General features: G+C 35.3%; 2 protein-coding genes and 1 pseudogene across 3 annotated transcripts; 2 read left to right on the top strand and 1 right to left on the bottom strand.

The window, feature by feature from the left end:
- Positions 1-9,483: 9,483 nt before the first annotated feature.
- On the top strand, positions 9,484-29,515 carry LOC132562806 (sulfate transporter-like). Of its 2 annotated transcripts, none has more exons than XM_060227581.1 (16): positions 9,484-9,834; positions 11,961-12,071; positions 15,997-16,253; positions 16,867-17,031; positions 17,659-17,814; positions 18,795-18,877; positions 19,271-19,418; positions 19,705-19,818; positions 21,180-21,257; positions 21,714-21,809; positions 22,374-22,480; positions 23,045-23,111; positions 24,914-25,084; positions 27,255-27,404; positions 28,059-28,113; positions 28,471-29,515. In XM_060227581.1, exons 1-16 carry the CDS (start codon positions 9,567-9,569, stop codon positions 28,587-28,589), a joined length of 2,145 nt encoding a protein of 714 aa, XP_060083564.1. In that variant the 5' UTR covers positions 9,484-9,566; the 3' UTR covers positions 28,590-29,515. The 2 variants fall into 2 exon arrangements, with proteins under 2 accessions (XP_060083564.1, XP_060083572.1); XM_060227589.1 differs by lacking the exon at positions 9,484-9,834 and adding an exon at positions 10,545-10,613.
- A 6,010-nt stretch (positions 29,516-35,525) lies between these two features.
- On the bottom strand, positions 35,526-42,700 carry LOC132562492 (uncharacterized; annotated as a pseudogene).
- An 86-nt stretch (positions 42,701-42,786) lies between these two features.
- LOC132562484 (protocadherin gamma-A4-like) lies at positions 42,787-95,452 on the top strand. The gene is made up of 6 exons (XM_060227232.1): positions 42,787-42,792; positions 83,324-83,400; positions 83,489-86,102; positions 91,717-91,893; positions 94,215-94,350; positions 94,766-95,452. The coding sequence occupies exons 1-6, from the start codon at positions 42,787-42,789 to the stop codon at positions 95,170-95,172; spliced, it is 3,417 nt and encodes a 1,138-aa protein (XP_060083215.1). The 3' UTR covers positions 95,173-95,452.
- Positions 95,453-130,187: the final 34,735 nt, after the last annotated feature.

Here is a 130,187-nt window from a genome sequence, read left to right as displayed (position 1 = left end):
AGCCATTGGTTGATTTGATGCAATGCCAGGCATAGATGAATCAAGCATGTGTGAGACTCGGAATTGTGTCGATTTACAACAAAGTTGTCTGCAAATATCTGCATTTTTTTTACGATATGGCTTTATGGATCAGATTTATTGAGGTTACAAGCGCGATATTTATATAACAATGTATATTTAAGTCTGAATGTATCGCATTTCCACGATAAGTGACAAGTGTTTCTTTTGCGAAACAAACACCCCCGTACTAAAGACTTCGTATACAATAGTACCTTGTTTAACCTTCGTCAATAACAAAGACTCTTGTTTACAAGTCTTGTTTACGTGGTTTGTTTACGTTTAATTGAAAACAGAAGCAACTGTTTACTATTCGTCGGTTTAATTTCGGGTTTACCTCTTTTTTCACGTCATTTTATTTAACTAAACCTTATAACGGTTAACAGCTATCGTGAATAGTATAATATCCGCTGCGTCGGTAACTTGTTTTATCTAATGCAGCATAAAATACTTGCACTTGAACATAATCATAATTCAAACTAAAATTCGATGAAACTAGGGTAAATATATAAAAAAAAGAAGCGTCAACAACTAGAATAAGACCAATGTTCCGGAAGAGTAAGCAATTTCGATAACCATGTAAGTAATGTCACGTTCATAATGGTGAACAGAAAACGACAGAACTACACGGCATACGAGCTACCATCAAACACGTCCAATTTCATTTTGCAAAAGAAAATAGAAATATGATGACTTTAGAATCTTCCGCATCAGTGCAAGGACCCCATGTGTGTTTTAGTATCGTACATACCTAAAAACAAAATATCAGCGTCCACTTCTGGATTTTTTTTTTCGCTATTATTTTGTTATATTGCCACGGATCTTACTATACTAAAGTATACCCGCAAAAGTGAAATCTTGTAACATGCCGGGGTTATTTTCAGGTATAGTGTTGTTTTTAAAGTATAAAGATTTATCGATCAACTGATTTTAACACACAAAATTCGCTGGGGTATAGTTTTTGTTTACAAGTACGGTTTCGGTTTTCAGTTTGTTTAGTTTTAGTTTAAATCAGTTTATTGCCAAAAAAGAAAAATAGTTAAGATATAAATTATTAATATATACATTAAAATATAAAGGTTGAATTCACAGTGCCATGTGAAATATATTACAATAATTTCAAACAACTCGTCTAATCAAGCATTAGCACTTTCGTTTCTGAATCAATACATTACTATGACGTCATAACAAGAGTGATCACGTGACGTCATAATTGTATTCTATACAACTTTCAAACAATACTGTTTAGATTAGGTTTGTGACGTCATAATTGTATTCTATACAACTTTCAAACAACACTGTTTAGATTAGGTTTAAAAGATTTAATAAAATCTTTTCTTTTCTTTCCGTTCGATTCTCTGAATAAAGTTTGTAAAACGGGAAGATTTTAAATGCTTTCTTTCCACAAATGTCTGAATGTTCACTCGATGTTATTTTTTATGTATTCTTGGGATTGAACGATCAGTTTGAGAACTCGTACGTGCGCCCGTAAGTGTTGTGCCAGTTCCTCCGATGTAATATCCATAGCCACCGAGGAATAACATAAAGTATATCAGATTTTTGGATGAGCGTGACATATTCGCATTCATGGTGAAATGTGTTCCTCTACAGTATCTTTGTCTCTCAAATCCACTGTTATATTTACGAGTTCGGCACCGTTGATCTTCACATTTTTTACACTGCACGGTTCTTAATTATAAAATGTCAAGTATCGTATAATGATAATAATGAATTACATTCGTTAGTGTGAGAAAGGCTGGGGCTGGAATGAAAGAACGGTGGAGAAAGAGGAAGATAGAATAGTCTAGAAGGAGTGAATGAAGAAAATATAGAGTGAAATACAGAAGGGATAACAACAGATGCAGAATAATATAAACAAATTTGTCACAGTTACACTGTATAAGAAAAGAACAAGTATCCTTTGTAATATAGTAGGATAGTTTGTAATCAATAGATATATGACGTTGGAAAAGTTGAATAAGGCCGACAAATATATGATAATAACAGTTTAACGACAGTAAATTCACAGTTGAAACATGTATTCCAACAAATATAAACTAAAGAAAATTTAATATTAATTTACTCACGAATATAAATGAGTAGAATGTTAGTGTTAAGTGTTGACACGAGTAAAACAGTTGTACATCCGTAAGACTACGAGTGCATGGATGTTACACCGACTGGTAAATTAGATGAAAGCGAGTAGGTACAAGAATGTTGTCTTGATCTGCAATATTCGAGCCTTAAATGTGTACACAAGAAGAATGGTGCTCAAAAAAGCAAACAGAGAGGGATTTAGAACAAAATAAAGACGTGAACGGACGTAAACACGCACGCATAGCCGCTGTTTCGACGTGTACAAGCCTGAAAATCAGGATTTTAAAGCCTTGAAAGCAGAACCATGGATGGTTACTTATAACGAGTACACAATCGTGAAGAGACGTGTACACGAAGGAATATAAGTCACAAATAACGCCATACAGATCTCTATCAGATTGTGGACAGAACAGAAGCACAAGCGCTGGCTTGGTCTTATCCAGTTTTCACAAATCAGCATATTCTGTATATCTAAAGATCGGCATGCAACTGTTTATAAATCCAACAATGAAATAAAAATAAAATTTGAAATACCGAAGTGAAAAAAAATCAAATCGCACACCTATTTTGAAATAATTATCGTAAGACGCATTGCGTAAAAATAGTCGGCAAAATTTCTCGTTTTATTTTTCCACATCATTTTTACCGGAACTCCCTTCAGCTATGGCGATAACACTTCACCACGAAAAACTACTTCGTTAGCAAGAAGCACGTGGATTTTACCCAACAGCTATTATAACTATCATTCTCCTCCAGAATTAAGATTTTATAAAGAGACTATTTTACATACAATATTTGACATTGAATCGTGCACTATAGATGATAATTAATTATCTACATGATCTACAATGAATCAACAAAATAATTACATACGTGTATATTACTATCAATATTCTACACACACCCACACACACACACACACACACACACACACACACACACACACACACACACACACACACACACACGCACACACACACACACACACACACACACACACACACACGCACACGCACACACACACAATATTTTGAAATTGATTACGGTTATCAATTACAAGGCTTAGATTCATTAAAAGATTTTGATACATAATGTAGTTTTGAAACTGTTTTAATATCTAGCATGTGCAATTTGATAGTTTATTTGACAGATTATAATCACTATTTCGAAATTTGATAAAAAGCAGACACAAGGAAAAGAAGAGAAAATACCAATGAAAAAATAATGGTCAAACAATGGTTGGCGCCAAGATATCTCTGTTATGTTTTTATTGAAACACCGTTCATGTCCCTTCTATAATAAGCACAGGGGACTGTCACATTTATCACGTCCCTTCTATAATAAACACAGGGGACTGTAACATTTACCACGTCCCTTCTATAATAAACACAGGGGACTGTCACATTTACCATGTCCCTTCTATAATAAACACAGGGGACTGTCACATTTACCACGTCCCTTCTATAATAAACACAGGGGACTGTCACATTTACCACGCCACTTCTATAATAAACACAGGGGACTGTCACATTTACCATGTCCCTTCTATAATAAACACAGGGGACTGTCACACTTACCACGCCCCTTCTATAATAAACACAGGGGACTGTCACATTTACCACGTCCCTTCTATGATAAACACAGGGGACTGTCACATTTACCACGCCCCTTCTTTAACAAATAACTGACACAGGGGACTGTAACATGATCCATGTCCCTTCTGTGACAAATTACTGACACAGGGGGTCTGTAACATGCTCTATGTCCCCTCTGTAACAAATAACTGACACAGGGGACTGTAACATGGTCCATGTCCCTTCTGTAACAAATAACTGACACAGGGGTCTGTAACATGCTCTGTGCCCCTTCTGTAACAAATAACTGACACAGGGGTCTGTAACATGCTCTGTGCCCCTTCTGTAACAAATAACTGACACAGGGGACTGTAACATGGTCCATGTCCCCTCTGTAACAAATAACTGACACAGGGGACTGTAACATGGTCCATGTCCCCTCTGTAACAAATAACTGACACAGGGGACTGTAACATGGTCCATGTCCCCTCTGTAACAAATTACTGACACAGGGGTCTGTAACATGGTCCATGTCCCCTCTGTAACAAATAACTGACACAGGGGTCTGTAACATGCTCTGTGCCCCTTCTGTGACAAATAACTGACACAGGGGTCTGTAAAATGGTCCATGTCCCCTCTGTAACAAATTACTGACACAGGGGGTCTGTAACATGCTCTGTGCCCCTTCTGTAACAAATTACTGACACAGGGGACTGTAACATGCTCTGTGCCCCTTCTGTAACAAATTACTGACACAGGGGGTCTGTAACATGCTCTGTGCCCCTTCTGTAACAAATAACTGACACAGGGGACTGTAACATGGTCCATGTCCCCTCTGTAACAAATAACTGACACAGGGGGTCTGTAACATGCTCTGTGCCCCTTCTGTAACAAATTACTGACACAGGGGACTGTAACATGCTCTGTGCCCCTTCTGTAACAAATTACTGACACAGGGGGTCTGTAACATGCTCTGTGCCCCTTCTGTAACAAATAACTGACACAGGGGACTGTAACATGGTCCATGTCCCCTCTGTAACAAATTACTGACACAGAGGGTCTGTAACATGCTCTATGTCCCCTCTGTTACAAATAACTGACACAGGGGACTGTAACATGATCCATGTCCCCTCTGTTACAAATAACTGACACAGGGGTCTGTAACATGGTCCATGTCCCTTCTATAACAAATTACTGACACAGGGGTCTGTAACATGCTCTGTGCCCGTTCTGTAACAAATTACTGACACAGGGGACTGTAACATGCTCTATGTCCCTTCTGAAACAAATAAGCGACACAGGGGACCGTAACATGGTCCATGTCCCTTCTATAACAAATAACTGACACAGGGGTCTGTAACATGGTCCATGTCCCTTCTATAACAAATTGCTGACACAGGGGTCTGTAACATGCTCTGTGCCCCTTCTGTAACAAATTACTGACACAGGGGGTCTGTAACATGCTCTGTGCCCCTTCTGTAACAAATTACTGACACAGGGGGTCTGTAACATGCTCTGTGCCCCTTCTGTAACAAATTACTGACACAGGGGTCTGTAACATGCTCTGTGCCCCTTCTATAACAAATAACTGACACAGGGGTCTGTAACATGGTCCATGTCCCTTCTATAACAAATTACTGACACAGGGGTCTGTAACATGCTCTGTGCCCCTTCTGTAACAAATTACTGACACAGGGGACTGTAACATGGTCCATGTCCCCTCTGTAACAAATTACTGACACAGAGGGTCTGTAACATGCTCTATGTCCCCTCTGTTACAAATAACTGACACAGGGGGTCTGTAACATGCTCTGTGCCCCTTCTGTAACAAATTACTGACACAGGGGTCTGTAACATGGTCCATGTCCCTTCTGTAACAAACAGTAGTAAATATGTCAACTGGTTTTGGTTGGATGGGACGAAATTACACTGTGATGATGATTTTTTATTTGGAACAGTTTATGTCCTGCCCGAGAATTCCCAATACTGTGTTGGTGATCCTCTTTTAGAAATTGAGACCGAATACTTAAGATTATCAGCAAATTACAAAAATGTGTGTTTGTTAGGAGATTTTAATGCAAGAACTGCAAGCTTTGTAGATTTTATTGACTATAATGAAATAAACGGTAGAGATCAAATTGAAATTGAAATTCTAGATGAAAGTATTACCAGTCTGAATGAACTGGAAAATTTTAGTATTGTTAAAAACAGGAAGAGCCAGGATTTAATGAAAAATAATTTTGGGAACCGACTTTTAGACTTTTGTAAATACAATGACCTGTTTATTTGTAACGGAAGAGTTGGATGTGATAAAGATATAGGTAAGTACACATGTAAAAATACCAATGTTGTAGATTATGCAATATGTTCCTCTAGGCTCCTTAAGCGCACACGTGATTTTGATGTTTTAGATTTTAGCGCTCTTTTGTCCGACGCGCACTGCCCTCTCTCTCTTACTATGGGTGGAATAGCACTTTCCATTGACAACAGTAATATTCATGATAATACAGACTATACTGAACGGATTAGGAATTGGGAGAGTGAGAAATTACAGAATTTTATTGACAACATAAATGATGACACAATACAATATATTACTAATATAATTGACCAGTGTAATGACATCAATGACCTAGATATTGATACACTAATAGCAGACTGTAGCGATGTGTTGGTAAGTGCTGCTAAGTCAACTTTTGGTACGTATAGATGTAAGCATACCGATAAATGTAATACACTTCAGTCAAATTCTAAACCCTGGTTCAATGGTGAGTGAAAAAATATACAAACGTACAATGGATAAAAGTATTTACAAGTTTAGAAAAAGATCTTAAATGTAAGTTGAAAGAAATGAAAAGTAATAATGCACGGGACTACTGGAAACTACTCAAATCTTCAAATGGTCCATGTAAAAATAAGACAGGTAACATTATACCCGATATGCTGTTTGATTATTTCAAAACCCTGAATGTTGAAGGGATTTCGCATGTAATAACGGCTTGAGGCAAGGGGAAAACTTATCTCCCTTTTTATTTAGTTTATATCTGAATGACCTGGAGGAATTTATGGTTAGTAACAATGTCATTGGTTTACAGTGCCTTAATAATCAGCTTGGAGATGATTTCCATATGTATATTAGATTATTTATTTTATTATATGCTGATGATACAAAACTATTTTCTGACACGCCAGAAGACCTTCAAATGCAGCTAAATATTTTTAATGAATACTGTAAAAACTGGAAATTGAGAGTCAATAGTGGGAAAACAAAATGTATGCTATTCGGTAAAGGTACTTGTTCCTTTAATGAAGCTAAAAATTACAACGTTAAAAAAGCAACTATTGCAATGTATGATGTTTTTAAAAAGGGAAGCTTGTATAACCTCTCTATTCAATGTATTTATGATTTGTATGATAAAATTGTTAAACCTATATCATTGTATGGATGTGAGATTTGGGGTTTTACAAATCTACAAGTTATTGAGAGAGCTCACTTAAAACTGTGTAAATTGCTACTTGGGATCAAACGTAGTGCACCATCGTTTATAGTATATGGTGAACTTGGAGCTTATCCATTGAATATTTCAGTTAAAACGAGAATGTTGACTTATTGGTCTCAATTGATTAATTCAAAAGAAAACAAACTTAATGTTGTAATGTATAAACTTTTATGTCATAATCAATATAATGATAATAATAATATTTCCTATGCAAGTTATATCCAACAAGTATTAAATGACTGTGGTATTAGCTATGTTTGGAATGTCCAATATATTCAAGATCTAGATACCTCATGGTTAAAATCCTATGTAAAACAAACACTTCGCAATCAGTTCACGCAGCAATGGGAAAATGATGTATTTACTTCTTCAAAATCTAGTTGTTACAGAATTTTTAAAGAAAATTTTGGTTTTGAAGGATATTTGGATATTTTTACAGATAAAGAAAGAAACACTTTTTGTAAATTCAGAACAACAAATCACAGGCTCATTATCGAAACCGGAAGTTGGAATAATACTGAACGTCACGAAAGAATTTGTACTTTTTGTATTAGTCAACAAATAGGGGACGAATTCCACTATTTGCTAGAATGCTAGTTGTCGAGCATAGAAAAATTATATGTAAACAAATATTATTATACAAGACCGAATGTATTAAAATTCAGAGATCTTATTAACTCTAAATATGATAAAAATCTGAAAAAAAACTTTGTAAATTTATTAGAATCATCTTTATTGATATCTGTCCTCCATAATACAGTACAAATCATGAACTGAGCTGTTTCAGTTCTAATTTTGGACGTTTTATGATTAATATGTATATATTTGAATGGTATCACTTGTACTGTGCAATGATATGTTATGGTATACATGTACAATATATATACGATATATTAATCATTAAGTAATAACATGTATACAAACTTATTATATCATACCTTATGTTGCATGTACATGGTATACAATGTATGTATTCATACTTTCTATCTGGCTGAACAACTTTATTTAACTTTGTTGCTTTGTAAATATGTTTGCTCTGTACTGTATAGTTAAAGAGAAATAAATAAATTGAAATCTCGTACTGCTCTCCTATTGTTATTCGAGGGTGAGCTTTCTGTCACTGGCCTTTTCTACGTTTTGTGTGCGATGACGTGACCCATTTGCTATGAACACGTTTCGGCTAGGAAGCCATTTTTGTTTAGTTTTTTTTCAGGCGCATTAGCGCATACTCACAGGTCAAAGTGTGCATAGGTGGTTTGCTCATTTGCATTTTATTGTGCTGCACAGACGATTAGGATTTCCCATATAATTAATTTTAAAAAACGATGGAAAACACGTGCTTGTATCAATATGTCGGCGAGGATAGTTCATAAGGATTATAGATCTACATTATTACGGATGAATTTGTAATTTGAAAAAAAATAAACAAACTTTACTAAATAGCCCCTTTGATATCATGATTTATTATGTCCAGGAACTGCAGCACTAACATCACACATCATTGGTCGTAGAAATTACAAGAGTGCCTATGTTCTGACGACGGCTAGCCTTAATCTATCACAGAACTAAAAAGTGACACTTTGGGAATAATGAAATCCTCATACAAGTGATAGAATTTCCTTCAATTGTTCCCTAAATTAGACTTAACTAAATGCCATTACCACAAAGAGCTAATGATAGTGGGCTATCGTAATCCCATTGTCAGGTAGCACTCTTTGTTGAAATGTGGGTAATTTTGCCTCGTTGCGAAAATACCTGTGCATTACAGGTAAATGTTTTGTTCCAGTCTTGAGGTGTCACTGACTATGTTATCATAGCTTACGGTCAGTGAAAAAACTTCCATACCTCGAAAAGAACGATTTATAAAACTTCGATTCATAAGGGGTAAGTTAGTAGTAATATTTAGGAATAAAATTTGGGACCGGGCAAAAACTTCGATACATCAAGAAATTCGAATCATCGAAGTTCGATTCATAGAAGTTTGACTCTGTATACCTAAAGGGGAGGGGACGGGTTTAGAATATACTAAAGGTTAGAGACACTACGATACTTTATATAACATATTTCAAGTGTTCCATTAAATTACTGTCAATCGAATTTCAAAAATCTTCCTCCCGCCTGAAATCTCGCGACACACATACATGTAAGCTATCCACAGCAAATACAGGCGTGCAGAGACATCTATGTGGCTGGCCTGACTTAAAACTGGGCCACTGGACTAGAATTAGTTACTGCAGCTGCTGGAACCCCTGACTACAACTGTAAGTGTCTGACCCTTGGAGCTATTCAAACAAAATATCTGGGTTTAGTAGCATCGGCGTTCAACAGTGTTTAGAAAATGGATGTGACGGACATGAAACCTCGGAGAACGGTTTTGAGGGTGGCCGCATTCGATACAAAGTTCAAGAGGCCACCCGAACAACCGAAACCACTATCACAACGAATTGCAACCCGGTGCAAGGATTATTTTTCAAAACGGAAGTTGATAAAAACAGTGTATGCTAATTTCCCCTTCATAGGAGTAATTAAGAAGTACAAACTTAAAGAAAACCTGGCAAATGACGTCATATCTGGACTTACCGTTGGTATAATGCAAATTCCCCAGGGTACGTATAAATAATATTTCCCTTCCCTTCCCCTCCCCTCTCCCCATCCGTTTAACAAACTAATGCCTTATCGCCTTTAAATGTGGCTTGGCTTTCGTTTTAAGCACTTTTTTCTGCTTTTGATAATGTGAAGGACGACGGTCTATGTAAAAGTTCATGTGTGAAAACAATGAGTGCTTCCATCAACACTTGACCCTCTAGCGCGTAAAACAGGGTCATGGAGTTTTTAACAGATGCAGTATATGGCTTTTGGTTCAGTGAGTGAAATCAAGGCCCTGATTTATATCTATTTATAGTGTACACACATATACACATTGGTAATCGAAACTTGTCTTTTCCTTCGTCATTTGGTGTTTTACTTGATTGTTCAGGGTAACAAACTTCTCACTTAATCATCAAATCCTTTCGGAAATACATAACCTCACCCAATTTCTGTTTTATTAGAATTTACACATGTGTCATATCAGTTCTAGGACATTGTGAAAAAAGCACGTTGTGATCCAGCTGCGGTAGGTCGTCAATTTTAAACAGTTTTGTGAAACATGAACCCGGACACTCTCAAAAAAAGTCACATGTAAGTTTTAGGCTTTAGATAAATGATATGCGTTTTAATATGCATTTCTTTTATGTAAGTGTAAGTGAAAAATAATGTTTCGATTTTTTTTTTAGATTTCAAGATAACGACGTGTTCCTATTAAGAGCGAGACTCACGATTTATCTGTTGTCCTGAAAGTAATAAAAATACCAGGTTTTCTCTGTACAAAGTAAGGTATTACATGGTTAGTACATTGTGTGTTATTTGATATCTCAACTATTATTATTATTATTGCAATCTTAACAGCCCGTCAACACGTAAAAGGTCATTAGGGCAATCAGCTGGTGAAAGACACAGCGATCTAAAGAGAGATAACATAATACAAAAGGAAGAAGACAAGTTCCGAAAATCTTAACTGTTTATTTTATCACAATATAAAACAACAGTCTTTCAGATATCTCAAAATAGAGGCTTTATCATGTGTTACAAAAAGCTTAGCTGTATATTTATGGACATAACAATATTGTGTGTTATATCTAAGTCCCGAATAATGTGAATGATAAACATCAACAAACTTGGACTTGTTTCCTTCTGAAATAAACTTTTTACAACAGACACGTTCATTTAAATATCGGTATTTGCTATATAATTTTAAGAAATTAATATATTTGACTTCGGACGATAAAAAGCTATTTTAGATACATAAAATTTTGTTCTATATCTCACAAACGCTTATCGGTTAACCTAGCTGATGCGTAATTTTAATTTGAGCTCTTTTACGTCTACGATAAATTTCTTATCCGTATATTGCTGAAATATCATGACTGCAAAATATGGCTTGTGATTTATCACTAACGAGAAAAACAGTATTTCTTATCTTCTTAAAAAATGTAGTTAGATAGGGAAGTCCACTTTGGCACTTTAGTACATGCAATAAGATGATAAAGCTTTAATAACCATGTTAGACTCGCCATATTTTATGCGATAGATGTGTTCCTTATGTGAATTTAACACTGTGTCCGTGCCATCAAAAGCCTTTTCGCATTACATTGCGTTACAATATTGTGCCGATTTCTTCATCTTCGTATTTAAATTCAATTGAACAATGACAGAATATGCACATGCACTCCATTTTGTTATTGGTTCAACTTCCAATCTATAGTTTTAGGTTTGTTTTTTCTATCGGAACAATTTGTATTGTGTGATATTACTCCTTTGTGTGTCGTCTGTGCTATCCTGTGTACACGGCCGTCATGACCTGTAAGTTTTAAGTAGTCGTGACATTCATTGTACAGTAATTGTAGTTTTGTCGTTAGAACTACACGTAGGTACATTCCCTTTGTAGACTAAAACACGTAGCTTTTGTTCGAAATATTTACCTGACTTTAAAAATATATCTAAGATTTTGCTTGGATCTTAGTCATCGCAATGCTTATTGCGAGCGATGTGGCTCATCTTTGTATACTGCATGAATGCATTAAAATAGATGTATGTTTAGTTAAGTCTGCAGCATGTCCTCCGCCCTCCACTTATATATATATATATATATATATATGTGTGTATATATATTGTGTTTTACCTATCGTTTAAGGGATGGCGTACGCTTTGTTGGGATCACTGCCCCCAATCGTTGGGTTGTATACGTCATTTTTCGGTCCACTGATTTACTTTTTCCTTGGAACGTCACGTCATGCTTCAATGGGTAAGTATCTTAAATGTCACATAATTAGATATGTTCGTAAACGTTCGTGAAACAGCTTTATATTATGGTGTTACTGAATCTGAATGAACGGTAATCTTACTATGTCTCTTTGGAGACATCACAATGCATGCGGAGTCATTATTAAATGTGAAATAAGTTGATGGAGATAGTTTCTACCAATCAGCGGGTCAGACGTTCTCAGTCCTTTCTGCAATTACGAAAAAAAATGTTGAAAATTATACGACAAAGTTAAACTCACGGAGCACAAAAATGCTCCGGGATACATGTATAAAATACAATCGTTTCTTGTATATCAAAATACAGTAGTATTGATAGTGTCATGTGTGGAAACCCCTACGTGCCATCTTCATTTTTTTCCCGGATCGAAAGATCGGGGGAATATTGTTTATGTGCTGTCTGTTTTTCTGTTGTCAACTATAATCTTGCCCATAACTACTGCACCGAAAGATGCAGGACTTTCATAATTGGCACGTGTGTTTCTTGTGACGATACATTTCCGGTGGTACCGAAATGTTTGGCCATGTCACATTGACCGTTACATTTGACCTACATTTGAAAATAAAAAAAAATCATTACCACAATGAAGACAAAAGTGTTTCACACAAAGTGCGCATGTAATTAGCACATGATTTACACAGTACAGTTTAAATGTCCCACTTAAGAAATAAACAACTCTTTGTAAAGGATTAATTAATCGGGTAAAATTCATGATGAAAGGTAAAAACGTAACGTATCAATGCTTTTTTTCACAGTTTTCAGTCAAATGTACGCAGTTATTACGTTTCAGTTCTAATTATGGACCCCCAAAACATGTGTGATGTAAGTCATAGGCAATGTAATTGGTGCTGCGAAAATGACGTAGTTTGTCGTAACAGCAGGCAAAAGTAGTTGGCGTAGTTTGTCGTAACTACAGGCAAAGGTGGTTGGCTTAGTTTGTCGTAACTACAGGCAAAGGTGGTTGGCGTAGTTTGTCGTAACTACAGGCAAAGGTAGCTGGCGTAGTTTGTCGTAACAACAGGCAAAGGCAGTTGGCGTAGTTTGTCGTAACAACAGGCAAAGGTAGTTGACGTAGTTTACCGTAACAACAGGCAAAGGTAGTTGACGTAGTTTGTCGTAACAAAAGGCAAAAGTAGTTGGCGTAGTTTGTCGTAACTACAGGCAAAGGTGGTTGGCGTAGGTTGGTGTTACAACAGACAAATGTAGTTGGCGTAGTTTTGCCTATATTCTAGACATGGAATTTTTAACGCTAAATTCCCACTCAATGCCCTACTACTAAACCACAAACTATATAAACGTAGTGATTCACATACTATTTTTGATATACATGCTATACATAAAAAATACGGGAAAATGTACTTACATTTGTTTTTGGTTTGATATTTCAAGTATATGAAAACATGTAACACATAGATATTACGTAATACGTCATATATTACCAGCAGAAAAAATATTGAAATGGAATATCTGTTAATGTTTTCAAATAGTTCTAATAATTGTATATACATGTACATTTAAGGCCTCAGTCGACCGTACACGTTTCACGGGTGAGTGAATAGAGAGACACAACTAGAAATGAAGGGACAGACAGAAGAACATATTGGCCCCATTAATGCCTCCAAGTAGAATACAGATGAAAATTGTCCTGCATGTAGTGTCCAATAGCTATAGTTTAGAGTAACAGGGGAAGTAACTCTTGCTTCCGATCTAGTTCAATAGTAAGTTCTTCGTTGTGATCTGACCATTTAAAGTTACAGTAGAGCTGTCTTGTTATGATTATCATTATTGTCTTTATTTCCTCCAAATATGAAGAGCATACAATATGAAAAACGTGCAATTGAAATGGAAAATAATGTAAATTATACAAATTACAATTATGCATAGAATACGTTAATTCTACACTAAGTTTGATTGAACATAATACATGTACTCCGTGAAGAGTGATCTTATCAACTATAATGTTATGAAATAATTACACACTAAGCATGTATGTCAAAACAATACATGTTTTAAGTTTATATACATAAAGCCTTTTAATGTGCAACGCTATACATAACCATATACTTCCAGCATCCTTTTTATAGAACATGCTGACTTCAGTCTAAATTGTTCTAAATGGTGTTTGTCTAGCTGATAGGCCAGAGGGGCTCCTAGTAAAATGTGAAGTAATGTATTCTCTGGCAATGATAGTAAGTATGAAATACATTCAATACTCGAAAAAGACGCCATTGCGCACCATAAGTCATCACGGTCAATTTCTGTTTTTGAACCATGTAAAATCGCATGATTCACAATGTCTATATAGAAATATCCACAATAATGACACAAAAATTGTATATTTGAATTCTAATGGTTTGATTACATAACGGATATTGTCGAGAGAATTACAAACAGTGTGGTTTTAAACAATGATACAGACATTTTGTGTAACAAGTTTGTTTCACAAACAGTGTGGTTTTAAATCATAGTGGCACTGTCCAAAACAAGAACACGTGTACCTTATCATAGTGGCATTGTCCAAAACAAGTACACATGTACCTAATCATAGCAGCTCTAGACATTTTGTGTAACAAGGCGTTTGTTTCATAGTCTTTTGCAGATTTATAAACCAGTTTCTTCCAATGTGTTTTGTTTGGGAACATGTACCTAATCATAGTGGCACTGTCCAAAACAAGTACACGTGTACCTAATCATAGTGGCACTGTCCAAAACAAGTACACATGTACCTTATCATAGTGGCATTGTCCAAAACAAGTACACATGTACCTAATCATAGTGGCACTGTCCAAAACAAGTACACATGTACCTAATCATAGCAGCTCTGTCCAAAACAAGTACATATGTACCTAATCATAGCGGCACTGTCCAAAACAAGTACACATGTACACATGTCGTCTTTCTTTACATTCATTTCAGACGACAAACAAGCTGAGTGTGGATTTGAAGAGTAATTTTTACATTTCTTTCCTATCTTTACAGTTTTTCATTTGATTTTGATAAAAAGAAAACAAATATACAGTTTATAGTAGAAAATGTTTGTCCAGTTGCGTTGTTTTTGATAAAAAGATACTTTTTAAAAAATAGGTAATGTTTTAATAGGTGGTTGCGTATACACGAAAGACTTTATACATATCATCTTGGTTGAAGGATATAAGAGGTAAAAAACTTCGAAAGTTACAATTGCTGCAATTTTTTGTAAGGTTTGAATTCACTTGCTAAAACAGAAACATTGTACAATGAAATAGACATTAGTGAATATATGAATAGTCCATCTCTCTCTTCCGTACTTCCGCCATTTTTTTCGTCAAAATTTTGGAAAACCAACGAAAATTTGAACCTCAGAAAAATAACATTTACAGTATATATGTACCTTTATCTTACACTGTCAACACGTAATTACTGCGACAGACGTATATATGTCAGGGTTCCAGTTACAATACATGTACACATTTTCCAGTGGTTATTTCAGATTATGCACTATGCGTGGCTACCACAGAGAAGAATGAAATCCCTCCTTTCATCCGTGTCATATATATCTTCTGTATTGGGCTCTCCGCAGAATATCGCTTTTCTCTCACGAGTAATACATAACTTTCCCGAGGGGTTGATATCTCTTCCCCCAATTATTTCTCCTTACCGTCCCCTATTAGTCACCACAAGGGACTGTATATCTCTTTTCCCTGACGAGTGATACATAATTTTCCCAAGGGATTGACATCTCCCCGAAGGTTCTAGATTTGAATAACTTGTCGTAATTGTACCCGAGTTTGATATATATATCTGCTGTACTCTTTTCATTTTTATTTTCATGTTCAAAGAATCTATTTTCTGTTATTTTAAACATTACAATATGCTGTATTGAGATATCGATTATTTCATCAATAAGATTTCTGTAATACCATCACAGGTACTATTGCCATAGTGAGTTTAATGATAGCCTCTGTCCTGGACGCTAGACTCGGGAACGGAACACCTACGCTACACCCAGGTACAACTTCGTCAGCCATTTATAACTACAGCGTTACGACCACGTCCAGCTTTTTTAACGTCACAAACAGCACGAACACTGCACCAATCACCAGTGTGACGTCGGCATTCTCGGAAACAGACGTACAGAAGATAAGATTAACGGCGGCCCTGTCGTTTGTCTCCGGATTTGTAATGGTAGATATTAAATTAGATTGTTACCAAAATGCTCTAGGAGGCGAGCTTGTGTTCTCTTTCAGTTTAAAGTTCCATCTATAAAAAGTAACAATAAATAGGGAGGGGGACACCGGATGTCTTAGTAAATCATGATATGTTTATTTCGGTTGTAATATTGACAATTTAAGAGTGTCTTAAATAATAATGATGACAATCAACTTTCGGAAACTGATTCGAAACTTAAACAAAATAATGTAATATCGCGTGCACCTGTGCAGTGGAATGAAAATGACGTCATGGTCACGTGATGTCAATGTTTAATTTGATTCATTATGAACATGTAGTAAGCTGCACTATTAAGTAACTATCGATTCAATGTGAAATTAGGTATAACAAATTCTTATATCTATTAACTATTTGTACATCAACAATATGGAACAAGAGTTGTAGGAATGCGTCTCTCAGGAAATAGTTTACGTATGGAAGTTCGACCTGGTCAATACGCATTTTGACAAGAATGATAAAAATGTGGATGATCTATGCCATAACGGAAAAGCCTTAGCGTACGATTGTGTTTAAACCGTGCTAACAGATCATCTGAATGTTGTATTACTGAAATACTTTCGACTTGTAGATTTTTCTTGGAAAGATCAATATGGGACTGGTGGCTACCTACATGTCTGAGCCGATGGTATGTGGCTTCACGTCCGCAGTTGCCATTCACGTGACCACAAGCCAAGCCAAGCACATCCTGGGTATCAAAGTAGGGCGCCATAACGGAGTTTTCAAGGTCATAAAGGTAAGTTTGAAACAATTCAAAAAATTAAATAAAAAATTAGTGATGGCTTGTCGGATTTTGTAGATAAGATTACGCGAGATTGTTCAATATCCCAAATGTACATTTTCATCTAGGGCGGGATTAAGGTTTTATTTGTCGAAGCAATTTCCATTTTGAAACGGACTTGCCTTATAAAGATGGTGATTACACCAATGGACATTATGCGGGAGGTACGCCGTTTGCTATCCAGAGATATCGGGGTCTTAGATAAGGATAAATAAGTATCAAAGTCAGAAAGGTTAAAATGTTATGACAATGTTAAGACCACACATTTCAATACAAATTAAAGTAACAGAGTATATGCATTTAGGGCTTTTTGGGGAAATATACTACTGAAACGTCCGTCATAATTTTGTGATAATACGGTTAAAAGGATCGGTTCATATGCATCTGTTTTATAGCAGAGCTTATAAATGGTGTTAAGATGAAAAAACTGATGGAGGGAATGATAAAGATGAATTTGGAAATGTACTTTTCTTTTTCAAGTTTTTATATCATTAATGTCAAATCAAAACCGTGTTTTTCATCTCCTACGTTGTAACAAAATTTTTCCTATGGTTTGAAGTCAGAATGTTTCTCTTTTTTCAGACATGGATTGATATCGCCAAAAACATTACCACAATCAACTGGGCTCCCGTCGTTACCTCCATTATCTGTATCCTGGCCATCTACGCTGTCAAAATTCATGTTAACCTTCGTTTTAAGGCCAAACTGAAGATCCCTATACCCATTGAAATCATTGTCGTAAGTAATGACGTCATACTGGCTTCTGTTACTCATTCAAGTACACATGTACTTAATCATAGCGGCACTATCAAAAACAAGTACACATGTACCTAATCATAGCGGCTCTGTCCAAAACAAGTACACATGTACCTAATCATAGTGGCACTGTCCAAAACAAGTACACATGTACCTAATCATAGCGGCACTGTCAAAAACAAGTACACATGTACCTAATCATAGCGGCATCGTCTTTCTTTACATTCATTTCAGACTTCTAATGACATCACAATGATAGGTCGAAAATATTACAAAAGACAAAATGTACACTTAGAATTAAATATAGAGACAAATCGGCAGGTGCACAAGCACTTCCCAGGTGCACAAGCACTTCCCAGGCTAGATAACTCTTTTATCTCGTTTGTCTATCAATGAGACTATTATAGATCTATTGCAACAGCTTCCATTAATACGTATTAGAAACTAATCTGTTATTGTACAAAGTTGTAACACCATATACCATCAACAGGGGCGTAGCTAGCCCGGCAGAAATGTGTAAGCCCAGGCGAGGGGTCTGGGGCCGCCTAGGCCCCCAGTGGGGCGAGGGCAGGGCCCTGGTGGGGCTTTATCTTGTTTGAAAAACTTGTCGATCGACGTCTGTAATCCAGAAACCTTCTTCATTTTGAAAATTTGCACTTTAACAACATTATATTCGGAAACGTTGAAATGATAGTAAGAAGTAGAATAGTATGACGTGTATTAAGTTCCGGAAAGCAATGCATTAGGCTTAGTTATTTAACAATTTTCTATTTATAAATTACTATCTATTTTTTTTATTTATCAAAAATATTAGATATTTTTTTTCAGCCTTAGTTTTGCAATTTTGTCCGACATACTCTATGCACGGAATTTTTATGTGTAAGCCTGGGCTTTTTCTTTCTATGGAAGCTACGCCCTTGCATCAATGAAAAATCCGTTTTGCCCCTTTTTATTTTTCTAAGGTGTCAATCGCCACGGCGATATCCCACGTTGCGAAATTTAAGACAAACTATGAAGTCAACGTTTTAGAAGACATTCCATCAGGGTAGGTATATATTTATTCAGTTGTTGGTATATAATTTTGATAAATTTGGTTAGCAACAATGCAGATTCAGAGAATAACTACAGAATTTTGAAAGCGTGTTGTCAAGATCACTGTTAACCATATTGAGAAACAATTAAACAATTGTTTGCAATCTCACTTGTCACAAAATCTGTTCTTATTTGAGAAACGTGAGTCTGTAATTATAATCAATTTATAATTACTTTCTTTACAAGAGCAAGCTTTACATTACAGACCTGATGAAGCAGAAAATGCATACCATTTGGAACACTCGCTCTTATTCTCTTTTGTCTTTTCCAAAAGCGTGTGCGTTTTTGTGATTTAAAAAAAAAAAAAAAAGAATACTTTTCATATTTACCATTTATATTTGAATAGAGTACCCGCCCCTGCTATACCGGATGTGACGTTGGTCGGGGAGAGTTTTAAGGATGCTGTCATTATTGGAATTGTCGCTTTTATACAATCAGTGTCTATGGCGAAAATACTGGCACGAAAAAACAACTACCATATCAACCCAAACCAGGTAAGCGAATGTTGACAGCATATATCGTAAACAAGTTTCGCACGTGGCACAAAGCGCGTGGACAAAAAAGTAGTTTTGGTTAAATTTCAATTTACTTAACCAATCAAAAACACCGGAAGGTTGTATACGACTACTGGAATATATGTATTTATTTGTCAAATAGTAGTTTATAAAATGGACTGAGATTGTAATAACACATCGTTTTATGGCAGAATTCAGTTTTATTTTTGTTTTGTTTTGGGATTTCTTTTTCCTCGTTCTAAACTAATCAACACCGTAACAACAGGAAATGGTGGCTTATGGAGCAGGAAGTGTGTTGAACGCCGTGTTTTCTGGTTACATCCCTGCTGCCTCTGTGGCGAGGAGCATGGTCCAGGAGGGGGCCGGAGGACACACTCAAGTAAGACATAGTCCAGGAGGGGACCGGGGGACACACTCAAGTAAGACATAGTCCAGGAGGGGACCGGGGGACACATTCAAGTAAGAAATAGTCCAGGAGGGGGCCGGGGGACACACTCAAGTAAGATATAGTCCAGGAGGGGGCCGGGGGACACACTCAAGTAAGACATAGTCCAGGAGGGGACCGGGGGACACACTCAGGTAAGACATAGTCCAGGAGGGGACCGGGGGACACACTCAAGTAAGACATAGTCCAGGAGGGGACCGGGGGACACACTCAAGTAGGACATAGTCCAGGAGGGGACCGGGGGACACACGTAAGTAAGATATAGTCCAGGAGGGGACCGGGGGACACATTCAAGTAAGAAATAGTCCAGGAGGGGACCGGAGGACACACTCAAGTAATATATAGTCAAGGAGAGGGCCAGGGGACACACTCAAGTAAGACATAGTCCAGGAGGGGACCGTGGGACACACGTAAGTAAGATATAGTCCAGGAGAGGGCCATGGGACACACTCAAGTAAGACATAGTCCAGGAGGGGGTCAGGGAACACACTCAAGTAAGACAATGTCCAGGAGGGGGCCGGGGGACACACTCAAGTAAGATATAGTCCAGGAGGGGGCCGGGGGACACACGTAAGTAAGACATAGTCAAGGAGAGGGCCAGGGGACACACTCAAGTAAGACAATGTCCAGGAGGGGGCCGGGGGACACACGTAAGTAAGACATAGTCAAGGAGAGGGCCAGGGGACACACTCAAGTAAGATATAGTCCAGGAGGGGGCCGGGGGACACACGTAAGTAAGACATAGTCAAGGAGAGGGCCAGGGGACACACTCAAGTAAGACAATGTCCAGGAGGGGGCCGGGGGACACACGTAAGTAAGACATAGTCAAGGAGAGGGCCAGGGGACACACGTTATACGATTACTAAAAAAGTGGTCATTAAAAACTGTTGTTGATTAGAAGATTATGTTTTTTCAATACGTTTCCAGTAAACAATAGAAAGTGATGCTAAAAGATAGATATACTGATTACACACGGAGTCAAGGTAAGATGTGAAATCCGTCTGATTAAGGAATACGTTCTTACTATTTAAAAAAAAACTGCAAATATGACATATGTATATAATGTTATCAAATTTACCTACAGACATCTTGATATGAATGAAAATATTAATATCCGGCATTTCTGTATTTTAGTAATCAATTATATATTTTTCATTAAAACAAATGTACATATGTATAATAACATTATTATGAAAAGGATATCAATACCATGCATTTGTTTAGATAGTTTACTAATATTACTTACACTTTATTTCCTATATAAGTATAATATATTTATTGTTTTCGCTTCTAAGGTGGCCTCCCTGTTCGGTTGCTTGGTCGTTCTCGTGGTCATTGTGGCTATAGGACCACTGTTCTACTCGCTTCCGAAGGTAACGAATTTCCACAGTTTCAGCAAAGTCAAGGATATCCGTGTAAACTTTATTTGTATTATATTAACCTTTGTCGTTACGCTATTCTGTCTTTCTGTAAAATCGTTGTCACTGTTGGTCCGAAAATACAGCATGTATTTTGATGAAACATGGAACATTTGATATTTTGTTTTATTTCGCAGTTACTTCCCTTTACCTAAGATAATGAATCTCTACAAAAACACGACAGCTGTCAACTTCATACTATTTCTCAAGGTAGATAATTGGCTGACAGACACATCATCTATTTTACAATATCCTTCAAATATACAAATGCAATCACATGATATCGAACTTTATAAATCGTTTTTGTTATAACAGTCAAGTAAACATGGCGCATCCAGATTATTTTGATAAACAATATTTGAGATACCGAATAACGATTTATCAAGAACTTAAATCATTAATGTGTTGTAGTGCGTGCTATCTTGTGTTATTCTTGTCAATTTGCGGAGCATGTTTCTGCAGTTCTTGGAGCTTAAACCTCTGTGGAAGAAGTCTAAATATGATTTCGTAAGTATTTCTTTACTACAAAATCATAATTTTTTGAGTGGGTTGAGAGTGGGGTTGGTGAGGGGGTTGTCACCTATGAGTTCACGAATTCACATGTCTACGAATTGTCAGAATTAGCTTAAGTTGATTCATTGATCTATATTCATTCACAAAATTAAATGTCCACGAAAAAGTTATTTATTTGTTTGTAAAACCACGAAAATTTAGTCCCACGAAAATTCATAATTTGACAGTATACTATTATCATAAGTTATTTTTTTATTCTTAACTTAACATGCCATAGGGTTACTGATATTTTTTTAAATTGCAGGGAAAGTACTAACATCAAAATACGGACAAAGAGTAATAATAAAGTTATATGACAAACTCTATAACTAGTATAGAATTGATGAAATACCATTCATTTTTAAAGGCTAAAAAGTTTATCATCGTTGCTCTTTTTTACTTAATTTTAACAATTTCAGTACATGTATAAATTCCATTGACTATTACTGACTGTTTTTCACACATATTTGTCAACTCTTGTTCTACACATTAACTTGTGATGTATGTTTACTGCTACAGCTGATTTGGATCGTGACCTTCCTGGCCACAGTGATTCTTGACGCTGATATAGGTATCGGTATCGGAATCGTCTTCTCCATCCTCACAGTAGCCATCCGTACACAGAGGTAGCTATGAAAAAAAACCTTTAAGACATCAGTTGTTTTACATTGATTCCTTCAAACAACAATTCTTGCTCGGAAACTTTAAGCAATGCATCAGATTTTGAAATCCTACAGAAATAAGACCGAACTTAATAATTCATGGCAGAAAAAACAATCAAGATCATTGATCACCAATATGTTGTGAAGCTCGAGATTCCCATATTTAATTGGTTTGTATTCCTTTGATGTACCATCAACATCTTTGGTTATTTAAAGACTGCGTTCACATGTATCCCAGGTGAGTGTGTATTTGGTAGACTATGTAAGCATCCTTCTGAAAGCAGCAGGTATTGAAGCTTGAGATGCCGGTATTTTGTGCCCTATCTTTTTCCTTTAAAAAACGATTTAATTTGCCTAAACAATGATTTTCAGAATTTTAGAAGCGATTTAGAAAATTTGCTTTTTTTCATGAATAATTGATAGTCCAAAATACTACAAATTTCTAAATAAAGAAATTAATAAAATAATAATTGATTGACAAAAATCAGTAATTAATATTTAATCACACTGTACCAATGTTTTTGACAGGCCAGACTATTACCGAGAAGGAATCATTGATGGACTGTACATCAAATCTACACAGAGCTACAACCAAGTAGGTTCACCAACAGGCAGTTGTAGTCAATTAACATTGTTAATGGGTCTTAATGTATTTACATCGTTAATGGATCGTAATGTATTTACATAGTAAATGGATCGTAATGTATTTACATTGTAAATGGATCGTAATGTATTTACATTGTAAATGGATTTTTATGTATTTACATTGTAAATGGATCGTAATGTATTTACATTGTAAATGGATTGTAATGTATTTACATTGTAAATGGATCGTAATGTATTTACATTGTAAATGGATTGTAATGTATTTACATAGTAAATGGATTTACATTGTAATGTATTTACATTGTAAATGGATTGTAATGTATTTACATAGTAAATGGATTTTTATGTATTTACATGTAAATGGATTGTAATGTATTTACATTGTATTTACATTGTAAATGGATTTTTATGTATTTACATCGTAAATGGATTGTAATGTATTTACATTGCAAATGGATTGTAATGTATTTACATTGTAAATGGATAGTAATGTATTTACATAGTAAATGGATCGTAATGTATTTACATTGTAAATGGATTGTAATGTATTGATCGTAATGTATTTACATTGTAAATGGATTTTTATGTATTTACATTGTAAATGGATCATTGTAATGTATTGTAATGTATTTACATTGTAAATGGATTGTAATGTATTTACATTGTAAATGGATTGTAATGTATTTACATTGTAAATGGATTTTTATGTATTTACATTGTAAATGGATTGTAATGTATTTACATTGTAAATGGATGGATTGTAATGTATTTACATTGTAAATGGATGGATCGTAATGTATTTACATTGTAAATGGATCGTAATGTATTTACATTGTAAATGGATTGTAATGTATATTGTAAATGGATTTTTATGTATTTACATCGTAAATGGATCGTAATGTATTTACATAGTAAATGGATCGTAATGTATTTACATTGTAAATGGATTGTAATGTATTTACATTGTAAATGGATAGTAATGTATTTACATAGTAAATGGATTTTTATGTATTTACATTGTAAATGGATTGTAATGTATTTACATTGTAAATGGATCGTAATGTATTTACATTGTAAATGGATCGTAATGTATTTACATTGTAAATGGATCGTAATGTATTTACATTGTAAATGGATTTTTATGTATTTACATTGTAAATGGATTGTAATGTATATTGTAAATGGATTTTTATGTATTTACATTGTAAATGGATTTTAATGTATTTACATTGTAAATGGATTTTAATGTATTTACATTGTAAATGGATTGTAATGTATTTACATTGTAAATGGATTTTTATGTATTTACATTGTAAATGGATTGTAATGTATTTACATTGTAAATGGATTGTAATGTATTTACATTGTAAATGGATCGTAATGTATTTACATTGTAAATGGATTTTTATGTATTTACATTGTAAATGGATTGTAATGTATTTACATTGTAAATGGATTTTTATGTATTTACATTTAGATTGTGATATTATTGAGAAAGAGATAAAAACGATTGCGTTTCATGGCATTAATTCGAGAACAGTTGCACCATGGAGGAATATATTATCTATTGCAATTGAATTGGAATTGATCTGATCAACTTATGATAATTTATTCATGGGATGGATAAATCAAAATGTACTCTCGATCACGTGAATCTCGTTGACGGTTAAGTTGAAGTTATTCTGTGTTTTATAGAAAGTTTTCGGTATTTCACATATACATGATACGAAGATAATTCTATATTAATATATTTCAGAACTTTTACCGTATAAAGTCTTTTGTTGTGAACAGGTACAAGAAGAACCGTTTATGAAAATAGTCCGATTCCAAGCCCCACTTTATTTCGCCAATTCCGAGATGTTCGTAAAAGCAGTACGAGTTGCGTCTAATATCGACCCGGAAGAGATGAAGAGAGCACGAAAACATCACGAAAAGACAAAAAAGGATACCGGTATCAGTGACGTAGGTCCCAAATATTTCATCTCTGCTTTACCTGTGATTTAATATGACCCTGTGGTTTTAGGAAGGTTTGGACTAAAAAAACTTAAACCTAAATGTAGATGAAGATAAGAGTGGAACCAAACAAAGAATAAAACCGCAGCATACAACTTATTCGTCCTTCTAGGACTCATCAGTAATTTTTGAGGCGTGGGAAACGACTGAGATAAAACCTAAGTTATCGGAAGAAAAGTCAAAATCTAGATTGGAAGATGCACTAGCAATTTAATTAAAATAAATGTCGTAATTTTCATGTCTTCCATAATTCAAGAAGAAAGGGATATATGTTTATTCTGTGCCACTATTCGAATGAATTGAAACGTGGCATGCAGATTGACACAGTTCCTATTACATGGACCCTTCTTCGAGGTTTTCATTTTAAGACCGCTCTGATTATCACTCTGGTTTTCTTCTGGCTGTTGTAAGGCGGAGAAGCGATTCAGAGTGAATTTAATGACGCTGATCTGTCAACCAAACCTGACATATCCCGAAACGACCCTGGCTGATAGGTGGACGTAAAGCAACAAGGAACTATACTTTATTCCAATATTTGGATGTCCCTTGTGAACAGCTAATGTTTTTCAAATTATCGAATCTGCAAAGTTTTTTGGCCAGCTTTTTACTTTTCCGGTTTTCTCATTTATCTGCTTTCTTTTACTTTGGAGCTGGACGTGCATGATGTCCGTTCGTTTACCTGCTGGTTCCGTTGTGTGGTATAAAGCTGGACGTGCATGATGTCCGTTCGTTTACCTGCTGGTTCCGTTGTGTGGTATAAAGCTGGACGTGCATGATGTCCGTTCGTTTACCTGCTGGTTCCGTTGTGTGGTATAAAGCTGGACGTGCATGATGTCCGTTCGTTTACCTGCTGGTTCCGTTGTGTGGTATAAAGCTGGACGTGCATGATGTCCGTTCGTTTACCTGCTGGTTCCGTTGTGTGGTATAAAGCTGGACGTGCATGATGTCCATTCGTTTACCTGCTGGTTCCGTTGTTGTTTACCTTGTTCTCATTTGAGAAACGTGACATCACACACTTGAATTGAACACGATTTACATCGCGGGTGTCGTCGATGAAGCAGAAGACGCTTTCTCATCATGGCTTAATTCTCATTTTCCCTTTTTCAGGAGTCTCCGTGTAAAGCTTTCTCTTGTTCCTATCATGCTGCAGTGTAATTGAATTTGAGTTAGAATTATGTTCATATATTGGTATTTTCTTGTTGTATTTTTGAAATCTGATTTGAAAATTAGTGAATAGACACTGAAGTATGCTACAAATGTAGTATTACCCGATAACTTACATTACAAGCTGGTGGAAATCAGCTTTAAGGCAAAGTTGTTTGTAAATGATGTATCTTTATCGCGTTATTGTCTTATTTTCCGATCTAATGTACTTAGATACGTCAAAGGTGTAATGTACATCGGAGTGGTTTTCATTGGCTGTCAGAAGTCAATTGCGATGTCGTGATATCGACAATATTGTTCCGTTATGACTTCAAAATGCACAACATAATGGTTGCCTCGGTTTGATTCTGCCCTCTAACTTTTGACTTTAAAATCTGTTAAAATCTGACGTTCTGAGTTAAGTGGCAAAAAAAATTATATTTGTTTTTATTTCGCAAAATTGAAAACGTCTTAGACTTGTTTGAGAAGATCTCATGAAATGAAAGCTCATTGAACATCCTTTACATCCTCTGTTCACATTCTGAACTTTGACATTGAATCACCATTCAGGTTCTTATAAAAATGCATTTTGTTGTTTTGATATGTCGGTATTGACTACGTGAGGTTTCTTAACAGCAAAATGTTTCATCAAAGTCTTTTGATCGAGACATTTTCGCATCCATTCTAATACTAATTAAAACTAGGCGGGTTTTGTCGATGAAGAAAAAATGTTTACCCTTCCGGAACCCCTCCTTTTATTCCCCTCGTTTATTTTCAGTGGTGTTTATGTAAATCTTTTTATGTAAATGTATATGCAGGGACGTATATATCACATTAATATACACGTCCCTGGTATATGTAAGTGCTCTAAAATTTTCGACTCCATGTTTGTAATACGACTTTGTTAATATAGTAACGCATTTTTGTCTTGTTTCTGCTGCCTGTGTGATTTTCGTTATTTCCTTCGTTTCAACAGTCAGTAGAAAATGGAATCCCGGATTCAGAAACTGGTGACGCCATAATACTTTGCCAAACAGAAAACAACCGGAAGTCCCGAGAGACTATACTACTGGACATGGAAGGCGTTCCCTTCTTGGATATAGTCGGCGTAAAGACACTTAGAAGGGTCAGTTAAATGTTTTAAATGTTTTACATCATAAACATGGTCAGCAGAATGTTTAACTGACAAACATCTATCGGAACACCACGGCTGATTCCTACGAGGTAATCGTCCTTTGATGAAAGGAAGTGTAATCGAGGCGAGGTGTTCCGAATGGACAAGCATGGTCAGTTGAGCGTTTTCCCTGATTGACATGGTCAGAAAAATGCTTTGTTTGAGTGGAATGAATGTCAGTAGATGTTTTACCTGACATGACCGCTATACGATTAACACTGACTTATATATCCCGAGCGGTTTTTTTTATGTTTGGAGACCATATACGACTTAAATTGATTATGAAGAGACAGAAACAGAACAGACAATAACTAATATTACAGTGAATGATATAAATGACGTAATACAAATCGAAGTTATATCGCGAGGTCACTATTCTCCTTACATCAAGTCCACAGACTTTAAAATTTATGGTTGGTCACAAATTTGCTGCTGATTCTCACAATAAGAGATTTGGATGAATTTGAAAATTAATTATTCCTCCATTTTCCCGTCGTTTACTCTTTCTCTAAAGTACTATTCAAATGTGTTTATGATATCACCAGCGACCCTCCACGCCCGGTAAGCGAACCACAGTCAACGATTCTTTTCTCGTTTTGTCTACAGGTATTTAATGAATACAACGATGTGGATGTGGATGTGATGTTGGCCGGATGCAATGGTATGTATCAATGGTGATTGTGTCTAATACACACATCTGCGTTTTGTACGTCGGAATCCCCAGAGGAAGTCATGCTAGTATTTTGATACTTTTATATCTGAATGTCGAGTACATTTTGAATTGTATATAAAGGTTACGAAAGTTGTGTGTCAACTGCAATACTAATCTGATTTTTTTTGTGTTTTTTTTTTTAATTTGTTTTCTTTGTTTACTTGTTTGCTTACTTAGGGTTGTCAGTAGCATTATTGGGATGTATGTGAATTTACACCGACGGGAAGAATTTCTACACAAGACAGAATGCTTGTTATGGCCGAGATATTTTGTAGCTTATGTTCAGCTTTGTTTTTATACTTATAGATGGTGTGCTGGACATATTACGGTCGACTGATTTTATGTCCGAAAAGGAAGATTGTATTTACGTGGATGTTGAGTGTGCACTGGAAAGTCGACATGCGAAACCGGTCGAGGACCAATGAACCATAGCATCACGTGAACGTTGGCACAAAGAATAACCAAACGTGCAACGTGAATGATACAATGTTATTATTGAAAAGTAAAACGTGACTAATAACCGGTGCACGTGATCAAAAAATTCATACCATGTGATCAAGAAATTGTCACAAGTAAGCAATGAAGGATAGCACGTGACAATTGACCATTATCCTCTGACCAATAAGTTTGAATATGTTTTAACGGAAGAGAAATAATGTCTGCTGATCGGTAATATCGGTTAAATTCAGTGGCGCCTTCTGTTTGTATCATAATTATGTCCTACGTTGATGTTACCGCTTCGTGTATACAAAACCATGTAAATGTCGTGACAAACAAGCTGAGAGTGGATTTGAAGAATGCAGTGATAATATTGCTGTTTTATTGTTTATAAATATATATTAAAATTACTGCAGTACTTCATCATGATTCCTCTAGTTATATTACCTGAAAATGTACATACTCTACTTTATTGTATGAGATTTGTAAGGATATACTTCGAAATGTCATATTCTATCTTGAAGAAAACCCAACATCGAATACAAATATTCTGATGCTCACCTGCCTGTGATCGTTTCTACCATATCAGATCAAAATCAGACAAGTGGTCTGCTAGGAAGCTTGATTGAAATAAGTGCACACTGCTTTGGGTGTCGTGACCAGGCCCTCTGGTATCATATTTGGTTTGTTTATCGTTGCTTTACTTCCTATTAAACTCAGGATCATGTGATGACTTTCCAGATTAAGGCAATTATGTCGTAAAAAGATGTTAAGAGTGACCTACTTCCTCCGTTTTTAACAAGTGTTTGTAACATTTAACAGAAGGAAATAATGAAATTATAATATTCACTCAAACATTATCAGGTGGGTGGTTAATATACAGTATATATGGAACTCTTAGGTTAAAATAAAAGTATCGATTTATCTTCTTTTTCTTGTAAAGCATTTCATTTTATTTTTATCTTTTATTGTACGCTTAATTAAACTCGCTATTAAGAAAACAAGTGTTATATATAGTTGTAAATATTGTTACAGACTATAATCGTTTGCGAAGATAAATACCTACTGACTGTATTCTTTCGTCCAGGTAAATACCTACTGACTATATTCTTTTGTCCAGGTAAACACGTACTGACTATACTCTTTTGTCTCGGTAAATACCTACTGACTATATTCTTTTGTCCAGGTAAATACCTACTGACTATACTCTTTTGTCTCGGTAAATACGTACTGACTATATTCTTTTATCCAGGTAAATACCTACTGACTATACTCTTTTGTCCAGGTAAATACCTACTGACTATACTCTTTTGTCCAGGTAAATACGTACAGACTATACTCTTTTGTTCAGGTAAATACGTACTGACCATATTCTTTTGTCCAGGTAAATACCTACTGACTATACTCTTTTGTCCAGGTAAAAACCTACTGACTATATTCTTTTGTCCAGGTAAATACCTACTGACTATATTCTTTTGTCTCGGTAAATACGTACTGACTATACTCTTTTGTCCAGGTAAATATGTACTGACTATATTCTTTTGTCCGGGTAAAAACCTACTGACTATATTCTTTTGTTCAGGTAAATATGTACTGACTATATTCTTTTGTCTAGGTAAATACGTACTGACTATACTCTTTTGTCCAGGTAAATACGTACTGACTATACACTTTTGTCCAGGTAAATACGTACAGACTATACTCTTTTGTCCAGGTAAATACGTACAGACTATATTCTTTTGACCAGGTAAATAACTACAAACTATACTTTTATTATTATTATTCAATATTTTTCACACCCCGTCCACCATCCCGGCTCGGAGCCGAAAACATGGAATTAGGAGGTGGCCTCCAGGCTTAAATCCGCCCTTGCAAGTCAGGATCACCACCAACGTAAACCAAATGTGCAGGATTTTGGCTTTTTCACCTAGGCGACCTGTTATCCGATCGGACGCGAAAAAGTATGTGGTCACCTGCCCTACCACGTGGGATTTTTGTTTTCCCACATTACTCCACTTTCGTCGTCACAGCAAGACCTTTCATGCGAAACAATTTGGTACGTTTGTTTCCAATAGAATAAATTTTATATAGTATGCCTAAATGATTTTTTGCAGGATTTAAGTTAAAATTTCAAGTATGTAAAATTCGAACGCGTTTTTGGGTTTTAAAATTTTTATGACATTTGAAACGTTAATTCTTATTGAAGTTCAACTTCTAGTAGGATTCGTTTCCCTTAGACTGTTATAAGACTATGACACAAAAACGGACGTACCAACAAAATCATCCTCGATACTTCAGGGATGACAATAATTTTTCCTCTCCGCACCCCTGGAACTTGTAATGGCAAAATTGAAGGTTTCATGTGCGACACCTTGTGAACAAAACGAAAAGATAAGTTTGATCCTTTGATGTACATCATACGAATCGCATAACTTTATATTGTACTGGCTCTGAAGTTGGGTATGGCTCCTTTGTGATCTTCGGAACGTATCAGCCTGTGATTGGTCAGTTTTTTTCTCTCCTGGAACCAATCAAATTAAATCGCCTGTGCCTTCAATTTTGCATGTTTATCCTTTGTGGCCTTGGAAGGTGATCAAAGCCATATATTTGTACTGACTTTGTTACGTCATCCTAGCATGCTGTTGGCTGTTTTATCAAAATATCTGGAAACCGTCTGAACAACCATGTGTCCTAGCAGCTTCCTGCCCAAGATCATGAAGCATGGCCTCTTGGGTCATAAAACTTTCATCCTATAGCCTATTACAAATACAACACCAGGACCTTTGACCCATAGGTTATTCAAAAGTCGTTTACCGAGGATTTTTACGTATTTTACTAAAGTGATCATAAAACTGGGTTAAAAAGATAATTCATTTGAGAAATGCTATGATCATTAATTTGAGAAACTTGGCATTCAGTGATCCTGCCATGTCAACAGGCACAATATTGGGACTCTATGTATCTTGGTTTATACAATGTGATTTAAATGAAAAACTTGATGCTGTGCGACATACTTGCCATTCGGAGAAATGAGTTAAGAAAATGCTCCCCTCCTTCAATGTTTCACCGATTTGTTTATCAACACTTTTTAATCTGTCACAGTTGTACAATTTATTAGTTGGTAAAACTTACTGATAAACCTAGTGTCATATCTAATATCAATAAAATATGTGTAAACTAATAAACAAACGAAACTTAAATAAAATCATTTCCGTTTATTTAGGTTTCTTGGTAAAATATAGCAACTTGGTGTTAAAAAACCATTTATTTAGGTTTCTTGGTAAAATATAGTAACTTAGTGTTAAAAATCCATTTATTTAGGTTTCTTGGTAAAATATAGTAACTTAGTGTTAAATAACCATTTATTTAGGTTTCTTGGTAGAATATAGTAACTTAGTGTTAAAAAACCATTTATTTAGGTTTCTTGGTAGAATATAGTAACTTAGTGTTAAAAAAACATTTATTTAGGTTTCTTGGTAAAATATAGTAACTTAGTGTTAAATAACCATTTATTTAGGTTTCTTGGTAGAATATAGTAACTTAGTGTTAAAAAACCATTTATTTAGGTTTCTTGGTAGAATATAGTAACTTAGTGTTAAAAAACCATTTATTTAGGTTTCTTGGTAAAATATAGTAACTTAGTGTTAAATAACCATTTATTTAGGTTTCTTGGTAGAATATAGTAACTTAGTGTTAAAAAACCATTTATTTAGGTTTCTTGGTAGAATATAGTAACTTAGTGTTAAAAAACCATTTATTTAGGTTTCTTGGTAAAATATAGTAACTTAGTGTTAAATAACCATTTATTTAGGTTTCTTGGTAAAATATAGTAACTTAGTGTTAAATAACCATTTATTTAGGTTTCTTGGTAAAATATAGTAACTTAGTGTTAAAAAACCATTTATTTAGGTTTCTTGGTAGAATACAGTAACTTAGTGTTAAAAAACCATTTATTTAGGTTTCTTGGTAAAATATAGTAACTTAGTGTTAAATAACCATTTATTTAGGTTTCTTGGTAGAATATAGTAACTTAGTGTTAAAAAACCATTTATTTAGGTTTCTTGGTAGAATATAGTAACTTAGTGTTAAAAAACCATTTATTTAGGTTTCTTGGTAAAATATAGTAACTTAGCGTTAAATAACCATTTATTTAGGTTTCTTGGTAAAATATAGTAACTTAGTGTTAAATAAAATACTTATTTAGGTTTCTTGTTAAAATATAGTAACTTAGTGTTAAAAAACCATTTATTTAGGTTTCTTGGTAAAATATAGTAACTTAGTGTTAAATAAAATATTTATTTAGGTTTCTTGGTAAAATATAGTAACTTAGTGTTAAAAAACCGTTTATTTAGGTTTCTTGGTAGAATATAGTAACTTAGTGTTAAATAAAATACTTATTTAGGTTTCTTGGTAAAATATAGTAACTTAGTGTTAAAAAACCATTTATTTAGGTTTCTTGGTAGAATATAGTAACTTAGTGTTAAATAAAATACTTATTTAGGTTTCTTGGTAAAATATAGTAACTTAGTGTTAAAAAACCATTTATTTAGGTTTCTTGGTAAAATATAGTAACTTAGTGTTAAAAAAACCATTTATTTAGGTTTCTTGGTAAAATATAGTAACTTAGTGTTAAAAAAACCATTTATTTGGGTTTCTTGGTAAAATATAGCAACTTGGTGTTAAAAAACCATTTATTTAGGTTTCTTGGTAAAATATAGTAACTTAGTGTTAAAAAACCATTTATTTAGGTTTCTTGGTAAAATATAGTAACTTAGTGTTAAAAAAACATTTATTTACATGTCAGTTTCATCCTTGTTTCATTATTTCCTTGTGTAGAATAAACACTTTAAAATGTAACACAGACTTCAGTCTGTAATTTGTCATATCACTTCAGTCACATATCACTAGTGAAGTCAGACCTTACACACTAAAGATCCCAGGATGTCTGTAATTTGTCATATCACTTCAGTCACATATCACTAGTGAAGTCAGACCTCACACACTAAATATCCCAGGATGTCTGTAGTCTGTGTTATATCACCTAGTCAAATATCACTAGTGAAGTCTGACCTCACACACTAAAGATCCCAGGATGTCTGTAGTCTGTGTTATATCACCTAGTCACATATCACCAGTGAAGTCAGACCTCACACACTAAAGATCCCAGGATGTCTGTAGTTTGTGTTATATCACCTAGTCACATACCACCAGTGAAGTCTGACCTCACACACTAAAGATCCCAGGATGTCTGTAGTTTGTGTTATATCACCTAGTCACATATCACCAGTGAAGTCAGACCTCACACACTAAAGATCCCAGGATGTCTGTAGTTTGTGTTATATCACCTAGTCACATACCATCAGTGAAGTCTGACCTCACACACTAAAGATCCCAGGATGTCTGTAGTTTGTGTTATATCACCTAGACACATATCACTAGTGAAGTCTGACCTTACACACTAAAGATCCCAGGATGTCTGTAGTTTGTGTTATATCACCTAGTCCAATATCACTAGTGAAGTCTGACCTTACACACTAAAGATCCCAGGATGTCTGTAGTTTGTGTTATATCACCTAGTCACATATCACTAGTGAAGTCTGACCTCACACACTAAAGATCCCAGGATGTCTGTAGTCTGTGTTATATCACCTAGTCCAATATCACTAGTAAAGTCAGACCTTATACACTAAAGATCCCAGGATGTCTGTAGTTTGTGTTATATCACCTAGTCCAATATCACTTGTGAAGTCTGACCTCACACACTAAAGATCCCAGGCCCAGGATGTCTGTAGTTTGTGTTATATCACCTAGTCACATACCACTAATGAAGTCTGACCTCACACACTAAAGATCCCAGGATGTCTGTAGTTTGTGTTATATCACCTAGTCACATACCACCAGTGAAGTCTGACCTCACACACTAAAGATCCCAGGATGTCTGTAGTCTGTGTTATATCACCTAGTCACATATCACTATTGAAGTCAGACCTCACACACTAAAGATCCCAGGATGTCTGTAGTCTGTGTTATATCACCTAGACACATACCACTAATGAAGTCTGACCTCACACACTAAAGATCCCAGGATGTCTGTAGTCTGTGTTATATCACCTAGTCCAATATCACTAGTGAAGTCAGACCTCACACACTAAAGATCCCAGGATGTCTGTAGTTTGTGTTATATCACCTAGACACATATCACTAGTGAAGTCTGACCTTATACACTAAAGATCCCAGGATGTCTGTAGTTTGTGTTATATCACCTAGTCCAATATCACTAGTGAAGTCTGACCTTACACACTAAAGATCCCAGGATGTCTGTAGTTTGTGTTATATCACCTAGTCACATATCACTAGTGAAGTCTGACCTCACACACTAAAGATCCCAGGATGTCTGTAGTCTGTGTTATATCACCTAGTCCAATATCACTAGTGAAGTCTGACCTTACACACTAAAGATCCCAGGATGTCTGTAGTTTGTGTTATATCACCTAGTCCAATATCACTAGTGAAGTCTGACCTCACACACTAAAGATCCCAGGCCCAGGATGTCTGTAGTTTGTGTTATATCACCTAGTCACATATCACTAGTGAAGTCTGACCTCACACACTAAAGATCCCAGGATGTCTGTAGTTTGTGTTATATCACCTAGTCCAATATCACTAGTGAAGTCTGACCTCACACACTAAAGATCCCAGGATGTCTGTAGTTTGTGTTATATCACCTAGTCCAATATCACTAGTGAAGTCTGACCTCACACACTAAAGATCCCAGGATGTCTGTAGTTTGTGTTATATCACCTAGTCCAATATCACTAGTGAAGTCTGACCTCACACACTAAAGATCCCAGGATGTCTGTAGTTTGTGTTATATCACCTAGACACATATCACTAGAGCGAAGTCTACATCTCTGTCCGGTACTCTACTCGTATTTGATGATTTTTATTTTGTTATCCGTATGTCCAATCCAGAGGGTACGGGCATCATGTAGACTGATACTCCACGGTATGCTTTCATCAGAGATATATATGGTCCTAAGGAAGTGTCCATTGTTCCCGTCTATCAGCACCACTGACTTGGTCACCAATTCCGCCACCAGGATATCACCATCTCCATCAAAGCAAACATCAAAGGGGTAGAACTTGGACTGCCGACTCTCACTTGTTTGTGATTCCATAGCATCAATGTTCTGACATTTAAACTTCGGTGTATTTTATCTTCCTCATCGTGCGATAACCAAGCCTCGTCACCTGTACTACATACAAGCATATCAAAGTTAAGGAATGAAGTTTGGAAACTTGAAACAAGAGAAGTTATTGCGATAGGGTGGTATTCAGGATTCTCCCCGTCAACTAGTACCGTACCTAACATCTGCTCCAGTAGTCCAGTCTGGACAGTTCCAGGTTTGAAGACTCCCGCCTTTAAGGTTCCGACTGGTGGCGGTGATGTCGAGTTACCCCTGACTTGTTTAGCTACTGTGATGACGTCATTAGTGACACCAGAAGACAGTACTTGCAGAACCTGTCTAACTGAGGTCTTACTTCCTCTCCCAGGTGTTTCGTTAGTGCGGTCTTGTTATTTTCAGTAATGTCTGCGTTTATTTTTTCTATATTTTTACACAGTGACACTAACTTTTCAGTTAGTCTGTCGATTTCGTTTTTCATTTCCTTTCCTTGTCGTGTGATTTCTTCAATCATTTTACAGAATTGCCTGCTGCTTTTCTTAAAGTTTTCATCGTTTTCCTTGATATCGTTCTCTAGTTTTGGAACATCGTTTCTGGAAAGTTTTTCCTGATATCGTCGGATTTGAAGTTTTTGTTCCGACACATAATCCGTCAATTTCCCTAGGTCGTGTTTATTATGACGATCCAAAACACAATCTGTACAGATCAGTTCATCGTCACAAGTTTTACATATGTAGATAAAACCCATACCTTGATGATAGGTACATCCAGGTACGGGAGTCTGTTAACTTTTGAACACACAGAGAATGATTTATTTATATTTTTAAAAACTTTTTTACATTCCTAAAATCTTCATAATGTATAAACCATATGCTTCTATGGTCGGTTACGCAAACATTTGATTATATTTATTATTCACCTTAGTGACAAATGTTGCGACACGCATGTCGAGTCAAAAATGTTCACACGTAAATATGCTGCAAAACAGACTGAAATATTATATACACAGATAAATCGTTACAACTATGCCCGCTCCAAGTTCGCATGATAAGTTACGATTCACATCAACTTCGCACAAATATTACAAAAAATCAAAGCACCGTTAATACATTTCGTATAGTATTCAATATTTCTGTAATGAAATTTCCAAAGCCAAAAAATCAAAGTACTGAAAGTACTGAAAGGCTAAACGTATTGAAAAATGTTCACAAATAACCGCAAAGCTATATTACTTTCCCCATACTCCTACACTGCAAATATTACTAAAATAAGAGAACCAGAGGCTATTTTTCTTAATTTTAAGCGATTTTATATCTTCTTTAATTCTTATTTCAAATCTGATGACAATAATGTGAACCAATCAAAATAGGTAAAAAAAATAACAAAATACACACAACCATACATTTATCGCCAACAAGCCAAATGATAAATAGCTCTATGATGAAGTTGACTAGATAAAACCTTTGATATACCCAAGATGTTGCAATTACTATCCTATCAATATGAGGATTTAGACAAATCGAAAGGACTTTATACCTACTTCTTTATTTTGAATGTATTGCAAAGTAATAGTCCTTACTTATTATAATTATATTTGTAGTTGAGTAAAGTAGATAAGGTGTACACAGCATTTCAGATAGATTAAAGTTTAAGTAAATACATTAAATGTATTTACATGCCTATCTTCCTTGAAGTATCAACGTTAGACTTTTCTTCCAGTAATTATGTCTATAAAGACATAGTTCTTTGAGATTTAATTAGACTTCCATATACCGGTATATACAAAATTTACAATATTTTCACTATAGCTACTACTATTTCTGATCTCCAATGCATTAGATAATGTCACCATGACACGCTAAATGAATAAATATGTTATGGAAATATTTCGTTCTAGATAATTGATAATTATAAACATGAATGTTTTGGATTTTTTTATACGCGCTTTGTTTGAAGGAATATTTTCATTTCAAGGAACTTTGATACACATTAACAAACCCTGAGAAATCAGCACAATCAACCTTCATCAAATAAAACTAAAAGACAAAAAATATAAGTTATAACTGAGTCAACATCATGATCAGTACAGTATCAAAAATATGTTATTCATGAATCATGAGCACCAAATTTACCTTGCCTACGAAGCGCAAACTTTTATCTTCCAAAACTTGAAAAAGTGTCATGGCGTTTGGTGTGGAAAACCTGAAAAAGTGTCATATCGGCGGGTGTGCGCGTGGGACGAACAGTCCAATTCGGTGACGTCTACTGAGGTAAAGTGATGTTATATATTAAGACGATCTTGCCACAACGACAAGGATTAAAAAAAACTGATGTTCTGTTTGTAAGTTTTGTTTGTTTATATGTGCTGTTAGTTGATCATTCAAACCAAGCCCCCAGACTAGCTTCTTATCAACTCACACGTACAGTGTTCTGTAAGCTTACGTCATGTCGAGAATTCCGTAAAATATATTGTTCAAAATTTATCAATAGTTCAACCACACTGTGCTTCTTTTTTTAAATATATAGTAATCGTAGTGTTATCTAAAAAATAAACTAATTTTGGATGCTTTTAAAATAGCGATATGAAAGATCGTACATTATTTACGCTAGAGTTTCAGCCAATGAGAAGGCGTTTTTGTCTGAAAGGCCGTCGCAATAGGCTATACGTACTGAGTGCGTTTAACCTAAAAATGGTACAAAACTAAGGGATGATAAGGTCGGGGTCAAAGGGCAGTCGCTTCTCAGTGACGATGTGGTTCGTCTCCGCCATCTTGATAATGTCCCCTCCGGAATAAGTTCACGACTAGTGTTATTGCATAAAAAGATTACGTCAAAATTGAAAGATATTTTAAATCTCTGACTAAATGAAAATGTGTTATCAAAAAGTTTACCAAATAATGCCAAGCAGATACTGCTTGTTTCAGGAAGATTGATGTGCGTGCGGTTTACGTTTCTACATCGTGAAGAATTCTATTTTTGTGCTTGTTTAGCCATCAAAGTACTAATGTCATTATAGATTTGTAATGTATAATAATAATGCTCATAATAAAAATAATAATGAAAATTAATGTCGTTGTATTGAATTGAAATACTAAGCTTTTATTTAGTTTTTTTTATTTATTTTCACTAGATTGTCACCAAATCGACCAAAGTCGTGTTCCTTGTGTAAAACAGAAGATAAATAGAAAGAAAAATATATATATATATATATACATTGGTCGTGATGGCGTGTAACCTGAATAACCTCCACTTGTCTGTTAATATTACGTCATCAATCCGGACGGTGTCCACGTGCAAAACATGGTCGACAAGCTTGCAGTATGACAGAACTTGTTCAATTCACTTGGTATGTACATTGTCTCCTTTAAGAAGAATAATCTTCATATCTGTTTGTTGTTTTTCACACGAAACACAAGTTTATTCTATTTCAATCCTAATCAGCGTCATTGATATAATTTAAGCATTCGCCGCATAATATGAGAGTGTGTGGTGTAAGATATCTCGCCAAACGAACAAACCTGCAATTTTTACTCTGAAGAATATACAGTAAAAGTTTCTTTTTCAAAAAACTATTCGATCATTTCACAATCGTTGGTCCAGTGCACGTCATCTGCTTTCTAAAAATGCCGCATTTGCAACCAAAAATCTGCTGTAGTCAAAAATGCACCAGGCATCTGTACTCTAAAACGCTCCAGGCAGCAGTGCTACTAAGATATTTTCTCGGCAACCAACTGTAACAGCTGTGTGAGAAAAACTGTTCTCTTTAAAAGCCGTTTTTTCTGAATATTGATACTTTTTATGACCGTGAAAATAAACATTATTTAGATGCCTTTTCTTGGAATTTAGGTTTTATGTTGTGATCAAGACTGCCCATGGTTACGATTTTACAGATTCTTCAATATAGCAGTTGTCTCCCTTATGACACAAAAGGAAAACCGTTCTTGCCTTCACAAAAATTGCAAATAAAACTTTTTAGTCGGACAGGTGTTACTCAAAGTCAAGACCTTCCTCTGTAGCTTTAATTCTGGGGAAGTAAAATAATACGGAAAAGTTTTCAATCTAAAATTGTCCAATCTAAACATATTCCAGATTTTCTATATCTACATTTAATTTAAATGTGAATCTTGTTATATTTCATGTTTTTAATTGGCCTAACTGAGGATATATCATGGTGTTGACAAATCTGTTCCATATTTTGAAAGCATTTGACTTTAGATAGAAACAATGTGGTTACTAATATTACGATCAATTTTATAGAAAAAACTGCCCTTCAAATCGGAAACTTAAATAACATACACAAATCGAGTTACTCCCCTTTAGGCTTTGATCAACTGTGAACACTTGATAATTGTGTAATTCAATTTGATACCAATTTATAGCAAACTGTGATTGGAGAGTTAGGGTGAAAATAGCAAAATAAGTTCTGCTTTCTGTTGATTACGATACATATATTTCCATGTATTTACATATGGGATTTATATTCAAATTTTGATTTCCATGTCTCTTGTAAGTTTCATTCAAAAGAAATTTACTTCAAATCTGCTATTTTGATGAAAGTAATTGAGAACAGGGATCTGTTTTGAAAGCTATCATTAAAGATTGAAACAAACTCAGAGATATTTACATCCCAGCAATGAAGGCCATCACTTAGCAACAAACTTAATGTTTTGGTAACCAGAGATAGTTATAACCTGATGTTTATACACAGGTATGGGGTTACCTGGATTTTTAGACTTAATTAGTTTCCTTAAAGTCTGCTGTTTCATACCTCTATCACTAACATCAAGGGGTTAAAATCATCCAAGTACTTCTTCATTCTTTTCACAATTCTGAAATGGTATTCATTAAGCCAACTTTTGTGGAAATTAAAGAAAACAACAGTTTAAAAACAAACAAATTCATTAAAGACAGAACGATGAAGCCAATAAATATGGAACCTTTTAAATATGTATGTTATTCACATTTTTCAGTCTTTTACATAAAATGAAGGAATCGGTTCATATTACTCTTTTGGTTTATTTTCAATATTTGATGCAGTGAAATTTCAGTTATCATTTGAAAATAAGTTATCTTGGATGTATGTGTTCATACGTTGATAATAACCATAGGTTGGCTGCCATTTTGCATTGGTGTAACAAAGTAAAGATGGCACTCTCCAGTATAAGTCAGATCTGTTTCTCCTCAGACTCATGTTTATTCATGGACCACACTTGTTTACATGTCTGAGTTCTGACTTACCATGTCTTCATTACTGATTTGTTAGCTTCATCTGTGGAGTCTTATTTATTTATCAACGTTTTTAGATACAAGAAAGAGAATTCAAAAAAATAAATACAATATATACACGACTTCACACAAACAAAAGATATTGATATCAGAAACAATTTTTAGGTACCTGGTTTATTTGGTTAATTTAAAAACTGAATGTTACATATTTAAGTACCTCAAAGCTAACAATACCTCTTTAAATGGATATTTCTGCATGTCTGCTAAACTTCCCTGCAGCAGGTATTATCAGCTCCTGAATGGAGAGACATAGGGCAACATTTCTGAAGTATATATGCTCACACTGAATTAAAATCATCTTCTTGATGTGGAGTTGATCATGTTCTGTTGTCTTTTATTTTTGAGTGTGTGTGATTCATTTTTTAATTTTATTTCACTTCAAATCATTTTTCAAAGAATTAAGTATTCAGCCTTACTTAGGCTATCTAATGAATAGGACAGGCAAATACAGGCTGTAAGTCTAGGCCTACAGGACAATTTAGCCAACGTAAGGAATTTGGAATCAATTTGGGAGCGAATTCTTTTACCTGTTGTTTATTGTGGTCAAATTTGATATACCTGATGTAAGTCATTGCATGTTGTAAGAGGTGACCAGTTGTGGGGCACCTCCTGCTGGAGAGCCTAGAAAATGATAAACATATCTGCTGCCCCTTTACAACACTTCAGATCATTTTTTTCATTCCTTACTCTTTGTTTCTATAAGCTCATGTTTCCCACTCATAGTAGCATGCAACCTGATATGACGTTTGCCGTTGTAAGGGCATTAAATGGTTTTGAAAGTTCTTTAAAATCTTACTCCTCCAGTAAGATGTACATTGTAGAAATAATTCTATTTTGTCCCAATTTTATCTGAAGCATTCTTGAAGGAAAAAGAATCAATTTTATATAAACGATGGGTTGCAATTTCCTGGTGGATGTGGGGGATGGGGGCAGGGCCTAATATATAGATGAAATACAGCAATTGCTTTAAAATCCTGTTCCTTCTGTAGGAATGGTTAGATTTTGCCAGTGGTTTGAAACATCCTTTTGTGAAAGAAACTCAATTTTGTATGAATTATACATCCCCCTGATGCAGAGGGATTGGCCTTATATGGGAAATAGATATAAATCTTTTAAATGATTTAGTTTAGATGAAGCAATATCAGTGAACTTAACCAGGTGAGTGATACAGGCCCTATGGCAAGGCCTCTTTGTTTTCTTGATCTGGAGGGTTCATATCGATGATTGTTTTTATTCATGTCCTTTGTCGCTCTAAACTGGTTGGAATGCATGCATAAGTTCAGTTTAAAAGTGTCAAGTGTGTTTATCATTTGTGAAAAAATTACATTTTTTAGTGAATTACATTTTCATATACAACCGGAGTAATTTTGCCATTGCGTCTCAAACATACAGGAATCATTTTTTATGTTTCTTGATGATGATTAAAAGGAGATCAGCAGGAATTATTATTTTGAGAATTAAATCTCTCCTCCATAAAACATTAACCTAACATCTTCATGTAGTTGTTTCCCTTGGATATGATACACCTTTAGCTCACTTGGGGTCACTGTTACAGCCCAGTTGGAGGTGACACCCGACACCTTTAGAGAATCGATGTCTCGTTTAAAATCTTGATGTAGCTCTTTCATGCTAAGAGTTTTTGGTAATGACTGGTAATTCACTCATAACTTAGTATAAAACCAGCACAATATGATTAGCCTGTTTATCGTTTAAGATGGAGGTGGGTAATGATGTGAAACTGATGACTTCTTTTCATTATAAATGTTTAATTTTCACAGTGATATGACTCTGCATTATCAACAGGTAACTTAATCACTTTCTAAACAGATAAGCTGACAATGTTAGTTTTGCCTGACAAATTCACACCATCCATTATGATATTCTACATTACTATCACAGCGATAGGTGCCTTTGTCCGGATATCTCGGACAGAATGAGATTGGACTATATGGAGAGTGATTGTAGCGTCCTACTGTGAACTGAATGAACAGCATCATCAGCAAAGATATGCTTCAATGAATATTTAAAACAGATTCGCCTGTAAAAATAGAGCATCTAAAATTAATTTAATACTTGATTGAATTATAAAAATTGAATATTATGTTTAACATCATGTTTAAATTCAGTAAACATTCCTGCACGTTTCTGCATGATATTATTTTACAAATTTCTAAATTCATTTTTCAGATATTCACTTTGAAAATAAAAAGTCAGAAAACGTGTCAAGAACCATATTTATCAAACATCAAGTCCATGTCAGGTAATAAGCCCACCCATATATATATTTATCACATGATTACCTTGTTATTCAATTCATAAACTAACGTAATATTTTCGCATTTTACAAATGTGTAGTGTAGCCTATTGTGGCTGTCATAGACATTTCCGCATCAAAATTTAACTCTTTGACTCTTGTTTTCTTCAATATTTGTCTTGAAACATGTCATTGATTTTTCCTACTTGTCATTTACAATGAAAGGATGTTTACTTAGGTGAGGCAGTGTGTCATTTACCAAAAGTACGGTAAAAAAATCGCTATTTAGACCACTTTAGGGATTTTAGCGACCAATACAGAGATATATAGTGGAAAAAAACGGGACTGAAAAAAAAGTGCCTGTAATAGCGGAGTGATCGTAATTTTGAGGTGGTCATTAGGTGAGGTTTCACTGTAGTAATTGTGACCTACTTTTTGACATTTGACCAACATCAAAGAAAAAAAAATGGGCTCCATTTCAATAACTGCTTGTCACTCCAAGGGCATAGGTTAACCCAGGTGAAGTAGTGTATCATTGACCAAACATTGGACGTTGTGACCTACTTTTTGACCTTTGACCTATATATCCTGGAAAAAGTTTGTCTTGGCATCATTTTCTTAACTTTTTGTCACTGTAACGTCATACTTTGGGCATTGGCTCACCAAGGTCAGGTAGTGTGTCACGCACCAAAAGTAGGTCATTGTGATCTATAGTTTGACCTTTGATCTACATGGAAGAAAAGGTTTGTCTTGGCTCCATTTTCTTATTTGTTTGTTGATTTCCTGGGGTCTTGTAATAAGACCACTCCCTGACATTAAGAAAGAAGTAATATATTGACCCCCTGGGGTCCTGTAATAAATTCACCCCCTGCATTATTGGCCCCTGCTCCCTGGATTACAATGTAACTTCAGGAATATAGCATATTCATGTAAACACTTGTTGATATAAATTTCTACTTACTTTAGTACCATAACAATTTTTAAATGATGGGTTTTTACTGGTGGCAATTGACATATAAGTTAATTACTTTATTTTGACTGTTAACGATAATTGTGGAAGTGAAATTTTCATTTGTTGTAAGAAATCCTTACAGTAATTGAGGAAGTTTTTCAGTAAGTGGTCGTTTTCATATTGGAATATATATAGTGGAGGCAGATGAAATTAATGAAGATAATTCTTTATATAATGCTTACTGTTTAAAAGTGTAAAATGTTACTATAATATGCATAAGCAATAATAACGTAGCTTTGAAGAATAAACAATTTCTGATAGAAGGGATGGTTTCGGACAAGTAAGATAGTCTTGGTATGAAATTTTTTACTAAATATGCAGTACTTCAACATTGAGATACAACAGATCAAATCTTAATTCAGTTTTAAATAAATATTAATACGACTTTACATTTCATATTAACATTATACATGGATACCTGTATGCTCTGTGACCAAAAAAGGTCTAAATTTGACCTACTGTGGAGTAAATTTGGAAACAAAATTTGTTTCGTTTTTTTTCTGTTTTTTTTTAAAGATAGGTTAATATGTGTTTTAGTGTCTTAACAACTTTTGTCTCTGAAATAGGATAAATATACATCTATTTTCGTTTTGAATGTCAAAAAATTACATGCATTTGAAATTTTTGGTGCTATTAGGTCTTCCAAACTACCAAAGTAGGTATATAGTAATACATCCTATCTGTTAAGAGCAATGGAAGCTGAGAAACAAATCTTTTATATGTGAATATTTCAATCTACCTATTTCTCTTTGACTTCATTTGAATGCTAAATTCTAAAAAAAAATCTGGTATACAAATAATAAACATCTTTGTTATTTTCTGCTTTAGTGTTGAACATGACAGGAAAAATCGCAGCCAAATTTTTCTTGCGTCAGATTTTGTGTCGGTTAAAAAAATTAACCAGGACTTGAGAGCTTGTTATGACTGTTTTTCTGTATATTAGATTTGTGTTGATGTTCCGGTTGAATTATTGGCTGTTTTAGAATCAACAAACACCACTTTCCTTTAGATATAACATTTCCAGTTTGTTATGGGTATCCCAGGAGAAAAAGAGGTGTTAGAGACGCCTGGGACGACGCTAATGAAAGCCATGTGTGAGAGGAAGCCCTATGGCAGATGACATTTTACACAGGAGGTTATTGAAAAAACATCATGGTTAGGGACATTAGCCCTGTACAAATATTTCTACATTCTGTCTTGTGAAGCATTGATGTTCTATAGAATGTTTACTGCATATTAAGTTCCACACTTCAATCATCAGAGCATGGTCAACTTAATGATCTTAAAAACAATTTATATCTTTCTCAGGCTATTTATTAGAAAGAAAAACAGTTTTTATCTCATTCATTTAACAAACCCGTATTTTGATATAGCTTAATAAAATGACAATATTTTTTCAAGTAAAAATTTAAGTCAACATCAATTTTGTACGACTAATCAGTACTGTGATTATTGCTTCCAGACATTTTGTGATTTAAAGTTTGGTTAGCTCTACAATGAACAAAATTCAAAAAGTTGAGAAAAAACCTTGTCTTGTAAGTTTGCAAATAATAAAACCAGCTTTTGGACTATTAAAAAACGTTTTTTCCTAGTTAGCTTCTATAATATTATGTGAAATGAGAAGCAATTTTGTAAATGTTTTGCTTGGTTGTTAAGTCAAGGTTGCTAAGGCTGGGAGTGTTGATACAGATGGAGGAGAGCAAAAAGTTGGAAGTAGTGTCTTTGTGGGAGGGAGTGACACAGAAATAAGTCTGGTATTGCTCAGCATGGGGAGGGCCAGACAGGTGCATTGTAGGGTCCATAACTCAAGGCACCTGTTGGGGATGCCTTTCTGTGTGTTGTCAAAACATGCAATGTTAAAAGAAAAAGAAGTGCTCCCTTTACAGTTTTGGTCTAAACTAGATGTTTCACATACTTGTAATGTAATTAAACATTCCATATATGCTCTGGTTTCTATGGAATAACACATAACTGAGTGAAGTTGAAGAAAGAGCTACATTTTAGCTAGTTTGGAATATTCTAAACTTGTGAGGAATGGAAGATTAATGTACAGACATGTTTTTTGAATTCTTAGCACACCGTCATCAGATGGTAGGTTGTCCAAATTGCACCATTTCCTGAGAAAAAATTAGGATTTCTTTTTTTAACTTTGTGTGTAAGTTTAGCCCATTCAATTTTTAGCCTGATCAGTGAAACAAAATTACACAGAGATAACCATCTTGGATTTTGATAGCTTAAGGTCCTTATCACTATTTCTTGAGAAAGATAAGAAAGATATTCTTAAACTGAATTTCTGTATTTCAAATGGTCCTAAGTTTATCCCTTTTAATTTTGAACTGATCAGTAAAACAAAATAGCTGATAGGCAGCCATCTTGGATTTTGACAGTCAATGTTTGTTATTGCTATTCTTTGAGAACTACTTGAGGGATATTATACAAACTTCATATGTAAATTTCCCTTAGTCCCTTGTGGTGCCAATTCAATTTTGAGACCGATCAGGAAAAAACAATGGCCCAAAGATGTTCATCTTGTATTTTGAAAGTTGAAATTTGTTATCAGTATTTTTTGAGAAGCACAAAAAGGATACTTCCGCAATTGGTGTTAATTTCCCTTGGTTTCTAGCTTGTTCTATTTTGAGTTTGATCAGGAAAACAAAATTGCAGACAGATGGCCATCTTGGATTTTGACATTTAAAGTTTATTAATCATTATTTCTTGAGAAGTACTGGGAGGATATTTCCCAAACTTGATTGTAAGTTCCCCTTAGTCTCATGTTGTGCTCATTTGATTTTGAGTTTGATCAGGAAGACAAAATGCCTGTCAGATGGCCATCTTGAATTTTGGCTGAAAGTTTGTTTCCCTATTTCTTGAGAAGAACTGGAAGGATATTTCACAAACTTTATATCGATTCTCCTTGGTCCCTAGTTATTACCTGTGAATTTAAACACTAATCAGTGAATAAAAAATGGCCAGCAGTCATATTTGGCAGTTAAGATTATTATTTTCTAAGAATTTTCAAATTTTGAAAAGAAGGGAAAAAATCAAACATTTAAGGAACAAATAAAGACCAAACAATGATACAGGTATCACAATCCAACTCGGATCTTTTCTTTTTTCTTTTTTGCTTCCACCTAGCTTTAGAGTTATAAGTTCATGTTTGTTTTCGGGTGTGAAATTTAACACAAATCAACCAAAATAAGTACACACTGATATAGAATGGGAATTGGGCTGATAATGGAAGGGAAGGAGCTGTGAGCTGTTATTAATGATTGTTGAATCGGAGTCAATAACTCATTGTGTTAACTAATTCTGACTGAATGACAATATTTACACAGAAATTAGATATTTTATGTTTTGGAAATATTTCCTTTATCGTCAAATTGCAAGATCCAATTATGTCAACAAGTGCCCTGGACTTTCAGTGTTAGGTTGTGACCAGAGAAATTTTTCAGTGCTTTAAAACTGCCATGGAGCCAATCAGGCTAGAGCTCTTATGGGTCATGTTTGTTCTATTCTCCAAACACTGCTGTACAGTGGTATTAGTTTTCAGGTAAAACACTGATAGCATATTGAGTTAGTATTATTTCAAAGTGTCAGAGTTTCGGTGAAAGTGAGAAATCCAATTAAATGGTATAACGGGGTTTCCTAAGTAGTCATTCCATACTTAAGGCCTTGCCATGATTGTCACTGGACAGTGGTATAACGGGGTTTCCTAAGTAGTCATTCCATACTTAAGGCCTTGCCATGATTGTCACTGGACAGTGGTATAACGGGGTTTCCTAAGTAGTCATTCCATACTTAAGGCCTTGCCATGATTGTCACTGGACAGTGGTATAACGGGGTTTCCTAAGTAGTCATTCCATACTTAAGGCCTTGCCATGATTGTCCCTGGACAGTGGTATAACGGGGTTTCCTAAGTAGTCATTCCATACTTAAGGCCTTGCCATGATTGTCACTGGACAGTCTTTGGTAGGTCTATTTTGAAAATAGGTATATCTAATAATTTCACTAAAATTGATATTGACATCTGTAATCAACTGTTAATGGTTAATTGTTAAACCTCCCCACAAATCTGTATACATTTTACAATGTTAAACCTCCCCACAAATCTGTATACATTTTACAATGTTAAACCTCCCCACAAATCTGTATACATTTTTCATTGTTAAACCTCCCCACAAATCTGTATACATTTTACATTGTTAAACCTCCCTTCAAATCTGTATACATTTTACATTGTTAAACCTCCCCACAAATCTGTATACATTTTACATTGTTAAACCTCCCCACAAATCTGTATACATTTTACATTGTTAAACCTCCCCACAAATCTGTATACATTTTACATTGTTAAACCTCCCCACAAATCTGTATACATTTTACATTGTTAAAGCTCCCAACAAATCTGTATATATTTTACGTTTGATCTCCCCACAAATCTATATATATTTTACATTGTTAAATGCCCCTGCAAATTTGTATACTGTGTACCTAGGTCATCTGCCTACAATTTTGTATAATACATACTTTGTAACATCTTCTCCATAGATATTATATTTACACATCAGTTTATACTTTTATTTACACTATACTTTAAAGTGACTTGACACAAACATTTTCCAGACTTTACATGTAATAACTTGATAATATCATGCCAGCATGCACTATTAACTTGTAATTAAATGTTTTTCTTCGATATCTCTTTTTAATTGGAGCCTGCCACTGTGATCGTTTACCCTTGACGTAAGTTTACGATGCTTATTAATTAGGATAAAAACGGGCTAGCCGTGTTATCAGATTAGAGAGCTAGGCTGTGTTGTAAAGCTTCTGCTGTATATACCATAACCCTAGTGTGTACCTGATTCACTCAGAGATGCCACCGGTGTTTTTGGCGTTAAAGACGTAAGATCACATGTTTTATCAAACAAACAGTAAATTTCCATTAATTCCTGATAGTGTTGATTAAGGCACGCGTCAAGATAAAATGTCGTTAAAGTGTAAAATTCAACCACGAACAATGGTTTACTTTTTCTTTAATTGTGGGTTATCACTGGCAGTGTTCATGGATCAGGCCCCATGAAAAGGGATGGTCTTTTTTGGGGATCTTCAAAGTACATCACAGGGACGAAATGGCATCAGATTTCAGTTCAAACAGTACTTTATATGGTAAGCATTTTCTTAGTCATTTATTCTGTGCCAGGCGAGACGTGGGTATATCAAATTGCAAGATCCGTTATATTTTTGTTGTCGCCTCAATTTCATATACCATCTGCTATGAATAAGTCAAGAAAATGTATTTATTACTCAATATCTTACACAAAATTTTAACATTTTTAATGAAAAATAAAGTTTCAATCATATGTGTCAGTGGGAAAACAAATCGAAAAATTTATCCATAAATTGTAAAATTTGAAAGAATGAATTGAATTGAATATTCATTTATTGGAGTAAAAACTTTATCCCAATTCCTTTCACTGATTTCTATAATAGTCTCTACATTTTATGTTGAACTTGTAATGTTAACAAAGAATATCATAATCCTTTTAAGTCAAAAGTGGTAATTTTAATGTTATAACTTTCGTAGTGAGAGTTGTAGAAGATTTACAGCCAAATAGGGGATTTTGTACTGACAGCAAGTGACAGCTCCAATTTCTACACTTCTAAACTGACAGGGTCTTAAATCCTATTTGCTTGAATTAAACTTTTTAACTGAAAAGCATCTCAAATTAAATACTATAACATTCCAAATGTGATGGAGATTTTATTTTTGAGATCAAGTTGTTCTATGCCATTAAGTGTCTCAAATCACCATTTATGAAGAATTGTCAAGCTTTGCAGGTGTATAAGATTAATTCATTCCTCATCCTGGATTACAATTGTTATTTTTTCTAATGTGAAGTGCAAAATTCTCTTTATTCTTAATTCAATCTTTGGAATTAAATTCACAAACATTTGTTTCTCATTAAATTGCAGTGTGCAGCTATATCCTATCTTAATATGCCTTTTTTTGTGACATATGACGAGTGTTTAGAAAAAAACATAATGGATGGATTTTTAGTATCAGATGAATGTATTAATTTTCCATAGCTAAAAAAATATTTTGTATCAATTATCAAATATATTTCATTAATGCACAAATCTGATAAAGTGAGATTATATGAAATGTGATATTAAGTGAAACGTGACATTAACCGTGATTTATATTAATGGAAAAAGTGAATATTAGACCTAGAGGATATTCCCAAAAAATACTCTTAAATTTATTTCTTGGGGTATTTCATGGATATTTTAAATGTTCAAAAGTTGACACAAGAACATGTAAAACATAGCGGTCTCATGATAATAACAGAAATGAGACTTGAAGAAATATGAGGGAATCCACTGCAAACTATATAATGTTGCTATACATGATGTCAGATGTCTGCAGCTTATTTGCTGAATATTTTCAAAGTCAGTGAAATCAAATAGAAAAACTGGCCCCTGTCTCTGTTAAAATAGTCAATGAATTTGAGCTCAAAGATTATATCTTATTATTGATGAAGAATTTGTTACAAAAGTTTCACAGCTGATAGCCATCCTGTCAACAAAAAAATTTTGGATTTCCTTTTTACATTCATCTGAATGCCACTTGAATCCCGATTATGCATCATTTATTCCTTTTTTTAAATATCTATATTGAAAAAAAAGCTTTACATGTGTATAGCTATTAGTATCCTTCTAGCATAACAAAATTTATTGTATATTGATAAGCCCAGGTCTTTTTCACCAACAGGTGCTAGCACATTTGTATATATGTAATTAACACTGCTATACTGTAGGATCTTAAATACTGGTTGAAGAGGGTGTTAGTTTGAAGTGTATGGGACACACAGACAACCAATAAGTTTGGCTGAGATAATACCCTTAAATCTCTCCTCACAATCAGAGCTATCAAACAGTCATCTATACAGCTAAGCTCTGTCAGTGTACTACTTCATCAGCCTCTAGGAGAGGTGGGGACAGTCCCAAACCTCCAATAAACCCCACACACAGTTACATATTCCTTTTGTCCATCTTCCGTCTCATTAACCCTGAAAATGACCATGCATAATTTCTTCTCTTAATGAGCTGAGATTTCTCACACCTGTTTTTTGTCTACTTTCACTTTACATATGTTTGTAATGACTTGTTTGGCCAGGTGGGGAAAAGTTCACCCACAGTTTTGTCACACCTCTAAATAATTTGATTTAAGTTATTTACCCTCTCTAATACACCTGTCAGTAATGTAAGTCTTGTTCTAATATGTCATTATAAACCAAAGTTGCTCTGTAAATCTTGAAGTAACATATATAATTGGCTGGTCTACCGACTGTTTTTTGACAAAATTTTACAGAACTTTGTCAATATTTAGACCCTTGTAAGTGGAACATACCAATAAGATCCAGATGTATAATGTTGGTTGTGAGTTTTCTTTTCATTTAAAGAGAATATTTGTGTATTTGCTAGGTACTCAGCCCCTTTGGGTTTTAAAAGGGAACCTGTCTGTGTTTTACCTTTTCATACAACAGAAAAGGTTTCTAAAACTTGTAGGTTTTCATAACTGGTACATGTATACTTGAAGGATTTCATATTGACACTGAAGTTTTGTTAATTAATGCCATATTGCCATGTAGATGATTATTTCTGGTTTTTATTAGGTGAAATGAATATATTGATGTGTGAAAATTGAAGATAATTTTCCAGGTATTATTTTCTGAAGTTTTGTCAGCTGAACAAACTATAAGAAAAATCATTCATCTCAATTGTTTCTTCTAGTACTGAAACTTTGACTGAAAATAACATTTTTTTTCTTGAATTATTTTTTTATATCAAAAAATTAAAACATGAAAATACCTGTAAAAGTTAGTTCATCTATAAAAACTGATTTGCATAATTTAAAAATCTAGATTTCCTCCATGGTTCTTGTGTGTTTACGTATATTCCATCAGTATTCAAATTGTACATTTTAAATTATGAGTCACTGTTTAAAAACACGGCTAGTCAGCTGACTGCATCATTTTTTTAACTAAAGGACAGAATTTCAAATGTAATTTAATTTTCTAAACGTGTGTTTGAAATTTATTTTAATACAGATTTAGTATTCCAAACACTACAATTTGAGTTTATCTAAGGAAACTAATTATTTAAATTTATGTAAATCATTTTTATGGCGGAAGTTTAAATCAGATGATATTAGGCTGTTTTTGATTTGCAGATAGCCAGAAGGATTTGTAATTAAACTAATGTTAGTTAATAGGAACAGGTGGTTTTAGTAAAATCATACATAGCTTTCCTTGACATGAATTTTCATTACATAACTAGTATAAATGTGCTATATAAAACTTTTTTTTCCCCACTTGTTGGATCAGACCACTGTGTTGTTCATAATCCTGTGGTATCCAACATCAATTCAGTTTCAATGGAATGCTTATATTCCAATAAAGATTTTAAAAAAAAGAGAGAGAAAAAAAGAACAGAAAAAAAATGCTGACATTTTGTCTGAAGTTTAATCTATGTTATACATGGTTGCAAGTTGTGAAATGTTGGCCAGTAGGGCAGTAACAACATTTACATAACTTGTGTGATATTATGATTCTTCAGTCATGAATCCATAGTTCCTGTCCTCACTTACCTGTGATTTGCCTGTGTTTTTTGTGATAATCGTTAAAATAAAGTAATATTAAGCATTGCCCACATGAAAATAGGTAACATTATCAGATGTTGAATTATATAGAATATTTAAGGATAAAATTGGTGTTTCAAGAAAACATGATATTATAAGGAAATTGACATTAACCAACATGACATAAGTGGTTCCTCTGTATATACAGTAGTAGATAGAGTAAAAAAAAGCTACGGTAAATATTTGTTAGAATATATTTCTTTGACTTGTATGAAAGGTTGCTAAGGGTTAAAAGTTGTAAAAAGAAACATTTGTCAACTATTTGACATAAACTTTATAGGGTATTTAAGATGATAGATGTCAAACATACACTAATGAACAGAATTGGAGAACAATGTCCCATTGACCTCTTAGTTTGTCAGTTCTTGTGAGAACACATCAGAAATTTTTTGATAGAAAGATATAGTTCAGAATTTAACCACTACATCTGTACTTAAATAGGCAAGGTTCTGATGGATAGGATTTTCCATTGATAAGGAACATGTACTTTTATTTCACTGTGATATCTAACCTTGAGTATAGTTGTTGGTCATCTTTCGCCGATGATGTTTTGCCTGCTTTTAACTCCATTCAGAGGTCTTGTGACTTTCAATGGATACAAACACACTCAGCTGTATGCAGCCTTTTTAGCTGGTTTACAAAAGGAGTCAACTTACATTCAGTGAGAGGGTAGGGGGTTGCTCAGGCCATCCATCAGGTCCCACATTTTTCACCTGGTTGCCTTGACAACCCCTGCACAGGTGATTATGACGGATCTGAGTTGTCAAGCCTGTAATTTAATGAGTCTATTAAGCTTCATTTTTTACCCATTTTGGTCATTATTTAAACTCATTTACACTTTATAAAGGATCTGTTTTGAAAACGAACCCAGGCTGATTAATTGTGGACACATCCCGCCCAATACATCAACTGTAGAGTCAATGTTTGAACATACAAAGACTGGCTACCTCTAATCTTATCAGTGCAGTCATTATTGAAAGCCTTAATCTAAAATATGATATTGGATTTAGTGGTTCAGGGTGTCAGTTTCTCAAAGATTAAACAGATTTAGGATCCAGGCTTTGGCTATCAATAATATATGCTCTCTCTACAATGAGTATTGTCCAGTGGTTGGCAGTTGGTGAAGGAGGATGGGAGAAGGAGTTTGTGGTCAATAGATGATGATTTTGTGAGATAAGGACACTTCCTTGACCATCAATATATCAACACTTTATCCTGTCAGTCCATGACCTCTTCACACTCCTGGACAGATATCTGCATTTATTATCAGCCTCAATATACAGATTGTATCTGTATGATTTATATACATGTACCCTGCCAACCCAGGCATGTTATGTCCATTTCTTGTCTAATTCAGTAGCAGCTGGAAAACCTACAAAAACACATACTTAACATACTTATTATGTAAATGGCCATAGCTTTCCTTTCCTTTTTTTTTTAGGTCACTTGCATTAAAGACTAATTGTAACCTTTTGAGATCAATAAGTTGTCCTCAAAATGTGTTATTGGTCATCAATTAAAGTTTTTTTAATTTTCAGTTTCTTCTCAGAAAATGCTGGGCTGATTAAAACTAAATTTAGGATTTAAGATCAATACCTGAAAAGGAAAACAGTGGTGCACACTTGCCTGAGGTCTACAGGGCAATGCCAAAGCAGAAGATTTTAAAAGATCATCTTATCTAAGCTGGGACATAACTGAAACAAGTCATTAAAATGGTTGTATTGTCACAAAGTAGCTGTGGCAAAATTACAAAACTTGTGGTTGTCAAAGTCTGATGGAAAATGTTTTAGATATGAAAGTTTTCAACAGTTATAATTAATCAAGTACCAGTATACAAATTGCTATGGGTTATCATGCAACATTTTATCCAGGGAAGATCTCATATTTATCATAATATAATGCTTTAGATGGGCAAAATGTTGATACCGCATGAGAACATGGATCACATGCTTGATTATTTGCAGGGTTACGGCCTTCTGTATACTTTTGTGATAATATTTAATCATTTTATACTCCAAAGTCCTGGTGAGATGCTTGCAGTAGTACATTTTCTTGTTGTTCTCTTGTTATTTTTTTTTTTTTATATATTTATTCAACCCATATCTTTTTTTTTTTTGCATTAATTAATTCAATAATGACTTATCATAATATTTCTTTGTATGAAATTAGATAAAAAAAATGATCATAAATTTTCCATAGGGAAAAAAAATACAATGTCAAAAATAATTTATTTTTCAAAGCTTTGTAGTTATAAACATCATTTAATAAGGGGTGTTCAACGTTTTCAAGGATTGCTATTTAGGTGGCAACTCTGAAATTTCAAGAACAGTCAGGGGGTTATAATATAGATAGACAAATGTTTAATGTTCATTTATCATGTCAGATTTCCACACATCTGCAGAGAGCAGTACACCTGGCAAAGGTCAGAGGTTGAATCTAGGACCTTGAAGTGTGTATATAATCACCATGACAACATCAGATTTATTAAGGGAGACAACTATACACCGGTTGTTAACTTTTTGTGATAGATTACTGTGTCAGTTAATTGACTTTGAGGTACAGTCATAAATACTCTTTGAATATCATCGCATATCACCAAGATGTATCGAAGCATTGATCAGATAATAGGATGATTCGATCTGCAAGCACGATTATGACATTACATCCATAATACAGAGTGATTGAGGTATGGGTTGTACGCTGCCCTCCTTTGAAAAGCAATTCTATTTTGAAATTGAAATATGATACATGTTGAAATATAGTGTTTGATATATATTAAATAACATGGGCTCTTCCTAACTCGGTGATTAAGGGTAGCCATTTTATTGTACTGGATATTTTGCACTGTCACTTCATTAAGTATGGGGATTTGCATCTCTTTTCAGACGATGACAAGTTATAAATCAACATAATGTCCAAAAACATATTGTTGTTTGGTGTAAATAACATTTACATAGAAAACCTGTTTTACCTCCGCTACAACAAAATAAAAGCTGGTTAAGGTTTCCTATCTGACTCAAATGCTTTTAGATCAAAATTTTGAAAAGGAAAACAATTGGATAATTTTTCTTCAGTTGGAAAGTAGACAATGAGATTAAGGTTCTAAATCTGTTATATAACTGTTCTGGTTGTATGAAAGTTTGGATGGTTACCAACAGTTTTATTATCATTATTATTCTTTCTTTATATTGAAATCACTGATGGAGTAAAGCGAGTTGTTTATTCAAGATTCCCTGCCAAATTTAGAGTTTTGAAACTCTTACATAAAGATTTTTTTTTTTTTTTTTTAATTCTTTTATACACAAAGTATTCTTTTATACACAATTTATGGTTTCAAGCAACGCACATAATATATCAAAAACTAGTATTGATTCATATTAAAAACAAAAAAGGGAGAAAATCTCAAAAGTCTTTATTGCCTGACAAAATTCAACCAGACATGTATGGATAACTGAAGTAACCGGATACATCAGTGCTGGGTAGATGGGGGCATCTTGCTTTACATGTATGGTAATTAGGTAACTTAATTACAGGTGTGATATATCGGGGGTGTCCGGTATTATACAAAGGTAGCTTGGCAGTTTATATCTCTTCTGCTGAATGTCACCTTGGATTTCTAGTTTCAGTTATTTCAAGTGACTGTTTTTGTCTTCCATAATCCATATCATGACATTTTTATTTTCAAGGTAAACTTTTTAGGGAGCACCAGGTATAGTGATGAGATTTAGACTATAGGGGGCAGCACCAGACATAATGATTCAGACTGTAGAGGGCAGCACTAGGTATAGTGAAAAGATTCAGACTGTAGGGGCAGCACCAGACCAGTTATAGTGGTAATGTTTCTGTCTAGAGGAGGCAGCACCAGTTATAGTGGTAATGTTTCTGACTAGAGGGGGCAGTACCAGTTGTAGTGGTAATGTTTCTGACTAGAGGGGGCAGTACCAGTCGTAGTGGTAATGTTTCTGTCTAGAGGGGGCAGCACCAGTCGTAGTGGTAATGTTTCTGTCTAGAGGAGGCAGTACCAGTCATAATGCTAATGTTTCTGTCTAGAGGAGGCAGCACCAGTTGTTTTGGTAATGTTTCTGTCTAGAGGAGGCAGCACCAGTTGTATTGGTAGTGTTTCTGTCTAGAGGAGGCAGCACAAGTCGTAGTGGTAGTGTTTCTGTTTAGAGGAGGCAGCACCAGACATAGTGGTAATGTTTCTGACTAGAGGGGGCAGTACCAGTCGTAGTGGTAATGTTTCTGTCTAGAGGGGGCAGTACCAGTCATAGTGGTAATGTTTCTGACTAGAGGGGGCAGCACCAGTCGTAGTGGTAATGTTTCTGTCTAGAGGGGGCAGTATCCATAGTAGTGGTAATGTTTCTGTCTACAGGAGGCAGCACCAGTTGTAGTGGTAATGTTTCTGTCTAGAGGTGGCAGCACCAGTCGTAGTGGTAATGTTTCTGTCTAGAGGGGGCAGCACAAGGCGTAGTGGTAATGTTTCTGTCTAGAGGGGGCAGTACCAGTCGTAGTGGTAATGTTTCTGTCTAGAGGAAGCAGTACCAGTCGTAGTGGTAATGTTTCTGTCTAAAGGAGGCAGCACAAGTCGTAGTGGTAGTGTTTCTGTTTAGAGGAGGCAGCACCAGTTGTTTTGGTAATGTTTCTGTCTAGAGGAGGCAGCACCAGTTGTATTGGTAATGTTTCTGTCTAGAGGAGGCAGCACAAGTCGTAGTGGTAGTGTTTCTGTTTAGAGGAGGCAGCACCAGACATAGTGGTAATGTTTCTGTAGAGGGGGCAGTACCAGTCGTAGTGGTAATGTTTCTGTCTAGAGCACCAGTCATAGTGGTAATGTTTCTGACTAGAGGGGGCAGCACCAGTCGTAGTGGTAATGTTTCTGTCTAGAGGGGGCAGTATCCATAGTAGTGGTAATGTTTCTGTCTACAGGAGGCAGCACCAGTTGTAGTGGTAATGTTTCTGTCTAGAGGTGGCAGCACCAGTCGTAGTGGTAATGTTTCTGTCTAGAGGGGGCAGCACAAGGCGTAGTGGTAATGTTTCTGTCTAGAGGGGGCAGTACCAGTCGTAGTGGTAATGTTTCTGTCTAGAGGAAGCAGTACCAGTCGTAGTGGTAATGTTTCTGTCTAAAGGAGGCAGCACAAGTCGTAGTGGTAGTGTTTCTGTTTAGAGGAGGCAGCACCAGACATAGTGGTAATGTTTCTGTCTAGAGGAGGCAGCACCAGTCGTAGTGGTAATGTTTCTGACTAGAGGGGGCAGTACCAGTCATAGTGGTAATGTTTCTGTCTAGAGGAAGCAGTACCAGTCGTAGTGGTAATGTTTCTGTCTAGAGGAGGCAGTACCAGTCATAATGCTAATGTTTCTGTCTAGAGGGGGCAGTACCAGTCATAGTGGTAATGTTTCTGTCTAGAGGAAGCAGTACCAGTCATAGTGGTAATGTTTCTGTCTAGAGGAGGCAGCACCAGTCGTAGTGGTAATGTTTCTGTCTAGAGGGGGCAGTACCAGTCGTAGTGGTAATGTTTCTGTCTAGAGGAAGCAGTACCAGTCGTAGTGGTAATGTTTCTGTCTAGAGGAGGCAACACCAGTCGTAGTGGTAATGTTTCTGTCTAGAGGAGGCAGCACTAGTTGTTTTGGTAATGTTTCTGTCTAGAGGAGGCAGTACCAGTTGTATTGGTAATGTTTCTGTCTAGAGGAGGCAGCACAAGTCGTAGTGGTAGTGTTTCTGTTTAGAGGAGGCAGCACCAGACATAGTGGTAATGTTTCTGACTAGAGGGGGCAGTACCAGTCGTAGTGGTAATGTTTCTGTCTAGAGGGGGCATTACCAGTCTTAGTGGTAATGTTTCTGACTAGAGGGGGCAGCACTAGTCGTAGTGGTAATGTTTCTGTCTAGAGGGGGCAGTACCAGTTATAGTGGTAATGTTTCTGACTAGAGAGGGCAGTACCAGTCGTAGTGGTAATGTTTCTGTCTAGAGGGGGCAGTATCCGTCGTAGTGGTAACGTTTCTGTCTAGAGGAGGCAGCACCAGTCGTAGTGGTAATGTTTCTGTCTAGAGGTGGCAGCACCAGTCGTAGTGGTAATGTTTCTGTCTAGAGGGGGCAGCACAAGTCGTAGTGGTAATGTTTCTGTCAAGAGGGGGCAGTATCAGTCGTAGTGGTAATGTTTCTGTCTAGAGGAGGCAGCACCAGTCGTAGTGGTAATGTTTCTGTCTAGAGGAGGCAGTACCAGTCATAATGCTAATGTTTCTGTCTAGAGGGGGCAGCACAATTCGTAGTGGTAATGTTTCTGTCTAGAGGGGGCAGTACCAGTCGTAGTGGTAATGTTTCTGTCTAGAGGGGGCAGTACCAGTCATAGTGGTAATGTTTCTGACTAGAGGGGGCAGCACCAGTCGTAGTGGTAATGTTTCTGTCTAGAGGGGGCAGTATCCGTAGTAGTGGTAATGTTTCTGTCTACAGGAGGCAGCACCAGTTGTAGTGGTAATGTTTCTGTCTAGAGGAGGCAGTACTAGTTGTATTGGTAATGTTTCTGTCTAGAGGAGGCAGCACAAGTCGTAGTGGTAGTGTTTCTGTTTAGAGGAGGCAGCACCAGACATAGTGGTAATGTTTCTGACTAGAGGGGGCAGTACCAGTCGTAGTGGTAATGTTTCTGTCTAGAGGGGGCAGTACCAGTCATAGTGGTAATGTTTCTGACTAGAGGGGGCAGCACCAGTCGTAGTGGTAATGTTTCTGTCTAGAGGGGGCAGTATCCGTAGTAGTGGTAATGTTTCTGTCTACAGGAGGCAGCACCAGTTGTAGTGGTAATGTTTCTGTCTAGAGGTGGCAGCACCAGTCGTAGTGGTAATGTTTCTGTCTAGAGGGGGCAGCACAAGGCGTAGTGGTAATGTTTCTGTCTAGAGGGGGCAGTACCAGTCATAGTGGTAATGTTTCTGACTAGAGAGGGCAGCACCAGTGGTTGTGGTAATGTTTCAGACTGGAAGAGGTAGTACTAGTCGTATATGGTCATGTTTCCTTCTAATGGGTAGCGCCAGGGTGTTATCGATGACGACACAGTTTGCAAGAATTCATTATAGAGACACTTGTAGGGAAGCATAATTCATAATGTAATGTAGAGGCTGTGGCATTAAGCCTGGGCTAGTGCGAATTTCCCTTAAGTCAAGCACAATATTGTCCAGCTAGAGACTCAAAGGTAACTAGTTTGAATCAAGACAGATTTGGTGCCATTTACCATTCCAAGGGTAGAAGCTTCATGGAGGTATCTAACGTGGGTTGTTGTTGTCTTCAGAGTAAAAGACTTTATGAAGGAGGAAGTAGTGTAAAAGTATACAGATCATCTTACTGGCCTTTAGTCACAGAGTATCCAGCTAGAGTTCTAGTTTGTAGAGAACAGCACCAAACTTTGTGTTTGGAATTCACTCTGCAAAAGTTTTATTATGGAGAGGTTTGTAGGGCTAATAGATATTGCATAAAATGGGAAATAGGTGACATGAGAATCATTGTGGGCATCTAGCACATTAAATGATAATGAAATAAGATGATGATAGATATGTGGGTACATCTGATCTAGTCATCTGGCTGACCTTTTGATTGATTCTACAGAACAATAGCGACCTCAAGTTGCAGGAGTTATGACATCCATTAGTTAGTTGCTGTAAAGCCCTGATTGAATGTCTAGTCAGTATGTCAAGTGTGTCTGTCTTTATCCTTAGAGATTTCTGATGAAAAATCACCTTAGAAATGGACATTGGAATTAACAATGCCTGGCTAAATAGTACTATACCAGGTCCAATGAAAAACTAAGGGGATTTACTTGTGTATAGGTGTGAAGTAGGCTTTAATTGTCTGAAAGACTGCTCCTCTGTGGTGTTTCTGTACAAACTGGGAAGGTGCTATGTCAGTAGTATATGCTTGTATTGGATAATTACACTGCCTGTATAAACCGTGAATGCTTTAGATTGATTTTGAACCTATATGATGAGGAAACGAAGGGAATTTTTTCAATAATTAAAAGTCATTTACGTTCACCTATGGCAAATAAATACATGTATTAGATTAACCCTAATAAAAATTTGATGTTGAAAAAATAAATAAAAATTCTGTGGATATCATGACATTGTTAGCCAATTCATAACCCTATTTTCAAGCCCTTTATCATCAGATAGTTAACACGGCCTTCATGGATTTTGACAATATTATATCATTATCACTAGTTCTTAAGAACTTCCAGTGGATACATTCTCATATTTTGTACATTTGGGTGCTGATCAAAAAGAAATATGGCTCACATGAGGCCATCTTGGATTTTGTTATAGAATGCTGTTTATCTTGAAGTGCTGGAGTGATATTTGTCTAATGTGTACTAATGTAGATTTCCCTGTAGTCTTTTTTCAGTGTTCAGAACAAATAGAGGATAAAAGAAAAACGAGATGAAATCAAGCTACAGAATAAAGATCTAATAAACATCTTATAATGGTGGAAACCAAGGATCTCTTCATGGCATGTGTTAATGTTACCACGGTGATTGCCATGTGGCATCCATGGTGATGTTTATGTTTATTGTATCCATGGTGATTGTCATGTTGTTTCACAGTGGTTGTCATGTTTTATTGTCTCCATATTGATTATCATCCTTATTGTTTCCATGGTGATTGTCAAGTTATATCATTTTCATGATGATTGTGATTTTCATCTTCATATATCCATGGTGATTGTCATGCATGTTTTATGATTATAATACCCCACCCCCCTACCCTTCAAATGAAGTTCTGGGGAGTGCGGGGAGAGTATATTGAAATCACCCTCTCTGACCGTCAACCAGCTTAAATATTGTGTCAGATGTATCTAAAAAAGTGCTACATTTGTGCTGTTTTGCTTTTTGTTAAATTCCAACGTTTGGTAGAGTTATTCCCCATTTTATAGATATTCTGTATGGAATATTGTGTCAAGTAGATCTAATAAAGTGCAGAAGCAATATTTCTCAAACTTGGCATGTTACATCCCTATGATATGTGGTTGACTTAATCAGATAATCTCCATAGTGATTGTGTTGTTATGTCTTATATGACAAATGTGCTATATGTCATCTCTGTAATGACCGATATCAGATAGCTAAGTTGGTATATTTTCTTGTTTTTACATGATGTTGCTATGTTGTATTTTCCTCTAGGTTGGTGTAGCCAGCAGGCTGTAAAGTGAGATTTTCTTCATGACATATTCATTGGAATTGTACTTTGTTTCCATTGAAATGATGCTGTTGTCTTGGCAATGGTTATACTGAAGAAACTCTGAGCATTGATAACAACGCCAGCAAATGAGATGCCCTATAAAGCAAGCAGTGTTGGTCTTGTCAATGAACCAAGGACACTGCTATTATGTTTTGTGTTCTTAGCAGATGATAGTACGAGTGTTAACTGACCAAGATTGATCACCGTTCCTGGTACGATCTGTCACCCACTGCTACAGAGACTGTGTTGTGTTCCACTCCTTCTGTCTCTACCCTAGCCTACTGTCTGCAAGAAGAGTACAAATAAACCCAAAATTGTTTGTTTTCTCTTCAATTACACGAAGGGAAAAGAAAACCCAGTGATTTGGCTGTGAGAGAGAGTCGCTATGTGTCAATCAGTCAGGTACACCCCATCCCTACCTGTTGACGAGGATAGAAATCGGGCTTATTTAGGGAGATCAGTGCACCTTTTTAAGACTGCCTACCTCCTGTGTTATCACAATTGCCACCTACTGTGTCACTGAGAAACTGACAGCTACCTGTCTCCTCCATTTTCTCGTTACCTCACCTGGCTACAGGTTAATGGAAAGTCATGAAGAGGCTACACAAGGGCGTATGACACTTACTTGAGATGGTGTACTGTAACATCACGTTATTCAATTACAATATTCATATGAAACTTCTTAAATTGAACCGATGATATTGTCATTTTTGTGGCATCAGTTGATTCATTTATAATGTTTGTATGAAACATTGAAGATGAGTCATCTTCTGTTTGACATAATGCTTCAGCGTATCTATGTATTTGAATGCTGTAAAAGTTGTTTTTTTCAATGGTTTAAATTTTTAAAGTTTTAAACACATGCTTGAAGTAAACAGGATGTATTTTCCATGTAAGCAAGCAAAGGAACTATTTTTTCTGTTTATATTTTATTTTCTTGGTTTATTCTGTCCTCGAAAATAGCGAAAAAATCAAATCACTCAACAGAATGACCATTACAGTAACTGATTAATTTGACGGGACATTTATATCATTCAGGGAATACTCAAGTTGATTTCATTATAGATCAGATTAGTTCAATACATTTTTATTAGAAAGGAGGTCAGGTTAGACAATTTTTGTAACACACAGGTCATATTTGGTAGTTTTATGAACATAATGGATTGGACAGAATACCAGAATACTGAGAGGTCAGTTCAGACAATCTTTTCTAGTGTGTGAAATATTTTGTAGAAACCAGGGGAAAACCTGTATTGGATGCTACGTTACAAACTTGATAATTAACGTTAGTATGACCAGATATGGCATTATTCATGACAACAGCAATTGAATCTCAATTTCCCTTAAAGCAGGAAAAATGATAAATCAGTTTTAATCTAATTGTAGAAATTTAGAATGAAAAATCTTTCCATGTAGATTTTCCCAAATTTTGGTTTCAACTTTGAATTTTTAAGCTAGGTATACAACAGATGGTGTGAAATACTTGGTCGTATACATATACAATACAGAATGGTATACTCCTGTACAACATTGAATTTGAATTAGATATTGAAGCAAATCGTTCATGTTCTACATACGTGCACAGTCTGTACATTACACCTAAGTATAATACCAACCTTATGTGTATGATATATAATCCCATTCAAAATGGATAGGTGTCTGAATAAACATTGCATGTCAGACAAAACAACAGATGTTTGTATCGCAGGCATATATCAGTGTCCCGTTTCAGACTTTCTGCAAATTTAGATTTTAAAAAACAATGGAGACAAACAGGACATCATGAACATGTGAAAAAAGTATCATCTTTAGGTGTTAAACTGTATCAGTTCCTAAATTTTTGTAACAAGACAGATATTCATAAATAACATTGTGTGTAATTTTGAAATGTGTGAATATTATTTCCTGAAATGATAGCTTGTAGGTCAACATTACATATATTATTGTATACAGTTTTTTATATCAGTTTATGTTGGCAGAATTTGCAGCTACTTGACTTGTCATATAACTTAAAGTTTTTTGATCACGTATTACTAACAACACAAATATATTTATCTTTAAAACAGCTCAGATGTGACCTTTGCCATATAGATTTTTCAGTATGCTCAGGAGACCAACTCATGACCTCTAACACAAAATAAAGGAGTGGGCAACAAAATGGAGTTTGTCATTCCACACCACGATAGTATATTCCTTTACAGGAACTTCTCTCTGAATAAGTAAAGTGAATTTTGTATTTGAAATTTACAAATTTACAGAGCATGCAGATTGGCGTGTGACTTAAGTTCATTTTGAATACATATGACTGACAATCTGTAACGATAAAGTTTTTTTACAAACTTTAAACTATTAAAATGGCATATTTACATAATATTCAGACTAGTACACAAAATGAATAAGATACCTTTCTATCAAAAAAATATGCATTCTTAAGGGATGGATAATGACATGTGACTTGGTTTAATTCTGAGGGCACATGACCGACAGTTTCTAACTTTTAGACAGGAATTCATAAAGTATAAAACAAACTGATATGTTTACATAACATTTAGAGTAAATTGTGAGAATGACAAACATCACACGAACTCTGGTGACGCAGTATTCATCAGGTCACTTGTAAACATTGACTGATTCTAGTAGATTGGCCTATTGTTAACAACTTTGTTATATATCTTTTAATCATTCAGAGGTATCACAAACCGTTGGCACTGCAGGTGTGTGAGGTATAAAGTTTAAAACACTCGATTAAATTAGGAAATTTAATCGGCACGTTTAAAATCAGTATGTACCTGTTAAAACATCAAGACTTATCATCTAATGAAATGTAAAATCGTGAACTATCAAATTAGATTTAGGGTCCAATCACATTTAGTAATCAAGGATTAAAATCTAATGAAATGTTAAAATGCTCAACCATCAAATGATTTGTGAAACAATGGTTTTATCAGCTGTCGGTATCAGTGCTATTCTGCCAAGTGGATCTGGAACAATATGCGACACAGTGTTGTAAGAAAGATATTGTGTTTGTAACCAAACTCAAATTAAATGTATGTATTGAGATCTTCACAAGATCACACAATAACGGTGTTTAATTCAGACAATGAGTAAACAGGTTAGCAGTTGACCGTTTCACAAACATATCTTTGTCTTCATATCTGTCCAACGTTTTTATGACTACAAAACGATGCAACCCCCTTGAAATTGGAAATATTAGCATGTTTTTGTACTGAATTGATCGAGCGTAAATTAGGAAGAGAGAAGACAATGAGATTGGTTACACATTTTGAACAATCTGATGATTTACCATTCTAGCTCATATACACTGATCTTTAAAAAAAAAAACGTGACTTCTGTCGGGTTTCGAATCACAACAGGTAATGCTTGATACTTAGTTGTAGGTTCAATATAGCTGATATTATTCTCGGTCATTGTACAAGATCTGAGATAAAAGGACAGACAATCGATTTAGAAAATCTCCTCAGGTGCCAGAAGACCATAATAGGTCCTTCATGACAATCATTGTATATTCTAAAATTTTTGCTTCACCTTGTGAAACAGATTTCTTTGGACAATGGGCCACAATTGAGGGATGTACCAAATATAGGTGTCAGATAGCCTGTTAATATCATCACCAAGGTATGCTGGCATCGTTTTTATTTTTCATATCGTTTATAAAGATGGTATCTACTATTAAGAATGGAGAAAAGTGATTTTTATGGAGCGGGTGGTTGTTCAGTATGAACAATGGTGTCCAAAAAAGGCCATGAATGGGGGAGGAGATTGTGGATCATTTTACTAACTTCCCAATCTAGTGGCCACCCTGTTACCTGAGATCATTTACCTATCAATTCTATTTCATATCTCTCTAAGCTATGACTTTGATATGATAGCCTGTAGTATGCAGAATAAATTTATTTCACAAATGTCCTTCCATGGACAAAAACTTGACAAAATGAAAAATCGCTTTCTTTACCAACAGGAATGAGCAACATGCTGTTTTGAAGCGATACAAAATCAGATTTGTGGGAATGTTACACACTTATTTTCGAAGGAGAAAGCTGATGTCTATCTCTGCTTATAACGACTTTGAACCTTGATGTAGGATGATAAAGTTCTCCCTCGTCATTGGACAGTTTCAGCTTGGCTACCCATGTCAGCTCTTTTGGTTATAAGATACCTGTGTTGACAGAACGCATTTTACGAATTTACCTGTAGGACTTAAATCTTATTGTAGATATTGTTGTGTATTTCCTAAGTTTATTTAGCTTTATTTCATTCATCAGGTTCCAGTTTCAGAATATAGTATTTCTGAAGAGTGCTGAGCAGCACAGGTGAGTTTTTTTTTAAAAAATATCTTTTATTTTGATCATTTAGCTAAATCGCATTTAGATCTGCAATGCTGTGGGGTTTTTTTTATCATTTGATGAATATATCAGAAAAATATGCAGTAGCAAGTAGAGATCCATGTTCTTGATGTTCCTTTCTTTCAATTAATTGTAAAAACTGACGATGAATGAAGTAGGAAGACAAAATGTCTTTGTTGTCATGTTTGCCAGCCAAGCTGAGATGGTCTTTGTCCAAGAGTTACCAGTATACTTTAAGTTACACTGAGAATGTTTTTACATACCCTTTAGTTAATCAACCAGGTACAAGATGGCAGTTTTATTAACAAGATATTCTATATGTAGTTGAAGAAATAGAATGTTTAACAGGAAACCCAAATCGTTTCAGTCATGCTAATCTAAGACAGGAAGAATGGTTTAATATCAACATTTAGTGCTCAACTGTAAAGAAATGAAGTACAGTGAATATTAGCAGATATTCTAAAACTACACAGGCTTGTCTATAAGCTTTGTATATTATTTTGTCATGATAATATCTCGTTTGTTTATGTCACCAAATTATGCAAATGATGGTGGAGTGTGATGTGCTTTTAAATTGGGACCAAGATAAAGCCCAATTACTGCAAATGTTTTAATTACTAGGGTTAAATAAATGTTGATCAATATTTTTTGATAATGGGAAAAATATGTTACAAAAAGTAGATACCTAGATAATTAATGTTACAGAAGAAATTGTAGTCCGTTTCATAACTTTCGTATAAAATACATCCTTTTAGCCAAAATTATGAATATTTGATCCATAAAAATGAGAGAGAAAAAAAACAACTTTTTTTTGGCCTTTGAAAAAATTATATTTTGTGCATGATTTAACATTCTGTGTCACCTGTACATGCCAAGATAGTTTGTAAGGAAGTTTTGGTAATGTGGAATGTTGCATCATACTGAAATTTGATGGCTTAACTTAAATTTTCATTCAAAAACTTATGGCACTTTCATGGCCATACAAAATTTTGGCCACGGATTATGTGTCAAACTTTGTCACATACCGGTACAAAATATTATTTAGAAGCAACATCATGGAACATAGGAATGTTGTGTTTTGAAAATTGATTATATGTCACAATATATGTAGAGTTATTGCCCTTTGTTTTATTCCAAAATTTGTCTGCTGGTGAAAGAATTTGGAATAATTATAGGAACTTTTTAACACATGAGTAATTTCCTTCTACAAATATGGACCTAAATGTACATCTATTGGTAAAAGATTAATCATATAAAAAGAGAAACATCAGAAAGATCTATATCTATAGGTGTTTTTGTATACCATTCGTGAGAGGTACTTAATCTCAAGTGACCAATGTGAATTAAGTTTTGAATTCAAAGATTAAAAATTAGGAGATGATTAGATTAGCCTTGTAAGTTGGGAAGATTACAGAGTGTTTAGAGATTAAAATGTCTACAATGAAATCTGCATCTGGTGGTTGTAGGAGCATGGCAAAAAAGTGCCTTAGGAAAACCAGGCTTAATTCTATTAGTCCTTTATCAGATACAAGGTGATTTGCTTTAATTTGAATTTGATAAACTGGCACCAGCTTATCTTTCATTGTATGATATCAAAGTAATTGAACTGCATTTCACTTTCGTTTGAAATTTGATGTTGTATTAAGCCCAGCTTTTCAACTTCTAATCGCATGTACTTAGTTGTTGCAATAAATTTACATGCCATTTCTCCTAATGTGTTTGGACAGAACCTGGAGTCTATTTATAGAATAATTGATGTAAATCAAGCTTTTCCTTCATATTTCTGATAACTCTTTTTAATTTCAATTTGAAAACAAAAGCAGAAACTTCTAAATCAAATGGATTTTGATCTCTAAATTTCCAGACAGACATATGGATTAATTGCTAGTTACAAAAATGTTTGGTGTTTAGAAATTATTCAGATTCCAAATGACGATTGTAATTACATTCTTTTTTAGTTATAATTATCTCCCCTGGGATTATCTCCCCTTATTGCTGTGTATATTCAGAGCATTTATGTAGAATAGGTATTAAGAAGCTCTGAATTTTCATGTACATGAAATAACTAAAGATTCAATCTTTTGAAAAATTATCAGATGTCTAAAAAAAGATAAGATAACAAAAATTCTAAATGAAGAAACATGATAAAATGATTAAAATTGCTAAAGCATCATCACCTTTTTTATTTAGAACAGTCTTTTAAATGAGCCTTTATCAACATCTTTTGACTGACATGATCCTTTATGTATACCAAATGAATATGACAATGGTTTGGAAGTATATAATGCCATGTACTAAAATGGCAACACTTGTTATGACCTCCATTTGACCTTCAACTGTTATTTACCAAAATTCTGCTATCTGAAGCATTATATATTAATTTATCACTAATCTATGTATGGGGTTCAGACCTGTTATGCAGATACATACACCATATGAGAAATTGTATTACACAGTTATAGTAATTTCTTTTCTATATATTAAGAAAGCAATAGATTTGTGAGGTTTCTACAAGTCATTCTGTTAATAGTCTAGAAATTTTGTTGCAAGGTTCAACAAACTTAAGAATTTTTTCTCAGAAAACTCTAAATTTGATACAAAGCTCATTGTGATCACACAGTTGTGACTTATCTGATTAAAGAAAACTAATGAAATCTGAATTTTCAAAGGTTTTCAGAATCAGATAAGCATATAGTAAGATATATGTGTAATGCTGTGTTACATTTTGTTGGTTTTGAACAAGTTTTCCTCTTTAAAATCTATAACAATTTGTCACTACCATCTTAATTTTTTTAACATCTAAAAGTGTGCTTAATCAGTGATTTAAAAATCCTTTTTTAGAACAAATTATATTTCAAAATTTGAAAGAAATTCAAATGAGTGTATTTCAGATATTGATGGTGGAACTATTTTTCTATAAACTGTTTTCAAAATACATACTAGTTTGAAGTGATAATTAGAAAATTATTATTTTTGTAAAGGGAATTTTTTTCCTTGAGCTAACTATACATTGAAAGTGGTGGGAACTAGTTTTAAGTGTTGCTTCCAATTGTTAAAATGCATTCAGAGGACAAACTAAGCTCAACTCATTTTAAACATTTACAAATCCTAGATGTTGTAATCTGATGTTCCATCAAATAAAAAAGAGGAAGTTTTTTTAAAAATATCATTGAAATAAATCATAACTACAGAAGTAAAATGTCTCTGGTTCAGTACTCCAGGACAGGAAGATGAGATTATAAAAGATGAGGAAAATTTTATTTCGACCTCTGTCTGAGTAATTCAACCTTGAAATTTGCTACTTCATCTTGAGAGAGAAATTCTGACACATATCAGGATTTGGAATCTTGGATTTCTATGGTACAGGCATCCAGGCGTTAACGTTTAGACTGTATGTGTCTACTTTCTTGTCTATAACTTACTAAATTAAATCCAAGCTATGCCAGCCTCTTGAGTTAGGGTATAAATTTTCATGCAAAATCTTAAAGGATGGAAGGTCCACATAGGCAGGAGAACCCAGTTTGACGGTGGGTGTTATGGCACAGTGGACTATCTTTAAACACACTAGTTCCTTCATGCTGTGAGACACTTAAAACTCGCTGTCAGAGTAAAAATGTTTAGAGAGTGTCTATTTATTAAATGTCTCTTTATGCTAAAACATACATAAAGGGGATTCAGCTCATTAGAAGAGAGAACTGTCCGTACAATGCCGAAAGTGATTTTCTCTGACCTCCGAAGTAACTTAACACCTTTCCTATCATTCCAGGTATGGCCTTTTACCTGCCGAGATACTAGTATAACTAAAGCAAGAGTTATCAGCATATATTACTTGTTGTTAGATAAATCTGTTTGGATAAATAGTCCCCTATTAGGAAAGGAAAACTTTAAATTGATTTTATTTTAGACTAATTGGCGTAAATTTTGACAGATCATAAAAATTTCAGTGACAAAGTGTGACAGTGCTTCTTGATGTTAGGTTAAAACTGATAAATTCTATTTAGAAGTGGCAGTCTACTGTTGCGAAACCAACAGTGACGCCAATCACCGATAGTTTTATTATAGCCATAAGCTCTCTTACACATAAACATTTGTTGTGAAATCTAAATGAATTTTTCTGATTTGTTTTTCTTTCATAACAAATAGAAAATCAGCTGTTTATCTGACACGTGAATGTTTGTATTTTTAGAATCAATATTGACACAGGTAATTTTCTGGCTGAATAGACTTTAAACATATGGTTAGAAAACTGATGTTTTGTACAATAAAAATATTTTCAATACATAAATGGTTATTATTCACAGTACCAATGTGTCTGGTGGCCTGTTTTAAGCCGAGGTAATGTTTGACTGAAGTGAACAATGAACTATCTGTAAAAAGATTGTATAGGTAACCCATGTTGATAGAAGATCATAACTTTATTGACTGTTAACCTGTCCTATCATTCTTGTAGGAAGGGGGACATTATCTGTACAAGTAGTTTAGAGGTTCTTATAGATCCCATTCTGAACAAGATAGAATAAGACATCCTTTGGTATATTTATGCAAAGTTTAAGAAGTAAATATGTTTTTTTCTTTTCTGACTGCAAATCTAGAAAAGGAAATACTAGCATAATTACATTTGTTTGTAAAGCACAAAGTTTTATATTCCAAAGTATTTTTGATATATAGCCTTGAACTTGCACATCATTTCATCCTTATATCCATCAATATTTGATGCAACACATATGCTAACGTAAAACCTTAATGAGAGATCGCTGACCGGTCACCAGATCACCTGAAAAAAGAGGTCACCTTTCTCGTCTGAGACCATGAGTTAGAATATCACTTTTATCTAGGGGTTATTAGAGTTAAGAGCCCCCTCCCTCCATTTTACAAATACCTGAGTTAGAAGACCAACTATTGTGAGACTACCTGAGTTCAGAGACCATCTATTGTAAGACTACTGTAGTGAAGAGACAACATTTTGTAAGACTACCTTAGTTAAGAGACCACCTTTATCATGAGGTCACCTGAATTAAGTGACCACATTTCTCTATAGAGACCACATGAGTTAAGAGATCATTTTTAAAAAGGGACCATCTGAATAAGGAGACTACATTAAGAGATCCTGAGTTAAAAGACCACATTTATCAATGGACCAGTGTCATTAAGAGACTTTCAGTATCTAAGGAAACACACAAGTTCATTATATGGGACCATTTTGATTAAAGGACCATACCACTTGAGTAAGAAAACAGTGAGACCACTTAAAAGGCCTCCCAATACTGCAGTTATCCTTCCTGTTAACCTTAATCAACCTTTATGAAGATATGAAAACACCTACCATTTACATAAAAGGTTGTGTTATTTGTCTGATGTTGATCTCTCAAAATAACCTCATAGTGAATCCATAGATAGATGTACTTTATTGTGAATAGTTTTCAAATAAGTGACTTGATTATTATTTGCTTCTAAAAACATATTGGTATGTATGATTGATTGAAATAAACATATTATAAATATAAGTGTTTACTGTTAATTCATGATTGTTCTGTTAATCAGTCGTCAACAACAAACATTAGGATTATGCTGAATATAAATCGAGTGAATTAAGACATTTCCTAATCTGTCAAATCTTAAAAATGGTGTTTATTTCGTGATTGACACTAATGAACATTTCACCTGTCATATAGATATCACTTGTTCTGTGATTTTCATTTCATACTTTAGAGATTGTTTGTGAAATTAAGTGATATTCATACCCTCATGACCCTCAAAAGGCATATTTAATATATTCTGTGGTCTTATTTCTAATATAAGCTCCCTGTACATGTTGGAGACGGACACTATGTATTTCAATAAGATTATCCTCTAGTGTATGTGGGTGTTGAAAGGCTTTGAGGAAGGTGGTACAATTTTATTATCCAGATTTTAGTTGAAGGATTAAACATTGATCTCTATTTTGCCACTATGATCTTGTCTAGCCACCCCTACAGTGTGGGTTTTAGTATGATCCCTCCGTCCTGTGAGGTGATTTGTCATACCTATTTAATGCTCGAGAATCCCTGAGGCTCCCCAGCCCTCCCACTCGGTCCTTTCAGTTCTCGTCCTTGTATGTATAGCCAGATGGCAAATGATGTTTTATTGTCAAACTCCTCCCAGCTCTTCCACAAGTGACCAGATTTGGGTGTTTTATTTTTTCTCTCCCCCATCTCTTTAAACAGCAGCATCCCCCCTTGTACCACCAATCAATAACATATCTGGCAATTTTAGCCCAAGCAGTCAACACATATTGAAAAATCACAGACAAGCCTTATATTACTAGACAGTCAAATATAGTTTGTTGGTTATGTTGCTTAACAGCAATGGACATGTAAATCAGCCTGGATAGTCATAAAGTTATTGTTGGAAACATTTGATGCCTTTAATAAGCCTTTTTGTGAGAGTGTTGCTTTTTTAAAATCTTTACCTTGAAAAAGGGACGTATACCTTTGTAACGTTGTATTTCCAGTGTGCATAAATTATGATTGTAGGCCAGGCAAAGGTATTTGAGGAAATTATCATAATGAAGGTTTGTTTTGAGTTCGGTAATTACTGATGGAGGTCAGTATCATATTGAAGACAAAATACATTGTAAATGCTTACCATTTTAAAATTCTCCAAATCATATGAATGCTTGGAAACCTGTTTTTCCTTTGTGTAACTTTGTTGATGATAAGAAAAGCTATACTGAAAACTACCTTAACATATTCTTGAAGTGGACTGCATGGTGTGGATCAACGTAAAAGTACTTCTTTGGAATTCATGAACAAATTAAAAGTCAGCAGTGGTTTTTGTCATGGTAATGTGACACAGTTTCACCTGTCAACAATTGTTGTCGTGGATACAAGTGATATTGTACAGGTACGTCTGTAGAGATGGTATAAATTAGGACAGATTTTCAGGGATAAAACAAACCAATTAAAGCAATTACAGTTGTCAGTTTGTCAGAAAAAAACATGGGTCGTCTGGAGATAAAGTCGGAAAAACATTTATTTGTGGCGGACATTGGCAAGGAGAAACATTTATCCATGTCAATTTGAACTTGCTCGGCTGAGCCAAATAAACACGCTTATCTCCAGTGTGTGATAACATACGACATATGGTAAAAAGGGTAATTGTATGTGAAGTGGAATGCACACGAGAGACGGTTTTCCAGTCGGTGCAGTCATGTGACAATACACCAGAGAAGCGGTGTTGCAGTTTGATAAGAGGACGTTTGCTTCTTTGGTATCAGTCAGTCTCCCTCATTTGGCTCAGTTCCAAATTGTCCCGTGTAGGTTAATATATATATATAACAATTACCAGATCATCTGGTGAAGGAGTTTATTTTTTGCTAAGTGGAAGGTCTTGAACTATGAAATAAATTTTCTTTTTATTTGGATGCAGATGTACTCTTATCTTTCTGAATGACTTGAAGTGTTCTACCTATTTTGTGATTGACTGTATGTCCTGCTGTCACTGAAAGGTCTACCTCAGGGTATACTTACTATATACACTTGTATATGTGACAGGGTTTTTGTTACTTTTAGACAAACTGGGTGATTTTGAAAAGTCCTGTGGATACAGATGTTGTCAAGGTCTTATTCTTCTCATTAAATCTCAGGTTTTGAAATGAAACTTAGAACAGCTACTAGTAGTTTAAGTACTAGAAGTGTTTTTCTCAATTTTACATTGATGCAAATAGGTTACATAAATATTGGAGATGCTTGATAGAAGAGGTTCTGCATTATATTGTGTCTCAGTAACTTAATTACTGTCTTTCTCCTATTGTCTATTCACCATCCCTTCTAAATCATGGAACAGCTCCCACCTTCTGTAAAATTGCCTAATGGGTAGAGAGGAAGGTTGTGGAGAATGATTCATTATCAAATCCTGGAGAGGAGAGGAAGGGGCTGAGAAACTGGAGTGATTTGTGGGAATTATCAAAAACATGTGAACCTGACAACACATGCCCCACCCACTCTCTTCCTGTCCCCTAACTTCCCAATACTGGTACCTCTGTTATAAAAATAATAACTGAGACTATCATACAGATCAAAGACGATTTCACTCCTTAGTCACAGTTTTCACCTGAAAATAGTTACACTAATAAATCTGTTATTAATTTAGGTCACATTTGCAGTGTTGGGACCACACACCTGTCATTTTATTACCCAAATTAAATCTGCTTTTGATAACAATCACACTGTCTTAATTGCCAACACACACTTCCCTCATTATGTTTTCTTAATTAATCTGATTCAGATTTAGACCTTTTCACTAATTATGTCTCAATGGTCAAATAAAAAAACATATTTTTCTCGTTAGCTCGAAGTAAGGATAATCAAGAGAGGTGTTTAAGAATTAATATGTATAGAATCATGACCTTGACACTTTGGAAATGACTACTAATCAAAGGGAGAATTTCCTTTTGAATTGAACAACTAATAACAAAAACAGGCTCAATAAAAGTATTACTTATGTAATTTATGACAAGATCTTTGCAATATTTTAATAGTTTTCACACATTGTGTGATCCATATATCTCAAGGTCATTCTGAACTTTCTTTGATTTTTGTTTTGTTTTTTGTGATATGTAAAAAGATCTATGAAAATTTGTCAATATTATTTTGTAAGATTTATGATCTTGACACCTAAACCAAGTCTTTATTTTTGTACAAGGTTGTTTTTTTTCTATAAAAGTGGCATACATGTATGTGTGTGGTACCCTTAAGGTACCCAAGGGTATTGTTCCTGGTGACTTTGATCCACCTGTGTAGACAAACACCTTTTGTCCTTAACCTTGGAGGGCCTGTTCTGGTTAAACACCATGGTCAAATGGACACAACAGGTAAAATAATAGTTACAAACTATCAAATTAATTGGTTGTGATTGGGGCTCGGATGATCTTATTCATAAGCCTTTATCTTATGTGTCCAGCACACCCTTGTAATGACTAGACGGACAAGATGGAAAGTGTAGGCCAATCGCTCTAGGTTATTCATTCAATCGGTCAAAAAACAGGAAAATGACCAATGCCCTAACAAGCTGTTAAACTCCAATACTTTTGACCAGCTATTGTCAATGACCCTAGGAGGCCCCATGATTGACTGAAAGGATCTGACAAGTGTGCAGGAGAGTAGAAAACATACCATGCTAATTACGAAAGATCTGGATACAAACTGGCTTGTCTCTGTGAATTCCCCTTGAATCAGGTTCTGTAATTAAGGTATTGAAAGAAAAGACGCACCCAAGCAAACATAGGTCTGTCAAAGGATGGCTAGCATTCCTGACAACGCTGGTCATTATAGCAAGTAGTCATCTCATTTTAAAAACATTTAAATCTCCTTCAGACTTGATATGATACCTTAAGGTGCTTCTTCCAACTCCTTGATACAATGTTGACCGCTCAAGTATACCCACCTGCATTGGTCAGACTCTTCTAAACTATACTGACCTTAGTGGTCAATAGATCTGACCACAGGCAGTTCCTAATCATTAAATGAAGATCAAACCTTAAAGTGTCTCTTTCATGTGTTGAGTAACCAAATGGGAAGGATATTTTTCAGGTAGTGAAAAGTCTTTACAATATTGGTACTTGAAAACATCAAACATATTTCTGAGAAAAATAGATTACAAAGACATTTTTGATGTATGCTGTGTTCTTGACCATCCATTTCTTTAACTGAAATAACTGCATCAAAAAGGGATTTAAATTGTATCAGTAACAACGAATATTCATTATACATCCCTGATTGTATGTACACTCTATCTCTACTGCATCTGAAAAATTTGTAAGCTTACAGTTGTCATATTTCATAATGTGGTATATAATTCATCTTTACTTTGAAATTCAAACGTCTTAATATTTTACCTTGTATATATTAATTTCAATAGACCCCCACAACTACATCTTTTATATTTCAAATGTATCTACCCTGTATACATATATAGGCATATGATAGGGATCTAAAAACTACCAAAACCTATTATTTGACAGTCTTTTAGCCCAACATATGTGTGGAAAGGTGTGAACTTAACTGATAAAATTTTTTTAAAACCCACCTATCAACAGTGACATATAATGTCAGCAAGAAATATGAATTTGTGATTTCAATATAACCATATCAGATTTCAAACATTCTTAAATTTTAAATAATTTTCTTTTTAATCTGAATTATATATAGCATAGGTGGATAAAACCACTAGTATTTGAAATTACTTATAGTTTTACTTAGTGTCATTCAGCTGAGAAACAACCAAGTTGAACTGTCATAGATTAGAAAAGTTTTGTTATCCCCAAATACAGACATTTATAATTCTCCAAGCTAAATCATTACAATGTCGACCCCTGCTTGCTGAAGTGGAATGTGTATCCGCGAACATGATTCAGTGGGTATTTACTGGTCAACACGAGGATTAGGGACAGCTCCAGTAGTCCTTGTAGTGGTCATCTTGGAACCATTGGGCCTATGGGGGGTGGGGGGGTCGGGCCAAACAAACCATTAATTCGTTTACATCACAACCCCACTGTTTACAAAAATACCCAACACAATTCACTTTTCATCTACTCAGACTTTGTACAAACTACAGTATCACACGATCATTTGTCACCTTATTTAACATCACTTTCTGATGTCGCCCTGTGTTTTAATACCTGGCTACGTTTGGGCTATCGAAATGACAGACAACTTAGGTTTACGGCTTTTAGATAATTTCACACATTTCGTCAGGAATCTATAATATTATACTCATTTTAAAGTATGTGGTTTGGCCATTTTAGCTCTTTTTAAGATTTTATTCTAAAGTGGTTTGTGATATACATGTACAACTATTTCAGATAAGGAAAAGACCTTATTATGTATTGGTAATTCAAATCCATTTCTTCTTGGTTGGTGATAGTTATTTTTTTTTTTAAAACAATCTGTGTAATTTTAAAATCATGAAAGATGTTTCCTTAGTTTTGATGTATAAATTTTTTAATATACTTTGAAATTCAAATGCTGTCAAATTTAACTTCTGTAATGCTGATATGTGAAACTGATATGTGTAATTATGGTATTGAGATATTTAAGTGGTTCAAGGCATATTACACTTTCATTGTTACACTAGTCTAAATTTCCAGATTTTAAAGACGGTCAATAAATATTTTCAATCTTGATGGATATACATAGTATTAATACAATGTTTTTTATGAATACACAATATAATATTGAAATGAAATATTCATCGATGCAGGTATATACATGTATTTCAATAAATATTGAACATATTCTGCACAGGTGTATGCATACACATCATATCTGTGATATTGATATCTCTTTGCCTGGTTGACCAATCTGCTTCAACTTGTACAGGCAATAATTCTACAAATGGAACATGGCATTGTTTGGTGTAGGGGAGTCTTTCTAGAGTAGCCTGTTTCTAAGACAGTAATAAAGATATATATATCTAGGGAGATTTTGAGTATATATACATAGTATCACCTACATAAAGCACCATTAACCCTGAAATCTTATCCCAAACATCAACTTAGACAACTCAGAAGTCCTTGTAATCAGCAGAAACTGGTTGTCGGGGAGCGCTGCTGAGTAAATTTGAAAATGATCCTTTATTAAGTTTAGATATGATAAGGGAGTGATTGGCGTTTGAAGTAAATGAGATCGGATCAGACTGGTATTATCTTGAGACAGTGTGAGGGACAGTTATCCAGAAAGGTTAATTTAGCCAGGTACCATAATATCATCAAGAACAGAGCATATAGCTCTGGTGAGACAGAGGATAATGTGCTTGTCAGGTATACACAGTTGGAACGGTAAACATTGAGATTTGTTCATTTATCTGGGTGTCATCGCCCGCAGGAGCAGGTAATTCAGGTACGTGTAAAACATACTGATAATTACTCGAATTGCTAATTTGTTGATGCAGTTATATCTCTTGGAGTTAATTAAGGGTCCTAGCTGTATCGTTATTGTTCGAGTGAGCTTTGGAGTTTATGAATCCAAAACCATCAGTTCGGGCAGATGTTTTATTGTAAAAAAAACCAGATAGTAAGGTCAAAGTAGAACAAGTGATAGCCATGGGTTTATGGGTATTGGGTTAGAAAAATAATCATCTTCTACATGCAGATTTTAATTATCATTCATACAATAAAAAATGTAAAAAAAAAAACGGATAGGATTTTAGCTGATGAGTTAATTAGGGCATGATCTGTTTAAACTTTAACCTTTGACCTTCAACGAAGGTGCTATATTTGCTACATATTGTGTGTCAAAATGTACAGCTGTAGATTTTAGGCAGGTAGATCAAGATTTATTGGTAAAGGTAATTATGATATACCTTCAATTAACATTTGGAATTTAAAAGTAGGACAATAGAAGAAATATGATTAAAATGAAATTCATAATCAGATTGAGGGATATTTCAGTCAGCACTTTATATCTCATTAAAGGTGATCATCATTACAAAAAAAAGATATAAAATTTATTTTGATTAAAGTTCATCGATCTAAAATTAATTGTAATTAAAGCTTACCTATCTAAAATTAGTTTTGATTAAAAGTCAACATTTACAAAAAAAAATTTGAGAAAAAGTTGTATTGGAAGACTTATTTTTGTAAATAGAAAGCAAAATCAAATGAATCTTGAACTAAATATTGTTTTTGATGGAAGAAATCTTATCAACAGGTATATAGATTGTATGGAGTATAAATCCTACATTGGTCTTTATGAAGGTAGATGTGGTGGTGCAGTAGTGAGGGTCGTGTCTATAGGGCTAACTGCTTGTATCTGTTAATTCTAGGTGTGGGTTTGATCAGGTAACCATATGTTAAGACACCAGTGTGTCATTGTCTCCCGTATATTAACCAAAATCACTTACCTACACTCAGCACCTAGAACAAAGGTGACATTGTTGAGTGAAACTGGTAGGGTTGATGCAGTATAAGGTATATTGGCACAGTGGTAATGAACATACCTTTCACCTAACCAGAAGGGGGTTTGACTCCCCAAACAAACTTGCTAAGAAAGGGGTTCAACTGTGCAACCATGTGGATCTTTCCCATGCAGTTACCTCCCACAGCAAGACCCCTCATGCACTTATGTCAGAGTGATTAGTATAAGTTTAAATTATGTGTTTCGCAAGTTTATATATAACACATATGAGTTAAATTCAAGGTTTAACGACATACATTCTTTTCTCAAATTTTTTTTCAGAAATGAAATCAGACCTATAGCAATAATTGCAGAAAGGTCACTTGCTTGAAGGGTGCTTTTTAAATTTGTATTGAACATCAAAATTTAATTTTCAGGTACTTATAGAAGCCTATAATGATGTGGAATAGAACAGTAGCAAAAGTAGATCACTGTGACCATAATTCATGGAGGATTTTTATACTCAGGCTTTGCCTTGTGACTCTGTTTGACTATAAAATTGTATTTAATCTTAATTCCTTTTTTAAGTAAATCTATGTACCTAATTTTTTTTTCATTTTTTTTTTTTGTTTTTGTTTTTTTTGTTCATAAATTTCATTGTTTAAAGCATCTCTAATCTGAAACCTTTAAGATTAACAAATGCTATATATATTTAGATCAAATATCAAAACTTTGGCCCAATTCTATTCAGTCATTAGTTATCAGAACAAAATGAAATATTTTTAGGGCCACAAAATATCTTTTGGACAAAACAAGTTTTATTGAGTGACCTACTTTGATACTTTTTAGAAAAATAGTGTTGACTTGGCATGCAAGGTGTCAAGACGGAACTGACTCAAATAATGGTGACAATTGTTTTGTATTTATAGATAATGTATTATGTCATATCCCTGTTCATTGTTTATGTGAAATGTACAAAATTCTGTTGTGTTTTTCTTTATCAATATTTATGACAAGAAATTGTAAACTTAAAGGGTTTGGTTATAATATATCTAAATCACACAAAAGTGTTCACATTTTTTGCTATACTTCAGCTTTCATACATATGTTTGATTTTACTGCGATATCATGTTAAAAGAGATTTTCCTTTCCTTATTTCAATATTTGTTAAAACAAAAACAAATGTTCAAGTTTCAACTTCAAATAAAATTTATCAAATATCAACCAAAGTATTGAAACTGTAGATTTTGAAAGAGTTTCAAGTTGACAATTCACAGTCAATAAAACTTAAATTTTAGTGTGAATTTTGAGTGGAGTATTTATGAACTTTTGTCATGAAATTGTTTTTAGTAGACTGATAAAAATGTGTAATTAATAGGTGGTTTTCCCGACCACAAGAAATGACAAATAGATTGAAGCTATTATGAACTTGATACTGTTAAACAATACTTATAACAGGGTAGTAATTAAACAAGTGTTGACTCATTAACCACACGCGGAAAAACATCTAAGTACGGGGTCAGTAAAAACCTTTAAATACTTTTTTCACAGAAGAACAACGCTACCGTTATTCTGACTCTGTCTAGTGTTTTTGGCATTGAACACAGTGTTATATCTCACCTCGCCAAACGCTTGATCGACCTGATCAGATTTGGAGACCATTTCAATAGAATTAGGTTTACATTGCACTTAACAGAGTATCGAGTCGATTTGTGCTCAAACGATCGTGGAGTTGTAAAAATCGGGGTCACAATTTTTTGACCCGTGTGACTAAGGCATCTAAAACAAATTACAATACGATTCCTGTCCATATCCAACCCTTCCAACAGAGACTAACTGACAATTTGTAGGCTTAAAAAACTGTGACGATAGCTAATTTATAAATCTCTTGGTCAGGAAAATTTGTTGTCTATTTTCTGTCGGTGATCGGAATAGAAATTGGGAAATTGACTGTAATAAATGGCTAAATAATTTCTTTAATTCTCCTTTGTTAGTTGGACCCAGAACATTAACTGTCATCCAAAACCTTTAAATTGAAAATACAGACTTAATACCCGCTTCAGAAAGAAATTATATGAAAGTCACAGCTTTGCTTGTATGTATAAGCCAGTATGAGACGTGATTACTTTACCTAACACTTTCAATAAGGAAGAACTATTCTGTAAAAATGTTGATTTTGGACTTGAATTCAAACTTTGGGGTCACACTGTCGGTGTTTGTTGTGTAAATAAACGAGACATAAATGGTTTATTTACACCTGTACCTGAGTAAAGTTTGGATTTCTCCTCCATCCAATTACCGCTACTGTGAGGTCATTAAGTAGTAATACAAACACTCCCAGTAGCCAGTGTCCAGTTTCCCACATCAAAACACCTTCAGCTTGACCAACCCAAACAGGAAATTTACGTCTGTGATATTTCCTACAATAATGAAACTGACAACGAAATAAGCATATGCTGGAACTACAAGTGACCACTATAGAAGAGACAAAATATTATTTTCTTAAATACCTATGTGGTTAAAGTAAGGATTTTTTTTTTATCTTAAAAGCAAAGTGTATCAGACTTTTACTTAAAATTTGATGTTTTTCTTTGGTTGAAATCACAGCTATGCTAAGGTTTGGATTCCATTTCACCATAGACTTGCCACTCTGGTTAAATATTAGTTTTAAAATTTAAAAAATGAAAGGTGTCAGGCCCTTAATAAAAAGATTAGGTATTCAAACTAGATCTTTCTAATAAGAAAAGGTGTTTCTTATTAATAATTATGCTTGAATAATAACTGAAACTGTTTTTTTTTTAAGTACAATCATCATACTACAAGTGAAAAATGTTTACTACTGTACTTTGTAATAATGATTAATAAAAGTATATTTGTTGTAGTAATTAATGGATTAAGTTTATTTCTTTATTTCTTCTAATAATCTTTTATTTATACATGAAAACTTGACAATCTTTGTGTAGAAAGATATCTCTCTTTATTTTGTTTTTCAGTCTTGAAACTTCATATATGCACACATTACTCAGAGAAAAAACCTTGCTGAAACTTTTTTTCTTGATTAATTTCTCATAATTTGGTAAAGTGTGTTTGTGGTTTCTATTGATTTGTAAGAAAGGCTTTGTGGGTGTGAGGAAAGGTGATACAAACATCAGCAGTAAAACCTAGTATAATGAAAGCTATTTCACGGCTTGCTCCCTGTGCACATAAAACCAAAATTATATCAAAGCCTGGCCAATACAGGTAGCACATGTTGGTGTAATAGTCAAGTTCTAACTTCACACCTGTAAATAGGTGTGTTTAGGTGTAACATTCCCCACCCATCTGTGGACTGGCACCCCCGGGGAGTGTAGGTACCACAACCTGTTAGTCTGGGCTAGTTATTTCACAGCTCACCCTAGTGTAGGAGCCATAAGGTTACACATGAGTGCCCTACCACTTTATGACAGTGTAGCTTTGATTGACTGGTCTATCTCACTTAATCATGATAACTGCCTGTGATTGGCTATGTGGTTTGTGGGTGGAGCCTCTCATTGATTTGTGCCTCACACATAGTAAAAGCTGTAGGTCTGTAGTTTACAGTGGAACGGAGAGCATGTGTACACTTTAAGTAGAAAACACATATATAATTAATTTCCCACTTTTTTTTGGAACTTGGGATTTATCAATTCATTCAAAAAGGTAACATGTTTTTCTCATCTCATTATTTATTTCACATCATATTTTAAGATTATTTATTGTCTGGTGTGTATTCTTTAGAAACTAATATGATATGTATACATATATATGTATCTATTTATGTTTTTGCTGTGGATTTAAACATCAGCCTTGTTTCTGTTGTAGGTTGGGGAGGCTGAGCGTGGGAATGTGAGAAGAAGAGACACTCAGGAACATGACATAAAATCAGAATATACGCCTTTGTAGATAGATTTCATATACACTGGATTTAATTTTCAAAATGGCAAAAGTTTTGTGTTCATTTCTCATAACTGTTTTATTTTCTGTGAGCTATACGGAGACATTGTCTCATACTTATACTGTAACTGAGGATTTAGTTAACCCACTTATACTTGGAATCATTGCTCAGGATGTGGATTTAAGTAGTCAACTTTCGGACTCGGATGATTATGCTAACCTCCGTTACAGTTTTCTCTCTCAGGATCATCCCCACACATTTCGGTTTTCTATAGATGAAATCACAAGTGCTATCTCGACTAATGACAGACTAGACAGAGATGTGATTTGTGAATTTACCCCGGAATCTTGTGAGTTGTCGTTGGAAGTAGCTGCCCAATCTACCATTGGCGTATTCTTCAAAAAGATACAAGTTACTGTGGTGATTAAGGATCAGAATGACCATGCTCCAAGTTTCGACCACGCCGGTATGTTTTACCTGTCTATATCTGAATCGTCTCAGATTGGTCGCGAGTTTACTTTAGATAGTGCCAAGGACAAGGACAGTAAGCGTTACTCTGTGACAAATTACAGTGTTGTACCCTCAACTTCCCCGTTCACCACTAAATTTACAATTGACCTCGTTGGCAGCACCGATGTGAAGCTCAAGGTCACACGAGAATTAGACCGTGAAACAAATGACCACTACCAACTTCAAGTCATAGCAGAAGATGGAGGCTCGCCACCAAAAACTGGAGTTCTCAATATTAATGTTACCATTGAGGATGAAAACGATAACCCTCCGACCTTTACCTTACAGTCGTATAATGTCAGTGTGAAAGAAGATATTGCAATAGGAACCGTCATCTTAGAGATGAAGGCTGTAGATCCAGACGTGGGAAAAAATGGTGAAGTTATCTACAAGATCAGCACCAATCAACGACCGGAAATCCAGGCTCTTTTCACCATGGACCTGACAAGTGGGAAACTTGCAGTTGCTCAAACTCTCATGCCTGCGGAGACATACAAATTAATCGTGGAGGCTTACGATAAGGGAGACCAGCCTTCAAAGGCACAAGTGTATGTGTTTATACATGTGGAAGACTCCGGCAATAACCCACCAGAAATTAAGATTAATTTGCTATATGGTGGGGATCAAAATGTCGCCAAAATTTCTGAGTACGCCAACATGGGGTCACCCGTTGCTCATGTTGCTGTGACTGATCCAGACACAGGCAGGAATGGGATTGTCACATGCTCAATCTCAAATTCCGAGGATTACTTTCAGCTTCAAAGGTTAGAGGTCAATGAATATAAGGTCATTGTCCACAAGCCTCTAGATCGGGAAAATAAAGCGCAACATGATATCTCGGTGTTTTGTGAAGATGTAGGTACTCCACCCTTAAACAACACAAAAACATTCTCTGCCGTTGTATTAGATGAAAACGACAAGTACCCACAATTCTCGAAACCTGTGTATACTGTAACCTTTCCAGAGAACCGCAACAATGGAGAGGTCATCATACAGGTCACAGCTAATGACCTTGATGAAGGTGACAATGCAAGATTGTCATATACTTTAGATGGTGATTCCAAAGGATATTTTAGTATTGACAATACTGGACGGATATTCTCAAACATAGCTTTCGACAGGGAAACAACCCCTTTGTTCAAGTTTCAAGTCATCGCTTCAGATCATGGCGATCCACCATTGTCATCAACGGCAACAATTGAGTTGAACATCAGTGATGAAAATGATAACTCACCAGAATTTACAGAAACTACATATACTACCCTCATCCAGGAGAATATGCAAATCGACACTTACGTGATGCAAGTGTATGCATCTGACCGCGATGCTGACTCAAATGGCTATGTGACATTCAGTCTGGCTCAAAACTCCAATGTGCCTTTTCTTGTGTTGCCTGATGGTTCAATCCACACCACACAATCCCTTGACCGTGAGGTGGTCAACAAATACGTTTTCAATGTCCTGGCAACTGATCATGGTATACCGGCCAGGGAAAGTTCGGTCCAGGTAACTGTGACTGTTGGTGACCGTAACGATAACACACCAGTCATCATTTACCCCAACATTTCTAACGACACGGTTCATATTCCTTACACATCACGTGAAAATACCATTATTGCTGTCATACAGGCTCATGACCTTGACCTTGGCCTGAACCAGAAATTACTGTTTTTGGTGAAGGAGAGAAATGATTCGGATCTCTTCAATGTGCTGAGTATCACTGGAGAAGTGATTGTAGCCAGACAAATGCAAGAGTCACACCGAGGCAGATACTTTCTTCAAATCGTTGTGATGGACCAAGGTACCCCATATTTGTCATCTGTTACCAAACTGACCATTGTGGTAACAGACAAAAATGTTACGGCAACCACAATGCCACCTTCAGATGGAGTCAACAAGTACAATGTGGCCATCGTGGTTACCGTTGTTGTGGTAACGCTTGTACTATCTGCTACTATTCTTGTGACCATTTTCATCATTCGACGCTTGGATCGAAAGAAATTTTCCGAAGGCTTAGTATTAGATGGAACTAAACCACAGGCAGAAAAAAATTTGGTAAAATCATCCAACCTTACTGGAAAAGCAACCCCAAATCTGTACAGTCCTCAAGGAGAACGAGTTGGAGTAGGGATGTATAGCTATGCGACAGAGCCTGCCCTTGACAGAATGAGTCTTTCCAGCAATAACACATTACAGGTATATTTCTTAGAAACAAAGATAATTCTTGTGGGTGCATCATTAAACAGTCTCAGAAGTTACCATATGTTTAAAAGAGAATGGAAATGAGAAAAATTACTAAATGTTGTTCTAATTATAAAACTAACTATAGCAGTTTATTACTTGAACGCTTACTCTAATTTCAACAAAAGAAGGAATACTAAGGTTTTTTTCATATTTTTGTATGCAAAATGCTTCATGCTGATATTAAATGGTAAACCTTATGAATGCTTCTGAGATTTGGGTAGCTAATGATTTTCACAGTGGAATACCTGATCAAGACCAAAACATTTCTTGAAAAATTTTATTAAATGGTAATATGTCAAATAAAGATATTCTGTGAAAAGAAAAATAATCCCATTCTATACTTTAGAGAGTATATGAATATATTACAGTCCCTGTCTTCTAGAAGTTCAAACTCTGAATTTTATCAGAAATAAATTCTCCCAGCGGGGATTACAAACAAGAAATATACATCTCGGATCACATTTCTGTAATGAAGCAATGCTGTGCAGTGTTACAATTATTCTATTCTCAGTTCCTAAGTCATGGCATGATAGGTATTCATTAGCTCCAAAACATTTTGTTATAGGTTACATGTAAATAATAGAGAACTGCGAGACATTCCATTTTATTGAAACATACACCAAGCTTATAGTGATTCACAATTCTGGCAAATTTATAACTTAAGCAGTTTTTTTTCTTCTTAAAAAATAAAATAAAAGAAAATATATTATTTCCATGCCAATGATGTTCTTAAACTTTTCAATACTTCCACATTTACAAGAATTTCTTCTGTTCAGCTGAATCGTATATTATGGCGTTTAAAAGACATCTAATATTTTTGAATGGACAAAATTAACTTAAAAAACAGTATATTATTGTAAAAATGGTTTATGAAATAAAACACGTGAAAGACTTCAACACCAAATGGGGTATTTCCAAGCATGCAGATTTTCCATATGCCAGTATACTATACTAGCATGTTTGATTTCTCCAATTACCTAACACTATACGAAATTGTAAACAAATACTAGCTACATCACCACAAAACTATTTCATTTAAAGTGTTCATTCGTTATAGCAAAAGGTTAAGAAAAAGTATAAAAGAATATTTGGTCGCTGACTGATATCATTAGCTGATGGATGGGGAAGAATTGTCTTTTCTACCTACCTATTAACTAACTCTGTCAACCTGTCGTGGGACAAGGAAATCGCTGGAGTGTGTAGACAGCACGCACAATAAACCTCCCAGGCCACATAGTTACAGACTATCCAAGGGAGCAAATTTATTTTCCTAAAACTTTATTTTTCGGTACAGTCATGACTTTTATCATATCTGACACAGGAAAAATATTTGGTTAAATCTAAATAGATTTTAAGTTAGATAAACAGCTCATATGAAAATTCTGTCTGAATGTTATTGAATCAGTTCTAAATTTGTTTTTGGGAGGGATAGGGTGGGGGGATGGAGAAAAAATTCTCACACTCCAGAGAAATGTTTGAATATGGAAACTCTGAGGGAGGTCTCTGCTTGGTGTGTAAACTCACAAACATGTGGAGGGGAGTGTTCTTTGAAGGGGCTCAGCTTTCTACTAAAGTGTCAAGTACCTGCTTTACAAATGCTACAAGACAAATGTCATCTGGGACATGCTTTATGAAATTTATGGAAATGTTTGATTTAGATATAAATCTGTGAAGTGTTTGTCCTTTTCAGGAAATTTTTCATTAGTTTTAAGCCAGGGGATTTAACAATATGGCCCTTCTGCGGGTTTTTGTCATTTCTCTTGACAGGGCAGTGAAACTGTAGAGTGATACAAATCTTTCCATTTTGTACAGATATTAGGAACAAAATTCTGGGAAAACACATAATATTGATAACAATATCTAAATGTAATATGTGTCCCTTCACCAGGACAAAAATAGGAAACAAAGGAGTATCTGGTAAATACCAAATTAAAATTTTAAACAAAAAGATCATATTTAGGGGTCATAATTAAAGTAAATAATTTTTATTTTTTAAACATGTAATATGGTTGGTTCAATTTGTATATATGAATCAATATTTGAAAAATTCAAAACAAAAATTTAAGTCTTGGTTAAAAAGAATTTATATTCATCAATGAATTTGGTTTTAAAAAAAACAGAAATCATAAACAAAATTTTGGAGTAGAAGATTTGTCTAGTAAATGATAAGAATGATATCTACATCAGTGGTTTGTTGAAGGCATGTTCAGGTGGTTAAGTTTTATGTCCACAGAACTAGCCAAAACGATAATGGATCAAAGGTTATACAGGGTTGTAATTTACTAATAAAGTGCTTTCTGGGATTTTGCTGCACAGATAGTCTGGTGCTGATAATATCTTGTGCTAAGTATTGTGCTATATAGATAGGTGCTACCCTGTATTGTGATAAACAGATACCTCTCCTTTCAATATTGCACCTCGATCATTCAAAGAATTTTTAGTAGAACTGTAAGAACACAAAACTTCTTTATCTTGTACAAATCAGCATTAGTGTATATACCTAAGGCTGATTCTGTACTATTGACTGATGTGCTACCAAAAGAACTGAAAAAGGACTAGCTATAAATCTGGCCCCTTAGGGCCGAGTCACACCCTTTGATGGGCGGCCATCACCCTTACCAAGCTGCAGGGGATGGGACAACACGCTTGCCACCTCAAGTGTGTTTTATGATGTCTGTAGACATATAATGGACAAACACATATCAGATTTATTCATACAGATTATCTTACCAAACTGGTAGTAAAACTTACTTAAATATGGGGCCCTTTTCATGGATTGCGTGACTTGAATATAACTGCATTGTCAAAAAGATCATATTGAAATTCATCTCTGAAAAATTTAATCCGCCCCTTGTAAAAGTGTAAGATTTAGTTTATTTTAATGGTCTTTTTTTAATATAAGAGAAGTCTTTATTTTGGGGTGGAGAGTGCAGGTTGCTGTATGATATGGCAGTATTTGATAAGACTTGCATGATGTTTTTTGTGTTTAAATCTAAGGTCCAGACAGGGTAGGATAACTACACTTGTGACACTGTTACCTCCTCAAGCTAAATTATTCAATAAGCACACACTTGGATTATAACCCCAGACTCTCAAATTTCAAATCAACTCATATCTCTCAAAACTGTTGAACAGATGTGGTCTTATCTTGACAACAATGTATAAAGCAACATATTAAATCTGATATATGCTAATGTATAGATTGGGATTAATATGTTGTTTCATATTTCATTATGGAGCTGACATCACTCCATTTTGTGAAATTTGAATCAATTTCTATTGCAAAAACATCAAATTTTTGTTGAGAGTTTAATTTATTGAAACTTCCTGTCAAATCTTATCAATATCTTTTTTGTATTTTGAATAATGATAGCAATATCTTTCCATCTATGTTAGATTTGCAAGAAAAATTATTCAGCTGTAAAAGTTGTTCATGCTTTGATAATTTGAAGACTTTAGGAAATTAAAGAATACACTATATTAACCATTATTGAGAAATCATGAATTAAGAGTCATGCATCAAATCGCTTTTAAACAGATTTTTTTTTTTTTTAAATAAATGTACATCAGATCTTGTTTATTGCATAGAGAGAAAATTACAACTTCTCTTTGATGGACAGACCTTAATCTGTTTTAAGTATGATAAATGGTTTGTCATTGTGACAGTGTAAAATAGTTGATGTTTTTCTCCATCAAAATAAGCTTCAGAAGTTCAGACTAAATATATCTTATCAAGTTAGTACGTTACAATGTGTACTCTATATGGAATATGTCTCAGAAAGCTACATCGGTATGTGGTCCCCAGAATGTCTCAAGTCCAATGTGGAATTTATCCTTAAGGGGCTTAGGACCTGGGTGTAAGATCCCAATCTTTTAACCTCCAACTGTGAAGAGTTCTATTTAAAGGGGGATTAAACCTGGGAACAATTGTGTTTGTTGAGTACAGTAGATTTAAATTGGGCTTTTTCATCAATTGGAAATTAGTGTCAGCATTTCAGTGTAAAACTCATGTGTTAAAAGAACTAGTAATACTAGTAAACACAAACCAGAATAAAGATAAAATTCTGTACAGGAAATAAAGGATATTTTTTACAACCAAACATCTCAGAATTAAGAATTAAAAGCTTAAAAAACTGTGAGCTCCAAACATAGATGGCAGGTTAAAATCGGAGTATCCACAAAAATATTGAGTACTTTTATCCATAAAATTTTGCTTTTTTGTTCATAAAATGAAAAAAAAAATAAAAAATCATCTTCAAAAATAATATATAACTTTGATATATGAAAGATATCTATTTTTTGATGTGGGAAAACTTTTCTTCCAAGAGGAGCCTGTCTCTTCCTATTTGGTGAAGATGGGCCTGTCCAAGGTAATGATAATAAAACCATCCAACCAAGGCAGCTTTATAGCATAGACATCTTGATGATGACAGAGGTCACACCTCATGTTATAACAGCTCCAAAACACATCTCTGCAGTGTTGTAGTCCTTAACCTTTTAAATATTGATATATTTATAAAATAAAAGTTGGGTTTTTTACATTGGGAATAGATACAGAATTGGAATATATGCTTAATATTGTCTAAAAATTCTGTGGTTGTATACTTCCTTATTCTAAAGTATTTCCTATAAACATCAGGTTAATGGTACTCTGTATGCTATATATATGACCAATCTAATTTAAGACATATGCTAGTGCTTTCATGTAAAATATTTTCTTATTTATAAATGTACACTACAGTTAGTGTATTCTGAATATTAACAATGCATTATGATTAAATCAAATTTCTTAAAGGGATGTAACCCTGATACAAAATCATGATAATGTTTAATGTAGCATACAACCTTAAAAATCTGTACCATTTTCACTTTTTTTTTTTTTTGAAAATAAGGAGTTTGGCAGGGGTAGATATTGTTGCTGATTTTGTGTACAGATACTGATGTACCAGGTGCTTGTGTTTGACAGGCAAACTAGGAAGTAACAATATGTGTTGTTTATAGGTACTGTTTTGTGACAGGTGTATCAGTGTCACTTACATATACTTCTACATATACTTACCTGCAGGTTTACCTGTGTGACACCTGACATATGCTTTGTAATAATTACAACAGGTGAAAAGATAGCATGTTTTGCATATAGGAAGTAAGAGATGCTGTAGGTATCTATGCATTTACCTGGCGTCTATTTCATGACGGGTTTATGTATCATTTGATGCATTACCACCAAAAAAAAACACATTATCATATCTGACTCGTTAGTTACCTGGATGTACTGGTCAAACATTTTTGTAACATCTGTCCATGGAATAACAAAATAGCATACCATTAAAATCTTTATTGATATTATTGTAAATGTATATTTAGATAATTTGTTTTGGTATTTTGTATAAAAAATTAAAACATGGCTGCATTTTATTAAGATAACCTCCACAAAGTTTGCATATTTGTAATTTTCATTTTTCTCAGATGAGTTTTCATTAGCTGTGGTGAATGAAAGTTTGAATATTCTGTTTTTAAATTAAATTTTTTTCAATGACATTTGGGAACTTTTGTGTGTTTTTGACAGGCATCACATGTTTCATACGACCACACAGACTCTGGCAGTAAGGAGGGCACACTACAGCGTTGTGAAACGCCTCAAAATGACGTCCACCAGTCCGACCTCCACCGCCTTGCTTCGATACGACTTCACCAGGCTCTTGTACAGTCACATGACAAAGCCTATGCCAATCAACATGTAGAGGTGTGTTTTGATTTTTAAATTATACAAAAAGTATCAATAACAACATAACGATGTTTACAATTTTATGTTGCGTATTTGATGGAATTTTTTGATACTGACGGGAATTTTCAAATCGATTTTATCTCTCCCTGTTCAAAACTTTTTATTTCGTGGTAACAAATGAAAGTGGAACTTGCATATTTTTTCAACAGATGATTTTGTTATCAAAATCTACTTTCCTTTCAACAACCTGTTATTGTCTTAAATAAGTTTCAGAAACATTTTTTTTCTTGTAAATTTGAAAAATCTCTGTAGATCTAACATTGTTATCTAATACAACATAGTTGATAGAAAGAATTTAAAACAGTTTTCCAAAATTTTTCCTTTTTTTTTTCTTTCACATTTTTAAGTAGGGAATGACTCATGGAGGGATTCCAAGGTTACAGGAGTCATTATATCATTAATCAGTTTTAACTGTTTATAGTCATAAGTAGGCTTAAAGATGAGGATTTTCCCAAACATGTGGGCAATGAAGTGACCAGTTTGTCCAGCTTGTGACCATGCAGTGTCCCTATTCTCTCACTAACAATGATCAGTAGGACTATCTCTTTTGTTCCATTTCACAGAATAGTGATGAAACGTTCCTCTCAGTGACACTATAGAAACACCTATTGTATAAATATCAGGCATTGGTTCTATGGGATTATGGGGTTTTCACTAATTCTGCTATAACATTTCTATGTTCGGTGTTAATCATACAACCCAAGGCTATTGTACTTCAAAATTGATTTCGAGTCTGGGTCCCAGAATGGCCCCTTTTAGCCGACATAACAGTAGATTTGGGATGCTGTGGTTGGCATTGTCTTGTTATGTCACAACAATTTTGGTGACAACCATGTTTTGGCAGGTGTTAAAATCAATCCAGTGATACTCGGCATACCTGTTAACGAGAAATGTGTAACTATATGTATCAGTGAAAAATCTCCAGGTAACAATACAAACTAAAGTGGTGGATTTACCATTCAGGGAAAACAATAGCACAGCGATAATGTCCAGGTTTATGTGTGGGACAGCAAGGGCCGAGCTCAAACAAAAAATTCTCACAAAGTTAGTGTTTACGATCCCTATCAACACTGTTAACATCGACAAAAGAAACAAACAACCAGGCAAGTTCTATGATCTGGAAAAATGAATCGCAGATTATTTGAATTATGTAGTACAGATCCTGGGATAACTTGTTGTGGTCAATGTTATCAGAAAATCAACGTTTAACATGAAACAAAGTCGTTGTTAGCTGTAGGGAGTGAGGATGTGTATATGACAGTAAACAATTCTCGTTAAGGTTTTTCTCCTGACTCGCACCTTTTTCACCTGTGACAGTGATTAATGCCATACATCCTATTCATCAGTTAGGAAATAAATTCTTCATCCATCTTAAAAATAGGTCAATCACCCAACTTCTCCGTGTCTTTGTAAAAGGGAACAATCTGACTTGATGTCCTCATATACAGTGAATTGAGATCGAAACAAAAATTAGTTTTAGTTAACGGGATCATCAAATGGTCGTTTTACCTATCAGTCAGAAAACCATGAGATCACTGGAGAAAGAATTGCTGCCATTACCTTTACTTTAATCCCAAATAGACAGGAAATGACATGACTTAGTCTAGATCATGGAATGCTCAGAATTTAAGTGAAGGGATTTTGTGGTTTGAAGGACTGTGAAATAGATTCGGACAGAAAGAACTGCGGAACACTAAAGATTTTAGGATTTGTCATAAAACACCTGATCTTCATAACATCTTCAAAATTCATACTTGGCATTTGATCACTGATAATTATGAATTAAATATCAGTATTTTGTAAAAGTTGTAATATTTGAATTATATAATTGAAAACTCTGCAGCTTCCACTTTCATGTTGAAAAAGATAGATTTCAGAATTTTTTTTATCCAGTTTTGAAACCAAATTTCTCTGTTCTTGACACAATGTACATTTAATTGTTTCTTCTGAATGAATTAAACCATTTAGGTAGAATTTTCACTTTTTCTAGATGAGCAAATTTCCATTGTTATATATTCAAACAAAGATGATATCAGAAAAAAAGATACAATATTTAATATGGTCAGGAGGTCATTATTTGGCTAAAATTACCTGGGATGGGCTTATTACAGGACTATGAAATAGCATTGCTAGTAGTTCTATTGGATAGATATGGGTGGGCTTATTAACAGGCATGGACTTATTACTGGACAGATACAGTAACAGACATGTGAACTATTGTAGAAGTTGTTTAATTCCTAAGTTTACAATGCTGACCATGTGTTTTGCTTTTGTTTCAGCTCCCTTATAACAGAGAGACAAAGAAATCTACAGACGATAACAGTGACACATCGGGGGACACCATACCCAGTGACAGTGGACGGGGTGCTAGTGACCAGGAGGAGGTACAGAGCATCACACAGTCACATACCTCAGGTGAGTTTTGTCACACACCTCTGGTAAAATGTGGAAACCTCCATTTTATCATGTTTGATTTAGTATGAAAGAAATCTTTTTTCTGTTCTTTGGTTAAAAACGGTGACCTTTAACTCCGTTGGTCATGGGGTGGGCTTATTACAGGTCATGGGAATACTATTTGCAGTGTTACTGAACAGCGATAGATATGGAAGGGCTTATGTGGGAAAATATTTGCAAGGGAAAGTGGAATGACAATACCTACAGACCGGTAGATTAAGAATGAATATCTACATCACCGAACGGAACCTGGTCTTAATGTATAATGTTACCTTTGAGATTTTGTGAATGACAAAATATGAAATCCAACAACATCATATCTTTATTCAAATGTGTGTTATGCAAGACTTTATAATTCTTACTTTCATTATTTCAGAACATTTAAGACGTCAGCCTCCACCAATTAGTCGGAATTTCAGAAACACAGAAAAATTCCAAAGAAATATTCCTCAGACAAATCATTACATGGACATGTCTGGAAGGAAAGTCAATAATGGAATTAACTCCGGAATTATTCCACAACGATTCCACGAGGAACTCAAACATCAGCTTCAGCCATGTTATTCCTTCCCTCGTCAACAAAAACTTTCCTACAGTAGTGTAGGCTCAGATGTTCCAACATACGGACACTTTCAACGAGGGTTGAGCGTGGATGAAACTGTTGACAGTATTGCGACGGGTTATGACGATGATGATACAACGACATCAGGGAGTTATACAATTGACAATGATGATTTTCCGATGGAACTCCATTTTGAAAAAGTGCATGATGTGTTTGTGTGATAATTATTTCTGTATTGCGATGATTCGAAATGTGTTCTGTTTGGAATAGGTTACTCTAGTCATGTGCCAAATTTGAAATAATTTTACTTTGTATGTGTTGATACACAATGCTGATACAGTTGTGGCCATTGTGAGTTGGAACAGTTAATTCTATAAAAAATGAACTTTAACAACTTTTCAAATTTATGCAACTCCATTGTTGATACAGGGTTTGTGAAAAGAAAATTGAACAAAACAATACTGAGATTCAAGATACTAAAAGGGATTTTCAACTACATGTTTCCTGGCTAAATATATGCTCGATTGTGATATCCATGTCTCCATGTGATACAGAAAGGCATTTTTATATTTATATATCCCAGGATTCTATTGGTTCATAAAAAATTTGAATATTCCTGAAATATTCATGAATATCCTACTAAATGTTTATCATCTTATATTCTTATCAATCTCATCGCTGAAATATTTGTTATTTATCTGTAAATTTTTATTCACAGTCAGCAATTGAATATGAATTTTGCAATTGATCCAATCACAATTCTGGTTTAGCATATAAACAAATATATTTTCTATAGTCATGAAATTATTATTGTAAGGTATGAGTTGAAATAATCAGCTCGAGGTGGCCTAAATCTCATTTCTCTGCAAGTTCGGCATGTTGTCGTATCATATATAATTGTCATTAAAAGCCAGACAATGTTTCATTTTGATACATTTGAAATAGTCGCTTTCATGAAAAGGAAAAAAATGGGGTTACTTAAAATGTATCAATTGATAAGCCATGTATAATCATTGAGAATTAAAATATCGGAACTTGAGTGTCTTAATTAAAATGTGTAGAAAATTGGAATAATTACTGAGGGAAAGGTTTGGTAAAGTAATGTAATTGACATTAAATACAGAAAGTGGTAAAGTTTAGGGATTTTTTGTCTGTTTTTGTAAAAATAATTGACAAAGATTTCCTCTCTTTTTTTCAGTATTTTTTCTTGATTTATTTGAGAATATCTTGCACCAAAGATAGATAAAGTAGCAAATCATTTGTTTCAATAGCCGAGTGCAGCATATCAAAGTTTTCAGTATCTTATAATTTCCTTTAGTAAATTTTGAGAAGGTATGCATGTATCAGTGCAAATCATTCAGTATATTTGTGATTAATCAAAACATTAAATATTTTAAGTTTATATTTATACAGGAAATTTCACTTTTAAATGGAAAGTCAGTTATTCAGTAAATTCAATATCTATAACTCATATTGAAACAGGAATTGATTTAATACATATTGTCCTATTTCTGAAGTAGAGAGAATTAATAAAATATTGTTCTGCAATTATCTATTATTAAACATTATCCATTAATATTTCTCTGCTGGAAAAGTTCATTGAAATATAGGCATGTTTCATACTAGAAAAATATATATATAATGCAGAGTTCTTTTTGGGAAAATTTTAAGGAAATGAAAATTTAAGTATTATATTTTTCCAGTCTAATTTCTTTTTAATAATTCTGTCCTATTTAGCTAGTTGGTTGGTAAGTGTTATGTGTGTGGTGTAATAAGGTAAATATACACATCTACCTGACCATAGATTAAAAAGTCTGGAATTGTTCCAGCTGCAGAATACGAGATATCAAACACCCTCCACATCTCCGTCATTGATTGATGACATGTTAATTTTTGTACTGAAACGAAATGCTTTTCTCTGCCTATAAAATATTGATTTTGTCCGTGGCATCACATCATGCGTCAGCCTCCGTATCACTACAGAAATACCTTATTAAGAAATGTAGATTGTTCAGGTACATTCTGTACAGGTAAACCATTGTTCTGGTATGTTCGATACAGGTGGGCGGTCCAAGACCCATCATATATGTCACTGTTAACGTCCCTCTGATTTTCCCCGGGAGAAATAAGGGCAGCTTTAGCACGTAATGAGACGATTCCTAATTCCGTTTATGGGACCATGTGTATCCATGTTAAACCTGTTATATGTTCTACTGTTGATCGTTGCCTTGTTACATAAAACTTTATTTCCAACATGAAATAAATACTGAATAATCAATATGGCTGCTTTTGTTATCTGTTGACTAATGCCAGTCAGTATCCAAGGATAGCAATACCTCAGACACATCACATGACAGGCAGGTTCATATGGGAAGTTCCGTACTGATGTTGATGGAACCTGCCAAAGCTTAACAAGAAATTTATTCAAATTTTCAAGAAAATTCTTCCTTTTCATTACAAGAATTTGCTCATATCCCATGTTCACCTTAATCAAATTTGTGTAATTTACATTATACAAAATCTTGTCCAAAAATTTCAAAAGTTTACAAATTATCATGATTTTTGAATGAATTTTTCGTTAAGCTTACAAGGGTTTATAAACATGGTCATTGGTCAGTATTAATTTGATACATTGTCCAGCTGCTGAAGTGGGATTAATGGTCAGTTTTACCTGTCCAGCTCTATGTTATTACACTGGGCATTGTCCGGAATAAATGGTCAGTCCAGCTGATCACACATGCTATAGGATAATCTATGTCCATTTACTAATCACAAATCATTTTCAATGAAAATTGACACATTGCAGAGTCACATGTTACCAGACGATACTGTTTCAGACGTTTTCTGAATACTGACAATTTCATCTGTTGGATGTATGGTTTCTAGATCATTTTTTTTTCTTAAAAATCTTTCTTTCATGGCAATGCTATTCATCATTATTAAATCTGACATTCATTGAATTGTTTCTTCCATGATTTCACATTTTCAAATAATTTCTGCAATATCTTTTTGTAGTAATAGTCAGTATATCTGCCGATTAATGATATTATTTGCTGTTTATATTTGTGGTTCAGCTGTCGCCATGCAAACCATGAATACAGATATTGTTTCACAAAACCTTTGCGATATTTCATTTTTTAAACAAAATATTTAAGAGGAAGTGTTGAAATCAAATTGATGCTTTACAATAATACATGATACATAGCATGGAGTATTGATCAGAACCAGAAACTCTAACAAAATGTCAGAAATATTAGGAATATTGTTTGAACCCCTATAAAGTGAAATGTTCACAAAGAATAAGGGGCACCATCATTATGTCTAAAGGTCTTGTCATCAATTTGAAAGTTAAAGCTCAGACTTAGAATGTATGCCTCACTTGAGCAGTTATCAAGAAAATTAAGATGTTCACAAATATTCTAGAATTGAAGTACAGTGTGAAAACCCAGCTCTGAAGGGCTATGATAATTTGTAAAATGTTTATAAACTCAACATTTATCTATTTAACAACAATTAGCCAAATAAAAATAAATTGAGACAAGTAACTTATATAAAACACTCATTGTTCTCCCAGGTGGAAATATTCCTGTGGTTTTACTGTGAGGAAAAACCAGAGCACCCTGGGGGAAAACCCACATGGTCTGGCAGGGGACCTGTACGTTTTCACATCCTTGATCTGGGGGTCAAACCCGGGTTGCCAAGGTCAAAGGTGAGTGTATAATCAATTTGCACCACATCACATCCTCCTATGTTAGTGAAAGGCTTGTGTTTTAATTCTGTGCCACAGACCATTTTTGTTGAATACATATTATCTGGGAGGTTGTTAAAAAAAGACTTCTACACAAATATAATGTATGTAAAATAATTCAAAAAAGATTAAAGACACAAAACAAAAAAGTGAAATAATTTAATAACTTTTTTATTTATTCATTTATTTTCAATTTTTTTTTCATTTACTTCCCAATCATATTTAGACAGTTATGGTCTTTGTTTCATGTTTTCCTTTTGATCAGATTTTACACAAAGCAACTTTTCCTTATGTACTTCAACACAACTTGATGAAAGCTTGTTGCTTAATGCATTGCTAGTATGAAGATCCTTAATCCCTGAGGAAAACGGTCTAGTAAAATGAAACACACGGAATGATACACTGGACTTAATTAGCACTCTCCATTGGGTTTTGTGATCAGAAATCAGAATCTACAGTAATTTATAAAACGGCAGCTCCAATATTTTAACTCTTCAAAAAAAACTACAGTGTAGGAATATCTCAACTATTTTCCCAAGGAGTAATCAGATTTGTGGTTCCAGGCTGTGAAAATTAATACCAGAATATATTTAAATCCAATTGTTTTATCTTGCCTTTGGGATGACTGAAGAAATTGACACCGGGGATGTAAATTTCTGAATCTGGAATATATTACATCGCGAATTTCACTCAAGGCTCTTTCCCCAGATCTCAACTGATAATTTATATAAACCACTCCTTGGTCAAAGATCACTTTTAAACTGCATCACCAGAATTACTCATTTGCCTTGAAGGAAAATTAACCCTAATTTTCAATTTGTTGTTTCAGTTTAGTAAGCCTAACAGTGCATCTGCACGTGATATAGTTGATGTAAACAGTTGCACAGGGGTTCGTTTGATAAATAAATTAAGTTATGGTAACACAAGAATTTGTATACATGTAATGATTCAAAACACAGGGGCTTGCATACCAAATCATCACAAGGATTTGGTGTACTAGAAGCAAACATATAATATTCTAGAGGTTGTACTACATCAAATATTTGAGAACTTACAACCAAGACTGGCGGAAATGATAAAAAATGCATTATTTTTTTTGGAGGTGAAATTTGGTGGAGACAATCTACGTTTAGGGTCATCATCATGATCTTAATGGAAACTAGTCTGTTTTCTCCTGTGATGAAGTTTGTAGTAATTGTTGTTTGTAGCACGCCCACAGGAACCAGTCCATACTAAAACACTGAATACGGCAAATGCTACAACACGTAAAATTGTTGTAAGACAATCCGGGTTATTCAAGGGAAAAAAAGCAGTCTGTTATCGTTTTACACAATCAATATTCATATCATAAATACTCTGCTAGCAGTGTAATAGCATTCACAATATACACATCTGTTACTACACACTTGTAATATATCCTATCGGATAGGTGATTAGCTGAAGGTTCCCGTTGTTTCCACTGTGACGTCATAACTTCATGACATAATTAGTGACGTCAAAAAAGAAAGAAATTCTGAATGAGAATGTCGCTGAATAGATTTCACATCAGTCTAACAATATGCTGTTTTCATGAATGTTTGCAAAAGTATATTAGTTCTCTGATGAACATGCCGTATGGGGTCATTGAAACTCTTTTACCTTGTCAGAAGCTCGATGAAAAATTCTGAGCCTCGTTTCATAAATCTCAAATGAATGGAAACTGTGGTAAAATATACTGTATAACGTTAAACATTTTGAATGAATGGTTCCTCTATGAGGCTGTCGCCGCGTCAACGCGAATTTACCGGTCAGATCTAGTGTCAGAACTGGACAGGTTTACGATTACATAAACATTAATTTTAAACAGGTCCGTTTCCTGAAAGTAACACAAAGTGTAATAGGTAAGAAGTGTGGAATTAGAACCGAGTCATCGTGGCCTGTGTTATATGAAGTTGATTGAGCAGATGCTTGTTATTAGCATTCCTGATGACTTCATTGCCATTGTTATCATTTTGATAACATGATATTTCTTTGGTTTAACGTAGAATCAATATGGCGGATACCGTCGATGTAGCTGAAGATGCTTCTGCTTCCGGAACACATGGTCTTATTTTTCTTGTTTATTTCAAAGCTCTTGGTGTATTGTGATTGTATGTACAAATCCGTAATTTCAAATGCATCGTGTAAACTCTTTGTGTCGATGAACTACAATAACTTTTGACGCCATAAATACACTTGATGTCAACGAACCCGAGACAGTGAGAGCAATTTTCAATCTTCGTATGGAGAATGCTCAAGGTTGTTCTATAATTTATTGATCACATACCACATTTCATGTGCCTTGTCTCCGACAATGTTATATCCAATTAACAGTGATCGCTAATTGTGAAATAGGAAGAGACGTAAATAAATTGTGTACTGATATAACAAGAGACAGACATATGATATAAAGAAGAATAAACATGATCAAACGCTGTGAAACCCAGCTTAAATTTACAGCTACAGAAACACACATTCAACTTGATTAATGATATTCCAGTAGTATACGATGGAGCGTATTTTTTCACTACGGTGAAATAAACAACCTAATTGAACGTTTGGTATGTAGGAAGTGAGAGATGTAAAAATCACTTATCAAGGAACGATGTTCAAAATGATGATAGATCTAGTTACGGTTGCTAGTCTTTTTCTTTAAACAGTTTAGGCAAAAACCATTTCCAGGGGATGTTTACATCAACACTATGTTATTTGCGAGAGATGTGAACGCTGGTTTGTTAATTATAATTAAGATAATAAACATCCCGATTGGTTAGTCATTCTGTTCATACACTCGAACCTTTGTGTTAATCTAAAAACAAGGAGCCTCGTTTTCGATACGATGCATTGGATATGGAGAGGAAGTTATGAGGGGAAAACAGAAAACACTTAGCTACATATATGTTTATAAGCCATTCCTTGCCTTGTGGTGACCGTTTCCAGATAATGTAGGACGTTGCACTATACTCATGAAAATACACGTAGCTCGTTTCCGTTGTGGTTTCAGCTTATATCTTTGCCCTTTTGTTTACGTAGTGTTTGATTTTACGTACAAGTTGACAAGGGGAGTTCAACAATAGATATATGCATGTGTATATAGATAGATGTAAATATATATCACCCTTAAAAATATATTTCACGCTAACATAAAATGTCACTCCTGACACTAAATGTATGTTGTAACGCCCCCTCCCCCGCCTTTCGCTTTTTTCTTGACAACAGATAAGATTCAGATTTTTTTTCCAATGGGACACGATTCATTTCATGTTATATAATTGTACGTCTGTGCTGTTATGGTTGTGTCCTTTGGCAAGATTCTTCTCCTTAATAGCTCTGAATTACATACAAAGTACCTCCCGTATGTTGTTCGGTGAGAAAGCCACCAGCTACTACAAAAGTCTACGAGGCGATAAACATGGCAAAGAAGAGACTTCTCGTAATATTGTCACCTAGCTTAATATTACATTCTTATTCAGCACGGTCATTTCTCGCCCCTTCATCATTAAAGCGATCGCAGATCCTATTTACAGTTCAGTACCTTCTTGTACCCGACGAGTTATGCAGGGGCGGGCATTGGACGTATTACACCTACCTAGTAAAAGCCGATCCATCACCTTCTTCACTGTTAATATGATATCGTGTTTAACAGTGAAATTCGTGACAGTTCATCCTCTCATAAATAAATGGTGGTCGATTTAGAACGAAATCATATCTGGGCATCTCGTAATGACAGCCCTTTACATGATCATATTTCCTGGCTCGGAAGTCGGAAAACCCTGTATATCATATGATTTATAATCATTTATAAGTTCTACCGTATTTTTCCCGGTAGTATTAGTGTTGTCAACAAGTCGTGGTGACGAATACCCCCGTCAGGTGGCGCGGTAATGTGATAAACGTTGATTGGTAGATACCATCTCTCACACCTGGTCATGAGATCTCGCGTTACCTGTGTGGATTAAAAAAAAACATTACATTTGTTATATACATGTATTGACTTTTGCTTGTGTACCATATGTATTATATATATGTATGACGCATAAATATTTTAAGGACAAATGATATATAATATTGTTAACACAAAGGTACATCAATTCGATAGGAACGTAATACGTCCTTTAAAAGTATACAAGTACATAACATCCATACAGGTATCTTATGTGTACACCCGTCATGATGGCTATTCTCAACACATGTGGCACCCGTGGTGAGAATAGACATCATAACGGATACCACTTGTGGTGAGTATAGACATCATGATGGGTGTACACATGTGTTGAGAATAGCCATCATAACGGGTGCCACATGTGGTGAGTATAGACATCATAACGGGTGCCACATGTGGTGAGTATAGACATCATAACGGGTGCCACATGTGGTGAGTATAGACATCATAACAAGTGCCACATGTGGTGAGTATAGACATCATAACAGGTGCCACATGTGGTGAGTATAGACATCATAACAGGTGCCACATGTGGTGAGTATAGACATCATAACAGGTGCCACATGTGGTGAGTATAGACATCATAACAGGTGCTACATGTGGTGAGTATAGACATCATAACGGGTGCCACATGTGTTGAGAATAGACATCATAACGGGTGCCACATGTGGTGAGTATAGCCATCATAAATGGTGTTACATGTGTTGAGAATAGCCATCATGACGGGTGCCACATGTGGTAAGTATAGACATCATAACGGATGCCACTTTTGGTGAGTATAGCCATCATAAATGGTGTTACATGTGTTGAGAAAAGACATCATGACGGGTTTACACATAAGATACCTGTATGGATGTTATGTACTTGTATACTTTTAGAGGACGTATTACGTTCCTATCGAATTGATGTACCTTTGTGTTAACAATCATTTGTCCTTTAAATATTTATGCGTCAAGATATGATGTCTATACTTACCACATGTGGCGCCCGTTATGATGTCTTTTCTCACCACATGTGACACCATTTATGATGGCTATACTCACCACAAGTGGCACCGACATGATGTCTATTCTTACCACATGTGGCGCCCGTAATGATGTCTTTTCTCACCACATGTGGCACCCGTTATGATGTCTTTTCTTACCACATGTGACACCATTTATGATGGCTATACTCACCACATGTGGCACCGTCATGATGTTTTTACTCACCACAAGTGGCACCGTCATGATGTCTATACTCAACACATGAGGCACACGTCATGATGTCTATCCTCACCACATGTGGCACCGTCATGATGTATATATACTCACCGCAAGTGGCACTGTCATGATGTCTATACTTACCACATGTGGCACCGTCATGATGTCTATACTCAACACATGAGGCACACGTCATGATGTCTATCCTCACCACATGTGGCACCGTCATGATGTCTATACTCACCGCAAGTGGCACTGTCATGATGTCTATACTCACGACAAGTGGCACACGTTATGATTTCTATCCTCACAATATGTGGCACACGTTACATGTATATTGTCTATTTCCATCACACATGACACCCATCATGATACCTATTTTCACCACACGTGACACCCGTCACGATGTCTTATTCCATCACACGTGACACTCTTCGCGATATGTCCTCTCCAAAATGTTTTATCTGTCGTCTTTTAACTTTAGCTGATCACCAAAGATGTCAGATGAAATCAGGAAAACAATCACAGGATTCGTGTACAATAAAAAAAAAGTATTGCACGTTTTTGTAAAATGAAAATGTCCGCGTTATACGGTGATAGTGTTATTGTTCTATTTAACTGTAATATTTGAGTAAAACGTAACTTTATTATCAATATAAACAAGTATGGTACAATAACTTTCTTGCTTGACAGGAAGTGTACGTCCTCGAGACGAATGTTGTCCTGATGACTGTGTCAATGCATGTATGATTAGAAAAAATGAAAGACACGTTTTTGAGTTCCGTTACACATGCCACATCCTGGTCAAGGTAACGTGGCACCGAAATAGACAATGCGAAATAAAGTAATGAAATAAACAAAACAAAAATACGAAAAGACAAAAACATAAAAAGACAACATCGAAGCTGCGAAAAAAATGTCAGCATCGAAACCAAACGTAAAGCAATATGGAAACAAAAGAGAGGAATGAATCTAAATCACAGAAAGGCAGAACCAGAAGGATCGTGTGGTTTTAAATGGCGGTACATTTAGGACATGTGCAATATCATTTCTTATATTAATCATTTGGAACGCTCGACATGTTATTGGCACACGTTACATGTATATTCAGAAAGCTATTTCCAATGCACACATGACACCTGTTTTCTTAAAGAATTAAGATGTTTGTTAATGAAAGGTGCTACATCTCTGATATTGGAACTGTTATGCCGACAAAGCTTCAGTTGACGAAAATTCCTCTTAGATGACGAATTGATGTTGTGAATTCAAATTATGACAACAAAACAGATACAATTTCTCTTTGTTTTAGTCCAAACATCATAGCAGACATGTATGACTTCATCCCTGTCAAGATGGTTGTCCATGTTAGTTACTATCAATGTGATATAACAATTTTATTTTGAAGCCAAATTCATCAGTATTCAAGTCGAACGGTCGAAATAATGCTTCGAGAGCTCGAGATAACATGTTGAGAACTCGAGATAGCATGTCGAGCGCTCGTAATAATGCTTCGAGAGCTCGAGATAACATGTCGAGAACTCGAGATAGCATATCGAACGGTCGAAATAATAAGTCGAGAGCTCGAGATAACATGTCGAGAACCCGAGATAACATGTCGAGATAGCATGTCGAGAACTCGAGATAACATACAATGATCATTCAAATAAAAAATAACATTGTACAAGTCCTAAATGCACTACTGTAATTTTAGTATGAGTTTGCACTGACGCGGACCAAATTAATATCCACCGGCGGATATATCTTAAGTAGAATCAGATGAAATCCGCGAACTAAATCTTGTTTTCTGCAGTTAATATATACAAATGTAAACACACACGAAAGTGATGCGATATTGAAGGACGCGGTATCTAAATCTTTCTAAGGTCATTACTTCACTGTTTTACGAGTTCTTAGCGGTGTCTATGAAAGTGAATCTATCTACTTGAATAAGTTGTGTCAACCTACTTCGCACTTTACACAATCTTTGGAATGTTTGGAACAAGTCTTGCAGACCAACCTGTTGTATTTTCGTTGAATTGATACGAACGACAATTAAAGGCCAATTTATTTTCTGATCGTAAGATTAAAAAAATGTTTTATGGGTACTTGACTATTATAATTTTGGAGAATTCTGCACATAGTTGGAGTTTGGATATATTCAAGCCGAAATAGTTCATAGTATTTAAAACATTAAATTTTCTCTATTCTGTAAAAATGTATTTTTATATCACCTTCTTAAACATTTTTTGTTTGTAAATTAATCAAATTAGCAAGACTATATTTCGCTACCGTTTTTTCTGTCGTTGTTCATGTGTTCATAAAATAGAGAAAATTATTTAATCTACAATGACGTAAGTTGACGGTGCTATGAGTGCGTCTAGTCCTTGAGACTGTATCGCATTCCCGACCCTGGGATCAGGTGAAAACGGCAATCACAAACTCACCTGTAAAAATGCAATTAGACTTCAGGTATGGGCTAATTAGATATCGTATATCTATGATGAGACATAACCAGAACGAGTTTGCATTGATTATCTTACCTTGACCTTGTAAAGTTATCTATATCTAGAATAAAATCTTATCTCGGATTTCGGACCCGACACATGTCCTACAAAGTAAGGGAAAGTGATGCGAAATAGAAAGAGGTATCTGTTTGTATGTAGTGTCTTTGATTCGAGGTAATGTGAATTCTTGAGAAATGACTCTATCTGTCTTAAAAGTACAAATGTACAATAATTTTTTTTAATCGACCCCTCCTTCAATTTCATTTCCCATTCTATCTCGAACATAATATCATCTCTTGCCTTCAGTCTATCCGTTTAACACTCCCTCTCACGTTGCCAGAACGCTGACGTTCGTCGGTGAGATGATACCCGGCAACGGGAGGAGGCGCGGATACGGAAAACCTGTAACTAACGAACCACTCCGTTTCTTCAACACGTGCACGCTTGTCCAACTAACTTCCAAACCCGCCCCCGCTAACAGTCACAGAACATAGTGGAGAGGATAGACAACATACTATCCCCCTCCCGCCACCGCCCTCGCCCCTCTCCTTTCCAACCCCTCCCCTCTATCCTTGCACACATGGTGTCTGTCACCTCAGTTCATACTGGCCCCATCCGACCTCCACTCTTTATATCCCTTACTCTTCAGAATCTCATTTTTATACAAGCTTGACAACACAAAGAGTATTTTTGTTGACATCCGCTAAGAACGCTGGCACTTCACCCCCGGGAGTAAGTGATATGAGATCATGTTACAAGTAAAATGTGCTATGTCTGATCAAATAGATACGGGATATTGTGATAATGGAGGGGCGCCTCTCTCTGTCCCTATGGCGATGTTTTTATGCAATATTCATGAAGTTTGGCTATCAGAGAAACACCAACCTCAATGATCCTAGCATGATGTATGGTTTTCATCTTTCTTCTTGTCATTTGTCTTTTTTGGGGGAAAAAAAGATGGAGGGAAAATAGAATTTCTATAAAGTAATTTGACATTATTTGACGAGTGATACTTTATCAACGATGTGTAAGCTTGGAGATGGAAAAAAGAATTCAAACACTGCCTAATGTTATCAAAAAACTAAATTGATTTACCAGTGTTGGCCGGATCACCACATATCTCAGTACATTATCACAGATATATATATAATTACCATATATTGCCTGTAACATCAACCATGATGGAAGTGGCATCTTAGTTTAAAAATCATGAAACGTTTTACATGTTTGTATGGATGAGCGCGAGGAACAACCAGGGAAAGTCAGGCACATTATACGGCATTATCTGGTATAGATTATTTAAAAGCCAATTTGAAATAAAAACTTTAAAATATGGCCATTTTTTTTACCTTTCTCTCTGAAATAAAGGAAATTGATGGATGATATGATATCCAGACAGCTTAAGTTTGTATCAACAACAGATCAAAATGATAACCCTTTTCAATGTGTTCATCCTTACCATGTACATCATAAAATGGCGCCTTTCTTTTTAATCTGACCATTAAAAATGTCTTATGGTTTTCTGTATACCAATATAGAGCTATATTCAAATTGACCATAACAAAATATTGAACAAGAGTGAATATGTTTCAACCTCACGGCTGAACAGATGGTTATTGCTGATCTACACGTACAAATTTAAGGAAATTCAAGACTGTTCGACCTCGATTTTTTATGTATATCAAATCCGCTTAATACATGTATTAAACATCTTATGTGCGGCATTCAACACATTCAATCTTTTAAACAATAAAATTTGAGCACAGAAGTTATAAAATCCGTACATATATTAAAATAGACTTTGATATTTACTCAATACACATACATAATCTATGATTGTAAATACATGCCGTGTTGGACAAAACAAATAATATCAAAGACTACAAAAGGCTTTTAAAGTATAAATATTTGATACCAACGTTTTCCTTTGTTGTGTTAGAATGAAACTAAACAAGACGTGATTAACTTATGCGGTTTAAGGATTATCATGACCAAGTGTTTTGGTCTAAATTCTTACAACGAAAATCGGAGTACATTAATCCGCCCTGAGGATTAACTCTCTTGGTTAAGGAGCTGTGCACAGTTTCTCCCTAAAAAGTCAGTCTTGTGACGAAGTCCGGATAATCGTCACCGGATTTGTCACGGCGTTTAGCCGGTACACATGTATATATTTAATCTGTGTAAAACCCCGCCGAGCATTAGGAAATGGAGTTTTTATTCTTGCTCACTACATGTAAATAATATAGTTACTTAATATTTAGGGTCGTTTAGTTCGGTCCGGGACTTCGGCAGGGGGAAGCACTTTGCCTTGCGTCATTACTCCCTATCAGGATGTTTACAACCGAAAAAGTTTAAAAGCTATTAATTACGGACCGCAATCACACCTCATGTCGGCAACTGACGTAATCTTTTCGTTACGGCACGGGGGATTTTAAAGAAAATTGGTGGATATACCCGTGTCTAGCCCGTCATCTCGGCGAGAGAACACGCCAGGAAGGGAGATAACCACTACCTAGACCCCACATTACCTAATAAGCGATACATTATTAACGTAATTTAATAACGCACCATTTGAGCGTGAATTGTCACTTTTTTATCCAACGGCTTTTCATATACCAGTACAACACGCGATTCGGGTATCATGCAGTGTTTCTTATCACCTGTATTTTCTTTTTCATTATATACGTGTACTTGCGCAATACAATGTACGAAGTCAAAGTACATCTTTATCTTCCGGTAAATGAATCGAGATGTATGGTATATAGATTCTATCTAATGCGGGAATGAGGGGACGAGAAGAGTTCAATAAACATTTCATGTAGATTTGCATGATTCACTGATTTTGAAATTGAAAAAAAATAAATAAAAATAAGAATTTTCATTTTTTTCAGAAAATCTGTCATATACGTCCCTGTTTATATCATGTATGTATTAAAATCTAACATACGTTTACTGGAACTTATGTGTTAAACACACAAATCTCTCACAAAATGGCGATTAGAATAGTAGGGCCCATCTTCTTTGATTACGATTACAACACATTCTGAATTAAACAGGCGCTGTGACACAGGCAAACTGGCACGAGGAGAACAGCCATGTCAAAGACTGTGATAAACGGCGTCTTTAAATGTCGAATTCGGTAGTGTGAAGGGATAGAACAGTGATTGTTATGTTAGGTGTACACAAATAAAGGTCCCAGATTGGTGCTTAACAGTGTTTGCCTTCCTCTTCACGCTCGCCAGAGGTCGCTCCTAACGAGTATTATACCTGTGGATTAGAATGATTGATGCAATGTATGTCTACCTGAGATCAACCTTTATCAGGTAACTATCGGATTTTTAACGATGTAATACCTCCTTATTAGATTTTAATATTCTAGATTCCAATGTGGATTTTGGCGGGGACATTTATTGGAGTTTTACTGACAATTTTATCTTAATAATCTTCTCTGATCGTTCTATCACAGGTGCTGTCATAGCGAATGTCATGCTAGATAACCACAGATGTACGATACAGATATATTATTCGTCCCTGGTCCCACACAGACAGGGGTTGGGGCCGGAGTCCCTAGGGGACATGGACAGGCTGAGGGGAAGGGCTTAGGGGAGAGGGAGGGACAGCTTGGGACGATTTAGCAGAAGTGACGACGACAAAAATGTCCAGAACTTAAAATGGGAAGTTACCTGTGATTAATAAAAGAAAAAAGAAACAACTAGACAGGGAATTGAACCCGGAACCCCGGAAGTTTAGACTTGTCCTCGAGTCATCGACACTCCATTCTTCATTCAAACAACATTTTAGAAAGCACTCGTCAACATTTTTATCATACGAAACCTCGAACTACCGTCTAATTAAATCGGAATTCAAAAATCAATAAACAAATACTACATTGTATACTTTTTTCATTCGGGATATAAAAAAAAAATATTGCTACCTCCCGAACTCTTTTGAGATTTTGAGATGAAGATAATTTTTGTATGATACCATATAACCTTGAAATGATGATGCTTTCAGAAATAAACGGAATTGGAATTCTTCTTTTCCATTAACCGAGTAATGTATACAGTGACCATTCTACAATATATTTCATGTGCCCATTTCAACTTTATATAATAATATGTATTTTCAGAAATTCTATGAGTCCCATAGAAAATCTGCGAGTGCTGGACTCTGGAATTGCATGTAGATAATCACTATGTATTCATCCTATTTGCAAATTTAAACAATGGTTAAAATTATATTGAAATCATATCATCATCAATACACCGGCTATTTCCACGAACATGACATTTTTGTTATTTTAGATAACACTGACGTGATCGCGAAAGTATGATATGTGAAATAACGAGACACGTGTGTACTAAATACAAATCATGAGGTTTTAATTTAAATTTAATTCAATCGTTTTAAAACAAAGTTACGAACATTTTTACCCTTGAAAATGATCAGGTATACGGTATTATATTACAAATGTTGATAAATTCTGTTCACATCATTTCTTTCTGTATTGTGAAGGAGGTGTTGTAGACTTCTATAGTCGAAAGACTCGAGGTCAATAGTGAATATTTTTTGGGCCAAATATAAGCGGTTTTTTCCCAAAATATCAAAAATAATTAAAATTCTTTTTTGATGTGGTAAAAATGGACCTTTCTTACTTAAGACACCCTCAAAAATGGATTTTTTTAAACAGATTTAATGATTTTGTGTGTATCTCGCCTTGAATGAGGCAATGATGGAAGTTCATATTGCTTTTCCTTTCATTTTGGAGTCTTTTCATTTTCCGATATTTCTGTTTTGTGTCATGTATTTTCTTCAACAAAGCAAGTATCTTTCTGTCACAACACAGAAAAAAAACCAGAAATGGTTTTGTTTAGTGAAAGCTTGCAATATCATTGACAGAGTGCTGCAGCTACCAATCTGCTATATCAGTTTAAATTAGGCTGACCGGTGGTCAGCGGCACGTGAGGGGATCTTTATAATCAGATCCGGTGACCCAGACCAATTAGATCAGGGATACTCTCCTTATCACAGGTGTTACGACTTAAAGTGTGGTCGTTTGTTCGGACAATTGGTCATCAAAACTGGACAAATGAGAAACGGGATGAGTCACGATGACAAAGCCGAGCTACGGACAGTAGTGTTGTGAACAGGAGTGCTTTGTATATACCTTGTCCGATATACACTGCCATCAAATGGATAATCCCCATCTCGAAAAACATATCAGTACCTATATCAAAACCACAGGGGTCAGTCACATCGACATGGGCCTCCCAGTCTTATTTGTATGATATCTCCGCCTATGTGATGGACGATCGTAACTATACCCGTAAATGAGGCATGTTTGGCTCATCTGCCCTGATATCTAATAACTAGTTTGCACAGGCAGTATTGCGGCGTCCGTCATCATCTATTCGTTTATAAACTGAAGAACAAAAAAGTGTCGTGAGAGTCCCATGACTTAGAAACGACCTGGTGCACTGAGACGAAGGCTTATCAAATTTATGCAATGGGTTGACCTTGACCTATTTTAATGTCAAATGAATCAAATCACACCAACATGTTACTGCTAACTTGGTGGCCTTAAGTCAGGATATCGGATTTGAATTTTGTTTTATAATAACATGATCTTGACCAGCGTTTAAGGTCGTCAGATCATTTAATTTAAACATTTTAGCAAATATCTAGATGAATGAGAGAGTAGACTAACTTACATGTGTTATTTCGATTGTTTCATTCATTTTTAAGATCATTTTTTGACCTTGACCTACTAAAGTTTACAGATTTGTTTGTCAAAAAGCATTGCCGAAATAACATAGGTAAACGATATATGTTCATTGGATTTCCATGTTTGAACTACTGGGCATAATCGATATCTAAGTCCTGGTTCGAGCCAGCATGGACTAGACACAAGACAGACTGGTTCACGAGACCAAATTTCTTGTTTGAAGACTAAATACAATTTAAGAATTATTTACAAAATAATATCAAGTTCTTAAACAACAGTTTGGGTTCCTAGCGCACTACTCTATCGGCAATCTTCGGGCCTTTCCGATATGCTGCCGATATGCACACAGTGCACCATGTGAACTTTCTCTCCGGAAGTGAACAATTATCCGGTTAAGTGTTTGACGTTTTGCACGAGCTCATCGCACTCGTTATTTGACTCTACTGTACCCACTTCTAATTTATATTCAAAAGATGCCACTGATTTGTGTGTCTTTCGTAAATATCTTATCATCTCTTAGTAATTCTTATTGGTTACTATATCAAACATATAGTAGAGAGTACTCTACTCTAATCCGAGTTTTTATAAATCAAGAGGCTAGGGAGGACATAATCCCCGGACCGTGGGAGGACATTATCCTACCCAGATATATCAGTCCACATGTATTTATAAATTCTTAATCGGGTATACTTTCATGTAAATATTTGAAAGTATCAAAAAGTTGTCATGATTCATCAATCATGATAGATTTTGTTTGTTATTCTGTGCATACTCCCGAATGACTTAAATGCATAAATGATAGAGAGCAAATAATATGTTTCGAAAACTAATCTTTAAAAGATCGAAGGAAAGTACGTAATGGATTGATACGTTGCAGGTGGATGGAATTAATCGATTAATATCGATCTAATAGTCTGAAGGTAAAACAAGAAAAGCGATTGTGCAGATCTGTCATTTCCTATCACACCGCTTGCCACTTCCGGAACAAGGTAGAAACGAGGTTATGTTACTGTCCACGGGTTTTATGTCAGCGCCATAGGGGCAGCAAGTGAACTTAGTCCTGTATCAAATAACATTCATCTACAATTCCGATAAGTTTACTCTATAGGACGATTTATATACACAAGAATAAAAAACGATGAAATTTCACGATAAAATGTTAATATTTGTTGTTAGGGCCCATACGATATTTCACCTGTTGTAACATATGTAAATTCGTTACTAGGATAGTAGACTTCCAGACGATAAATATCAGATTAATGGCTTTGAGCGAAAATTATTAAAATAAAACGCCGGATGGTTGATATCAGAGCTATGATAAGAGGTTGACAATTTTATATGTGGGATAGGGTATAGAAATAGATAAAAGATAGGCGAAATCCGATATTGATACTACCTGTAATCTGCATAAACTCCGATTTAAACTGTCCGGTTTGTTTTGTTAATCTGAATTAATTATGAGTCGATACTGTGCTGTAAATTGTCCACCAAACTTACTGCAACAATATTACGAATACATATTTATTAAAACCTTCAGTTAAAAAACCAAAAAAACAAAAAAGTGAGTACATATTGGGTACAGATTAAAGTTATATAGGAAATCACCAGGCGATACATCTATTCAAAGACTTACCCGAAAGAAATTCATTTTCTGTCCTAAATTAGTTTATGATATTCTTGAGAATCACTAAGAATTCCTCTGTTTTCACGCGGAAATGATCAACAGAACGTATCATAATAAGAATAACAAACTGACTTTCGTTTCGTTTTCTCCAACAGTAACTTCACATATGAAAATAACAATAGTTAGTTGAAAATTTAGGACACTGACAATGAAAAGTGAGCTGTTGTTAAATATGAAATTGACAAAAGTGCGAAAAGTGTAAACAATTAGATTTCAAAATACAAAAAAAAATCGAAACTCATACCAAATGTTTAATTACGCAGACTGATTTAAAAACGAAATTTTCTAAACATGACGAAAAGCGATGGTTGGGATAGCGAGATGTGAGCTAATCTGTAGGATATAGAAAATGAGGTCGGACCTGGATTGAAACAGTGACGGTTTCACTTTGACACAGTGGCTGTTGGTTCGATCTCGTGCGTGACATGTTACGGCTGATGTGCTACATTGTTGTCTGTAATTTGCCCACAGGCTTTCAGTTGATATCACTGGTAGTAAGTAAATGCAACTAAGGAATACTGATATAGATTTTTATGGGGTTTGAATTTGTACAATTATACTGTAGCATTTCTATAAATTGTAATGGAATATTACATAATTATTGTAATTAAATAACTGTGATTATGTCCATAATAATAATAATAATAAGTCGTTAGACACTTAAAAGCTAATCACAGCAAAAAATCGATGATGGTGCTTGAAAATTCTAGTTACCAAGACCGTTCGAGTTACCTCCCCTTATCCGTGTATTTTTTTGTTACATTATAGCCGCTTTCACACTGAAAGCGTGGTTATCAAATTTAGTTACAAGTGCATGGCTATTTCGTTTGGAATTACCGTAATACGAACGGAATGAATGTCGATTGATATTGATCTTGTCTTTAATCCGACACAAGGACCAAATGGAAATGGATATTGAGGCTGTCTATCAACCCAGCTAAACGAGTTACAATTTCTTTTAAAAAATGTACTTTTCGAAACCTCTTTTCCTTAAGTGAACCGGTATTACTGATTTCCGCTCATAGGATTTTTATTGACGATACCTTAGGTCTGTATGCTTCTGGGGAGATGATACTACGAAACTAATGCAACTTTTCATGATGTCTCCGAGTTTTATTGGAAAATTCCGTAATTTTATGGGCGTTGAATGTGGAATGTTAGCAATTTTTCTTTGGTTTTATGACAAAGTAGTGTCTGTATGGTAGTAGGTGGTAAGGCTTGATGAGACATCTTTTAATACGTAGTACATGCTGAAATTAGATGATTGAGATATTGAAAATTTTTACTATGAATTTTCATAGGAAACCTTGAACGTTTATTTCCCACAACGATCCCTTTGACAACAAAGTACTGACATTTATATAGAGTAGAAGAAAAAGTAGAAGCGAACAGCTTAATTTAAACGATAGTCGCTCCTGTGCGTACAGAAAGATATATTTGTTCAGTGAGCAAACATTTAAGTCGTTGTTTTCGTTATAAATGGTTAAGTTAAGTCATACAAGGGCTGATTAATATGTTGTTAGCCTCATATTTAAGGGTTTGTCTTTTTCAACATAACTCCCTTCTGTATATATATATACTGAAGGGAGTTATGTATACATTTTTTGCCAGCGATGTTTAAGGGCCTCAATGCCAATTTTAAAGAAGTCTTTTTCTTGTGTGTTCAGAAAATCCTTCATTGCATGTATGATGTCATATTCTGACCCGAAAATAGGTACCGGAAATGGCCATTTTCCAATTTCCGAAATAGATGAAAGTCTGATGGAACGAGAACAATCATTTCAAAGTCAAAATCTTTAGTGGCAGTCATGACAATGAGAGACTTGTGAACAGGGATATAGTCCTGGTGGAACAACACACCCTTACTGAGTTTTCCGTGGTGTTTTAGTTTAATATTTTCCCTAAACTGCCTAAGAAGTGATGCATAATATGTGTCATTGATTGTTTGTCTCTTTTCCAGATAATCCATCATCAGAATCCAGATAAATAGCGGCCATAACATTTCCAGCTGATTGAACAGTCTTTGTCCTATTTGGTGATTTCAATCGTTTGACTGTTGTTTGGCCTTTGGATGAAAGTCACAAACCTCTGCAGAAGGTTAGCAGGATCTGCTGCTAAAAGGTTCAAATTAGCACGCGACAAAGTCCCCCTGGTGTGCTTCTGATCAATTGTCAGAAGTCTTCGTACCCAACGGGTTGAGAGCTTTCTCATTGCAAGATCTTCCGTAAGAATGGAATGTACTCTTTCTTGTGAAATCCCTACTGTCGTGGCTCTATATCGCTCTGTATCTCGCTTGTCAGCTATAATAGTATCATGGACTTTATTGACAATTTCTGGGGTTGTAACAGTGACTGGACTTCCAGGACGGGCGTCATTCCCAGGGCTCTGCCTGCAACACTTAGATTCCGCCACCCACCTTTTTCGCTGTAGCATATGAGAGGGCACCATTTCCTTAGATGCTAGACCTTACTTTTGAAAATACTGAATCGTTGCTCTTTCAGCGATTTTGTCCATTTTGCAAAAAATCACTCGCATTATTTACTTTAGAGTGCCATCTCTTCGACATAAACTGACCAAATGACACCAGCCTTAATTAGGGAATTGTAGAACTGAAAAAGGACATCCCTGCTTAACCTCTTCACTACCAGGCTCACAACCTATCGATCAGCCCTAGTATCTTTGAATAGAAACGGAAATTACATTAAAAAAACATTTTCCTTCCATGACAGTGACAGGGCTCATGACAATATAGAAAATGATAATCTGGAGTTTGAAAATATGGTATCTATACGACAATAATCTTTATTTAACCAGTATACATCTTATCCTACACGATTTCCATTCCTTTTTAGAATATATGTATATAACTGAAAAGAGTCTAGGAAAATTTTCAAATCTCAGATTTCATCATGAAATCTTGGAGAATTTTCACACGCTGAAAACTAGTTGGAAACATTAAAGAAGGGGATCTTTGTAATAAGCCTCTTGGCACACCCCTGCCGATTCCGTGCGGAATCAAACACTGTTTGCCATTTACCAATCTGCTAAGGTGTGACGTCATTTCTTTTCCATTTTATGACATTATGTGTGCCATCGTTGTTCTCAATGTTTAACACACCTAAAATGTTGTGAATAGAGAACATTTGTCCTAATGAAATATGACAGTAACAAACATAGACTTTTTATACAAGTCTAAATAAATTACAATACGTATCTAAAAAATACATCTATTGTGTATTATCACGGACAGAATATTGATTTTACTAAACAGAAATATTACATTTGTGAGAAAACAAGAGGTAAAAAATGGATTTTCTGATATCCAATTATCGATTATATCAAATTTCCTACCGAAAAATTCTTTGACGTCATTAATTTATGACGTAACAATGCTGTTAGTGCATGTGTTGTATGATATCGATTACATTGGCGCACCTCATGTCAATTAACAAACCATAGATATGATAAAACTGAAAAGCTTCTAACGGAAAACGAGAAGTCATAATTTTACGTGCAAAAGGGAAATTATACAAAAAAACCCGTTCACTCAGTAAACCGTAAACGATAGTAATGAAATTGATATATCACCGGTTTATCTATTGGAAAATGTATGTACATGTTCATGTGAATTAATCACCACAGCTACAATAGGAACATTAAAAACACAATAAATTATTCTAGAAAGCTCGATAAAGATGCAACATAAGGCAATCTGCATTGATATGGTTTTCGGTTCTAACTCCTTTCAATTCGTTTCTAATTTCACATGGTATTTGATTGTAACATGACCAATCACAACGGAGACATTCCGAATGTTTATTGATTTGAATAGATTTTTTAAAGTGAAGACAAATTAAGACACCAAATGATATTGTAATTTTAAGTACATACGGCGCAACATGATCTAACTGTCATAGTGTCAGATTTAATCAAACCCGAAAATGTTTTTGTCATCCGAGATGTGATAGAAACCCGAGGACGTCACGGTGTGTTATCCGAACGCGGTGTATCTAAACACACCTAAAACAATTACTAATATCGTTACTGAAATTTTCTTAATTGAGCACGAAATAGAAAGAGGAAGAAGAAAATAGCGGTCGTTTCTCGTCCCCATAGAAATAATTGAAATCCATGGACAGAACAAAAACACATTAGATTTACAACCAAAGTTGATCAATCTTGATACAAATTCTGTGCTTTCTACACCGCCCCTCACAGTTGCCTCCCCTAGATGTGTATCCTCTTGACCTCGGACTGGAAAATGGCTAACAAAGAAAACCTCTTGTCTGGACTCTCTGAAACCCTAAAGTCCCCTTTAAAACTAGCTCCTTCCATCATCAGCTCTATAATTAAGCTGTCGACATATGCTGGTCAAAATGGCGGGAGGGGGCTGGTGGGAGGGGACGGAGTGACCATGCGGGCAGTGGTCACCCGTCACGTTCTCTGACAGGCCACAATTTACTAGTCAGTGATAACAAATGATTGAGGTCAAAAAGTAGCTGAACAAAAACAAATAATTGTCGAAATTTTAATTGTCATCAACTGTACAACATGGATATCTTCATGAACTTCAGTGACGGAGCTAAAATTTCACGAACTGAAATTTCAATTGACCATAAAACTTTATGCTCCAGACTTTCTAAATCCCATGGTTCGCATTCATCTTTTAAATCTGAATTGTAGGCAATTCAAACTGATATCCCTAACTGAAAACACGTCAATGCCATGTTTCACAAAATTTCAACAAAACAAATACTGTTTATCAAAATAATATTCAGACTTTCTTTCTTTCTTTCTGTTCTTTTTCTTTTCTTTCTTTTTTCTTTCTTTCTTTAAATCTATTCTATTATCATCAGCTTACTATACATAAATCTCGGTTCAATCGCTCTCTGCCCCAACACGCAGTTACCTCCCTTCGTATACATCAAGTTATCAGTCATTTTAAATTTTTGTCAGCAATCATGTTGCATGCTTGGCGCACTCAATTATTGATAGCGGCAAAGCAAATCGCTCGACTAGAATGGACAGCCATTTTATGCACATAGTTACTATCTGTAAGCAAATGCCACGTAACTGAGTTAGGACCGCTTCCGAACGGAAAATTTGCCTGAAGCAGCGTGTATCCGGGCAAGATTTATGATTTATTTTCCTCTCCGTTTTTTCAGATTTCCAAATTCGGTTTGGATAACAAGTGTTTCCGATAATTGAGCTTTATTTCTCGGTAATGTTCATCTTGTCTCGCTGTCTGTAATCATGCTCGCATCATCCTTCCCGGCAGCCCAGCTTCATTCTGATAGCCATTTTATGTCTCGGAGATCTCCGAAATGCGCGATCTCCCCTTGTCGGTATATCGTACACGTGCGTCTATCTCCATTAGGAATGAACATAACAAATACAGTTTTGTTCATCTGAATGAACGGATTTTGTTTCGAAATAGCCAATTGTTCCCAAAAATCAATATAGCTCACAAAGAACGAGAGAAAAGTTGTAGAATACACAACAGTCGTATATCGCGTGGAACGTGTCAATCTTACTAGTAATGACCATTCGGAATGTCCCTAGATTTATACCACACCTGTTTCGCTATCCATATATAATTCCCAATAAATCCGGGAGCTTTCCGAGACAATAGTAAACACATCTGCGTCAGACATTTTATATGTTTACATGACCCGTTCGAGGTTTGGTCAGATTGGGCTATCAGTTATTAATGAATTGAGGGTTTGCTCGGAGTAATTTTAAGATAAGAAGCTCGACTGTGCTTGTACATATTCTTGTAATTCTGATAAATGTGCGAGTAATGGGTCGCCTTTGTGACCATGTGTCTGTCGGGGCCCTTGCGAGCACACCCGAGCCTCGACCTCGTGAAACCCGTATCCTTATAGCTTCATTAAACTCTCGTTGGCCACACCGGGCTTTCGCATGGCACATGGGCGCTTTATGAACCTTAATAAAAAAGACCAACTTCAGTGGAGAAATTCATTAGATGTCGCCGACCCTTGTTCGCTCGTCGCTTTATATGTTTCTTTCCTATTTGAGCTGATTATCCGACAATCAATCAAGTTTCAATTGACAACTTCCCCTCGTGCGAGAGAAAACAAATCCAAAATGTCTCTTAAACACAATTTTTTATTTTATTCCCTACTCGACCTTCGGTAACGCGCGCTTTTTCGACAGACATTTTAGAAATAAAACCATAAGGATCTTGATTTATCATAATGTGTAATTAGTATAGAACTAGGAAATCTTTTACTACGAACATTGCAAAAGTCACATGACTGTTTACTTTGCATGCATACTTCCGTTTCCCGTATTTTTTCCCGAGAATTATTGGCGTCTACAGAGGAAACTGTCGAAAATGGTGCGATAAAGACGGGAATACTTTTAAAATGCATATGTATCTTTACAGTCGTTTTCCGTTTATATTTCATGTATATAGAAAGTAAATTGGGGAGGGCGCTTTCTAAAAAAAAATATAACCACACAGTCGACTTTTTTATCGTGAAAACATGTTCAGAGCGGAATAAATTTGAATTCCGTTGATACATACATTCTAAATCTTTAGAATCTGAAATTTGTTGGATAATTTCATTATTCTAATGCAAACTATATTTCTAGAAAAGCCCAACATCACCCAAATGTTTGCTTCTTATGGCAGCCCTACACTTCCTAGCCGTGGCTTTGTCATTTGAAAACTTAAATGACACTAATTGATGAAAACATTACGTGCGATTAGGTCGTGGTTCTAACAGGAACATGAACGAATTCATTACGTTGGAATTCGTGAGATCTGAACTCGGGCGATGAACATGTTATGTAATCGTTCGTATCAGCACAACTATCACTAATAAAATAAGATAAAGTCAATAATTAAACAGTCTAAAAGAGTTAAAATTCTGTAATTAACGCAGCGGCACGATCACATGATGTCACATATCCTAGCAACCGTATCACCTCCTTGACCTCGTGTGATGGGCTGAATCCTTCTACCCGGGTATGTTGCTATTCACATTATTTTTAATGAGTTATCAAAAGTTACCATCAGTGTGTCTAATGGCGAGGATGACAGGCGGGAAGGCGTGGAGAAGGGATTACCCGATATCAAAGTGGACAGGTATGCAAACTGAATGACTAATCACGGGGAAAAATCTTCAAACGTCAAAGTTGAAAGGTCAGCTGTCTGTCAAATCGAGGCTGGGGACACCATGTCAGTCATTCTGATGTGATAATGTACCATTTCGATCATTAAATCTCTAAATGATGCACAGTGTGTGTTTTGAGAGAAATTTGATACCCTTTCCCCCGTAAATGACAGTGGAAGTCGTAACAAATTCGACATAAAACCATGTTTCTGTGACGTAGGCCTTTCCAGCACGCAATATGGAGAATAGTCGTGGTCTCCGGATGGCTTAGATTGTCCAAAGTCTTTTCTTGACCGAACGTCCGGACAGATGGTCCAAAACTAATGGGGCATACTCACACCTATCACTCCGTCTGCGTATACCGTCTTGTCATTTGATAGTTGACTTTGATGGGTTTTTTATAATTAAAAAGAAGTCTAAATTTTAACGAGAATGCCGGTCTTTTGTGTCCGGAGTGTTATTGGGAACGCTAAACTACGCTTAAACGTTCTCAAGGCAGGCTTATATGAATCTGGTACACGCTGAAATTTCTTTCTATATTTGGTTAACATTTAGCTGTACTAATTGCCGTGTTTGATACATACTGAGCCGACTGAGTAGAAAATATGAATAACCGATAGCAAAATTTCTAAATTAGTTTCGAAACTTTTTTGTAATTAGTGAATCTTGGGTAGAAACTAATCTAGAAATGAACCAATTCATTAGAAATTTCATCACTCTATTGATTAGATATCTTAATTTATTTACACATACAAAAAAGACAGAGATATCAAATGGAAGGCTATAAACTACACCTTGATGGACTACTATTGTCAAACTTTCTGTCAAATATCAACCCATCACTTTTTCGAATTGAAAATGAATAAATGAATTGAAAATCTGATTGAACACAGTCACAGCATGCAGGTTGCACACCATCCAACAGCGCGCGGATGTCTGGATTGGCAAGATCGTATAACGCCTAACGTAAAGCGGGACGAAACGCTACAGGTAGCGACATCTACCGGACGTCATGTTGAGCAGCCATATTACTTAAATTGGTTTTGACACTTTATGTCATTACGGCGAATTTATTGAAAATATTGATTTGGTCTAGTGGACTTTATGCATTGTTGTTGTTGTTTTATACATATATCATATAATATTTCACGGGAAGTCTTCAACAAACTCACACAATGATATTTGATGATCGTTATTCAGGGCAAGACGTCCAGTTTTTCCACAGTCTGCAATTTATTGTCTTGACTTCCACCAATAGTTCGTGTAAAATCCGAATTGTTCCAAATCAGGCTCTTTTATTACAATGTTATATCAACTTCCGTCTGTGCTGTTCTGTGACCTTGATCTTGTGGAAACGTAAACGTTGACCTTGTCTTGTCGCATTGGCATTAAATTACACGAAGACTTACAGTTTGCTTATATCTTTATTGCGTCATTGACATTTAACATATCACACCGACAAAACTTGCAGTGTATACTAAAATCTTGTTTTAGTCAAATAATTCCGCCTCCAGCCAAATTAGCATGTAAGGCAACTGTGAAATGAAAATTGAATTTCCGGTTTTGGCACGCTTTTTGGCATATAATGATACCTAGATTTAGTTTCGCAGCTATGCCTTTACAATTTGGTTGGCATTATATTGAAATATCCCGCAAGTGAAGTTATTGCTTAATCTAAGGCGCCATTTCAAGAGAGATAACAAACTATTGCGAAATCATGGCTTGGTCAGCACCCTGTACTTAGTAGCACTATCAAACAGCCTGTATTCTGTTGATTGTGTTTCCACCAAAGCAGATAGAAACTGTCAACAACACGTAGATATAAGAGGTCACTGACTTTTAATAGATGTATGAAACGAATTCCATAATTAACGCAAAATCAAGGTAACTGGGGCATTGGTAATCTCTTTGAACATTAGCTAACAATCTAATTTTGGGGACGGATCTTTCCGGAAATAAAATCTTCAATTACTCCTGGCTCTGGTCCCCCGGTATGAAAATTCCAATGATCTGACCTGACGTTTGGCCGTACGGTGGCGCTGAGATCACCTACCAATCGATGTTAAGGCGATCCATACTGCGGCCATTTCGATCTTCGGAAGCTCTCTTCATCTTAGGCCAGTTAAGGTCGTGTATGCATTAATGAAAAGCAAATGTCACAACACAGTCCGCAAATTAGTCTATTTTATCTTTCTCTCAGACAAGAAAGTGATTCTTGTTTGAAGATTGTAATTATCTTGTCAGTTTACCCTACACTTGTTCAAAAATAGCTGATATGAAGATGGCGTTGGACGTGTTTTGTGACCACCATCAGAGGACGCGACGTTTGGAGATTGTGTGAGAGAGAAAGACAACAAATTTAGGAACTGTCGGTATGCGTATTAGTAACACGATTTATGGATGGCAGGACCTTTTCTGGAAAACATCTCATGGGAATGATTCTAACGGGTCTATTTCCCTTGGTGATATTTTTGTAACGAATGTCTATATTTTGACCTTTTAAAGCCTTTTACCAACTCATAAAAGAGTAGGTCGTATTCTTTACCAGCCATGTCTTTAAGTTTATAGAAAATCTATTTCCCGTATATCTATATCCAATTATACAAAAGCTACACGGAATGCAGTGTTGTTATAGTTAAAATTGTTGTTCAGTCACTCAATTTAGAAAAAGAATAGTTGTTCCTCCTGAGACAGGCTGTTTTTGTCATTGAATCTCTCAATTAGAATGGTGTTTTTTAATGTGTTTCTTGTCCAGAAATCTGTCTGACAGTATTGTTTGTTAAGTATTGGTTAGGCACCTAGGCCAAGTTATATCTCCCTCGAGAGTACCTTCATCCATGATTCTTTTAAGTTATATGTCCGAGTCAGTCTTAAGAGATCGAAACTTGACAGACTGGAGTCTACAATTTCAATAAAAACATAAAAAAAAAATGGGTTTGTCAGACGTGGAATGTGTTACTGTTCATGGGAATGAAAACGAGAAAACAGAAATACGAAATAGGTTTAAAGTCGTTATTCGAACATAAGAATACCTGATTTAGAGGAATGTGTCTGACAACTTCACGTTTCAAGACTATTTCAACTTCCTGTGTGTGTTAAGCTCTCCTTCTCACCGTTTCCCGTCCTTAATTTAGACGAACATAGACATGTCGACCATTTCAATTTAACCAAAGGACAATTTCACGCCCGCCATACTTGCAGGTGACGAACGGAAACCAGCATAGATCTGGTAAGGCCATCGGCTGTCCTTTGGAGCTCCACGATCGATGTTGATGGTTAAAACATTATGACCACCGAACATCGATTCTAAAGGTCTCTTCAAGTTCTTTTCAGACAATATTGTCAATGTTTTCACGGACTTTGATGGCTTTCCGGACACAAGTCGGACGTTAAAAGCTGTGTCTCTAGCCACCACCTTTTCTGGTTGTTGTGCACTTTGCCAAAAGCACTGGATTACCCTTATGGTGGGGATGGTTTTAGCACTATCAGCACTGACTGAATTAATCTGCGTCTTGTGACATGCGTTATGGGGGCTTCGGTACGGGTGTACCTCATCCCTCGTTAACCTGTGTTACACAGCTAAACGTATTGTACAAATAAAGGTCGATTAAATAATCTCTTCGTAGAATTTTTTTAAGACGGTTTCTCATTGGTGAGCTGTCTATTTTATCATGTTTAAAGCTGTTTACACCCACCATTGTAATTTCATGTAAAGATCAGTCGCGTGAGGGTTCGATCCCGATTAGAGCAGATGTGTGCTTATCTGGAATCTGCAATCACGGACGGTCCTTTGGTGCTCTCGTGATCGTACAGGGCATTTTGTATCCAATGATTAGGGAAATGTGGCGGTCCTCTTCCATTATGTTTGATGAGGTAGTCACCAGCTACAACTAGAGGGGCCCCGCGCCAATTGGTTAGTCACTTGCCGGTAACAAAACAAAACAAACCATTTTCTTTAACTTCTCACATATAACTACTGACTGTGTTATGAACATATACCAGTTATACTACCTCAGTCCGATCTAGATTATATGGATTGACCAAGCTTCAAATGGTTAGCGTCGTCGATCAAGCAGGAGACGCTTACCCTTTTGAAACACTTATCCTTTCCTGGTATTTTGTCAACGATCTCTTTGTACAGTGTAAATAGTACTGTTATTTCCTTTTCACTCTCAATTGGGGGGTTTTGAATTTGAATAGATATTAAGAGTTTGTAAACATCTTGGTATGACTCTTGTTGATTTTTGCTGACCTGAAGTGAGAAAATGTAACTGTCCATCTCATTTACGCTTCATTCCGTTTTGTTTCAATTTGTTTAAAGGTCATGTCTTGGATTAAGAAGGATTTAGAATATCGCGCTTATTAACAAGAACACAGAATTATCATCTCTAGTGCGTTGAATTCTGATTAATTGAAACTTATTGATTTCTATTAATATAAAAATTTCTATAAACCTGTCTGTTTTTCTTCAACAATTTGATATCTAGATTTCTAAGGTTTTAGTTTCTTTCCAAAATTTCGATATTGTTACACGACAAAACGTCGTCAGCTTTTAAAAATATATACATCTGTTTATAATAATTTGTTTTATTTAAAATAAAACAAAAAACAAAAAAAAAAGATACTAGAATCCGGTGGGAAATCTCTATCGTACGACTAGATCCGCAACTAAGTGACTGTAATCTGTGACTGTATTGCTCCGCATGCACTTCTTCTTTTTTTGTTTCTCCAAGGGATAGTCATAGAAGTTTTTATTGAGTTATATACAGTACCAGGATCTGAAATGGGAGGAAGGACCGCTCTCTCCGAGCGACTCCCGACATAACACTTCTCAGGCAACTGATATTGGCTTTCGTTCAATTACGTCACCAATACTGAGCCAAGTGTAATATCGTCCCCGAGCTCTCAGGAACCCCCTGATCTATTTCAGTACGTCCAACAGGACTCGTTTTATTTGAATATGTGGTGGTTAAGTTTATTTGAATTTCTTTTTAAACACGATTATTTTCAAACGTAATAATTTGAATTATTACAACTATTAAGATTCACTTCGAACACATAAAAGAAACAAAATATTAAAGTGTGAAAAATCTTCAATGTAAAAAAAAATTAATGAAATACTGTATCTTTTGTTGAGGCGAGAGAGTTAAGCTGTTGCAGGTACACGGTTTAAAAATATATAGTACGACAGTTTGTTTTGTGCTTTTTAAACACTTATTTGCCGCCAGGTTTCTGTTTTGACAAAACCCGGCTAAGAAATCATTAATAAAACAATGTTTTTTTCTTGTTTTTGTAGTTGTTAAGTCGCCAGACGCTCACCTCGACTGCTCGTTAGAAATTCATAAAAAATGCCACCAGGCATTCTGAAATCATCGGCTGTGCCATTTGGAAATTCGTCATTGTTAAAAACAAAAAAGCCACACACACACACACAAAACAAAAAATAAAACAAAAAATCTACTTTTTTTTTACTTATTCAGCTGTAATTATATTGATTTAAAGATATCAATCAATAGCTGAAATTAGTCATCTTTCTTAAGGGTCGTCAAGTTCCTGTAGTTAATTTTTTAGTGGTTCTTGGAATGTCAGCTTCGGGGTACAAGACAATTTCGTTTGTGACAAACAACCCACGTGCACACACTCTCAGACGAAAGAGCCCGAGGACACGTGCGCGACCTTGGAGATAATTTTAGTAAATAAAAATAAAAACGACACTTATGTTTCCAAGACAAGTGAACGCATACTTGTTAAACTTAAAAAGGCAAACACTTTCCGTAAGCCAGTGACACCAGCATGAAATTTTAAAGTCTTTCGTGTTCCATTGGTTTGGAGATGTCTACATTATGACTTGTCAGAATCCGCGCCCAAAGCTGATCAATATGTTTTGAGAAGCATGTACATGTAGCACGCGACAAAGGGGGCGTGTTAAGCTCCAAACTAGACCAAGCTGACCCTCAATTCCTCAAATAATAATATAGTTTAGCCTTAATTTAAAAGCAATACATTTTCATTTTCTTGCGGTGATGTCTGTCATTAAAAAATGACATGTCGCCATCACGACTCATGCATTTTGATTAATTGCGTTTTTTCCGAGGCGGCCCTGGAGGGGAGGTAACTTACAGGAATCTGAGGTCATTTGCGTTGATTTCCAAATACGGTACGTTTGTGTATATATTGCATGTCGTGCCAGCATTATGACTGCCTGATTTTCCACGGCTAGCGGGAACATTCGTCCTTGACCTGAGATATGTAAAAGAAACACGGAAATGCCGTTTTAACAGTATATATCTATTGTGAATTATCAGTTGAACAAACGACTCGCAAATGGCGATAAAGTCAAAAGTATCGCTACAGCTGTAGACAAGCGAAAATCGAACAATTTGCCAGTCCTCAATACCGGCCACTGATAAGACGCACACACATTAAAACGGTTATACCACAATCATTCTAAAATTTGAAAACAAAAGCCGCAATTTAGTGTCGATGTTGTGATGTGATATGCTAGTTTTGGTGAAAGGGAAGGCGTCTGTCTCATTTTGTCGGCCTTTGGTAATCAAATCTCCACATACACGTCCCATGTTTGAAGATACCAGGGATTTTTGGTCTCTGCAACTCACTGGCAAGTCCGGACTTTGATGATCACGTGACTATCGTGAAATTCTCGGATGAAAGCCAAGGGGAATAACTTTTGCATTGTGTCTCTTGAGTTTGGATAGATATTAAGGACAATCATTAATTGGATGAGATAATTAGATGGAAACGTAGAGAGATTACCATGGAACTTGGATGGGGTGCATTTCGAAAGGTGATTGTGACGTCATGATAGATTCGTTTCCTTAATCACTTTGACAGTATCATGAATATATCTGAGCAGTGAGCAGTCTTCGAACGGACAAAAATCACCTTCATATATAATGAATTTTGCTGTTATTTAAGAAATGCTTTTTATTTACTTATTTATCTGTTTTTCAACATTCATATCCAATGAATCACTTTAGTGACTCTTGGGAAATATCGACTTTGGATGTTAGAAGGCCCCAAATCGCTGCTGTCATCCATCATTTGAAAAGACAAAATGTATCTAGTACCTCAAATTACAGTCTACACTTTAAAGTGAGAAGTCGACAAAAGAGAGCAGAGTGCCCCACGGGCTTTTATTCTTTACTACTTTCAACTGAAATGGTTTCATTATGTCTGTTTTTATTCGTTAAAGAGGCACATGAATCTCGTCATCTTTCCACGTGAATTTTGTCATCCTTCTATACGTTTTCCATGTGTCTCTTCTCACGTCCATCGTCAAAATATGATATCCGTGTATGGCAACTCAGGGTAAAACGTGTGGACTCTTGATTTGGAGTTTCTCACGGAGCTGAGTTCATGAACCGTTTTGTCATGTCACTGTTTCGTCTTTGAGCATAACATTTTACTCCAATCGTTCTTGAAAGCACACCATGGACCTCTCGCGTTTTGTTCACTATAGTAGCCAACAGCTTCGACAAGAGGGTCTCACCTCAAGATGAACTTGGCTGTTTCCAAGGCGATAAATATAACACAAAACGTACAAAAATAACAAAACAAGAACAAAATGTGAACTATCAGACAAAACATAATCTACCGATGAATTTGAATTCCAGTCACACAACTGATGGAACCTGTCTCCCTAACCTAACATCAAACCCACCCATCTACGTTTCGTTGGTCTTTATCATTTTTTATCAATGTCTTAACAGTTTCCGCTTTGGACATTTACAATCGTTCTGGGCTTCCGGTCTTTTGAATTATTTATTTCCGGCTATCAAAATTCAGTTTTACAGTTAAGTTACATCCGGTAAAAGTTTGCCACTTTAGAAATATAAGGTTTTTTCACAGTTCGACAGATTTCTATTTCGTATTTTGACAGCTCTTTTGACTTTGTGGCAAGCATCCTTTTTTTTCTTTAAAATAAGATTTACCTATCATATCCAACATAACTCAGACCCGTATCAAGTCGTTTCAATCATATACTCAAAATGATAAGTTAGATTAAACTGTTGTCAAACAAACCTCCTGGGCACCTTGACACGGCACGCGTCAAAGTTAGTATTAGGCATATGTATCACCGATCGAGCACACAAAACACGTAAACGCGCCTAAGCAGGCTTACATCGATTTTGCTCCTGTTTGAAACAGTTAACAGTGTGATCAAGTACAGCTTTCATTCTCTCGTACTCATAAAAGAAAAGTACTGATACACCAACTGTACCCGAGACCAAAAATAAGGTAAACTTTATCCTCAGAATTCACACAATATAATTGTCGTCGGGACCGAATTTAACAGGAGCACGCATCTCTCGGTTGAGGTTTGATACCGAACTTGACAGGAAAAACAGTTTCTTGAAATTTGTTTATTTATGTCGGAGAGTGCACGAGATACTACATGTGCCGCGCTAGAATAAACTGACGAGGTCGTTGTGTGCAGGCCTATAACCATATTTTCTCTGTCGATTTAGGGGGAAATTTTGGAATGCATGATATTTGTTTTTGGTTCTATCAACAGAGGTTTACAACGGATGATCATTTAAAGATGTACTAATATTGTAAACTGTAAGGTATGCTAGCTATTCGTTTTTCCTGCTCAGCCTCACATGAAATCTTCTTTGTAGCAAGCGAAAAAAATACAAAAGGCCGGCTATGAAATGGTCCATGAAGGTGTGTTTTCATGTTTTTTCACTATCAAATACCGATAAGCTAGAATTTCTGTGTTTCTGAGTTGGGAAATGTCAAACAGAGCCGTGGAATTAACTATAGTTGTTATACGACCCGCTTAGAGAGAAAATATCGGAGAGTTCCGCCTCTCAGTAACAAGGCTAAGTACGAAAACGAATGTCAACGGAGCTAACTACCAGCTGTCCGCCATGTTTTGGCAAGCATGTCTGTCTTCGCTGGTGTCTGTCAATGTTTTATAGATGAAGCAACCCGGAGTAAACCTTGCCGTTTGATACAAAAACCTGACCGCGGCTCTCCTACACCTTCTTGGGTGTTTAATGATGTGTGGTAATTACAAGGAAAACTACACTCGTTTTCCACGTGTTTTTCGGGGTTTTTTTCTGGCCGACTAAGTAAAAATATAGTACCTACGCATATACTTGCAGGTTGTTTGTTTCCTTTTGTTAAAATGATTACAAAGATGATGTAGACTGTTTTTTACATTAACAGTGAAAAAAACCGTTTGAAATGTAGTCTATTATCGAGAATGGTTGCAGGATGTAAACGAGTCTGGAAGCATGTTCA

This window comes from Ylistrum balloti, unplaced genomic scaffold (genome assembly GCF_031769215.1).
Source record: "Ylistrum balloti isolate Yb309-2 unplaced genomic scaffold, AGI_CSIRO_Ybal_v1 Utg369672, whole genome shotgun sequence".
NCBI lineage: Eukaryota > Metazoa > Mollusca > Bivalvia > Pectinida > Pectinidae > Ylistrum > Ylistrum balloti.
Note: the sequence above shows the minus strand (reverse complement) of the source record. Positions and strands in the feature narration are given on the sequence as shown.

Excerpts from the sequence above, each read along its gene's own strand:
- LOC132562806 (XM_060227581.1), top strand. The coding sequence starts at position 9,567 with ATGGATGTGACGGACATGAAACCTCGGAGAACGGTTTTGAGGGTGGCC. Across the intron at positions 9,835-11,960 it reads TATAATGCAAATTCCCCAGG|GGATGGCGTACGCTTTGTTG; the intron begins GTACGTATAAAT and ends CTATCGTTTAAG. Across the intron at positions 21,258-21,713 it reads TGTTCTACTCGCTTCCGAAG|TGCGTGCTATCTTGTGTTAT; the intron begins GTAACGAATTTC and ends AATGTGTTGTAG.
- LOC132562484 (XM_060227232.1), top strand. Across the intron at positions 83,401-83,488 it reads AAATCAGAATATACGCCTTT|CTATACGGAGACATTGTCTC; the intron begins GTAGATAGATTT and ends ATTTTCTGTGAG. Across the intron at positions 91,894-94,214 it reads ATGCCAATCAACATGTAGAG|CTCCCTTATAACAGAGAGAC; the intron begins GTGTGTTTTGAT and ends CTTTTGTTTCAG.